The sequence below is a fragment of the Anopheles funestus genome, chromosome 3RL (genome assembly GCF_943734845.2).
Source record: "Anopheles funestus chromosome 3RL, idAnoFuneDA-416_04, whole genome shotgun sequence".
Lineage (NCBI taxonomy): Eukaryota > Metazoa > Arthropoda > Insecta > Diptera > Culicidae > Anopheles > Anopheles funestus.
Genome location: NC_064599.1, coordinates 63,123,563 through 63,251,749, shown reverse-complemented (window position 1 = coordinate 63,251,749; position 128,187 = coordinate 63,123,563). Strand labels below are relative to the sequence as shown.

General features: G+C 38.5%; 1 protein-coding gene and 1 long non-coding RNA gene across 5 annotated transcripts; both read left to right on the top strand.

Moving 5' to 3' along the window:
• The first annotated feature begins 31,843 nt into the window (after nt 1–31,843).
• LOC125770313 (uncharacterized) lies at nt 31,844–44,188 on the top strand. 3 transcript variants are annotated; one of them, XR_007419166.1, is made up of 6 exons: nt 31,844–32,381; nt 33,611–33,800; nt 34,327–34,516; nt 35,168–36,072; nt 38,216–38,595; nt 39,311–39,507. It is a non-coding gene; the product is annotated as an uncharacterized LOC125770313 (long non-coding RNA). The 3 variants fall into 3 exon arrangements; XR_007419167.1 differs by lacking the exons at nt 31,844–32,381; nt 38,216–38,595; nt 39,311–39,507 and adding an exon at nt 41,836–44,188 and having other exon boundaries at nt 33,192–33,800; nt 35,168–35,357; XR_007419168.1 differs by lacking the exons at nt 31,844–32,381; nt 34,327–34,516; nt 35,168–36,072 and having other exon boundaries at nt 33,192–33,800.
• A 10,787-nt stretch (nt 44,189–54,975) lies between these two features.
• On the top strand, nt 54,976–112,600 carry LOC125770309 (uncharacterized). Of its 2 annotated transcripts, XM_049439715.1 has the most exons (11): nt 54,976–55,735; nt 67,573–67,652; nt 67,758–68,182; nt 98,710–100,455; nt 101,667–101,893; nt 102,196–102,349; nt 102,506–102,775; nt 104,144–104,401; nt 104,489–104,689; nt 109,865–110,043; nt 110,381–112,600. In XM_049439715.1, the coding sequence occupies exons 3-11, from the start codon at nt 68,122–68,124 to the stop codon at nt 110,879–110,881; spliced, it is 3,597 nt and encodes a 1,198-aa protein (XP_049295672.1). In that variant the 5' UTR covers nt 54,976–55,735; nt 67,573–67,652; nt 67,758–68,121; the 3' UTR covers nt 110,882–112,600. The 2 variants fall into 2 exon arrangements, with proteins under 2 accessions (XP_049295672.1, XP_049295671.1); XM_049439714.1 differs by lacking the exon at nt 67,573–67,652 and having other exon boundaries at nt 54,977–55,158.
• The last annotated feature ends 15,587 nt before the right edge of the window (nt 112,601–128,187 follow it).

The following is a 128,187-nucleotide window of genomic DNA, read 5'->3' as shown; positions in this document are numbered from 1 at the left end:
AATTCAACACACATTTGCAACGAAACAGGTTTTCGCTACCGATACCTAGGCCTTCGGCAAAGGAAAACGAAAGTGGAGAGCAACAAAATGCAAAGAAATGAAAAGGCGCACAACAAAAAGCGAAAGAAACAGTGGATGAGAGAGAAGCAGGAAAATCGGTTAGTGAAATGGGGCCATTTCTTTTTCAAGGTTGAATCACAAATGAATGATGCTGCTGCTGCTGCTGCGACTTGGCTTTGGCGCCCTCAAGTGGCGCACCTTGCTGTTGCATACATGTATGATGTTTTGTTTTCTTTTCACTTTCATCCATCCTTTCTCCTACCATGGTTTGAGGTTTTGGGTTTTTTTTACTGTGTGTGCTAGTACTTTGATCACTTTGCTACTATGCAGTGGTGTGCTGTAAGGGGTGCGGTAGTCTCACACGATATTATCTGGCCAACCAGCGCCAGACATCTAAGACGCATCGCACGAGATGCGAGATGAGATGATCATCAAATCTTCAGTTTACACTTGAACGCGCAGCGACACCTGAACCGGGTGGGGTACGGGGTGAAAATGAGCCTCAACATATTTTCACGCCGGATCTGGGTCAATCTTTATATAATTGTTATAACCTGTTGATTCGCGCTCGCCCGCCAACCAGCCAAGTGAGATGGGAGCAGCGTTGCACCCTTTTTGCTTGGTGGCGCTTTGTCGCATCGTGCGAATAAGTGTTGCCGCATCGAAACGCGCGTGTGTTTGTGTTTTGTTGGAAGTTTAGCGTGCGAGCCACATTACGTGATTCATGTCCTGTTTATTTTGGATTTTTTGGTTTTTTCTCTCTTAACCACAACTTATACGAACCCATCTTTAATGAAGAGATACACACAACCGGGGAGAGAAAGAGAGAGACTGAAAGATAAAGACAAATAAACTATCATGGTCAGTATGTCAGGTCACGGATGTGATCGTGAAGGCGGGAAAACGGGATATTTCTTTGCCTCTTTCTTTGCATTAACGAATCGAAACCTTTTCAATCCTTTGGAGTGTGACTTTTTGAATGTCAGTGATCGCCTGATCGGGAAATACCCAACAGTTGACGAAGCTGATCGCTGTTGAATATGCGGAACATGCTGTTGAACAAGCAGTCGATACAAACGGTGGATACTGGAGTGGATTTTTTAAGGATAAGGAAACTTATCCAAAATCCCAACCAGTTAGTTGATTATTTTAAAGGTATTTCTTTGAAATAAACGGAAAACCCAACAATCTCACGAAGTCATATAAATCCAGGTTAAGAAAATTTAAGCAATACTGGCTCTTAATCAGTCATTTTATGAATATTTAAATGCATTCGAAAACTCCATACCTAAACAAAAACGGAAATTTCTCAATATTTGTCCATAAACTAAATTAATCTTCAAAAAAAACCTGAAACACAGGATAAAAATTGCAAATCTATCGCTTCACACACTTTCGTGAAATACTTCGTTGACTATTGTATTGAGGATGAGTGTACACAGGCTCTTTGATTTTTAACGGTAAATTGATTGAATTTTTGATATCTTCAAACTTCTTATACATAAAAATAAATAATTATTGTTGTCATATCTCCCCTTAAACGGAGCTATTAATCGTTAAAAAATATAGATCCAAATGTTCTACAATTTTCTTCTACGCCAATAACATTCAATTATTGTCAAGTACTCCCCTATCACAAGTGGTCTAACCGAAAGGCGTAAGAAAAAAAAACACCTTACACGACGGTCATCAAGAAATGTAGTTCTGTTGGTAGAAAACGTATTTCAATTTAATAATGATTACCCACGAGAGACCCTTAGCTATCGGGTAAGTAGTAACGCGTGTCAGCAAAGTAATTTCCTCCTCCTCTACCCCGTTTTCTAGACGGCGGACATAGACGGGATAGTTGAAAGCGCAAAGAAAAAGTTACCCACGATCCGACCCGTATGGTGCGTTTCGAGTACATTAAGCAAATTATTTCTGACACGGGGTATTAGGGGATAGAGTGTCAATTGGAGTAAGCCGTTTGGGAAGAAGTAAATTATTCAACACTTCTTCACCTTGATGATCTAAGCGGTTGAGGATTGATAACCGTTCTGGAACATTTGTTCGGGAAGAATGTTTACTGGCGTGGACATTGATTGCCTGATTTGTCTAATATTCTAATCAGGAGGTAAATCGTTGCATCCAAATGGCCTTTTAATGAGGTTCGATTGTACATTTGGAGTGGGGTTTATAGAGATATCATTTACAGAACTGATTTTTATGATTTTAATGTTGTGTCTTATTTCTGTTCCTGAGTCTTGTGCATTGCTTAATAGTGTTCATCAGTAATTATTTATAAACTAGTACTTGTGGAGCCTGCAGTCCTTGGTGTTTAAAATCCTTTATTCTTATCAATCTCATTGCTAGATTTTCAAGAATATTTATGTAATTCGATCACAATCCGCATTAAATGACCCCTATCACGCGAGATACCTTTTCTGTAGTTTGATTTTCAAATCAAATCCCCAATACCTTTCACCCCTAATTGGCCGACCAGGAATGCTAGCGGTACCATGATCGGGTCTACAATCGGGTGTAAGATACCGGCGACTTCAAACCCTAACTTTCATCGATCACGTTTTAAGACGGACCAGCGTTACGGTGGCCTATTCGATTTGTTGTGATCTAAGATGTCATATCGATTGTGGACCAAAACATCGTACCGTGAGGGACGGGGTTTTTTTTCGGGACCCGCTAGTGCTTAGGGATGAACACGTATTTTTAACTGCACGAAAAGCGTCCAAGGGTTTCTCACAGTCACACGAATCAGTTGGATTGATTGTATCACCAAAGGAGGATCGCGTGATAGTACGATTGCGTCATTACGTACTCGAATTGATTTCGCCTTTCGAACAGAATGATAGGTGTTTAGTGTTTTAAGCTTTTGAATCAATTTCATTTTTAGATGCAGATCAGCTTGAGGTGATAATAAACAAATTCTATTGAAAATGTTTATTTCATTGTCCACTTTCTGTTTCATCTATTTCACATTTCATTATCGTTGTGACTCTCTGTTTATTCTTTTAATTGATCTTTAGTGATACAACTTCAAATACTTCCGTGATCTATTTGCATATAATTCTCGTTTGATCAACGCTTCAGAGAGTTCCAATAGCGGCACGATAATTCAAAGAAGGTGAAAGATTAGCGCGAATTATAAACTGCACCCAATCGAGATGCCGATATCAAACGTGATAAGGCAAACCGTGACGCTCATCGCAGGAAATGATTTTAACTTATCAAATAAACCACTAAACGTCGCATGAAAGTCAATGCGTGTGGCGCCGTCCAAACCACCCGGCAGACGCCGTTTGATAACGAAGTGTCCCCAGCGACGGTTGTCGGCCATCGCGGGGCAACTACATGGAGCACAGGCAGCATTAAATTCACACATATACTCACACACGCACACGGATCGAAGCTGATGTAATTCGGCAGCAAACACATTCGATTTTTGGGGAGTTTAGAAAGCATGGGAAAATTGCTCATTAAATCTGCCTGTGTCTCATTGATGCTGCTGGTCAATTGAAACCTCGTTTGCGATAGTGCCCATCGGTATCGAGTTTGATGGACTATCTTCGGTTGTTTTTATCGTACGGCGATTGTTTTCCCCGTTCATCGGGGGGACGTAAAAGTGAAAATAGGTAAAAGTTTGCGTTGAAAAAGGGAATTTACGATGTTGCGGAAAGGAACCGTAGCGTTACCATACAAATAGTAAGACAATGCTGTAAGTTGCTGTTGCATCGTAAAAGTTACAGGAAAGAGTGTAAGATTTGGTTGAAAAGTGTGTGATTTTCTTCAAAAGTCAGGACTTTAAAACACATTATTTAAGGTTATCTTTTGTAATTGAAAGGATTTTGTTTCAACAGTAAGATGTGTTTCAATACATTGCTGCATCAAAGATACGTAGATGCTTTTGTTGCAGGAAATATAAGAATTTTTTTTAAATTTTATTTCAAGATAAGATTGTTCTGTATTTATAGTTTTTTTTCTATATTTATTACCTTGAAAATAAAAAAAAATTAATCGTATTGGTTCTACTTTGCTTCAGAGTGTAATCGATTGTTTGAACTGTAGAAGGCAACTGGGGAAAAATAACCGTTTTTTGCCCACGTCTGGAAGGTTTATTTTCACTCAAATAATGAATTTAATTATGAAAAGAAAACCAAATAATAAAAATTAAAAAAAAATCTATAAATTTGCAATCTCAAGGTTTTTTTTCTGAGTAATTTAACAAAATTTATAAAATGTTGTATTTTAATTGATTTATATTAACGCGAATTGGTTGAAATAAGTTTCTTTTCACTTTAAGAAAACAAAAGAATAAAAACTAATAAAATCATAAAAAAATCAAAAAATTAAAAAATTGCGTAAAGCTATAGCCCTAGCTATAAAATTCGAGAATTTTAACAATATTTAAAAAAATGATTTATTTTAACGCCAATTGGTTGAAATGACTTTCTTTTCACTCACATAATGCTTTAAATTAAAAAAAGAATAAAATTAAAAAAAAAAACAAAGTTCTAAAAACTTGAAAATTTCCTAAGGCTCATTTTTGCGCCAAGTTTTGCCTATAACTCGGTCGGTATCATACGGATCGCCAATCTTTAACCTGTGGTCAATAGATGGCACCAATGGCTACATTTTCTTCTTGGACGACTATGCCCTCAGATGTCTGTGCCAGAAGTTATTCGAGGAACCAAGTTCCTTACCCTGTTTGAGAAAATGTAAAATTTTCCTCATTTTTGCACCAAGTTTTGCCTATAACTTGGTCGGTATCCAACGGATCGTCAATCTTTAACCTGTGGTCGATAGATGGCACCAATGGCTACATTTTCTTCATGGACGGCCATGCCCTCAGTTGTCTGTGCCAGAAGTTATTCGAGGAACCAAGTTCCTTACCCTGTTTGAGAAAATGTTAAATTGTCTTCATTTTTCACCAATGTAGCAAAATTGAAAAATGTGGTATATATTATTGGGAATTTGTTGCAAGGAGTTTCATTTCACTTAAATATTGTTTTAAATTAAAAAAAGAATAAAAAATCAGAAAAAAATTTACAAAAAATTTTCCACTCGAAAATTTCATAAGGCTTACCCCTTACGTTGTTTTTTGAGAAATTTTGCAAAAAAATTTAAATTGATTTATTTTAATGCCAATTGGTTGCAATGTGTTTCTTTTCACTCAAATAATGCTTTAAATAAAAAAAAGTGAAAAATAATAAAAAAAATCAAAACAATCAAAAAATGAATATTTACTAAGGCTCATTTTTGCACCAACTTTGCCTATAACTCGGTCGGTATCATACGGATCGCCAATCTTTAACCTGTGGTCGATAGATGGCACCAATGGCTACATTTTCTTCTTGGACGGCCATGCCCTCAGATGTCTGTGCCATAAGTTATTCGAGGAACCAAGTTCCTTACCCTGTTTGATAAAATGTAAAATTTTCTTCATTTTTCAGCAAAATTTATAAATGCGATATATTTTAATGCGAGCCTGTTGCAATAAGTTTCATTTCACTCAAGTAATGCTTTAAATTAAAAAAAGAATAAAAAATCAGAAAAAAAATTAAAAAAATTTTCAACTCGAAAATTTCATAAGGCTTACCCCTTACGTTTTTTTGAGAAATTTTGCAAAAAAAATTAAATTGATTTATTTTAATGCCAACTGGTTGAAAAAAGTTTCTTTTCACCCAATCAATGCTTTAAATAAAAAACAGAATGAAAAATTATAAAAAATATTAAAAAATTATAAAAATTTGAAAATTTCCTAAGGCTAAAGCCTTACCTTTTTATAGAGAAATTTATTTAATTTTTATAAGTTATTTTATTTTAATGCGAATCGGCTGAAATAAGTTCTTTTCACACAAATGATGCTTTAAATAAAAAAAGAATTCTGTAAATTCGAAAACCTCCTAAGGCTATAGCCTTATCTTTTTATTTAGCAAAATTTATAGAATTCGCGTTGCAGTCGCGTCGCGTTTGCAGACAATTGCTAAGCATGTAGTGACGGGGTAACATTCAACAACATTGCACCCACAAAACCACAATAATAACAAAACTCATCTACAATCGAGTATCCCCAGGATAAAAATTATTTAAAAATAAAAAAAACTAAACCACCAAAAGATTTAAAGAAAAGCTAATAATGCATAAAGCAGAAAACCAAAATGTCTGATTTACGTCATACAGCTCCGAATGGTGGTAACTTTTTCTGTTACATGTAATTCAGCGTGTTACATGTAATTCTTGCTTGGAAACGGAAGTTCATAACGAGAGTTTACGCATCATGTAGCCATGTTTCCCCTAGCAACGGAACCGAACACAACGCATCATAATCGCCGAACAAGTTGCTGGGCCCCCGGTGACACAAAGCCGGCTAAAACCGAATTCGTATCGCTAATTCAATTTCACTTTTACTAACATTCGAAAACGCGCGGGGAACCCGAATCCATCGTGTCGTGATTATTTGTTTTTGTTTTTAATTTACATTTCACACGTGTCGTTGTGAGGTCGATTGTGGTCGACGGGTTGTCGGTTAACAGCGGACGGGTGCAACAATTTTCAAACAAGTTAAATTAACATGATTTTTTTATGTTTATATTATAGCATTACAATATTATAACGTTTATTAAATTTTTACCACCCACAACAATTATTTATTTCCATCTCGTTAGTTCACTTTTTAATTTTGTTCTCTTTCATTTTTTCTGTTTTGTTTTTACCTTCATTTCATCGCTCGACGCACGATCGGTTGTGCGTGACACAATTTTTGCTTGATCGAATCTGTTTGTGTTTTTTTTCTTCTTTTCCATCTATTCATAATGTGGCTTGGAATGCCGTTGAGTCTAGCGTATTGAAAAGTGAGAGTGATAGCATCAAACCGTCGGCGGGTGCCTCGATTTCGTAGAGCGCGTCGTCGCGGTCAAAACATAATGAAGGGCCAACGCTTGCTTGCGTTGGCGTCGGCATGATCTGTCAATCGTAGAAAATTCCGGTCCAATTTCAACCGATCTAGCGATCAAGGAATCGAGGTGACTAAGGTTCGTTAAGCGTGTTTTCAAGTTCTTCCGGCTCAGGTGATCAAACGATGGTGGCTTAATAAGGAAAAAAAAAGTTGAATTAAAAAACTTTTGCAATTTTGGTTTTGATGTAAATCATTCAAATATATTTTGTCTCATGTGTTCAACCAAGCAATAAAAATATAATTATTTTTAAAGTCCCCATTTCTGACAATTTGCAAACGGCCATAAACTGATCCCGATTACTGCGGCGATGCACATTTCGGAATGTTTTGCAGCGAGACAAAAAAAAAGATCCGTCATCAAAACCTCTATCAACGACCCTGAGGCTTGATCCGGTAGCTGAGAAAATACCTGTCCACAAAGACTATCACCGAAGTGAAAAGCCATAGCGATACACCTCAAAAGCAATCGCATGAACGGTTTTTACGATGTGTACACATTAAATCATCATCACATTTCCACCGTCCACCAATCTATCGACCCACCCTAGCACAACCTACCAACCTTCTGTGCGTTCTGATACGAAAGAAAACATGCAATAAATTTCCCTTCGTTCTCGGTACCGTTCCGAGCATATTGGCTTAACTGAGGGGGAATTATTTTTCTTTCTTATGTGCAGCGTGCAAGTGCATTCAGCCGCAGCGAATGTCCGGATACGATGACACATCTTCCGTATGTTTCGTCTCACGAGGCGACGAGATTTGCAAAAAAAAAACCCCGAGTCATTTCGATGCAATGAATGTCATTTATCGTTTTCCATGTTCAGAAGGGACGGAAAACACTGCCCAACCGCAGGAAGGTGCTACAAATTGCAAATTCTGATACCGTGTGGACAGGATTCATCAACAATGTGTAAATAGCTGCAGTTTGTTCGACGCGACTTACGACAATTAAATGCAATGCTACAATGCTGACCTGTTTTTAATAGGTAAAGGCAATTTTTCAAATAGAGGCAATATTTATATTTAATGTTATTTATTATTACGTCGATTATTATATTTTTTTTTGTCAATGTTGAAAAGTGTTTAGAATTCATATGGAGGCGACAATTAAAATTCTAAATTATGTCTTTAAATAACATATTAAGGATTAAGAAAATAATTTTGTGAGTAGAAAAATATTTATTGTCCATCTTTTCAGGAATAACACAACTATTTCCTTCAAACATATATTTTCTTTCGATGGTTTATTATTATGTACAGCACTGTTCGCCATCTTGCAGTAGCGCCATCTATATGTCAGTTTGGTGTAGTATAAAGCGTTAACTTGTCATACACCGCGCCACAAAGTATGCAATACGCGATACTTTTTGTAATAAGAGCATGTAACTTGTAATAATGCATACTGTAATAAAAGTATCCATTTTTATTCTGAAAGTACCACGTGCTTGTAGGCTTCCAATATAAATTGAAAGAAAAAAATAGCTAGATCTAGTGAAAAGATTAATCAAAAAGAAAAAAAATTGTATCTTCGAAAATGGCTTACAGAAGACATTATGTGCCACAATTTGACACAAAAAACGCATACATTCAAAAACACAGAAAAAATTATACAAAAATAGGAAAGAACAAGGGAAATGCGTGCAACACAAAACTTAATAATTAATAAAAAAAGGAAAAGCGAACTAAAAACATTTAAAGCTCAACAGCTCGGTGCAGTTCATTGAATTGTTTTTGTCATTCATTCCCACATTTATCGCTCATCAATCGTTAGTTTGCATTGTGCATTGCATATCAATCACGTACATCACGAAGAGAAATCAAAATCCACAAAATGAAATAATAAATACCAATACGGAGCCACAATCCCATTCACTCAGCGTGGGCCGTTCATTTGCATATTTGATTGCGTGCTTTAGTTAAGCTGTAACGTATAAAAAAATCATTTTTCATGAATAAAAAATAATGTCTTTAAGGATCTTCATGTTCAATAATGTTTAAACATTTTTTTTCTCAAATACAACTCTTTGAAACCTTCTTTCGTCATAAATAATCAACCACCAAAGAAATATTTTCTATTCGATGGGTGAGACAAAACAAAAAAAATGCCTCAAAGCAACATTGTATCGTTGCTTCACGATCCGGACGATGCCGGAGGACATTTGTCAGTAGCAGAATTTTGTTGCTTTACGCTTCACAATCATTATGCTGCCGTCCGTAGCCCCGTCTCCGGCCACTTCAAGAACTACGTAAATACATGTAGCAGCAGCACCAGCAGTAGTAAGTAGTGGCAGTAGTTTTAGCAGTGCGTCGGTTTTGCGAAAATCCGAACCGAAGCAATTTGCATTAATGCGCATACATTTGCCAAGCTCGTGTTCCATTCCACCAGCCACCAGCCACCCAACGTGCACCCGTTTGGGAAATGGGGAAGGACATCTTCTCACCATCCGCCTCCACCTCCACACACACACCATGCTGCTGGCGAAACGAGCGTGAAATTATTCCAATTTTATGGTTGAATAAATAACTTTTCATGAACATGTTTTTCACCGGAAAAAGCTTGCTCACTTCAAGTGTGTTTGCTTTGAAGCAGCGAAAGCAGCATCAGCTTGTTTTGCTATTGGTTAACCGAGAAGCCATCCCCATTTTTTTCTACTTTTCTGCCCCATTTCCTTCCCACATCTCCCTCCCCCCGGGGGGGTCCAGTTTCCCATGATGAATCCTTTCCCTGTTCCGGTAGGGAGAAAGTACATCCCGTTTTTCACGGTACTCTCAGTTCTTGTTACTCGATTGACGACGACTTGCGACGGTTGTGAAAAACGTCTTCCCAACCCTCCTCCCACCGTACTGTGTGTCTGTGTGTGTGGGTGTGTAGGTCCCAGACAGGGTGTGGACGATTCGATAAGCTTCTCATTCAAATGTTGTGGTAAGAAGAAAGTATCCAACATCCTTGCAGCCCGGTTTGCAACTGTGTAGCCGTTTCGATTTGGAAGTGACATAAAAGTGTCCTCCGGTGAAGACGGGTGCATCCTTCGGTGCAATCGACCGCGACCGAGCAACCCCCAGCTACCCAACGGTACAAGACCACATTCCAAGCGGGTAGCGGTTTCACGCTACGGTGCCTTACGATGCCACCAAGTTTTCCACCCCGTTTACCAATTGCGACACAATCCGTGCAAAATCCCGCTCGCCAGTTTCGTTGGTGTAGCGTGTTGTGGATGCCGGTGGAAGCGGTTGAAAATGCACCAAGTCGCGCGGTAATGAATGCGATTCAGCTGCAGCTTGTCGGACGAAGACTAACTTTTCCACGGTGGGTAATGGATGGGTAGGGAAGTGGATTCTTTCCTCGTATTTGTACTCAATATTGCAAGTTGTCGGACGAGAGTCGTTGGGAAATTTGATTGAATAGTAATTTTGCTGTACATTAATGAAACATTTGTGTTGGGGGAAAATTATGGTAATGCTACAAATAGTAATTGTGACGAAAGATTATTTGGTTATAACTACAAAAAACTTATGAGGGCATTTACGGTTAATGTACAAAATTGTAATTTGAATGAATTGGATTTATTTATTTATTATTGCACACAAATGTTTACTTTAAAGTTTTATTCATTTCATAATGCTTATTGTTAATAAGGTTTTTTTTTATTATAATTATTTAACTATGACTGAAAAAAAAACAATTAAACCATTGCTAACAATTGTCACGCCTAAAAGTATGCAATTCAAATACAGCAATATATTGTGGATGTATTCTAACTAGAAAGAGAATTACAACTCTTTTTAGTGAATCAACTTAAAGTGAATGAGTCGTTATTAGGAGTCAGCTCGCTTAACGATTCATTTCGGAGTCAAAAAAAACCCGGCATAAGCGTATAAGTTAAGGTTCGGTCATTTTACTCACTCATGAGTGTAAGCATGTTGCCGTGGTGAGTCGAGTTGCAAAAAGAGTAAATACGTTGATTGATTGATTGATTGAATGATTGAATTGATTATTTTTATTTTTTTAATTATTTGTCATTCTTTTTCATTCGTCTTTATTTATTTTATTATTTGAGCGAAAAGAAACTTATTTCAACCGATTCACATTAAAATAAATCAATATAAAATTTTGCTAAATAACTTGAAAAAAGCTAAGGCTATAGCCTTAGGAAATTTTCAAACTTTTAGAATTTTTTTTATTAATTTTTATTATTTTTATTCTGTTTTTTTATTTAAAGCATTATTTGAGTGAAAAGAAACTCATTTCAACCAATTCGCATTAAAATAAATCAATTTTTAAAATATTGCAAAATTTCCCAAAAAAAATCTAAGGCTATAGCCTTAGGAAATTTTCAAATTTTTGGATTTTTTTTATTATTTTTTATTCTTTTTTTATTTAAAGCATTATTTGAGCGAAAAGAAACTTATTTTAACCGATTCGCATTAAAATAAATCAATTTTTAAAATTTTGCTAAATTACTCAAAAAAAGGACATTTTCAAATTTATAGAATATTTGGGGGAGGTATTTTTGGAGGCCTTAACTGAGAATCCTCTGGACTCTCAGATTCTCTCTCTGATTCCAATGACGATAGGGAGGTTGATTTGGGCCCCACAACTGAGACAAGAAAATAAGTAAAGTATCACATTATTGTAAGACATGCATATTGAATGCATAATGGCTGCTTAGTTTGCGTAGTGGATGATCCACCTCTGAGAAGGATAATAAATATCCTAAAAGTATCTCGTGTCATGTCCTTCAGACTAGCGCGCTTGTTCGCTTATGCAAGTTTGATTGTTAGGCAGAGCGAGAAGTAGCTAGTTTCGGTATTGTACGCATGTATTCCGTTTCAACTCATGTGTATCAAACGTTTCGTTTCAACTAATTTTTGTTTCAACTCACTCGCACATTTTCGTTTCAACTAACTCTTTTTGCAACTCGACTCACCACGGCTACATGCCTACACTCATGAATGAGTAAATGAAAAAAAGAGTCGCTAAAACTCCTCGTGCTGAGTGAACGAACACTCGTTCACCACAACGTTTCAACTCACTAGCTCCCTCTTACTCACTTTGCACTTTTCTAATTCTAACCTTGCTCCCTTTGATTTATTCACTATTAAAAGTGCATTAAATAATTAATTTAATCGATCCAAATTAACCATAAAACCTATCATGCTAAAGAAATGTATCTTTTTCAAAGGGCCAATAAAGCCCATAAAAGTTATTGCTGAAGCTCAAAGTAAAATAAACACATCATACTTTTTTTCTTCTTCTAAATAAAATGTCTTATCCCCCTCGCAAATACACATGGCATAATCGAAAAGCGTAAGGAAAGAAACCACCACCTTCCTCTGATGGTGCGTTGGAATTGGTTTTCATGAAAAGTAAATAAAAATTTTCTCAATTTTTCTGCATAAAAGTGAATTATTTATTTGCTCATCCAAGACGCGGTTGGTGTTGGCGAAAAATTTCATCTGCTTTGCATCATCACTTTAGCGCGGCTGTTTTCCGTCGAAAATTCTTTCTACTTACGGGGGAGAGGTGTATGTGTTTATGTTTTTCTTCTCCATTTCTGTAAGGACCCGGTTCCCCAACCATGCCAGTAGTCAGTGCCGCAAGCGATCGTTCACCGGCTGCTCAAACACTTCTTCGGTCCGTCAGATTTCGCGACCAATTCGGTTCCATTTACGATTCGGTCCCGTTTCGCGCGTGACTCTTGACTGTCTCGTCGACCGTCTATTGATGTGTGTTCTGGTGCACGAGAAGTTTACCGTACAAAAACCGAAGCGTGAAAACCACTGAAAAGAGTGATGCCGGAAAGCCTCAACAACTCCCCAATCTTGCCGCAAACGAAACGCAAAAGTGGATGCTTTTGCTCGAAAAACCCACCCATCAACCACCCATCGTTTGGTTCGAAATGAGGAAGCTAGCGATCCGAAGGAAAGGGATGGATGGGTATGGAGAAGGAATCTTTGCTTTCCCTTTCCACCAGTACGGTTGGCTCTTGGTTGGGGCGCATCGTCACGAACTCCCGTAGAAAATCCCAAGTCCATTTGAAATTCTATGGTTATTTCGGTAAATATTTGCCATGATGAGTTGAAAATGTGCTCGAAGACGTAGCCGAGATTCCTTTCCGATTGCTCTCCGGAGGCTTCCAGGATGGTGGCTCGCTACCGTGTTTTGCCGGGTGTGTTGGCCCGATCGTATGGTGTCGATGCTAGTAGCGAAGTAGTGTAAAGCGCAAGATAGTCGTATGAAAAACAACCACAATCGTAGAGGACAACATACTGGGCGAATTTTGTGTTAACCGCAGAAACATTTGCTGTAACTAAGAATGTTTTAAAGTGCATTTTTAAATAAACTGCAAAACGCGCCTAAATGTATGCAATTTTCAATTATTTCACTTTATGTGTCCAACAGCGAAGGGGTTATTCAACTATCATGTAAAGCTAAAATTGTTAATTTTTTACCCCCTCACTCCCTGTCGTAAAAAAACGTAACTTCTCTTGCATTTCCATTTTGAGAAAATAAAAAAAAATTGAAGAGTACGAACAAAGGCAGTATGCTCAGCACGCTGTACTTGGTGTTAAAGTAACAGGAACGATCTTTGGCAGGCTGGATCTGATCGTCGACCCCTCCCCTCCTCACCCACCCCCACCACACCCCTTCAATTGTTACGTAATAGTTAAATGATCCCTTATCGACCATTTCGTACCTGTTAATTCTGCATTAATAATACATTGTACAAATAATGCTCACCAATGTGCATAATGTTGGAAATCATAACAAGCAAAATGATGATTGACGTCATTAAATATTCAGACATCGTAATCACGCTCATTACACGGTGCTGACCGGAAAATGATTATTTTTCTGTTTGCGTTTGGAATTGGTGTCATTATTGGTTGGCTTTCTTAACTGATTTAATTGCAATGATTTTTTTTTTCAAATTTCGTTTAGTAAAAGACAAACAATTTTATTATTATTTTATGTTGAGCGTTGTCATGTGTGCTCTCTTTCGCACAATAAATGCTTACGTCTAATGTAAATTTGAACATTTTTGTTTTATTATTCAAATTTCCAATTCGATGCAATTGACGGTGAAAGCAAACAAACAAGGCTCCATGATTCTGTGAAAATATTATAAACCCACAGCCAATACATCCTTTCAAATTCCCTTCACACTTACGTTCGGTAGTCTTTGCAGAGAAATAAACAAATAATTCAATCCACACGTCTGGACTCCATCCCACAACACGCCATGTTTTTCGTGATGTTTATCGTTTATCCAGCACAAGACGCCCATCTTTACGATACTTTCATATTTTCCCTTCACTCAGGCACATCCCTTGTCATGCACCCCCTAACACACAACCGACTGGTAACGGCTAAAATCAAGCATCTTCCCATTGGCTTCCTGCTGAAACGATTGTTTGCGAATCGTTTGTCACCGACGATTAGGAATAACGCTTTCCAGTGCCATCAAACGGCTACATCCGAATGGCACCAGCAGATCACTGTTGGCAGCGGGTAGACCTTGGGTAATGTTGTTGGATGGAAAAATGCGCCATGGCGACATCTTAAATGGCTAAATGTTATATTTTTTTCGGTTGGCTTTCTTCACGGTTCAGTTGTTCACTGGAATCGTGAAGCGGAAGCTGGTGAGAAGAGAGAAAAATAAGAGCACAGTTTGACACTGCGGCATGCTAATATTGTCATGTCGTTTTGGGTCTACAAATAAATTCCCAGGATTTTGGGGAAAGACAATGCCACCGGTACATAGTTGGTGGGAATTTCCCATTTCATGCATTGTGTTTATTGATTGGACCCCTGGACATTGCAATATTTTAGATGTATATTTAATATTATTAATTATTTCTAATCGTCAAATCATCTTCCACACAGGTATACACATGTTCTTAAAACTGAGGGAGGAAGAAAGATAATATATGGAGTCGTTTGTTTGAAGGTCGAGATGAGGATAGAGTTAATTTTTTACATACATTTACATACATTTTATCATAAAATGTATGATAATCATAAATACAAACTGGTCCAAATGACTTCGATATCGAAACGAATATATCGAAAGATATCGTATATTACAAGCCACATTTCCATCTGGATAATATTCGGATTAAATGTTGGTGCTCCGGTCTACTAAAACTATTTGAAGAACGGTGGAAGGGAAACTGTACTTCGTCCACTTTAAAGTTCAAACTTCACAACATTCGACCGCCATTTGCAAACGATGCAGAGGAGATTAAATTTGTTTTCGATTTGTGTTCTTGAGCTTGAAAAATGAGATTTTACTTAGATCTAGAATTCAGAGGGTTATCAAAAAATTGAGAAAAAGCTGTAGTTTTTTATGTGCAAACTTGTGAATAAAAGCTTTATAAACAAGTTTGCCCAATAAAATCTTAAACTTTTCAGGAAAACGCTTATAACTTATATGTAAACCCAATATATTTAGCGTTTTTTTAAAGACGAGAAGAAATAAGCTGAAATGGAGCCTTTTTTCATCGTTTCAGTTTGTTATCCGTTTCACATACTTTAGATAGCAAATACAGCAAAATTGTTATAAAATCTCAACCGAAGTTAGTGATACATTTGTAAGAACACAACTTTAGCCGCAATCACTTTCCCTGCTACCATACTTGTCAATTGTTTGTTAATTAAAATTTCCGATCTGTTTGTTGACCGTTTAACCATTAAATCGGCCACCATTAAGCGGTGAAAGGCTGAATAATTGAAAGCATGTGCGCTGCTCGGACCGTCCGTAATGCAACGCTGGTTGACGCTCGCCAGTAATTGCTTTCTGGTTTTTCGAATGCAAATTAAGCACAGGTTCGCACTTGTTTGCACTGATGCCGAGTGATCAATCCGGAAATAATTTCACGCGGTTCGTGACTGTGTTCATTCTTACTTAACCAACGTACAGTGCATAACAATCGATCGCCCAGGGATTTGGAAAATGGTGGCTGGGAAACAAATTTTAATGGCAATATTTCATGTTTGACAATTTAAATATGAAACAGGGTTTTGTGGAAAATCTTTCATGTATCGTAACTGTTACAATATGACCGTAGTGGAAGTAGTTGTGGAAAAATGGGCTACACAATCAATACAAGCAAAAAAAAAGGAAAACAGTTGGATATGAGTTTAAAAGCAGCACAAACCAACATAAAGATAAGTGAACGTGAACGGTCATCGATTGGCAGGATTCGTTTATGTTTCGAATGTGTCACACACTTTTACGCCATCGAACGTCAAACAATAAGCGGAACCGCTTTTAATTACTTTTATAAATATCTTATGTGGAAAATAGTCAAAGTGAAAAGACAGAAAGGATGGTCGGTCGTACCATGAAATTAATTGCTCGTTGCAAACAGCAAGCGATTGCAGTGCTGCGGTAAATCGGACAATTGCAATTGAACAAATAATGATGAATAAAAAAGTAAGATAAGAACAATGGAACATAAAAACGAACCAAAAAAAAAAGAATTAAATGGAATGTAGTGTATTATCACTGTTTTCATCGTATAACTTCATTTTAATATGTTTTTCATTGTCGATTTTTGTTTTTAATTTAACATTCTTACCATGTTTACTTTTCTGTTATTTAATAAGCAATGTTGATTTTACTGTTCATGTTTACGTTATTATTTTCAAAAAAAGTTCTTTTATAAATGTAGTATTTTCTTAAAATAAAATTAAGAATATAGAAATATGCAAAAATCACACATACGAAACGTATTAAAAAACAGGCAAAAACAGGCAAATAAAAAAATGTCTAGCGATTAAACCGACTTGTTCGTAGGGAACGGACGTTTCAAAGATTATCTTTACAAAAGGCAAGTTATTGAATTTTTTAAGTAAATAAAGAAAATCTGTTTATAAAATAGATATTCATTCGAAAATAAATCTTATCTACTCTAAACATTTACCTTGAGCCATAAAAGATGTCGAAATATCTCAAACAGCAAAGCATAAACAATGTTGGACAATTTTGGTTATGAATTCCTAGTATTTCTTTCATGGGCTTCTCCGGGTAATCCATTGTACAATGTTTACAATCTCGAAAAAAAATTCGAAAGCATTGCTTCTACTTGGAATAAGAACAAAACTTTCTATTTGACTATTCTCAAGGATCGAAAGCTTGCATTTGCGTTCTTTTTTCTAGTCCTCTTTACACACTTTTTCTTCATCTCGTCCATTATGTTAGCGCAACATTTTATTTACGACTACTTTCATCAAATTAACCAAGCTTTTGCTTCCCTTAAAGTGTCTACCACGCCAAGATGGATCCGAAACCTTTTGTAAATGCATTTGTTTCTTTCGCCAGGGATGAAATTAAATGGGTAGCCATCACTTCGGCCACGGGGCCAATGTGGCGTGTTGCGTCTCGTCGTGTTATTCCCCTACCACCACCCCGGGCGTGCCTTCCGATGTGAAAAATGGCTACAATAGTGAAATTAAATTTCAATTTAATTAAGTTTGCTCGCGTTGTATTCTGGTCCACTTTCTGGATAGTTGTTGCAGGCATCCTGAGCCGCACCAGACAGGCAGGCAAATTTAGTTTGTGTATTCCTTTTCATCTCACGAACCGAATGTTTTTCCGTGTGTTGTTTCGCTTTGGTTTTGCAAATGGATGGTACATTTTTCGTTTGCTTTCTTCTTCGTTTCGGGGTTTTGTTTTCGTGCTTTTATCGTCCTGTTTTGTTTCTGCTCTTCTACTACTGTTTCGTCAAAACAAACCAAACCATTTTCCGTTCATTTGTTTACTCCATTTAGTTAAAACTTTTGCTTCCATCTTCCGGCGTGCTTTTGCCATGTTTACTTTACGTTTCGAAACGCTTCACGATACAGTTTTTTTTTGGAATTTTATAAAGTCCGCATCGCTCCTACGTCTTACTGAAGGATAGATGTTTTGCCTTTTTGCATTAGCTCACGGTATAGTGTTGCTTCATTCTTATGCTTTCAAGTACACATCCGATTTTATTTACCCTTTTTCCGCATCCGCGTTCGCAGAAGGGGTTTTCGCTTGCTTGCGAATACAAGACAAAATGAATTATCTTTCAGCATTTTCCCATTTACTTTCGTTCCGGTCGGTAGTGGAAAGAAACCGAACGACAATCTCCAGCAAGCGAACGTGTCTTGTGTGATTCTATTATAAAAGTATTCTCGAGAGATCATCGAGTAACGCACGGGAGTAAACTTTTACCTTTGGGACCAGCACTGTTTAAGCCCATAAGCGCCCGATATGATGAAGTATGATGCTAAGCTAAAAGAAAATATAAAAGCGAAAAACAATGCTTAAAAGCGATCCATCGTGTATCAGGGGGCAGAAAAAATCCGTCAAGTCTTGAAGGATTAAAAAAAATGTCCCTACCAAACGGTGGATGAAAATTATGTTTGCTTACTCAAAGCTTCACACAAACACGCCATGCACAAAGTGCCACAAAATATCCGCAAACTTCTCATTGGGGAAAGAAAAAATAACGAGCAAACCTTCGCCACGTTTCCCATCGGTTGTTTAATATAAGTGTCGCTCCTTTCCTCATCTTTCCAAAACAAAAGGGAAAGAAAACCGAAGGCATTCGTGACGCGGATGACGTTGCTGACAATTCGAGTACATCAGTGGCAAACCATCCGGGAGAACCATCCAATACTTGCAAAACGGGTCGGTGGAAATAGCATTATGAAAGACAAACCATAATTAGCTGAAATTAAATTAAGCTCACAGCTCGCGAAACAATGTGCACCGCTGTCGGCCCCACGGAACTGGAGCGGAACAGGATCTGGAAAGTCATTTTTCAGCGCCAGCGTCAGCATCGATGCACTTTTCAATAAATCTGCCGTACGCGCGCGCCCTCGTACCGATCGTTACCCGCTCTTGAGCTCATGTCCTGTCGTGGAGAGGATGTACTTTGCAGCCGAACTGCAACTGTGTTTATTGTGTGGATTTTAGTTGCAACGGAATGAATTGTTATGGTGCGGAGGTTTGGTTTTGGGGTGGGGAAATGTAGAATAGGTCGTAAGGCAGTATGATGCAACTATGACTGGTAAAATAACAATACCACTCAGTAAGTATGCCATCGCACCCGTTATGGAAGTAGTTGCCGTCATTTCCTTGTTATGAAGTGAATGTTTTCCCATTGCTTCGGCTAATTTGATGAATGATCAAAGTAATTAGCAATCTTTTTTAATCACTCTTTCTTATTTGCTTCGGCAAACTTTTCACATTTCCTTGTTGTGGTTGAAATGACTTTTTGAAAAATAAAAATCTTGAATTTTTTTTAAAAGTTGAGTCGTTAAATAATGAATTTCGATAAAACCGTACAAACAAATTTTATTGTTATAAATTATAAATCTTGCTGAATTGATGAAAAATGAAGAAAATTTTACATTTTATCAAACAGGGTAAGGAACATGATTCCTCGAATAACTTCCGACACAGACATCTGAGGGCATGGCCATCCATGAAGAAAATGTAGCCATTGGTGCCATCTATCGACCACAGGATAAAGATTGGCAATCCGTTGGATACCGACCGAGTTATGGGCAAAATTTGGTGCAAAATTGAGGAAAATTTTACATTTTCTCAAACAGGGTAAGGAACTTGGTTCCTCGAATAACTTCCGACACAGACATCTGAGGGCATGGCCGTCCAAAAAGGAAATGTAGCCATTCGTGCCATCTATCGACCACAGGTTAAAGATTGGCGATCCGTTGGATACCGACCGAGTTATAGGCAAAACTTGGTGCAAAAATGAAGAAAATTTTACATTTTCTCAAACAGGGTAATGAACTTGGTTCCTCGAATAACTTCCGACACAGACATCTGAGGGCATGGCCGTCCAAGAAGAAAATGTAGCCATTGGTGCCATCTATCGACCACAGGTTAAAGATTGGCGATCCGTTGGATACTGACCGAGTTATAGGCAAAACTTGGTGCAAAAATGAGCCTTATGAGATTTTCAAATTTTTATATTTTCTTAATTTTTTCTGATTTTTTACACTTTTTTAAATTTAAAGCATTATTTGAGTGAAAAGAAACTCATTGCAACCAATTGGCATTAAAATAAATCAATTTTATTTTTTTTGCAAAATTTCTCAAAAAAATGGCAAGGGGTACCCCTTATGAAATTTTCGAGTGGAAATTTTTTTTTAATTTTTTTCTGATTTTTTATTCTTTTTTTAATTTAAAGCATTATTTAAGTGAAAAGAAACTTATTGCAACAAAATTCGCATTAAAATATAGCATATTTATAAATTTTGCTAAATTACTCAAAAATGAAGAAAATTTTACATTTTCTCAAACAGGGTAAGGAACTTGGTTCCTCGAATAACTTCCGACACAGACATCTGAGGGCATGGCCGTCCAAGAAGGAAATGTAGCCATTGGTTCCATCTATCGACCACAGGTTAAAGATTGGCGATCCGTTGGATACCGACCGACTTATAGGTAAAACTTGGTGCAAAAATGAGCCTTATGAGATTTTCAAATTTTTATATTTTCTTAATTTTTTCTGATTTTTTACACTTTTTTTAATTTAAAGCATTATTTGAGTGAAAAGAAACTCATTGCAACCAATTGGCATTAAAATAAATCAATTTTATTTTTTTTGCAAAATTTCTCAAAAAAATGGCAAGGGGTACCCCTTATAAAATTTTCGAGTGGAAAATTTTTTTGAAATTTTTTTCTGATTTTTTATTCTTTTTTTAATTTAAAGCATTATTTAAGTGAAAAGAAACTTATTGCAACAAAATTTGCATTAAAATATAGCATATTTATAAATTTTGCTAAATTACTCAAAAATGAAGAAAATTTTACATTTTCTCAAACAGGGTAGGGAACTTGGTTCCTCGAATAACTTTTGGCACAGACATCTGAGGGCATGGCCGTCCAAGAAGAAAATGTAGCCATTGGTGCCATCTATCGACCACAGGTTAAAGATTTCCGATCGAGTGGATACTAACCGCGTTATAGGCAAAAGTTGGTGCAAAAATGAGGAAAATTTTACATTTCCTCAAACAGGGTAAGGAACTTGGTTCCTCGAATAACTTCCGACACAGACATCTGAGGGCATGGCCGTCCAAGAAGAAAATGTAGCCATTGGTGCCATCTATCGACCACAGGTTAAAGATTGGCGATCCGTTGGATACCGACCGACTTATAGGTAAAACTTGGTGCAAAAATGAGCCTTATGAGATTTTCAAATTTTTATATTTTCTTAATTTTTTCTGATTTTTTACACTTTTTTTAATTTAAAGCATTATTTGAGTGAAAAGAAACTCATTGCAACCAATTGGCATTAAAATAAATCAATTTTATTTTTTTTGCAAAATTTCTCAAAAAAATGGCAAGGGGTACCCCTTATGAAATTTTCGAGTGGAAAATTTTTTTGATTTTGCTTCTGATTTTTTATTCTTTTTTTAATTTAAAGCATTATTTAAGTGAAAAGAAACTTATTGCAACAAAATTCGCAATAAAATATAGCATATTTATAAATTTTGCTAAATTACTCAAAAAAGAAGAAAATTTTACATTTTCTCAAACAGGGTAAGGAACTTGGTTCCTCGAATAACTTCCGACACAGACATCTGAGGGCATGGCCGTCCAAGAAGGAAATGTAGCCATTGGTGCCATCTATCGACCACAGGTTAAAGATTGGCGATCCGTTGGATACTGACCAAGTTATAGGCAAAAGATGATGCAAAAATGAGCCTTATGAGATTTTCAAATTTTTATATTTTTTTATTTTTTCTGATTTTCTACTCTTTTTTTAATTTAAAGCATTATTTGAGTGAAAAGAAACTCATTGCAACCGATTTTCATTAAAATAAATCAATTTAATTTTTTTTGCAAAATTTCTCAAAAAAATGGCAAGGGGTACCCTTATGAAATTTTCGAGTGGAAATTTGTTTGAAATTTTTTTCTGATTTTTTATTCTTTTTTTAATTTAAAGCATTATTTAAGTGAAAAGAAACTTATTGCAACAAAATTCGCATTAAAATATAGCATATTTATAAATTTTGCTAAATTACTCAAAAATGAAGAAAATTTTACATTTTCTCAAACAGAGTAGGGAACTTGGTTACTCGAATAACTTCTGGCACAGACATCTGAGGGCATGGCCGTCCAAGAAGAAAATGTAGCCATTGGTGCCATCTATCGACCACAGGTTAAAGATTGGCGATCTGTTGGATACTGACCGAGTTATAGCCAAAACTTGATGCAAAAATGAAGAAAATTTTACATTTTCTCAAACAGGGTAGGGAACTTGGTTCCTCGAATAACTTCTGGCACAGACATCTGAGGGCATGGCCGTCCAAGAAGAAAATGTAGCCATTGGTGCCATCTATCGACCACAGGTTAAAGATTGGCGATCCGTTGGGTACTGACTGAGTTATAGGCAAAAGTTGGTGCAAAAATGACGATAATTTTACATTTTCTCAAACAGGGTAAGGAACTTGGTTCCTCGAATAACTTCCGACACAGACATCTGAGGGCATGGCCGTCCAAGAAGAAAATGTAGCCATTGGTGCCATCTATCGACCACAGGTTAAAGATTGGCCATCCGTTGGATACTGACTGAGTTATAGGTAAAACTTGGTGCAAAAATGAGCCTTATGAGATTTTCAAATTTTTATATTTTCTTAATTTTTTCTGATTTTTTACACTTTTTTAATTTAAAGCATTATTTGAGTGAAAAGAAACTCATTGCAACCAATTGGCATTAAAATAAATCAATTTTATTTTTTTTGCAAAATTTCTCAAAAAAATGGCAAGGCGTACCCCTTATGAAATTTTCGAGTGGAAAATTTTTTTGATTTTTTTTCTGATTTTTTATTCTTTTTTTAATTTAAAGCATTATTTAAGTTAAAAGAAACTTATTGCAACAAAATTCGCAATAAAATATAGCATATTTATAAATTTTGCTAAATTACTCAAAAATTAAGAAAATTTTACATTTTCTCAAACAGAGTAGGGAACTTGGTTACTCGAATAACTTCCGACACAGACATCTGAAGGCAAGGCCGTCCAAGAAGAAAATGTAGCCATTGGTGCCATCTATCGACCACAGGTTAAAGATTGGCGATCTGTTGGATACTGACCGAGTTATAGCCAAAACTTGATGCAAAAATGAAGAAAATTTTACATTTTCTCAAACAGGGTAGGGAACTTGGTTCCTCGAATAACTTCTGGCACAGACATCTGAGGGCATGGCCGTCCAAGAAGAAAATATAGCCATTGGTGCCATCTATCGACCACAGGTTAACACGTTGACTGCCAAGCAATTTTGAGCGAAATTTTTCGTGAGGCCACGCGAACCGCCCGCGGCTCACTCGTATGTGTTGGTGCGCAGCGCATCGCAAATTTACAGCAATATGGTTTGAACAAACTTGCGGAATTCGGATGCTGATTTTTCTTTCTAATAGTTACCGTACGATTGGCGCGATTTTTAAGCGAAGAAGAGGGATTTTGTTTATTTGTTTTCCCTTTTATAACCTTTTCTCTGAGTGCCCACTGAGTGCCACCGGCACTCACAATACGACAGTTGCTGAAACTTGACGAAACCAGCAAACTGTCGGTTTATACCACTATTGTGGTTCTTGTGTAAACATGGTTCTAAGAAAGACAAACTTATTGTGTTCGGAAGAAATTTCTCATTTTATGTCATTACAGGGTTTTCTATTCAGTTTAGACTAGCCGCACACTTTTTCCTGCTCTGCGCACTTGGTTTTTGACGCGGGTAGGCAAACAAACACGCTGCTTGCTAAAAATCAAGTACGCCGAGTAGGAAAAAGTGTGCAGCTAGTCTAAACTGAATAGAAAACCCTGTATCGTTCTCAGAAATGATTCGTTTTTTTAGCGCCTTTCGCAAGCTCGGCATGGTATTAGTGTCTTTCGTACACGGTACGTTGTGCGCTTTTATCATCACCCAAAAGTTGGGTGATGTGGCCCCCCGGGAAGTGTTTGTATCACCCACGAAATGGGTGATGTGGCGGTCAACGTGTTAAAGATTGGCGATCCGTTGGGTACTGACTGAGTTATAGGCAAAAGTTGGTGCAAAAATGAGCCTTATGACATTTTCAAATTTTAATATTTTTTTTAATTTTTTCTGATTTTTTACACTTTTTTTAATTTAAAGCATTATTTGAGTGAAAAGAAACTCATTGCAACCAATTGGCATTAAAATAAATCAATTTTATTTTTTTTGCAAAATTTCTCAAAAAAATGGCAAGGGGTACCCCTTATGAAATTTTCGAGTGGAATTTTTTTTTTAATTTTTTTCTGATTTTTTATTCTTTTTTTAATTTAAAGCATTATTTAAGTTAAAAGAAACTTATTGCAACAAAATTCGCATTAAAATATAGCATATTTATAAATTTTGCTAAATTACTCAAAAATGAAGAAAATTTTACATTTTCTCAAACAGGGTAAGGAACTTGGTTCCTCGAATAACTTCTGGCACAGACATCTGAGGGCATGGCCGTCCAAGAAGAAAATGTAGCCATTGGTGCCATCTATCGACCACAGGTTAAAGATTGGCGATCCGTTGGATACTGACCGAGTTATAGGCAAAACTTGGTGCAAAAATGAGCCGTATGAGATTTTCAAATTTTTATATTTTCTTAATTTTTTCTGATTTTTTACCCTTTTTTTAATTTAAAGCATTATTTGAGTGAAAAGAAACTCATTGCAACCAATTGGCATTAAAATAAATCAATTTAATTTTTTTTGCAAAATTTCTCAAAAAAATGGCAAGGGGTACCCTTATGAAATTTTCGAGTGGAAAATTTTTTTGAAATTTTTTTCTGATTTTTTATTCTTTTTTTAATTAAAAGCATTTTCAAGGTGAAAAGAAGCTTATTGCAACAAAATTCGCATTAAAATATAGCATATTTATAAATTTTGCTGAATTACTCAAAAATGAAGAAAATTTTACATTTTCTCAAACAGGGTAGGGAACTTGGTTCCTCGAATAACTTCTGGCACAGACATCTAAGGGCAAGGCCGTCCAAGAAGAAAATGTAGCCATTGGTGCCATCTATCGACCACAGGTTAAAGATTGGCGATCCGTTGGATACTGACCGAGTTATAGGCAAAACTTGGTGCAAAAATGAGCCTTATGAGATTTTCAAATTTTTATATTTTCTTAATTTTTTCTGATTTTTTACACTTTTTTTAATTTAAAGCATTATTTGAGTGAAAAGAAACTCATTGCAACCAATTGGCATTAAAATAAATCAATTTAATTTTTTTTGCAAAATTTCTCAAAAAAATGGCAAGGGGTACCCCTTATGAAATTTTCGAGTGGAAAATTTTTTTGAAATTTTTTTCTGATTTTTTATTCTTTTTTTAATTTAAAGCATTATTTAAGTGAAAAGAAACTTATTGCAACAAAATTCGCATTAAAATATAGCATATTTATAAATTTTGCTAAATTACTCAAAAATGAAGAAAATTTTACATTTTCTCAAACAGTTTAGGGAACTTGGTTCCTCGAATAACTTCTGGCACAGACATCTGAGGGCATGGCCGTCCAAGAAGAAAATGTAGCCATTGGTGCCATTTATCGATCACAGGTTAAAGATTGGCGATCCGTTGGATACCGACCGAGTTATAGGCAAAAGTTGGTGCAAAAATGAGGAAAATTTTACATTTTCTCAAACAGGGTAGGGAACTTGGTTCCTCGAATAACTTCTGGCACACACATCTGAGGGCAAGGCCGTCCAAGAAGAAAATGTAGCCATTGATGCCATCTATCGACCACAGGTTAAAGATTGGCGATCTGTTGGATACTGACTGAGTTATAGGCAAAAGACATTTTCTTACATTTTCTCAAGCAGGGTAAGGAACTTGGTTCCTCGAATAACTTCCGACACAGACATCTGAGGGCATGGCCGTCCAAGAAGAAAATGTAGCCATTGGTGCCATCTATCGACCACAGGTTAAAGATTGGCGATCCGTTGGATACTGACTGACTTATAAGCAAAAGTTGGTGCAAAAATGAGGAAAATTTTACATTTTCTCAAACAGGGTAAGGAACTTGGTACCTCGAATAACTTCTGGCACAGACATCTGAGGGCATGGCCGTCCAAGAAGAAAATGTAGCCATTGGTGCCATCTATCGACCACAGGTTAAAGATTGGCGATCCGTTGGATACTGACCGAGTTATAGGCAAAACTTGGTGCAAAAATGAGCCTTATGAGATTTTCAAATTTTTATATTTTATTATTTTTTTCTGATTTTTTACACTTTTTTTTTAATTTAAAGCATTATTTGAGTGAAAAGAAACTCATTGCAACCAATTGGCATTAAAATAAATCAATTTTATTTTTTTTGCAAAATTTCTCAAAAAAATGGCAAGGGGTACCCCTTATGAAATTTTCGAGTGGAAAATTTTTTTGAAATTTTTTTCTGATTTTTTATTCTTTTTTTAATTTAAAGCATTATTTAAGTTAAAAGAAACTTATTGCAACAAAATTCGCATTAAAATATAGCATATTTATAAATTTTGCTAAATTACTCAAAAATGAAGAAAATTTTACATTTTCTCAAACAGGGTAAGGAACTTGGTTCCTCGAATAACTTCCGACACAGACATCTGAGGGCATGGCCGTCCAAGAAGAAAATGTAGCCATTGGTGCCATCTATCGACCACAGGTTAAAGATTGGCGATCCGTTGGATACTGACTGAGTTATAGGCAAAAGATGGTGCAAAAATGAGCCTTATGACATTTTCAAATTTTTATATTTTTTATTTTTTCTGATTTTTTACTCTTTTTTTGATTTGAAGCATTATTTGAGTGAAAAGAAACTCATTGCAACCATTAATCATTAAAATAAATCAATTTAATTTTTTTTGCAAAATTTCTCAAAAAAATGGCAAGGGGTACCCCTTATGAAATTTTCGAGTGGAAAATTTTTTTGAAATTTTTTTCTGATTTTTTATTCTTTTTTTAATTTAAAGCATTATTTAAGTGAAAAGAAACTTATTGCAACAAAATTTGCATTAACATATAGCATATTTATAAATTTTGCTAAATTACTCAAAAATGAAGAAAATTTTACATTTTCTCAAACAGGGTAGGGAACTTGGTTCCTCGAATAACTTCTGGCACAGACATCTGAGGGCATGGCCGTCCAAGAAGAAAATGTAGCCATTGGTGCCATCTATCGACCACAGGTTAAAGTTTGGCGATCCGTTGGATACCGACCGAGTTATAGGCAAAATTTGGTGCAAAAATGAGGAAAATTTTACATTTTCTCAAACAGGGTAAGGAACTTGGTTCCTCGAATAACTTCCGACACAGACATCTGAGGGCATGGCCGTCCAAGAAGAAAATGTAGCCATTGGTGCCATCTATCGACCACAGGTTAAAGATTGGCGATCCAATGGATACTGACCGAGTTATAGGCAAAACTTGGTGCAAAAATGAGCCTTATGAGATTTTCAAATTTTTATATTTTCTTAATTTTTTCTGATTTTTTACACTTTTTTTAATTTAAAGCATTATTTGAGTGAAAAGAAACTCATTGCAACCAATTGGCATTAAAATAAATCAATTTAATTTTTTTTGCAAAATTTCTCAAAAAAATGGCAAGGGGTACCCCTTATGAAATTTTCGAGTGGAAAATTTTTTTGAAATTTTTTTCTGATTTTTTATTCTTTTTTTAATTTAAAGCATTATTTAAGTGAAAAGAAACTTATTGCAACAAAATTCGCATTAAAATATAGCATATTTATAAATTTTGCTAAATTACTCAAAAATGAAGAAAATTTTACATTTTCTCAAACAGGGTAAGGAACTTGGTTCCTCGAATAACTTCCGACACAGACATCTGAGGGCATGGCCGTCCAAGAAGAAAATGTAGCCATTGGTGCCATCTATCGACCACAGGTTAAAGATTGGCGATCCGTTGGATACTGAAAAAGTTATAGGCAAAAGATTATGCAAAAATGAGCCTTATGAAATTTTCAAATTTTTATATTTTTTTATTTTTTCTGATTTTCTACTCTTTTTTTAATTTAAAGCATTATTTGAGTGAAAAGAAACTCATTGCAACCGATTTTCATTAAAATAAATCAATTTAATTTTTTTTGCAAAATTTCTCAAAAAAATGGCAAGGGGTACCCTTATGAAATTTTCGAGTGGAAATTTGTTTGAAATGTTTTTCTGATTTTTTATTCTTTTTTTAATTTAAAGCATTATTTAAGTGAAAAGAAACTTATTGCAACAAAATTCGCATTAAAATATATCATATTTATAAATTTTGCTAAATTACTCAAAAATGAAGAAAATTTTACATTTTCTCAAACAGAGTAGGGAACTTGGTTACTCGAATAACTTCTGGCACAGACATCTGAAGGCAAGGCCGTCCAAGAAGAAAATGTAGCCATTGGTGCCATCTATCGACCACAGGTTAAAGATTGGCGATCTGTTGGATACCGACCGAGTTATAGCCAAAACTTGATGCAAAAATGAAGAAAATTTTACATTTTCTCAAACAGGGTAAGGAACTTGGTTCCTCGAATAACTTCTGGCACAGACATCTGAGGGCATGGCCGTCCAAGAAGAAAATATAGCCATTGGTGCCATTTATCGACCACAGGTTAAAGATTGGCGATATGTTGGGTACTGACTGAGTTATAGGCAAAAGTTGGTGCAAAAATGACGATAATTTTACATTTTCTCAAACAGGGTAAGGAACTTGGTTCCTCGAATAACTTCCGACACAGACATCTAAGGGCATGGCCGTCCAAGAAGAAAATGTAGCCATTGGTGCCATCTATCGACCACAGGTTAAAAATTGGCGATCCGTTGGATACTGACTGAGTTATAGGCAAAAGTTGGTGCAAAAATGAGCCTTATGACATTTTCAAATTTAAATATTTTTTTTAATTTTTTCTGATTTTTTACTCTTTTTTTAATTTAAAGCATTATTTGAGTGAAAAGAAACTCATTGCAACCAATTGGCATTAAAATAAATCAATTTAATTTTTTTTGCAAAATTTCTCAAAAAAATGGCAAGGGGTACCCCTTATGAAATTTTCGAGTGGAAAATTTTTTTGAAATTTTTTTCTGATTTTTTATTCTTTTTTTAATTTAAAGCATTATTTAAGTGAAAAGAAACTTATTGCAACAAAATTCGCATTAAAATATAGCATATTTATAAATTTTGCTAAATTACTCAAAAATGAAGAAAATTTTACATTTTCTCAAACAGGGTAGGGAACTTGGTTCCTCGAATAACTTCTGGCACAGACATCTGAGGGCATGGCCGTCCAAGAAGAAAATGTAGCCATTGGTGCCATCTATCGACCACAGGTTAAAGATTGGCGATCCGTTGGATACCGACCGAGTTATAGGCAAAATTTGGTGCCAAAATGAGGAAAATTTTACATTTCCTCAAACAGGGTAAGGAACTTGGTTCCTCGAATAACTTCCGACACAGACATCTGAGGGCATGACCGTCCAAGAAGAAAATGTAGCCATTGGTGCCATCTATCGACCACAGGTTAAAGATTGGCGCTCCGTTGGATACTGACCGAGTTATAGGCAAAACTTGGTGCAAAAATGAGCCTTATGAGATTTTCAAATTTTTATATTTTCTTAATTTTTTCTGATTTTTTACACTTTTTTTAATTTAAAGCATTATTTGAGTGAAAAGAAACTCATTGCAACCAATTGGCATTAAAATAAATCAATTTAATTTTTTTTGCAAAATTTCTCAAAAAAATGGCAAGGGGTACCCTTATGAAATTTTCGAGTGGAAATTTGTTTGAAATTTTTTTCTGATTTTTTATTCTTTTTTTAATTTAAAGCATTATTTAAGTGAAAAGAAACTTATTGCAACAAAATTCGCATTAAAATATAGCATATTTATAAATTTTGCTAAATTACTCAAAAATGAAGAAAATTTTACATTTTTTCAAACAGAGTAGGGAACTTGGTTACTCGAATAACTTCTGGCACAGACATCTGAAGGCAAGGCCGTCCAAGAAGAAAATGTAGCCATTGGTGCCATCTATCGACCACAGGTTAAAGATTGGCGATCTGTTGGATACTGACCGAGTTATAGCCAAAACTTGATGCAAAAATGAAGAAAATTTTACATTTTCTCAAACAGGGTAGGGAACTTGGTTCCTCGAATAACTTCTGGCACAGACATCTGAGGGCATGGCCGTCCAAGAAGAAAATATAGCCATTGGTGCCATTTATCGACCACAGGTTAAAGATTGGCGATCCGTTGGGTACTGACTGAGTTATAGGCAAAAGTTGGTGCAAAAATGACGATAATTTTACATTTTCTCAAACAGGGTAAGGAACTTGGTTCCTCGAATAACTTCCGACACAGACATCTGAGGGCATGGCCGTCCAAGAAGAAAATGTAGCCATTGGTGCCATCTATCGACCACAGGTTAAAAATTGGCGATCCGTTGGATACTGACTGAGTTATAGGCAAAAGTTGGTGCAAAAATGAGCCTTATGACATTTTCAAATTTTTATATTTTTTTTAATTTTTTCTGATTTTTTACTCTTTTTTTAATTTAAAGCATTATTTGAGTGAAAAGAAACTCATTGCAACCAATTGGCATTAAAATAAATCAATTTTATTTTTTTTGCAAAATTTCTCAAAAAAATGGCAAGGGGTACCCCTTATGAAATTTTCGAGTGGAAAATTTTTTTGATTTTGCTTCTGATTTTTTATTCTTTTTTTAATTTAAAGCATTATTTAAGTTAAAAGAAACTTATTGCAACAAAATTCGCATTAAAATATAGCATATTTATAAATTTTGCTAAATTACTCAAAAATGAAGAAAATTTTACATTTTCTCAAACAGGGTAAGGAACTTGGTTCCTCGAATAACTTCTGGCACAGACATCTGAGGGCATGGCCGTCCAAGAAGAAAATGTAGCCATTGGTGCCATCTATCGACCACAGGTTAAAGATTGGCGATCCGTTGGATACTGACCGAGTTATAGGCAAAACTTTGGTGCAAAAATGAGCCTTATGAGATTTTCAAATTTTTATATTTTCTTAATTTTTTCTGATTTTTTACCCTTTTTTTAATTTAAAGCATTATTTGAGTGAAAAGAAACTCATTGCAACCAATTGGCATTAAAATAAATCAATTTAATATTTTTGCAAAATTTCTCAAAAAAATGGCAAGGGGTACCCCTTATGAAATTTTCGAGTGGAAAATTTTTTTGAAATTTTTTTCTGATTTTTTATTCTTTTTTTAATTAAAAGCATTTTTAAGGTGAAGAGAAGCTTATTGCAACAAAATTCGCATTAAAATATAGCATATTTATAAATTTTGCTGAATTACTCAAAAATGAAGAAAATTTTACATTTTCTCAAACAGGGTAGGGAACTTGGTTCCTCGAATAACTTCTGGCACAGACATCTGAGGGCAAGGCCGTCCAAGAAGAAAATGTAGCCATTGGTGCCATCTATCGACAGGTTAAAGATTGGCGATCCGTTGGATACTGACTGAGTTATAGGCAAAAGTTGGTGCAAAAATGAGGAAAATTTTACATTTTCTCAAACAGGGTAGGGAACTTGGTTCCTCGAATAACTTCCGACACAGACATCTGAGGGCATGGCCGTCCAAGAAGAAAATGTAGCCATTGGTGCCATCTATCGACCACAGGTTAAAGATTGGCGATCTGTTGGATACTGACCGAGTTATAGGCAAAACTTTGGTGCAAAAATGAGCCTTATGAGATTTTCAAATTTTTATATTTTCTTAATTTTTTCTGATTTTTTACACTTTTTTTAATTTAAAGCATTATTTGAGTGAAAAGAAACTCATTTAATTGGCATTAAAATAAATCAATTTAATTTTTTTTGCAAAATTTCTCAAAAAAATGGCAAGGGGTACCCCTTATGAAATTTTCGAGTGGAAAATTTTTTTGAAATTTTTTTCTGATTTTTTATTCTTTTTTTAATTTAAAGCATTATTTAAGTGAAAAGAAACTTATTGCAACAAAATTCGCATTAAAATATAGCATATTTATAAATTTTGCTAAATTACTCAAAAATGAAGAAAATTTTACATTTTCTCAAACAGTTTAGGGAACTTGGTTCCTCGAATAACTTCTGGCACAGACATCTGAGGGCATGGCCGTCCAAGAAGAAAATGTAGCCATTGGTGCCATCTATCGATCACAGGTTAAAGATTGGCGATCCGTTGGATACCGACCGAGTTATAGGCAAAAGTTGGTGCAAAAATGAAGAAAATTTTACATTTTCTCAAACAGGGTAGGGAACTTGGTTCCTCGAATAACTTCTGGCACAGACATCTGAGGGCAAGGCCGTCCAAGAAGAAAATGTAGCCATTGGTGCCATCTATCGACCACAGGTTAAAGATTGGCGATCTGTTGGATACTGACTGAGTTATAGGCAAAAGACATTTTCTTACATTTTCTCAAACAGGGTAAGGAACTTGGTTCCTCGAATAACTTCCGACACAGACATCTGAGGGCATGGCCGTCCAAGAAGAAAATGTAGCCATTGGTGCCATCTATCGACCACAGGTTAAAGATTGGCGATCCGTTGGATACTGACCGAGTTATAGGCAAAACTTGGTGCAAAAATGAGCGTTATGAGATTTTCAAATTTTTATATTTTCTTAATTTTTTTCTGATTTTTTACACTTTTTTTAATTTAAAGCATTATTTGAGTGAAAAGAAACTCATTGCAACCAATTGGCATTAAAATAAATCAATTTTATTTTTTTTGCAAAATTTCTCAAAAAAATGGCAAGGGGTACCCCTTATGAAATTTTCGAGTGGAAAATTTTTTTGAAATTTTTTTCTGATTTTTTATTCTTTTTTTAATTTAAAGCATTATTTGAGTGAAAAGAAACTTATTGCAACATAATTCGCATTAAAATATAGCAAATTTATAAATTTTGCTAGACTACTCAAAAATGAAGAAAATTTTACATTTTCTCAAACAGGGTAGGAAACTTGATTCCTCGAATAACTTCTGGCACAGACATCTGAGGGCATGGCCGTCCAAGAAGAAAATGTAGCCATTGGTGCCATCTATCGACCACAGGTTAAAGATTGGCGATCCGTTGGATACCGATCGAGTTATAGGCAAAACTTGGTGCAAGAATGAGCCTTATGAGATTTTCAAATTTTTATATTTTCTTAATTTTTTCTGATTTTTTACACTTTTTTTTTAATTTAAAGCATTATTTGAGTGAAAAGAAACTCATTGCAACCAATTGGCATTAAAATAAATCAATTTAATTTTTTTTTGCAAAATTTCTCAAAAAAATGGCAAGGGGTACCCCTTATGAAATTTTCGAGTGGAAAATTGTTTTGAAATTTTTTTCTGATTTTTTATTCTTTTTTTAATTTAAAGCATTATTTAAGTGAAAAGAAACTTATTGCAACAAAATTCGCACTAAAATATAGCAAATTTATAAATTTTGCTAAATTACTCAAAAATGAAGAAAATTTTACATTTTCTCAAACAGGGTAGGGAACTTGGTTCCTCGAATAACTTCTGGCACAGACATCTGAGGGCATGGCCGTCCAAGAAGAAAATGTAGCCATTGGTGCCATCTATCGACCACAGGTTAAAGATTGGCGATCCGTTGGATACTGACCGAGTTATAGGCAAAAGTTGGTGCAAAAATGAGGAAAATTTTACATTTTCTCAAACAGGGTAGGGAACTTGGTTCCTCGAATAACTTCTGGCACAGACATCTGAGGGCATGGCCGTCCAAGAAGAAAATGTAGCCATTGGTGCCATCTATCGACCACAGGTTAAAGATTGGCGATCCGTTGGATACTGACCGAGTTATAGGCAAAACTTGGTGCAAAAATGAGCCTTATGAGATTTTCAAATTTTTATATTTTCTTAATTTTTTCTGATTTTTTACACTTTTTTTTAATTTAAAGCATTATTTGAGTGAAAAGAAACTCATTACAACCAATTGGCATTAAAATACATCAATTTAATTTTTTTTGCAAAATTTCTCAAAAAAATGGCAAGGGGTACCCCTTATGAAATTTTCGAGTGGAAAATTTTTTTGAAATTTTTTTCTGATTTTTTATTCTTTTTTTAATTTAAAGCATTATTTAAGTGAAAAGAAACTTATTGCAACAAAATTCGCATTAAAATATAGCATATTTATAAATTTTGCTAGACTACTCAAAAATGAAGAAAATTTTACATTTTCTCAAACAGGGTAGGGAACTTGGTTCCTCGAATAACTTCTGGCACAGACATCTAAGGGCATGGCCGTCCAAGAAGAAAATGTAGCCATTGGTGCCATCTATCGACCACAGGTTAAAGATTGGCGATCCGTTGGATACCGACCGAGTTATAGGCAAAAGTTGGTGCAAAAATGAGGAAAATTTTACATTTTCTCAAACAGGGTAGGGAACTTGGTTCCTCGAATAACTTCCGACACAAACATCTGAGGGCATGGCCGTCCAAAAAGAAAATGTAGCCATTGGTGCCATCTATCGACCACAGGTTAAAGATTGGCGATCCGTTGGATACTGACTGAGTTATAGGCAAAAGACATTTTCTTACATTTTCTCAAACAGGGTAAGGAACTTGGTTCCTCGAATAACTTCCGACACAGACATCTGAGGGCATGGCCGTCCAAGAAGAAAATGTAGCCATTGGTGCCATCTATCGACCACAGGTTAAAGATTGGCGATCCGTTGGATACTGACCGAGTTATAGGTAAAACTTGGTGCAAAAATGAGCCTTATGAGATTTTCAAATTTTTATATTTTCTTAATTTTTTCTGATTTTTTACACTTTTTTTAATTTAAAGCATTATTTGAGTGAAAAGAAACTCATTGCAACCAATTGGCATTAAAATAACCCCTTATGAAATTTTCAAGTGGAAAATTTTTTTGAAATTTTTTTCTGATATTTTATTCTTTTTTTAATTTAAAGCATTATTTGAGTGAAAAGAAACTTATTGCAACAAAATTCGCATTAAAATATAGCATATTTATAAATTTTGCTAAATTACTCAAAAATGAAGAAAATTTTACATTTTCTCAAACAGGGTAGGGAACTTGGTTCCTCGAATAACTTCTGGCACAGACATCTGAGGGCATGGCCGTCCAAGAAGAAAATGTAGCCATTGGTGCCATCTATCGACCACAGGTTTAAGATTGGCGATCCGTTGGATACTGACTGAGTTATAGGCAAAAGTTGGTGCAAAAATGAGGAAAATTTTACATTTTCTCAAACAGGGTAAGGAACTTGGTTCCTCGAATAACTTCCGACACAGACATCTGAGGGCATGGCCGTCCAAGAAGAAAATGTAGCCATTGGTGCCATCTATCGACCACAGGTTAAAGATTGGCGATCCGTTGGGTACTGACCGAGTTATAGGCAAAACTTGGTGCAAAAACGAGCCTTATGAGATTTTCAAATTTTTATATTTTCTTAATTTTTTCTGATTTTTTACACTTTTTTTAATTTAAAGCATTATTTGAGTGAAAAGAAACTCATTGCAACCAATTGGCATTAAAATAAATCAATTTAATTTTTTTTGCAAAATTTCTCAAAAAAATGGCAAGGGGTACCCCTTATGAAATTTTCGAGTGGAAAATTTTTTTGAAATTTTTTTCTGATTTTTTATTTTTTTTTTAATTTAAAGCATTATTTAAGTGAAAAGAAACTCATTGCAACATAATTCGCATTAAAATATAGCAAATTTATAAATTTTGCTAAATTACTCAAAAATGAAGAAAATTTTACATTTTCTCAAACAGGGTAGGGAACTTGGTTCCTCGAATAACTTCTGGCACAGACATCTGAGGGCAAGGCCGTCCAAAAAGAAAATGTAGCCATTGGTGCCATCTATCGACCACAGGTTAAAGATTGGCGATCCGTTGGATACTGACTGAGTTATAGGCAAAAGTTGGTGCAAAAATGAGGAAAATTTTACATTTTCTCAAACAGGGTAAAGAACTTGGTTCCTCGAATAACTTCCGACACAGACATCTGAGGGCATGGCCGTCCAAGAAGAAAATGTAGCTATTGGTGCCATCTATCGACCACAGGTTAAAGATTGGCGATCCGTTGGATACTGACCGAGTTATAGGCAAAACTTGGTGCAAAAATGAGCCTTATGAGATTTTCAAATTTTTATATTTTCTTAATTTTTTCTGATTTTTTACACTTTTTTTTAATTTAAAGCATTATTTGAGTGAAAAGAAACTCATTACAACCAATTGGCATTAAAATAAATCAATTTAATTTTTTTTGCTAAATTTATCAAAAAAATGGCAAGGGATACCCCTTATGAAATTTTCGAGTGGAAAATTTTTTTGAAATTTTTTTCTGATTTTTTATTCTTTTTTTAATTTAAAGCATTATTTAAGTGAAAAGAAACTTATTGCAACAAAATTTGCATTAAAATATAGCATATTTATAAATTTTGCTAAATTACTCAAAAATGAAGAAAATTTTACATTTTCTCAAACAGGGTAGGGAACTTGGTTCCTCGAATAACTTCTGGCACAGGCATCTGAGGGCAAGGCCGTCCAAGAAGAAAATGTAGCCATTGGTGCCATCTATCGACCACAGGTTAAAGATTGGCGATTCGTTGGATACTGACCGAGTTATAGGCAAAATTTGGAGCAAAAATGAGGAAAATTTAACATTTTCTCAAACAGGGTAAGGAACTTGGTTCCTCGAATAACTTCTGGCACAGACATCTGAGGGCATGGCCGTCCAAGAAGAAAATGTAGCCATTGGTGCCATCTATCGACCACAGGTTAAAGATTGGCGTTCCGTTGGATACTGACTGAGTTATAGGCAAAAGTTGGTGCAAAAATGAGGAAAATTTTACATTTTCTCAAACAGGGTAAGGAACTTGGTTCCTCGAATAACTTCCGACACAGACATGTGAGGGCATGGCCGTCCAAGAAGAAAATGTAGCCATTGGTGCCATCTATCGACCACAGGTTAAAGATTGGCGTTCCGTTGGATACTGGTCGAGTTATAGGCAAAACTTGGTGCAAAAATGAGCCTTATGAGATTTTCAAATTTTTATATTTTCTTAATTTTTTCTGATTTTTTACTCTTTTTTTAATTTAAAGCATTATTTGAGTGAAAAGAAACTCATTGCAACCAATTGGCATTAAAATAAATCAATTTAATATTTTTGCAAAATTTCTCAAAAAAATGACAAGGGGTACCCCTTATGAAATTTTCGAGTGGAAAATTTTTTTGAAATTTTTTTCTGATTTTTTATTCTTTTTTTAATTTAAACCATTATTTAAGTGAAAAGAAACTTATTGCAACAAAATTCGCATTAATATATAGCATATTTATAAATTTTGCTAGACTACTCAAAAATGAAGAAAATTTTACATTTTCTCAAACAGGGTAGGGAACTTGGTTCCTCGAATAACTTCTGGCACAGACATCTGAGGGCAAGGCCGTCCAAGAAGAAAATGTAGCCATTGGTGCCATCTATCGACCACAGGTTAAAGATTGGCGATCCGTTGGATACTGACTGAGTTATAGGCAAAAGTTGGTGCAAAAATGAAGAAAATTTTACATTTTCTCAAACAGGGTAAGGAACTTGGTTCCTCGAATAACTTCCGACACAGACATCTGAGGGCAAGGCCGTTCATGAAGAAAATGTAGCCATTGGTGCCATCTATCGACCACAGGTTAAAGATTGGCGATCCGTTGGATACTGACCGAGTTATGGGCAAAAGTTGGTGCAAAAATGAGCTTTATGAGATATTCAAATTTTTATATTTTTTTATTTTTTTCTGATTTTTTACGCTTTTTTAATTTAAAGCATTATTTGAGTGAAAAGAAACTCATTGCAACCAATTGGCATTAAAATAAATCAATTTAATATTTTTGCAAAATTTCTCAAAAAAATGACAAGGGGTACCCCTTATGAAATTTTCGAGTGGAAAATTTTTTTGAAATTTTTTTCTGATTTTTTATTCTTTTTTTAATTTAAAGCATTATTTAAGTGAAAAGAAACTTATTGCAACAAAATTCGCATTAAAATATAGCATATTTATAAATTTTGCTAGACTACTCAAAAATGAAGAAAATTTTACATTTTCTCAAACAGGGTAGGGAACTTGGTTCCTCGAATAACTTCTGGCACAGACATCTAAGGGCATGGCCGTCCAAGAAGAAAATGTAGCCATTGGTGCCATCTATCGACCACAGGTTAAAGATTGGCGATCCGTTGGATACCGACCGAGTTATAGGCAAAAGTTGGTGCAAAAATGAGGAAAATTTTACATCTTCTCAAACAGGGTATGGAACTTGGTTCCTCGAATAACTTCTGGCACAGACATCTGAGGGCATGGCCGTCCAAAAAGAAAATGTAGCCATTGGTGCCATCTATCGACCACAGGTTAAAGATTGGCGATCCGTTGGATACCGACCGAGTTATAGGCAAAAGTTGGTGCAAAAATGAGGAAAATTTTACATTTTCTCAAACAGGGTAAGGAACTTGGTTCCTCGAATAACTTCTGGCACAAACATCTAAGGGCAAGGCCGTCCAAGAAGAAAATGTAGCCATTGGTGCCATCTATCGACCACAGGTTAAAGATTGGCGATCCGTTGGGTACTGACCGAGTTATAGCAAAACTTTGTGCAAAAACGAGCCTTATGAGATTTTCAAATTTTTATATTTTCTTAATTTTTTCTGATTTTTTACACTTTTTTTTAATTTAAAGCATTATTTGAGTGAAAAGAAACTCATTGCAACCAATTGGCATTAAAATAAATCAATTTTATTTTTTTTGCAAAATTTCTCAAAAAAATGGCAAGGGGTACCCCTTATGAAATTTTCGAGTGGAAAATTTTTTTGAAATTTTTTTCTGATTTTTTATTCTTTTTTTAATTTAAAGCATTATTTAAGTGAAAAGAAACTTATTGCAACATAATTCGCATTAAAATATAGCAAATTTATAAATTTTGCTAAATTACTCAAAAATGAAGAAAATTTTACATTTTCTCAAACAGGGTAGGGAACTTTTTTCCTCGAATAACTTCTGGCACAGACATCTGAGGGCAAGGCCGTCCAAAAAGAAAATGTAGCCATTGGTGCCATCTATCGACCACAGGTTAAAGATTGGCGATCCGTTGGATACTGACTGATTTATAGGCAAAAGTTGGTGCAAAAATGAGGAAAATTTTACATTTTCTCAAACAGGGTAAAGAACTTGGTTCCTCGAATAACTTCCGACACAGACATCTGAGGGCATGGCCGTCCAAGAAGAAAATGTAGCTATTGGTGCCATCTATCGACCACAGGTTAAAGATTGGCGATCCGTTGGATACCGACCGAGTTATAGGCAAAAGTTGGTGCAAAAATGAGGAAAATTTTACATTTTCTCAAACAGGGTAAGGAACTTGGTTCCTCGAATAACTTCTGGCACAAACATCTAAGGGCAAGGCCGTCCAAGAAGAAAATGTAGCCATTGGTGCCATCTATCGACCACAGGTTAAAGATTGGCGATCCGTTGGGTACTGACCGAGTTATAGGCAAAACTTTGTGCAAAAACGAGCCTTATGAGATTTTCAAATTTTTATATTTTCTTATTTTTTTCTGATTTTTTACACTTTTTTTTAATTTAAAGCATTATTTGAGTGAAAAGAAACTCATTGCAACCAATTGGCATTAAAATAAATCAATTTTATTTTTTTTGCAAAATTTCTCAAAAAAATGGCAAGGGGTACCCCTTATGAAATTTTCGAGTGGAAAATTTTTTTGAAATTTTTTTCTGATTTTTTATTCTTTTTTTAATTTAAAGCATTATTTAAGTGAAAAGAAACTTATTGCAACAAAATTCGCATTAAAATATAGCAAATTTATAAATTTTGCTAAATTACTCAAAAATGAAGAAAATTTTACATTTTCTCAAACAGGGTAGGGAACTTGGTTCCTCGAATAACTTCTGGCACAGACATCTGAGGGCAAGGCCGTCCAAAAAGAAAATGTAGCCATTGGTGCCATCTATCGTCCACAGGTTAAAGATTGGCGATCCGTTGGATACTGACTGAGTTATAGGCAAAAGTTGGTGCAAAAATGAGGAAAATTTTACATTTTCTCAAACAGGGTAAAGAACTTGGTTCCTCGAATAACTTCCGACACAGACATCTGAGGGCATGGCCGTCCAAGAAGAAAATGTAGCTATTGGTGCCATCTATCGACCACAGGTTAAAGATTGGCGATCCGTTGGATACTGACCGAGTTATAGGCAAAAGTTGGTGCAAAAATGAGCCTAATGAGATTTTCAAATTTTTATATTTTCTTAATTTTTTCTGATTTTTTACACTTTTTTTAATTTAAAGCATTATTTGAGTGAAAAGAAACTCATTGCAACCAATTGGCATTAAAATAAATCAATTTAATTTTTTTTGCAAAATTTCTCAAAAAAATGGCAAGGGGTACCCCTTATGAAATTTTCGAGTGGAAAATTTTTTTGAAATTTTTTTCTGATTTTTTTTTCTTTTTTATTTAAAGCATTATTTAAGTGAAAAGAAACTTATTGCAACAAAATTCGCATTAAAATATAGCATATTTATAAATTTTGCTAAATTACTCAAAAATGAAGAAAATTTTACATTTTCTCAAACAGGGTAGGGAACTTGGTTCCTCGAATAACTTCTGGCACAGACATCTGAGGGCAAGGCCGTCCAAAAAGAAAATGTAGCCATTGGTGCCATCTATCGACCACAGGTTAAAGATTGGCGATCCGTTGGATACTGACTGAGTTATAGGCAAAAGTTGGTGCAAAAATGAGGAAAATTTTACATTTTCTCAAACAGGGTAAGGAACTTGGTTCCTCGAATAACTTCCGACACAGACATCTGAGGGCATGGCCGTCCAAGAAGAAAATGTAGCCATTGGTGCCATCTATCGACCACAGGTTAAAGATTGGCGATCCGTTGGATACTGACCGAGTTATAGGCAAAACTTGGTGCAAAAATGAGCCTTATGAGATTTTCAAATTTTTATATTTTCTTAATTTTTTCTGATTTTTTACACTTTTTTTTAATTTAAAGCATTATTTGAGTGAAAAGAAACTCATTACAACCAATTGGCATTAAAATAAATCAATTTAATTTTTTTTGCAAAATTTATCAAAAAAATGGCAAGGGATACCCCTTATGAAATTTTCGAGTGGAAATTTTTTTTGAAATTTTTTTCTGATTTTTTATTCTTTTTTAAATTTAAAGCATTATTTAAGTGAAAAGAAACTTATTGCAACAAAATTTGCATTAAAATATAGCATATTTATAAATTTTGCTAAATTACTCAAAAATGAAGAAAATTTTACATTTTCTCAAACAGGGTAGGGAACTTGGTTCCTCGAATAACTTCTGGCACAGACATCTGAGGGCAAGGCCGTCCAAGAAGAAAATGTAGCCATTGGTGCCATCTATCGACCACAGGTTAAAGATTGGCGATTCGTTGGATACTGACCGAGTTATAGGCAAAATTTGGAGCAAAAATGAGGAAAATTTTACATTTTCTCAAACAGGGTAAGGAACTTGGTTCCTCGAATAACTTCTGGCACAGACATCTGAGGGCATGGCCGTCCAAGAAGAAAATGTAGCCATTGGTGCCATCTATCGACCACAGGTTAAAGATTGGCGTTCCGTTGGATACTGACTGAGTTATAGGCAAAAGTTGGTGCAAAAATGAGGAAAATTTTACATTTTCTCAAACAGGGTAAGGAACTTGGTTCCTCGAATAACTTCCGACACAGACATGTGAGGGCATGGCCGTCCAAGAAGAAAATGTAGCCATTGGTGCCATCTATCGACCACAGGTTAAAGATTGGCGATCCGTTGGATACTGACCGAGTTATGGGCAAAAGTTGATGCAAAAATGAGCCTTATGAGATATTCAAATTTTTATATTTTCTTATTTTTTTCTGATTTTTTACACTTTTTTAATTTAAAGCATTATTTGAGTGAAAAGAAACTCATTACAACCAATTGGCATTAAAATAAATCAATTTAATTTTTTTTGCAAAATTTCTCAAAAAAATGGCAAGGGATACCCCTTATGAAATTTTCGAGTGGAAATTTTTTTTGAAATTTTTTTCTGATTTTTTATTCTTTTTTTAATTTAAAGCATTATTTAAGTGAAAAGAAACTTATTGCAACAAAATTTGCATTAAAATATAGCATATTTATAAATTTTGCTAAATTACTCAAAAATGAAGAAAATTTTACATTTTCTCAAACAGGGTAGGGAACTTGGTTCCTCGAATAACTTCTGGCACAGACATCTGAGGGCAAGGCCGTCCAAGAAGAAAATGTAGCCATTGGTGCCATCTATCGACCACAGGTTAAAGATTGGCGATTCGTTGGATACTGACCGAGTTATAGGCAAAATTTGGAGCAAAAATGAGGAAAATTTTACATTTTCTCAAACAGGGTAAGGAACTTGGTTCCTCGAATAACTTCCGACACAGACATGTGAGGGCATGGCCGTCCAAGAAGAAAATGTAGCCATTGGTGCCATCTATCGACCACAGGTTAAAGATTGGCGATTCGTTGGATACTGACTGAGTTATAGGCAAAAGTTGGTGCAAAAATGAGGAAAATTTTACATTTTCTCAAACAGGGTAAGGAACTTGGTTCCTCGAATAACTTCCGACACAGACATCTGAGGGCATGGCCGTCCAAGAAGAAAATGTAGCCATTGGTGCCATCTATCGACCACAGGTTAAAGATTGGCGATCCGTTGGATACCGACCGAGTAATAGGCAAAAGTTGGTGCAAAAATGAGGAAAATTTTACATCTTCTCAAACAGGGTATGGAACTTGGTTCCTCGAATAACTTCTGGCACAGACATCTGAGGGCAAGGCCGTTCATGAAGAAAATGTAGCCATTGGTGCCATCTATCGACCACAGGTTAAAGATTGGCGATCCGTTGGATACCGACCGAGTTATAGGCAAAAGTTGGTGCAAAAATGAGGAAAATTTTACATTTTCTCAAACAGGGTATGGAACTTGGTTCCTCGAATAACTTCTGGCACATACATCTGAGGGCAAGGCCGTCCAAGAAGAAAATGTAGCCATTGGTGCCATCTATCGACCACAGGTTAAAGATTGGCGTTCCGTTGGATACTGACTGAGTTATAGGCAAAAGTTGGTGCAAAAATGAGGATAAGTTTACATTTTCTCAAACAGGGTAAGGAACTTGGTTCCTCGAATAACTTCCGACACAGACATCTGAGGGCATGGCCGTCCAAGAAGAAAATGTAGCCATTGGTGCCATCTATCGACCACAGGTTAAAGATTGGCGATCCGTTGGATACTGACCGAGTTATAGGCAAAACTTGGTGCAAAAATGAGCCTTATGAGATTTTCAAATTTTTATATTTTCTTAATTTTTTCTGATTTTTTACACTTTTTTTTAATTTAAAGCATTATTTGAGTGAAAAGAAACTCATTACAACCAATTGGCATTAAAATAAATCAATTTAATTTTTTTTGCAAAATTTCTCAAAAAAATGGCAAGGGGTACCCCTTATGAAATTTTCGAGTGGAAAATTTTTTTGAAATTTTTTTCTGATTTTTTATTCTTTTTTTAATTTAAAGCATTATTTAAGTGAAAAGAAACTTATTGCAACAAAATTTGCATTAAAATATAGCATATTTATAAATTTTGCTAAATTACTCAAAAATGAAGAAAATTTTACATTTTCTCAAACAGGGTAGGGAACTTGGTTCCTCGAATAACTTCTGGCACAGACATCTGAGGGCAAGGCCGTCCAAGAAGAAAATGTAGCCATTGGTGCCATCTATCGACCACAGGTTAAAGATTGGCGATCCGTTGAATACTGACTGAGTTATAGGCAAAAGTTGGTGCAAAAATGAGGAAAATTTTACATTTTCTCAAACAGGGTAAGGAACTTGGTTCCTCGAATAACTTCTGGCACAGACATCTGAGGGCAAGGCCATCCAAGAAGAAAATGTAGCCATTGGTGCGGGAAGATTGGAGATCCTTTGGATACCGTCCGAGTTATAGGCAAAACTTGATGCAAAAATGAGCCTTAGGAGATTGGAAAATTTATATTTTTGTTTTATTTTTTTATAATCTTTTATTCTGTTTTTTATTTTAAGCAATATTTGAGTGAAAAGAAACTTTTTACTAAGTGCAACAATTTCGCATTAAAATAGAACATAGTTTTATATTTTGCTAAATTGCTCAAAAAAAGGTAAGGCTATAGCCTTGTTATATTTTCAAATGGGAGCGCATCGCACAATCGCTCCTGTGTGTAGCGTTCCTTGTGGTGCAAAACTTCGCTTCTGGGAGCGCATCGCACAATCGCTCCTGTGTGTAGCGCTCCGTACGGAGCTACCTCTTTTTTACGTGGGCTGTGCGGGAGCGCGCACAATAAGATGAGCGGAGCGATATAGGTACCTCTTTCGCTCTTGACCCAACACTAATTACAACCTCTAAGATAATGTCAGCCATTTTTGGCTTATTAAACTTAGTTTTACCTCGTTGTCAGATATTCAATCCTTTAAGATTCCAAAGTTCCTAAAATATTAGCTATAATTTGAAGATCTCCGTGGTGTTAAAATTTGTTGACACCTTTTCGTCTCCTTATAAGCAGATCGACATTCAGGCGAAATCACCAAAATATTTCTTTAAAAAACGCCACTTTCTTCCCATTTAGGACGATTCAGCAGCAGCAGAACAATAATTTATAGTTTAGTGATGTTCAAAATTCTCCTAAAAGTCAATCTCGTTTTTTTCATTTCTGAGCGTGATCTTTTTCTTTATTTCTAGTGCAAGAATTCCTCGTAACTCAAGCTTTGCAACCCGTGTTTGAAGCTATTTTCTATCGCATCCCAACACAGACACACGGGCACACAAAACAAATCTTTGGTTCTGATTGCAGTTCATGAATATTGTATTTATCAAGCTGCAATCATTCAAAAAGAGTGTATTTTGTACCGAGCTTTACCCAGCCGAAGGGTATCCTATTGTCTTTGGGCACATCTGGACCATAAACTAGTTTCCAAGGCGTCCTGTGTACGAAGATGGTGCTAGACACTACCGATTGGTTCGGAAAAAGGACCAGTCGCACTGCATTCCGGCCAGCAAATGTTACCTTCTTGCAAACGTTCTTAGTACATCATAATCGGTCCTCCGTTCCTTTCCAAGTGCACCAAAGTGCACCATAGAATGCGCTCGAGAGGCAAGGGGTTCGCGGACCAGCGTACAACAACAGCAAACGGGGACACGAAATAAATGTTAGTTAACTTGCAGACAAACGGTCCCAAAACATGTATTTCAATCTGACTCCTACTGGCCGGAACGAAGTCTTGCGAGTTTGTGTTCCCTTTTTCTGTTGTTTCCTTTTCTTTGCCTTATTTATTTTACATCTGTTAGCCATTTTTCCGGCAAGTGGAAACTTCTCCGAAAGGAAAATCATTGTTTTCTAGCTGGTGTTATTTTATTCCAATCTCATCACCATCATCATCATCAACATCGGCCGGCAGTAGACTGGGAAAAAGGTCAGGCACACTGTTTCAGTTCGTCCTTTTTGCATTGTTGCAGCAGCTGCATTTACAAAACGAAGAAATTGCAATCCGGCTAAAGCTGACTGAAGCAGTTCGCCGCATCTTGAGAGTGAGTTTTTCCTTGTCTCGGGTCTTCGCAAACAGCTGCCACTGTCGGTACCAATTCAGCTACTAGCCCGTTCGTTTGTTTTGTAGTTCGATTTCGAACACTGTTTGTTTTAACAAGCATCAGCTATTCATGGCAAGGATTGGGAAAGTGTTGGCCTTTTTTTGTTGTTGTTGCTGCTGCTGCATTCACAACCGTCGGTGGTAAAGTTCCTGTTTTGCTTAAGCAAATCAGAATTCAAATCAGGCTTGCATCGTTATCACTTTGAAGGTTCTTCTTTCGATGGCGTACTACGGCCATTTTGCAAAATGGGAATAATGCTAAAGAAGTACACTTTAAAGCAATCCAATCAGCGAAGTGCATTAAATACCTTACGAATAAAATGTAATACGTATTGCACTTTCGTGGAATTTAATTCGGGCAAATTCTATTCCAACAAAACTAACCTCCAACACATAAAACTGTAAAAAACGGGTTTAAAATAGATTGAATTAAATAAAGAAAAAGCATTCCCCTTTCGGTTGGCGATACTTAAGCAGATCGAACTTTGATTATTTACCGACAAGACGTTGAATCTCTTCACTCAACGAACAGAGGCGGGGGACCAGATTTGGGTCACCGGTTTAACATACTGCTTGTGAACAGAATATTTCAAGTGGACACCTTCTCAAATTTTCACTCAAGCGCACAAAAGACAATATCCAATTCGAAAGACAACTGACCGATGCGTACACTTCTGGACTGGACACGCTTGACAACTCCATCGATAATCCTGCTCGACCGTTTCCCGCAACTCACCGCCACTGCACCTCTCGGTAAAGCGCTCTAAGTTATTCGCCTTCTTGAAATGTTATCGAAACCCGATCAATGGCATCCGTTTCTGAGACGAAACTCAGTCAGAACTTTCATCAACAGAACAACAGGATGGATGGCCAGACGGGACTGGACACCAACTTGACAATCTGCTTTTTTCCGATTCCGATCCGAGGTAAATGAAACGAAGTTGGGGTTAGTTTGATGGTTCACCTTAAATTGTGGCGTACCGTAGTTGCTTTCGGGCTGGAGTTTGTGCTCCGTACGTTGGAGCATAAAGTCACTTCAGAATATTCGGAAAGGAACTAGAACTCTAGCTGAGACTAGATAGAATTAAATTTTGAAAGTAATTTAATTAGTTTGGGAGTTTTAACACATATTTAAATATGGAAAAATCAATCCGAAATTTAGCTTGATTTAATTCCCAGCCTCATCATCATGCTCATCATTGTAATTTGTAATATTTGCGTACCAGCCTCAAACATCGGTTTGATGATTCAAGTAGTGACCAAATTGATTGATTTACGGTCAATCTTACGCAATAGTGGTTCCCTCGCCGAAGGTATGGCAAGTGAAGTGAAGTTCAAAAATCGATTAAGGTTTCCATCAACCCGTATCGTTGCCAAAAATTTGTACGGAATCCTTCCAATTCCGATCGATGGAATTGAAGGATGCAAATCGTGTTCACCATCACCGGAGACACAATTCAATGACTTTCAATGGTATGTAAATAACGAAACCCTTTTGCTGTACCCTTTTCGTTCTTCCATCCGTGGAGTGTTGTGTCTTGGAGCAATTCTTAAAGCCCTTTTCTATCAGAACACATTGAGCTATCAATGCTTGGGGGGAAAAGACATTATTTTTCCCTTGCCCCAAACAAAAGAAAAAATGAAAGTCGTCACAAAACGATCAATTGTTACCGTCTTTCTTGTTTTAAATTAGTTTTGTGATGCTTCCGAATGTCGCTCAATGGTTCCAACATTTTGTGCTACTCAAAGACCATCAATGTGCTGGCGAGAAGTAAAGCCATGATGTCACGCATTCGCATCCATCTATCTCGTCATCTCCCGTGACCACCCCACACTCCCAACATGTACAACACAATCAATTAAATCCCGGCCCGGCTTAATCGTTTGCTTGGTCGGTCGGTTTGGCTGGAGTGATCGTGCGGGATGGTTGGTTTGATTGAAATTTAATATTAACACAACTCGGCCTTTACATGCAGTAGAGTTTCATTAAACATACATGGGGTGTTGAAATTGATTTCACGTTTGTCCCAGTTTTCTGTACCTCAAGTGCGCGACTCGGGTGGAAGCAGCGACAGAACCGCAAGAACATGACAATTAATTTCGAATAAGAAACATCCGGAAAATGGTAAGCATTTGCAAAGAAAGGACAATGGTTGAAGATTTTACTTTGACGGAAGCTTTGAAAGCAAAACCGCACACTTGTGTCAGACGGGTAGAGACTTTCCGCACCAATCTAACGTTATTTCCAGTTCTCCGGCTCCCCGGTACTGCGAAATCATCGTGCCAAGCGGCGAGGTCACCTCATTAAGACGCAATCGCTCCACTTTTACCTGACACTTCTATCACCATTCAACGGTGAATCCGTGCTCCTCCGGTTTACTAATCCCAACAGCCCTTCTAATACCACCAGCATATGTGTGCACCTTCACTGTTTCATATACAGTGTGTAACATAAATATAAGATCATATGGTTTTTTGGGTAAGAGAGACGATAAAAAATATTATGTATTTTGATCCAACAAATAAAGACATTGATCTATGAACATATTGCAAAAGATGCGTTACACTTTCAAAAATATGTAAAAACAAAAACGAGATAAAAAATATACAAAAAATATCAATTATCATATCTGGATGCTGGTAATTGCATGGCAGTAAGATTGTGCAGTAGGAAAGATAGTTTAAAAACTATAAAAATTCAGGGTTTGATTAGTCAGTATGTAGACTTAATTAGTCAGTAGGTAACGATCGTCAGGTTGGTAAAAATAGTTCATTTATTTACTGTCAATAAAAAAAACCTTTGTGAAACATTATATTTTTTCTGTTTATATATATTTAATTATTTCGGCATTTAACCCTATTGTCAGTCTCGAAATGCTGAAGTGTGTACATTTTTTATAAGGCATTTCCTCCTCGGTATTAGCTATATCCCGATCATACTCCGTTGTAGATGAGTTAATGTTATGAAACATTATTTTTACCATAAAAAAGTGACCATTTAGTTACGTTACGAACTGTGTAGCATCAAAATTCAGGAGCACACAAAACTTTTGTCACCGAACCGAACGTAACCAATCTGTACCAACCGGCAGAACTTCTTCCCCGGGAGCACACGGGAGCAAAGATTACCGTACCCAAATCCTTCTTGTCGATGGTTTAGCTTCGAACGGGGCAGCTTTCATCCCGTCGGAGGTTGCATCGAACACACACATCGCCCGAAAGAACTTTTGCAAGCCAACCGACCGAGAATGCAAGACGACCAGCAGCTTTAAGTTTACGAACGAAAGGTGGTTAGAGTTAATTTTTATGCGCTTTTCTAACGATTCTGGCGTTAGATGTAGTGGAAGGTTTTTGATCCTCATCAGTGCACCGGGGATCGAGGGGGTTCATAAAAAGGGAACCGAGTGACGGTGCAGAGGAAATACAGAAGTATTTCACAAATCCTTTCACACCATGTGAAGCAAAAGTTTTGTTCGGGTGTGGTGAGATGTGTTTCTTAAGCGCACTGTTCTTCCAGCGTTCTTTTTTCTTGCTTTCTTTTGGTTGGTTCGAAAATCCCGTCCTCTAGCAAAACGGGGAAATTGAGAGGTGTGAAAACTATCAACATTATCCCCCCAAAAGTGAGCTGTTTGGATAAATGCATGAACTTTGGCACTGAGACAATAAGCACACGCTACTCCTCGACATTCCTATCCAGCGCAGAGTATGAAAAAAAGAAACGGAAACATTGGATGTTGCCAACCAAACCGGGGCTTCGTTTTCTGTACGAAAGGCTGTTGGTTGTATTTTTTTTTAAAGGACGGATTACAAACTTTTATTATAACATTTATTTTTATTACTATCATGAAACCGAGCGCTAGTCCGGCATATTGTTAGCTTTCGAGGGCTAATTTTTTTTGTTTCGCATACGGTATTAGCAGCTAAATATTTGTTCATGCTGCCCCGAACTTTCACAGCATTATCTGTAACTTGGATCGTTTGATCCGTGTGCTTATCGTTTGGGTTACTGTTTGTGAAATAGGTATTTTTTGTAATAGAGCGTTTAGAGTTTTTTTTGCAATTTTTTGTTGTAAAAAAACTAGATTTTTGAAGAAAAAATTTTTTTTTAAATATATTCATTTTGAAATTATAAATTTATTCCTAACCAGAGCAATATTAGCTCCTCTTAATGGAATGAAATATTTCATTGAAACTTTCAATTCTTGACCTAAAAATAAAATTTAGGCTTCACTGTTCTTCACTACCGTGGTGCTTACCGCTTTTCTTCATTTCCTTAGGGAAGCAATTCAATTTTTTATTCCTTACCGAAACACATACTATATAAGGCTATTCCCAGAAGGGATTCTTGGGAATGATATGAGCAGAATTGGAAAACTGTAAGCAATCCGTTGGATGCTTACACTATGTTTGGTTAACTAGCTCCATCGTGGGAAAGAAAGAATTTTATTTTATTTTTCTCACCCGATCTTTCCATATATTCCCAACTATTGGCTCACATTCAAAACCATTGTGTCGAGTTTGGAGTTTTGGAGCAGATTTTCACGAGCACGAACCATGAAAGATAACGAATAGATGTGACGACACACACACACTGGGTTGGAGTTTAATGGGATGGGAAATGGTGTGAGGAATGCGCTCAGACCATGGCTGGATACCGAGCCGATGATATCTTAAATAGAGGAAATTTTATATCTTTGTGACTGGAGATGTAACAAAAAACGAACACTTTTTTCTCTCCTAAATGCTTTACCCAATGAAAAGATTTTTACTGGAACACACCCGTCCAAACGCAAACATTCCAAAATTTCCATACAACATAGCAGCATGGTCACCGGTCGCAGGATATTTTATTATCAGCGGATACCGATCGCGTGTCAGTGTTGAAAGAATGATAAAAATCTAATTTAAAAACCACTCGCTGTAACTCGCCTTGAAGTCACCCTTAACGGCATTTGATTTGGATCGCTGAAGAACATTGTTTTTTTTTTCGTTATTTCGTTTGTCAGTCAGCATTAAATTCAACACTGAGTTCACGCTTATTCTTTTCGCTCCAAAAACGATTAAGAAATACTTTCACAATCATTTTACATTTTTCAATTAAAGTTTCCTATTCCGTTCCGTTCCCAACCACAGCGAAAGAATGCGTTTAAAGTTTTCACCAATCAAACTTCACCGAAGCGACGCGATAATTGCTGGCCGGTTGCTGATTCGACGACGCTCTCCATACCTTCTTCTGGGTTGAGCTCCTTTGGATGTTTTCAATTATCGGTGGAAATATTTCAATAAGTATTTTTCCAATTTTTCCACCCGCTTAAATCATTTCCTAATTATCCTAAACAGAGTTCCCATCCGCTAGGAAACCTCCACAATCCGTTCCTTTCTTCCTTGGTGCTTCCAGCCAAAAGTTTAACAATTACGTCTGTTAAACTTCTCCCGCAACATCATCATCGGTTTCATTCGTCGGAAAAAGTTCACCGATTATAAGCTTTCGGGATACACAGCTTAGGTGCTTGGGAAAACATTTATATTATATTGCAGGGAAAGCGGCGTACACCTTGCCCTAACCAAACGGACCACGAACGCCTCACGGTGAGGGAAGTTGCTTTTTTTGTAAAAAAAAGTAAAAGATACATCAATATGGCTACGCGGCTCGCTTCGTACAATAATTGTTATTATAGATGTTGTCTAATTACTTCCTCACCTAATTGCCCGTGAAATTAGCTTTCAGCTTGTCCGCGGTTTTCCCTACCCCTTACTCGGGACAAAAACTCCGCTAGACTTCCTTCCGTTGGGAAAGCGAGGGAAAAAGGGATAAAATCGGAAATGAATGTGAGTGCTACTCGAAACTTCACCATCATCGACCCTCCTCGACCTAGCGAGATGCAGAAAGCTGTGGAAATTGACCAGAACAAAGATCGAATAATAGGGGATGAAGAAAAAATCGACACAAAATGATGAAATTCAAATGCAAAACGAACTTTTTCCTCGTTTTTTTGTTTGCTATTTCTCTCTCTTCTTTCGAAAGGTGATTTGATCTTTCTCTCTCCGTGTTTAAATTGAATTATTTACTTTCGAATCATTTCCATTGAATTGCCGTCTATCAGTCAGCGGAATGGAAACTGGTCAAAGATTGGCAAATATCTAACGAGAAAGCAAAACTCTTATCGATAACTATTTTTTCCTCTTTTTCAAGTACTTCTTGTTGCATACTTAGTGTTTTATTTTTAATTTGATTTTTTTCACCAATTCTATTGGTATGGGAGAAACTTTTTAAAAATGGCGTCCTGCATTGGTTTCGCGGAAAATCAAAGTTCAATTCCATTCATTTGGTTGATTGTTCTTTTATAGTTTGATGCACCTTGTCGAAAGGCTGGCATGGTCAATCGAATAAAAATGATGCGCAATAATACTTTTAGTGAGAGAAGTGTTTCTTGCGTCTTCAAAAGTTTTATGCACCTATTTTTGTTCTCCTAAATTATTTTCTAGGGAATTTCGCTAAGAAAACCAAAGAATTTATTTATCTAGCTGCTGAAAAAAGTCTTAAAAACTATATTTTCATATTTTTTATTGGAAAAAAACGGATACGGATATAATAAAATCGAAAACGTGTTTCAAAATCCATCCAACAGTAAGTGAAAGTCATTATTATGTGTCCAAGTTCACTGTAAATCAACACATTTTATATAAGAAAAAAAAACACATTTCATTTCCAATCACCAATCAAATTCAGCTTCCGGAGGCTTGCTGACTCGTGAATCAATGCGATTGGAAATTCAAGTAACGTTCGCACAAATCCGCACCCTTGAATCCTTCCGGTGCAGCCACCGACGGATCTCCTATTGAATTTTTTTTCGCACCCACGTTTCCGATGTTGACCATTTTCATTAAATTTCCGTTCACACAAAATCCCACCACAATTACTTCCACCCGATTGAAGGCATCCAAACATATTCGCCAAGTCGCCAAATACAAAACCCACTGTCTTTCGTTCACGTCTGCAACCCTCCTGACCCCAGGGGAAAAACCTCTTCAAGCCGAAAAACACTCACCCTCTGCAGGCTTGAACTGGTGGAATAATTTGCATTGACAAAAAAAAGGAAAACCCCCAAGCACAACCGCACCATTTCTTTTCTCGGTTCTCGGTGTCCTTGCCTTTTCTTATTGCTTCATCCGCTTTCTTTTTGGGTTTTCGTGCTCCGTGCCGTGACATATTCCACTGCTAACCGGTATCGGTTTGGAAAAAAGGGGGAAAAAGTCGAACAAACGGAAATGTTAATAATAATAAATATGAAAGACATTCCATATTCCATTGACAATTTGCTCTCCGTGTAGAGCAGCGTACTTTATTGTGATGTTCCCTTTCTTGAGGTTGCGCCTCGAACCGGCACAATATGTCACTAATGATATCCACATTGTTGTGGTTAGGAAAAGCCAAAGCATATCGGACGATCGGTTGAGCACTAGATTTGGCACCCTCAGGCGAATTGGTGAACTGGTTGAGATAAAATGCATCAATAGAAACGATAAATCCTTTTCTATGGATGCAACTAATGAGGTTAGTAGGTTGATTGTTTTTTTTTTTAATTATTTCTGACTAGAAATATGTTATATATTTCTTTATTTTTTTATAGTTCGTTAAACGAACTTAAATAAAAAATAAAAAATATCCCCATTTTCACTGGAAGTATATTCATTCGGTTCATTCCATTATGTTCCATCTCACAGCAGTTCACAAACACGATGAATTATTCTCACCGTGAGATGTATCACTCACCATTAGCTTCTTTCTCACGGAACAGTCACCGGGAATAAGGCCGTATGAAAAACCCTCATGGCCGGTTTCCTTGGCAACCGACACCGTCCATTGAGAGTTTCCCCGCTACCTACCGTCCCGAATCCCGTCCTGGGACTGCTTGTAGACCATGAAGAACGTGTTTTTGTTTTGACTTTTCATCCGCATGTGAGCGTTCCGTGCGCTTGCGTATTTTTCACATTCGATCCAAACGCTCATTCTCCCGTCCTGTGTCAATCCTCTCGCAGACACACTCACACACACACACATTTTCCCGCACATTTCTCCCTGACCATGGCACTATCAAACAATTCCCATCAAATGATCCTTTCGCATCTCACGCTCGCCGATAGCTCGTATCGAAGTGGGGGTGCTCATTTCCAGCTCATCTTGCGTGCTGGAACCGGCTGGCTCGCAAATACAGCATTAACATCCGTTTTCGCATTCCGCAAAAAGGAAGCTAGCGCTACCCCGGAAACATGGTGCTGTAGTAGTTGGGCTTTAGTACGATTTTGGACACGCAACGCATAAATCACTCATCTTCGTCCAGCTTTTCCGGCAGCTTTAAGATTTATTGGCAATGAAATGAAACCGAGAAACTGAAATGAGATAAGAGGCACTTGCTTGATGTGAAAGCATGTTAAACAGACATCGAGTTCTTGTGAGGGTGTACGTCGAAATAAGAAAGTATCCATTGGGCACCGATTCAGATTTTACAGATTTTTGGCTAATTTATGATACATCGTTCTCGTCCACCTCAAATGGATTACAATTCAATTAGCAAACTTTGCAGCTAATCTCACTCCTGCAAGTTGAGCACAATCATCAAATGAAACGATGATGTTATCATGACAAGATCGAGAACCATTTACTCAACAGCATCCCCGAGTTTTAGTCGCGCTTTTGTCCGGCTTCACTTCCGGCAATACATCAATTGTGGAGAATCCCTCGCCGTTCCTTTTTAACCCTCATTTTCCATAGCAAAATAAAAATAAAAGGTCATTAGGATCCATTGACCTCGTTTTTGAAGAAACGACATCATTCTTCACGCTATTCATCCCTTCGTCCCGGTGCCATTTTTTCCCAACCCCAAACCCCTTAAAAACACGTAACAATGAGCATTCTATTCTTTACTCGGCATCCTTTTGCGTACGTGTGTGTGTGTGTGTGTGCGAGTTCCAAACACAAAACATGCGACTAAATGAACTTCCACAAGAGCACACTTTCGCTTGTTTTTCGGCGATGCGTACTGGATGAACCACAACAGATTTTCCCCTTTGGATGTGTTTTATTTTGGGAAACTCACCCTTATTTCCTTGCCGTAGTTGAGCATGGGAGAGAAAGCTGGAACTCAACTCCAGGACAATTTACAGTTAAACGTTTTCTCTTGCTCACGGTGATATTGCGTGAGAGATTCGCTCCCAGAATATGGGGATTCGCGTAGGACATTGTCGTGACAGTGCCGAAATCGCAAAGGATATTCAGTTTCGGAGTATCCTTCGCAGGGGATGGACCTTACGCGCGCGCGTTCTTTCCTCTCTATCTCTATCTCGCACTGTCATCATTATTATCATCATCGCTCCCATATTCGTTGAATTTCCGGACGCACACACACGTCGTGTCGTGACATCGTGGCTGAAAAGTGTAAGTGTCCGGATGTGGCGGGGCAAGCTATTTTTGACGGGGGGTTTTTTGTTGTTGGCAATTTTGGGCAGAAGTCTGCTAAATGCAACCATCAAGGAATAAACACGAGAAAGCCACCCGTACAAGTGCCCAGTGCCGTTACGTTTTCAACGTGATTTAGAGGGTTGTGGAAAATGGCGAAAAGTCAATGTTTTAGCAGTGAAAATGTGATGTTTTTCATCGTGCGATTGCTGGTGTGTTGTGTAATGGTGTTGAATTGAATGTTTGGATTGTTCGTAACAACAATTCTATTGCTCAAGTACCTGCCTTTAGGTAACGTAATATGTGCGTAATGTGATGTTTGAAAGGTTGGAAAACAAACACCAAAAAAAAAACCGGTAAAAGGCAAAGCGGAAAATTGTGAACGGAGCTGGTAGAATCGAATTGTGTAATCACTGGAACGCGTAAATTCCTAACCCGACTAGTGGACATGATGCTGAAGGCTAATCTATCTTACGCACAGATCGTCTCACTAATCATGATTCGCACGATTTGAGCAATCTATCCAGTAAGTGCGCTTTTCTTCCATTTAACCAACGTAAGTAGTCAAGCCGTCAAGGCGTGTATATATTGGATCTATTTTTCCTCAACTCATCCTTATCCCATTAGGTGTGTTTCCTTTTTTTCCTCCCCTTATAACTTTACGTATGTGTGTATATATTTGTGAATGTTTGTGTATGTGAGTATAAGGAGGGAAAAAAAAGAAGGAAGTAAGAAAAAAGAGCCGTTTTATAGCACACTAAACCATCTTCCTCCAATGCTGTCGTTCAATCGTTCCAAGGAAGGAGAAAAGTTACGCTTTCTTCACATTGCTTCCGTGGCGCATACCGTCAACACACGGACACAGGACTTGTCGAGTTTTTCTTTCCTCACACATCCTCCGGCAGTACGGAAAAGCGTAGCGAACTTTTCTTCTCATTACGCGCATACCGATGAAAATGCCGTAGCACCGTGCGTCGCCTCTGATGAAGAACTTTCTCCACGCGGATGGGACTAAGCAACACCGACACACACACATACAGAAAAAAAGGAAAACTGATGGAACTTCCTTTTTGCTGGCTGGACAAAAGAATCCGGCAAACCGGTTTTTGGGTGGTGCGTGCAAAAGCTGGGCAGCCCTTTTGCTTGGGAAATCAATGTTTTTGGGGTGGTTTAACGTTTTTTTTTTTTATTTTGCTAAAACCACCACTACACGGATCTACCAAAGCCAAAGAAGACGGAGAATCCGTACGGAGTGACTTTTTCCGAAAGTGAAACGGAAGTCAACATGGTACGATGGGGAAGGAAAAGGTTGGAAAATCAGCATCACCGAATTTTCAACTCGCTAACAGCCGAGCCGGTACGGCTGAAACTAGTGTCGTAAAAATGGAACAAAACTACGGCAGGAACTGAAGCGAAACAGATTAAATTAAAAGAGCTAAGATGGCCAGAATGGCGGACAGTTGTTTGTTTGGTATAAGATGTGGAAAAAATCTACTAACAGCAGTAAACGAAACGAGGTCAATCTCGTTGCGAAAGGATGCCATTTTTAAATCAATAATCTACCCGATATAAATGTGAAACGCTTAATATTGAACCATTGGGGCCTATCCCAATTAATCCATTTTTAATTTTTTGCGGAATTTTGTGTCGGGTATTTTCCTATTTTGTTTAAACCCGATAAAAGTTGCGGGTTTTTTAAAAAATAGAATTGCATTAAAATATTCATAATTTAGACATTGATGGAATTCATCAGAAAATAGGGAGGAGACCTTCTTTATGAGAGAAATGCAGCTGTTCTTTCATGTTTTTTATCTTATTTTAAAAACTGTTTTACTCTGTCTTTAAGTTTCTAATCATACATAAATCGAAGAAAACAAAATAATCAATAAAAAACTCGTATATACGTGGTTTCTACTGAGGGGAACCTACCTGGTACATCATAGAGAGACACTATTTTGAACTTGTAGTTTGAAATAAATATGTTTTAAAGTGAGAACTCTTCCAAAAAAACGTAACAAAAACCTTTCACATCAATCAAACAACAAAGTTAAGCCCTCGGAGGTGTTTTGCTGTTGGTTCGACAAACTTTTTCTCCTCCATCAACTAATAACTGGGCCGATTTTTTGGGCTCCCTCTTCCCCCTCAAAAAAGGTTGGTCCCCATTTAATAAGCTTACCCATAATCGGTTCGTCGGAAAGTTGAACAAAATGTTTTCTCACCCGGTAGAAGAGAATAAAAAAACGCCCGAAACAAGAATGAAAAAAAGAACAGAACACGCACACACAGTTTGGGAAAAACAATTTCACAAACTCCCTAATTAATGCGGAAAGCTGCCCCAGTATTAATGGTAAATTTCCCTTTACGGCCGTGTACGTTTTTGGGCAAAGCCCATCTATACTGCTGGGTTCGGTCAGTTCCAGGAGCTTGGGTACTACCAAAAACTTTCCGTTCACAGCTGATGGAATGTTACGGCATCAAAAAATCAAAAACCAAATGAAGTTGAATTATCTCTGCCGCTGTTTCCCAGCGTTGGAATTATTCTTTTTTTTTTTTGCATTGCTTTGGTTAAAAACTCTCTCCTGAGCAAGGTTTTGTAGCATAGTTTTCATCGATCGAATGGTTTATGTTATGAAAAGAATGAAAGAGAAAAAAAACACCCTGTACCGACACAAACACGGGGTGGCGCAAAGTTGTTCATAAACAATCATTTGCTTGTTTTACATAGTACAATCACACCGGCAAAGCGCGAACACACTTGTCTGGAAGGATGGGAAGGGATCAGAGGCTTGGGATTATTTTCCATTTACCTCTGCTTTTTTCCATCCAAACCCGGGGTTTATCAACTGTTCTATCCATTGAACACATTGCACAGTACTAGAAGTGTGAGAGAGGGCGAAAAAACAGGATACGAGGACAATTCCTGTATCACACGGCTATGTTTTGAGCGGCTTTTTTTTCGACCGGGAAAATTTTCCCACTTGCTTTGTGTGTCTGTTTGGGTGCAAACTTTTTCCCTCTAATTCACCGCCCCGAAAAACAACGAATGAACCGCAGCTATCTATTTTTCTCCGCTTCAATAGGTCTTTCTGCATGAGTTTTGGGGTTTTCCGTTGTGACGCGGTTCGAAAACAAGGGCGAAAAAATATCAACCATTCAATGCAGACGCAGCTGCCGTTTTTTCGGGCAGTTTTGTTTGCAACCGTGAAGTTAAAAGTTAGACAAACGAGTCTCGATTGTGCGGAGGAAGGGAAAAAAATACTCCTTTCCTTTTATTGGAGAAACAACACAGAACACACCTGCATATCACAACGATGAAACATCATGCACGTGCAGACACCCACACACACACACGGGCACATCGTCTGGAGCCGTGGGGGAAAGCTAGCATTACCTTCACGAAAAGCGGCGAGGGTTTCATTTACCGCTGGTGAAATTTTCTTTACCACCCGATGCAAAGAACGGCAGGATGGGTGCAAAATTCGTCCTTTGGCGCAATGGTTTGATGTTATTGCTGCGGTATTTGTGGCAGGGAAAAAAAGGAAAATTCTGGCACACACACACGGCAGCAGTAGTGACTGGCATGCTGGGGGACTTTTTGGGGTACTGAGGATTCGACGTACTTTCGAAACACGTATTGACGTAGGATTGACGTACTTTCGAAACAAAAACCACAGCAATTTTGGGATGATATTTGAAATATTTAAGGCCTTCAATCTCTGCTTTCAAATACAGTGTGTGAAGCATTAGGTTTAGATGGGTTTAATTTAGCTCAGCTTTAATGGAACTGTAGAACGTTATTTCTCTACTGGATTAGACAAAAAATGAAACGGGTTAATATTAAACGAAAGGATGTTAAGAAGAAAAGAAAACATACAAACAATTATCACTTTTTTGGTATAAATTACAGATTAGGTTATGCATACCGTAGAATACATTATTTTAACGATGACCGTGTAGACAATCAGGAATGCTGAGCTATAGAGGTCAGCAGGAATTGATCGTAAGAAGTCCCGAAATATAAAAAAATAATGGGCAGCAAAAAGATTCTCTAAAGGACAGGCTCAAAGCACGAATAAACGACTTTTAAATGCTAGAACTCTAACGACTAAGAATGTTTTATGTCTAAATGACAATGATAGCCATACCTAAATCCGTCCTTACTACGAGAGTTCGGAATCCTGGACATACAATGCATTAGACTGCTCAATATATATTCTCACAGGCGTTCCTCAAGAAAGTTTGCTGACTCCTTCAGTAAATATCTCTCACAATAAATGACATCTCATAGAGGGCATTCTCTTGAATCTAGCATCTAGCAGCGAAAGATTTGAGATTCGTAGAAGGCAAAGAAACAGGAGGCAAAATTACGTTCAGAATAGATCCAACAAAACCACAGACGATCGCTTGGGAGATTCCCTAATCTCTTGAGGAGCAAACTTGTTCGACTCCAGAATTCTGGGATATTTGTTGATTTGACGAATACGTCATGGCCTTCTCTTAGTTCGATTAAATACCTGAAACTTACGAAGGATTGTAACAAAGAAACATTCATTTCTGAAATGTCTATATCCGCTTATCTGCCTTAGGTCTCGGCGATTCCTAAGAAATTAGCAGTCAAGAAATCATTAGTCAAATAATTTAGATGTCAGCTCGTCAGTTATGAAATACTTGTATCATTGAAAGATAAATTTCAATCTGTATATCCCGGCTAGCATTACTTTGTTAGAGAAGGTACTAACAACTGCAATAGCTTAATTTCATGTAATGATTAGGTAAAAAGATGACAAGGGTAGAATAGCTGAAAGATAAATTCTTACATGATATTACAGTGCAACGTGCATTTCGGTTAGCTAAATCCACGAGGAGCTAAAGGATTAAAAAATGAATGAAATGTATCTCGTTTGAGATGACTTTCTCGTTTTTCAACACATTTCCCATTAAAATTAACCTGCTCAAATCCCTTTCTAACATCACACAGTTAGAATGTTCCCTTATCTCTTTAACTTCTCCATAACTTATTACATCCCTCTGTTTCCCTTTCTTTTTTTCCATTGACCTACATTCATATGGTGTTGATTCACTCCAACACATTTATCAAAAGCTGCAAAATTAACAGACGGTGCGGCTTGATTATCTCATCACTAATGATGGAGCTCGTCGTACTCAACCGTTGACGGGATTTGCTGCCAGTTGGGACGATGAACGGAATTCAATTCACTGCGCTTCATTAGAAAGATTTACAATGTATAATCTCATTTGTAGTGCTCATTATAGATTTGTTACCTCGCGGTATGTCATTAGGGTCGTTCATATACCACAGTTGAGATGAGGTGACGTAGCATAACGTGTGTTCGGTTTGCTCCTTTGTGGTGTTACACACATTTTAATCATTGCTGAATTTATCTTCATATTTTATTGAAACAAAAATCTCTCAAAAAAGATGCCAAATTCAACTTCAGCAGGACAAGCAATCAGGAAGCAGATTGAAGATAATTTAAGTATCACAATGCTGTCAATAAATTGTTGACGAGATCACCATCTACTGGCCCAGTTTCGCATAAAGCAATCAAACACCCGCTCCGAGACAACATAATGCATCGAGTCGCACGTTGCGCACGATGGCTCGTTTTATTCGGGCACATTCATGTCCTGTCAAAAATCTGATTAACCGTGCCACCGTGGGGTAAGGTGCTTTTTTGGCATGCACGCAACAACACAACGCCGGCAGCAATAATGTCATCGCCGTGTGTGTGTGTGCGCCGGTCGTTTTAAAATACATCCCCGTAGATGAGAATGGAATTTGACACATTTGCCGAAAAACCGAACGATTTTTGGAACGATTCGGGTGCTGCACCAGTGGTACCAGGTTTACAGCCACAAATCCGAACAGCGCACCGTGTTGATGTTATGTGCGGGAGTACGTGGAATGGTGATGACCCCGATTGCCTTCCGTGCAATGCAGTACGATGAGCTGCTGTGCAATGTCGGTACTGTAGTGACCATAAACCACAAACAATGGCAACGTATGGACTTAATTGCTGGTACGATATTACACCAGACCGTAGGCGAGAAGATTGTGCTCGTCCGGTACGCCGGGGTAGGATTTGCGACCAGACTACACAAACACTAGCAATCACTGTCACTAAACCGAACCAGTTCACCGAAACAAGGGAACAACAGCGTCTAACAGCTGATATAATATTGAATGGTCTTTAGGTATTATTTCAGTATAATTAAATACTTCAAGCAATATGATTCAAGGAAGGAAAACATAGTTGAAATGGGAAAATATTTTGATTGATTATTTTCGAAGTATCAAACAACTCAAAAATGATTATCTAAATTGTTTATATTTGTTTCTCAAATTAATTTCTAATAGATTTTTATTTAAACTTCCATTGAAATATCATTTTTAAATAAACTCAGAAGTGAAAGAAGTTTTTTTTGAGAACCTGTCCGCAACCTACTTTTCAACCTTTTAATTTTTAGTAGGCATCTTTCAAACATCAGTTACACAAAATCCAAAACATTTATATGAATTTTCTAATAGAAGACCCAAATTATGATATAACCGAAGACCATAGATTAATAAGCATAGCAAACTTTCAAAGCTGTAGGTAGAAATATACCTTAAATCTGACCTGATTAAAGATGCAAAAGAATATCATATTCTTAAAAACTTTTCTTTCTGTCCGTGTCTTCTTTTCCTGACACAATTCTTTGTGCGTTTGATATCAAATTAAATGAATATCTCTGAACGTTTGAAATGATAGCTGCCGCATAAACAACCACACCTAATTTAGATGAATTAGCGAAGAAATATTTAATTCCCATAAATACCCACATCTTACGAGTGTCGCACCTTCAACAGTTCGCGACAGATTCGAAAACCAAGTTCGGCAAGGTGACAATGTACCCTCGAACGACAGTAAACCCAGCAAAGTTTTCACTTTCTTTGAATCCCCATTTAAATGCCTCACTTTGCATTTTTCCCACCGGCGTCGAACGGAAGAAATCCGATGGAATTGGACGACCTTACGCTGAAACACATACCGCAAACAGGCTTAAAAAGTTTACCGTGTCGGTTATGGTGTGCCGTGTCGCCATCCTAACCACCGGAAACTGGGGAAACTCGACACTTCCTACTAAGCCTTGGTGGAGTTTTTGTGGCTGCGTTTTTTAACTACCAAAAACATCCACATTTTCCCTAAATTATGTTCCATTTCGTACGTAAAAAATTCGTGACTATTGCCCACGAATCGTTTTGTGAGGATACCATGGGCATGGGCCCGGTACCTGTTCTTATTGGGTCTCGTGTTTCAGTTGTCTGGCGCACAGTTTGGGAAGAAAAAGAAACAAAAAAAACACAAGCTATTTTCCCATCACATGGAACCCTACGGACTCATAAAACACGAAACATGGGGTGTGAAAATGAGCTGTTGGATAGCTGGTAGTATCAGTTCGATATGGTAATTAAATGTTCGCGTGCGGTTTTTTTTTGTCGAACGCACGCGGAAATTTCGCACCCAAAAACCGGGAGGCACAGTAAAGGCTTCTAAGAGGATTTTGATTCCAGCCCGTCACGCCATCCACGGGGTGAAAATTCCGTTCCGTGCAAGGTTCGGTGCGTGCCCGTATGATGAGAGCGCGTGTATGACCAGCTGTGTGTGGTTACATCCAAAATGCGTTAAGTAGCTACGGTGCACGAGGATGGATGCCCGCGGGTTATACACCCTTCCCACCTGAACGTTTGCACACGTGTCACACGGCTCGTCTGCCTTTCGAATGCCACATTTTGTTTTTCGGGGGAACTTTTATATTTTTTTTTGTTTCCGTCGATCCTCACTAACAGATCGCGGATGTGCGTGTGTCAGGATCGTATGAGATTCATTCGCTAGCGTTTCCCTCTTGTTTGATGGTCGCCGGGGGATTATGTAAGCTCCGTTGGGTTCATGCGTTATAACCGCGTGTAAATATACGCTCCGATGCTCCCGTTTCCAGGATTCCCATGAAATTGCGCGCCTCTAGATTTCGTGTAGTTATTGCAGCGTTTTCGTGCCAGTCGGCGAGCTCGCATAAAGCTCATAACCGATCAAAGGCTTATATATGGTACGAGGAAGCATAGATGCATAGATTTTTGTCCTTCTGCATGCGAAGAAGACACAAATGTGCGTAATAAAACTAACATGAATTATTATTCATGATTTGCAAACGTTTGAAGGGATAGAGCTGAATTGTTTTATTGCCAGCTAATCCGTGTATTTTTGAAGTCCGTGTTGTATTGATATACACCACCTGTATAAAATCCCACCGCAGAAAAATCCAATATCTTAAAAATTATCGAATACCCAGAAAGATCTCCAAGGATTTCTAAAGATTGTACAGTTAAAAAGAATAGAAGAAGAATTCTAGCATTTTTAAAGCAAATTTTGTTCATGACTTAAACTCCAAGAGGTAAAGTGTCTAACAGAGTTGAAAAACCACAAAAATAAGTTGCTAGAAATGATACTATATATGGCATACTTTTTAATATTACCAACAAAGTATAGAAGTAGCGAGCAATCTGTGGACAAGGTTGATCATATATAAGACCATCAGCTCTATTGAACCACAGTGAGGCTATCTAAGCCCAGGCTCATTGATGTACTCGTTCTATATTGGTGATGCTTTCTATAGAGGTTTTATATGTATAGGAGATTGATATATTGAGATTGAGAAGTCTTGGAACATGCAGTTTTAATATGCATTACGATTTCCTGGATACATTCTCCGAGACAATAATTAATGGTGAAAAAAGAACATTTCAATTCATACCTTGAATTACCAAGGACTATGATTCCATGTGCGTTAGAACAATGTACTGTTGTTAATTTATAGTTATTATAATGATTCGTATGCCTTGACAAGGACACATGGACTTGCAAATGCTATCGTACCTATGCCTAGTGTTGGGTCAAGTAGCACTCGCTCTCTAAAGTATGCGGTGCACTTGAGGTAGCTCCACACGCAGCGCTGCACACAGGAGCGACTGTGCGATGCGCTCCCAGGAGTGAAGTTTCGCACCACAAGGAGCGCTGCACGCAGGAGCGATTCGTGCGATACAGCTACCTCTTTTTCCCTTGGGCTGTGCGGCAGCACGCATAATAAGATGAGCGTAGCGATTTAGGTACCTCTTTCGCTCTTGACCCAACACTACCTATGCCCCGTTGATTTTAGATGAAGTTCAATAATTTTTCGGAATATATGTAATTCTCTTGTAAAGTTTGCGAAGATAACTACATGATAAACAACATCAGTCGTTTTGCTGTATCTTTTCACCAAACAACATCTCTGCATTAGTGTATGAGTCAAATAAAGCTCCTAATATTTGCCAAAGAATCTGAAACAATCCAACGCGAGGTGTATCGAACCGGTTGACATTTATGATCAAATACTATCCGTCTGTTTGAACTCTTGGCAGTGACCAGTCTCGAAGCCAGTGCATAGATTTAATATGTTTTCTGATTCCTTTTCTCTCTCTCTCTACCTCTCTCTATCTCTTTTTGTCCCTGCTGGCGAACGATCGATAATTGTCTGTGCCAAGATGACGGTTGGATTTAACCCAATTTTCATCGATCGATAAGAAGTCTTCGCTAGCGTTTTCTGTGCATGGTCTGGATTGCTTTCGCATCGCACAAACACAACCGGCGTCAAAGTGGCCCAGTCATGCTACCCAAATATCATTCCCAACAAGCGATGCCAACTATTGTCCGCCCGAAATAGACCGTCAAATGTTGTGCTGGGAAAGTGGGGCTGGGATAAAAAATGTTCTATAATGTGCTTTTAGCATGAAAAGCTTTGGATAACAATGTTTGCAAATAATGATGCTACAGATGTTTTTATTTATTGTACTTTTTTGTGTTTTAAGCTTCGTTTTCCATTCTTGAAACTGAGAAAAGATGTTTTCTTGAAGGAACGGAAAAGAGTCTCTAATAGTTTAACAATTTGTTATAACTATAAAACAAGAATTAATAACATGCAAAGTAAACTAACTATTATTTTAATAAGTTGTAGTAATTATTGCAAGAAATTAAAATTTATCATGGAATTGCCTTTGGCTAAACTAGTTCTGCATTTCTGCTACTCACAACGATGTGCAATATCTAGTAAAGTAGAGTAAATACTAATTTTAAACACACGCAGAGTCATTTTTATTTCAACCCATAATTAATTCCAATGAAAAAGCTTTCAACAAGAAATGTTTAAACGCCATGTTTGCTGAGCATAATGGAATTATCAATTTTTAAATAAAAAAATAAGCTTATTTAACCGCTAAAACCACTCGCCCTAATCTCTCAACACTTTATTCACGTAAATAAAATATCTACAACACTATCTAAGAACTCATTAAAAGATTATTAAAAAATTCTTGTTGAGAAAAACTAAAATATTATCACTAATTTACTTACTAGTAAAGGCTCAATTCATTAAAGCGTTACGTTAACGCCTCATTTTCACAGTTATCAAACGTTACTTCACCTGTTTCCATTCTAATGGGCAGTCTCACCGTTCACATTCCCATTCGATGAAAAATGAGTTCCGTAAGTTGGGTGTGACTTTTGCACCCCGTTCGACTTTTTTTCCTTCTTTTCACACTGGGATGGGAAAACTATTACACGAGTACGATAGTTTACTACCCAACTGCTCGTTTCCGTCACCGGTATACGTTCCTTTGCATCGAGGAACCGGAACCGGATGCGCCAAGAGGAAGCAAATGAACTGAGAATGACTAATTGATGAATTCGCTGGCACACTTTTCGCTCCACTACGCGCGATTGGGACGGTGGGAAAGCGAAAGATTACGTGCATTTGGTAGGTGTTCAAGCGTGGAAAATAGTCCCAGCGTGCAGGCATGCTCGTTATCCTGATGCTTCGTTTCCTGACGCATTGTGTTGCTGGTGAAGCTTTTGCGGTTCTCCCCGACGCTTTTCGATGTCGAACGTTCGGTTTGAAAGTTTAGCAATTCGATGATTAAGGTTAATCTATGTGAATTAGAGCGTTGTGGAGTTAATGTTACTAGGATGTTGGTTTATGTTGTGGCGCATACTAATTAAGAACAAAAAGACGAAGCTTCTTTTTTCCTAGAATCCAGCGATTCTTTCTCTGCTAAATTATTAAAAGCGACATACTATACGTTCTTTATCAGCGATCAATATGTTTTTGCCCATTAAAGATCCGCGGGATCGAAATTCATAAAGCAAAAAACCGACTATCCGCGTCTGTTGGTTGCTTTTCAATCTTTCACCGTTCATACATCGTGTTCGAAATCGGCTTCGCTTCTCGTTTCTTTTTTTTTGTCTCTCTCTCCTTTTCCACCACCAACTTTTCTCCATTAGCATCCGAGGAAAGCTTCCGCGTGCTTCCGTACCAACGTTTTGCTGAAAGCCATCTTTCCGAGTTCGCGCTGCCAGTTCACGCGCCTGCTATGATGTAGAAAATTAAATTATTTCCATTAGTTTTCACCGGTCGGGTGCCTGGCGGGCATCCGTGACAAGTGCCGAAGGGGGGGTCGGATTGAAGCGAAAGGAAAATTATAATGAGGCTTTAAGATTTGGGTCGAGTGCTTTCCTTTTTTGCCACGGCGCTCGAAGCCACCCCATTTGGGTGGAGTTTTGTTTCGGTTTTTGTACCGCTTGTGGGTAGAAGTTGGCTTCCTAAACTCGATCCCCGTTTTCAGTGTTTGAACCTTACACACACACACACACACACACATTCACAAAATTATTCGACAACAACCGCGCGCGAAGGTTTACTGATGGAATTGAAAGGCCCCCTCTCCGACCCACCGTGGCAAAACCACCCCACCGTGATCCACCATTTTGCCAACGTTTGTATTTATGTTCGCTCGTTCTTTAAGGCATAATTACCGAATACATTAAATTATAGAGACCTGAAATTCTGAACATTCTTCCCGCTTCACAGTAAGTGTTGAGAAGCGTTGTTTTTTCTTTTTTTTTTCTCTCTCTCTCTCTCTCTCTCTCTCTCTTGGTTTTGTGTTCTTTTTATTTTGTTTTGTATTCTAACAAAAGCGATTTCCGGTTTTTACGATGGATGAAACAGAAAATTTGCATTTCTGATGAGTGAAGTGGATGTGGTTTGTTGTCGGTTACAAAATTCACAACAAGCAGCTTCATAGCCAGATGAAGGAAAATGGAAGGAAAAACAGTTGCACCTGAAATGGGCAAGAGTTAGACATTTATTTACGGGGGGCTTTAAGACGGATTGGAATTTTTTAAAGCATTTTTGTTTGTCCCTCAAACATTCCATTCCTTCATTAGAAATATTTTGCCTAACAAATTTAATTAATTCAATCTAATAAAATATTTCTTTCTTTTTCAACTGAATCTTTTACAGGAAAGCATGAGACCGGAAAACAGTCAGTGGATTGATGCCTGCTCGCAGTGACCATTAGCAGTTGTGTCCTGATTCAATCTGTACTCATTTCTTTTCTGTATCATTTAACAACAACTTTTACTCTTTCTATCTCTCTCTTTCTATTTCCAATCTAATGATCCATTCTATTTCTATCAATATTTTAGTTTCTTTTCCATCAGCTTTATGTAGTGAAAACACTGAAGTGAAACGAAAAGAATAAAGTGGAAATCACTAAAGCTGGTGCATTATAACATCCTCATTCGTTGGTGGCAAGTGTGTGCAAGTGTGTGATTGTAAAAATAGCGAAAATTAATATATACAGTGTTTAAAAGTAAGCAGCTATTAAGAAAAATACTTACTTGTTAGTTAATAAATTGTAGCACTGTAAGGATGTACCGAATTCATGGGGTGTCGTGATGAGTGATTTATGTGAAAGGAAGTGAAAGGTTTTTGGTTTACCTTCTAGCAAACAAACACTCGTGCTCGATGGAATACGAAAACACTGGATAAAGTACAGGGCATGACGTCATGAAAGCAACGATTGACCGACGCGTTTGGATTATGTTTCTTTGGTATCTTCTTTTGAAATGTAAGTATGAACATGTCTACCTTTCATTGTGTATGATTGACATGTTTGTTAAGATTAGGAATAGGTTCCTCGGATCTATCACAATGGAAAGATCTTATATTCATTTTTATTGGAGATCTGAGGAAATTGCTTATTGTTGAGTACCTGTCAACAACAACTTTTCAAACAATTTTAAGCTAATTGTATACAACAAGTTTCTTTTAATTTCCTTCATGTTATATGTGGCAGGAGTATTTCAAGATTCTTTTAGTCATAAAGCTCTGTACTGTGAGTTTTTCCACCTTAGTTCTTAAATTTTCAAACGTCTTGTGAATTCAATCGTAAGAAAATAAATTAGACAGGATTTTAATAATTTCTTCCATCCTCTTCAATGGTCTTGGTTCCCTGTATTTATTTGCCAGGTGATTTTAATTTAAATTGAAACCCTGTATTGAATACTGGAGCATGACTCCACTGTGTTTATTTTTACAGTGTTTATTTGCGTCTTAATTGACCCATCGTCTATTTAAGGAAAGTTCAACATTTAAGTTCAGGTCCAGTGATGAATTTTAAGACTTCTGAAACCTCAGTTTAGATTGCAACATTTCAGATAAATTTATTTTTCAAACACGAAGAATCCTTTTAAAAAAATCCAATAGTATATCGATTTCTGTTGAAGTTTGAATATTCTGAAGAATTTTAAACCGTGTTCTTATGTTTAGTTTGATGATTCTACAAGTTGTGAAATTTATTCACTTCATTTGTAGCTTTCTTGAGTCCGTATAATTTCTATTTTTTCGATGTAATATAACTGAAAAGGGTTTATATGCTTTAAATAGCTGGCTTCTGAGTTATTTAATTAACTAATCATAACACAAAAATAATTAAAACGTTTTTAGACGTATTCAAAAACGTGATAGAATAATTAATTACCTTTTCTTCAATTGAAATTTATCGTTAGCTATAAAATAAAGAAACAAACGCATGTTCAACAACTGCATTGAGAAGGTTCCTTCAAAGAATTCAAATTATAGCAAAGGATGTTTGGCTATCTCTGCGAGTTATTGAAGGGAGATAGTCTTCGCCCAAAATAACCAGTCGGTGGCTAGAAAGGTTCCGCTTGTTCAAACATTTACATTTGTTTGCTTTTAGAGACTCCACTTTTGATAATGAATTAATTTCATCAGCACGATCCATTTCGTGCTCTACCGGTCTATTACAATCTCGGATGGAAACCAGTATACCAAGGAGATTTTTCTTGGAGAAAGCAACACCATAAGTAGGTCAGCAGCAGTGGATGAAAAGTGACCGGTATTTCCCAGTATCCCTTGTAGCTCCAAATCAAAACAGTCTTGGAAGGCTTCGTCATTGAAATGCTATGAATGTTTTAGTAGACTCCCATTCCGAGTTGCATATTTTTATATTATTTGTCCATTTTCGCTACCATCAACAAACGCTGGAAATTACTGAGAAGAGTTGATGGATTGGTTAATATTTATTATTTATTTTTCAAATAAAAGTTAATTTGGAAACTTCTTCTTCAAGTTTAAAATGTTTTGAAAACAAACGTCACAAGTTGCCATATTTCAAACAACCCCTTCCTTGACTCGATTTACGAAATTATTCAACACATTATAGCGACATTACACACACTCTTTTCGAAAATGATGCGTTTCATTTTTCAGATTTGTTACCATACCCATCCCATCGACAAAAAACCTACGCTTATGTGCTTAGTCGTGCACTTTCGCATCAGATTGCTGTACAATTTGCACAACACAAATTGATTCGATCATTCAGGCGTGTATGATGCGTTTCTCCTTACTTGTGGCAAAGCAACAAAGCGCAACAGCTTTTCCGGCATGGATCACCACCACAGAGGAACAGTGTACAGAAAACCCTCACGGGAACGAAACAGAACGAAGGCATCCTGACGATGTGCCTAACGTTTACAGACACTCGTCTCCAACCTTCGTCGACGGTAGCATCCGCAATTTGACTATCAGCTGGGACGGTTTTCGATGCAACCGTGCCACGCTTCGGTAGGTTGGAAAATGTGAGAGTTGCTCGGGGAATGTTACCCACTCGGGGCGGTGGGGGCCAAGGTGGATGTCTGTTGGAAATGGAGTTGGGCGATGAAAATAATGATGATGTGCATACATTCCCGGTCTACCAAGAACAGCAACCTCAGACCGCCAGGGGTGGAATTGGTAGGGAATAGAAGTGCTAGATTGTTGGTGTTTTGAATTCCTATCGCACATCTTTTGCTTGTGTTTTTTGTGAGTATTTACCTTACATTTACGTTTACCGGTAGAAGGTGTTATCGATTTGCTTGTCGAATGATTTGATGGCGAGGACTTTGCTGGGAAATACTTTAAAAAAGCCTACCACATACTGATGTTGACTTGCCTCGAGTGGGACATTTATAATGGTGGTAAAAGATTTTAAAATATTTAAAGAAGGTTTTTGATTACTGTTAAACTATTTCTTCCCATAAGCAGACATAAATATATCCAAAAACAATCGCTCAATTTCCTACACGATCTGTTTCGTTTATCGCAAACGATGTGTTTCCCAATCAAGGGCCGATTTCGATATCGAGACATGTTATTTGAAATAATTCTATCCAATGTCTGACTCACTGCAAGGGTCGTATTTGCAATCCACGAAATCTTCTGATCCATCGTACCAACGGCGAAAAGCGAACGATAGTGACGGTAGTTCACCAACATGTATCCGTTACTTTTCGAAACATAAAAGCTCATATGTACATCGACTGACGCTTCCATGCGCTGGTGGAACTGTTGTTAGAAAACAGAACGATGTGTCTGCGTGTAGCATCCGTGTGAAGGTGGTATGTTGGAATGTCTCTCGTGGCAAACGTATATGCATTCGGTTACGCGTCACTAAAGCGCCATAGTGCAACCGTACTCGGTTCCATTTTTTCCTGCTCTTTCTCTCTCTCTCTCTCTCTCTCTCTCTCTTTCTCTCTCTCTGTCTCGATTGCTTACCAACGATACGGTTCAAGCCTCTGGACCGGTCGATCACGTGCTTTACACGCGTAATTGATGTTTGCAACAGGAACATGGAACAGCAAGATCTGTCCTGGTCACACTGGACACACATCATTGAACCTGGGAACGGGAGAGAGAAAAAAAAACAGCGTCCGAACGGTATTGGAAAAAGGGATTGGGCTTTTCAATGGAACTCCTGGCTATTGTGTGTGGACTTTTTTTTGCTCCACAGAACATGGGTCTCTTTTCATTAGGCCTGATTAATTGAACTGACAATGTTAGTTGCATGTTACTGGTCATGTTGTGGCAGGATTTGGAACGAGAAATTAGAACCAGGTGTGTGTGTTTTTTTTATCCTACTAAAGAGATTATCTACGAGCACGAGACAGACGACTAATTAGTTTTGTTCTTTGCTATGTAGATTAAATTTTCGGGAGGACACTTTTGAAAAAATAAGTAAAAAGTATATTTTTACATGCATTTTAACTTTAATATAAACAAGTCAAATTTCATAAAATAAATAATGATAACAGAGATAAATATTTTTCTTAAAATTATTTTTTTACTAAGTCTTCTTATTGAGAAAAAATCCTCCGTTTGAGGAATGACCATGAAAGACCTCATGGCCAAATATCAGGTCCATTGGGATATTTGGTGGTCTTTGGTATGTCAAGCGAAAGTAAACTATAGCCGAAACCAGATCACTTCAGACGATCATTAACGTTTGAGTTATGATGTTGGAGTTGAGCTTTAAGCTAGTCGTTGCTATCCACTTTCATATTGGTTTTTTTTTTTGTAAGATCAATTTTAGTGACGTATCTGCAGACAATAATACATATAGTCAAGCCTATCAATTGTGTTATTTTCTAGAAAGCATCAGAGACAGATACAGAAATTGAGTGAAGAGATCATAGAAAGCTCAACGATTACTCCAATCATCCTAGAGATCACTACCATCTCGGTTTTATTTTATTTTATCTCCTCTATCTCTAGAAAAAAGATATTATAAACGTCATATCACCCATTATCAGATAGAGCCTTACCATTTAAAAATCTTCACTGTTTGTTCGCTCACAGTTTTCGCTATCGTGATTACAAATTACCAGAAAATGGTATCAAATTATATCTTTGCACTGAAGCTTTCATTAAATTTTTCTGAAATTAAGTGCCGTTTACTATATGCTTTAACAGCTTAACATTTCAAAAGAATTTCCAAATAATTTCCCACCAATGCTCTAGATTTTAATCCAATTTTTCTTTTTTTAACATTTACACCTGTACTAAGACTCATTACATGTGATTAACAGCAGATGAAATCCATCTTCAAAGTTTAAGCTTCCACCCAACACTTAGCACCATTTCTTTGCTGTTAGGCACATCCGTTTCAAGTGCCTGCCCGCTCACCAGAACGTTGACGAGTTGTGGTTTTCATTCGCAAACCTCGAACCGTAAGCCGACGTTACGATTCCGCCTGATGCTAGGTTGTTCAACAGTCGCTTCTGTTTTCTGTTGCTAGATTTATTCACTCACAGTGGCTCGTTACGGCAAATGTTCGGTGTACTTCTGCGACACAAGTGGTTGAAGAAGAAAATGAGCCCACCGCATCTGAAAGCGTACCGAAAGCTCTCTTTAAACCCATTACCCAGCCCGGAGAGTGTTTGGAGCGAAGACATTCATATTAATTAACCTCCGGGTGGGGTGACAATTTGGGAAGGTGTAAAGAAAGAAATACATCACAAGTATCATTAACTCCAGCGGTGGGAACGACTGCACTGGAAAGGATGATATAGGGATTATGATTTTTTGTTGTTGATTCAGTTTAGTAAGTGTTGCTGAATTTTGCATCTCATGTGAATGGGTAATAAAGGAGTGAAAATAGAATTACATAAATCTTTAACAAATTAATATTAATAGTTAGGTAACAATATTCCGACCGCTATTACCTAACTATGAATAATATCTTCTCCTGATGGTTATATTAAATATACAACGAAAAAAGCTTCATCGCCACAGGAAGTACACCGAAAAAAAACATGGAATCTCTGTTTTGAAGTACTCAACTGCATAATGTAGCACGGTGTATCATTTTCGTTGGATGGACGGCTTCCGTTTTATTGCGTCGATAAAAGCGACAGCAAAGATGCTTTTTCCTCTCCGCGGGAAAACAACAATCCCTCACACCTTACCGAAAATGACGAATTACGGACCGAGTCGGCGAATAGATTATCCCCTGATGATGATGGAGCGCGCAACGAAGCATGTGCGCTTTCGGGTTTATTTTGCCGGAAATCAAACCCAAGCAGAAGAAGGCAGCATAACCAAGGCACTGGAACAAACAATAAAACCCATTCCCTCCCGCCGTCGGCAAGGATAACCCAAGAAAAAGGTGCACAAACAGCAAAAAAAAAGGCGCAGGATGCGCGAGTCAGAAAATGTGAGGAATGTTCGGTGAGACGTGCGAGAGATGAAAACAAAAGCAACAAACAAAGCGGGGAAGCCATAACCAGTCCACACAGTACGCGGAATGCCAGACTCCACCATAAATCTCCGTTATGCGCTCATTTTTTCCACTTTACTTCGAATGGTTTTGTTTTACCTTCTACGACTTTTTTTTTGCGTTTTGGGGTTACGTACGATAAATTACCGCCAAAGCCTTTCGCCGAGTTTGAGCCTTCCCCGGCAAGGGAAAGATCGTGTAAGAAAATGTATTGTTACGTTTGCGGCTCACGTGCTTTTTTCGCTCACGTGCCACGCGGCGGCGACAGAGAGAGAGTTTAACCGATTGTACAGATGCAAGATATACGTTCCGTAGCTTTCATCTGGTGCGCCGCTAAGACACCACATTAAAGACACCGGAAGTGCGCAAAATAATTCGCTTGGTTTTGTTAGCTGAAACAAAACAGAAACTTCCGGTCGCAAAACAAGAAAAAAAAATGTCTATAACATCATTGCACAGTGAATTTATATCGGAATAAAAATCACTTTTTATGTTTTAAAAATAAATATTCCTTGTAATAATGGCATTGAAATTTGAGGACACAAAACACTAAAATTCCGGAGAAATGTATTATCAAAACTGATTTTTTTTATAAAAAACCGTACAATTTGAAAAACTAAAGCAATATATTTAAAGCTATTTTTTTTAATTCGCGCCTCGACGCAGTTTTAAGTATTCTATGAGTTACTGTGAATTTTGTACCTGGGAATATTATATCAGTAATCTCAGCGTAATTCGTGATCAAACAAAATATATCGATAAATTGTCTAAAATATAAATGTGCTTCTAATGTTCCGGACAGGAATTTCTGCTCATCTTGAACCTACATTCATTTCAAATGTTGAAAATATCACATTTTCTACCTTTTTATATCATCTAAAAGATACTTGAATTATATTTCGACATTATTTTTTCGACCTTTTCTAATGAATTCCACGAAACGCAGTGACTTTTATAAGAAATTCTAAAACAATGAAGTTTTAGTTTGGAAAACCTTAAAAATTGTAACGCTAGTTTTGAGAATAGTAGAGAAAAACATTGTAAAAGAAATTTATGGTACTTTGAGTATTTAAGTATATCCATAATGAAGTATTACTAATTTTTAAAAGAAATGCCTGATTAAGTTAAAATATTTTTAATCCATCATTTGCATGGGATTCACCCATTGTACATTCTAAGGCCATTCTTGCCGGAGCTTCCGGAGTAGGAAGAAAAAATATATATTCCAACATCCTTTAGCTGCATGTTAACATGAAACTCAGCTATACAAACACGGGAACACATTTCTTCATCCCGAACAGGGGGGGAAAAAACTCACTCATGACACTCGAATGTCAAAAATGCCACTTGAAAATGTCGACAGTTGTTTAATGCTCGCCCCGGCTAAACACACGAACGAGCACAAGCAATGGGGCAATAAACTACTTACAATTCGATTCGGGCTTTCCGGTGAGCCACAACTGGCAACCACCCTAAAGCGCCCGGGCTAACGAGAAGAAAAAAGGGACACATTTCCTCCCGGTTTTGTAACCGCTCGGACGAAATTGGTTTTCCATCGTGGTTGGTTCGTTTTTCCCTCTGTTTTCTTTTTTTTTTTGTTTTGTCCGTTGTTTTGCACCCACATGATGAAAAATGTGTCTCTCTCTCGGCAATGGGGAACGGTTAACGATAAATTTGTGCGGTTGCGAACCATGCACGAAGGATTCACCGAAAAATGGGCAAAAACCACCATCACTCGCACCGCACACTTTTTTGGTCCGAAAGCAAACTTTCTCTCTTTAATAAACTTCAGCATCGCACAACGCATCATAACAATCGCTGACGTTGTTTGGTATCACGAGCGGGGTGAGGGGAGGCTTGGAGGCCACCGACGCCGCAGGGGCTTAATTTTTGGACGAGAGAGAGAGCGCGCGCGCGTTTCGAAGGAAAACTCGGGGCGTTGAATATCCCGAGTTCCTTAGCATGTTCCACCCGTGAACAGATCTCTGCCAAAAAAGGAAAAACGGCAATAAATATTCAGGACACGATTAGTTTTCCCGACGCCACGACCAGGGATCGACCGAAACCAACACGTGTCGGTACTTAATGAAATGTGACGAGGGTTAGTCACGGTATGTTTTACTTGCCCGTACTCCTTCGGTGGCCAGCCCGTGTTCCGCGTGGGATGCAAACCATCGGCCCAGGGTCTGTGCCTGTTCGCTGTACTCAATTTATCGCACATCTTCGTCGTTTTGTCTCGACATAATTTGAATAGCACACCAGTAGTGGCAGCACTAGAGGTAGGCAGCGGCAGTGGGTGAACGTGGGTTCCGATAATCCTTCATATGCCTTCGTACGGGAAGCCACCCATTGCTGGCCTCCATGCAAAATGTCAAACGTGAGATGATGGCTAAAAAGTATTGACATTGCTGCTGGCACGCCGAAGGAAATTTCCCCTCAGAAAGTAAAGGGAAAATAGATGGAAAAGGGTGAACATTGGCGGGGCCAAACGGGTAACGGCAGCGAATGGAAGTAAGAGATCATTTTATCCTTCTTGTCGGTGTTGTTTAATGATACGCTGATTTATGATTATCTTTAGCGCAAACAAACATGGCACGCGACTAGAGCGACGGCATGAAATGATCTTTCGCGGCTGGAGATAAGAGGATTTATTGGACTGATTTCGGTGGTCGCTAGTCAATGTGCATTCGGTGCAGCAGTTCGTATTAATTATGTACTGATTTCTTAAATAATCACAGAAAAGGGATTTTTTTTCTCGCAATTTCATACTACGAGTCACTTTTAATATCATGCTTCTTATCATATACAGTTTTTCATCTTCTTCTTCTTATTGAGCTGCTCGGAGTTGAGCAAGTTGCGAAGACATGGTCTGGTTGTCATTCTGTTTCCAGGAAAATCGGTCTAGGGCTGCAGTCCTCCATCCATGTCTGCATTCTATCTCCGATAGGTAGGACTCCATCTGATCCAGCCAACGAGCTCGCTCATCGACATTGTTGAAACTAGTTCAACATATCAGTAATAAATTCACTAGCAATGCAATTTTTTGTGTCCAAACAAACTAATTTCAACAAAGGCACATTAAAATAAATCAGGTTATAAATTTTTCTTATCTTTACCAAAAACAGACTTACAAAATTTTCAAATTTTTAGATTTTTTTTTTTATTTTTTTATAATTTCTTATTCTTTTTTCATATAAAGCATTATTTTAGTGATCAATTTTATTTTCTTGCAAAATTTCTCAAAAAAAAACGTAAGGGTTAAGCCTTATGAAATTTTCGAGTGGAATACTTTTTTTCTTTTTTTCTGATTTTTTATTCTTTTTTAAATTAAAAGCATTATTTGAATGAAAAGAAAGTTATTGCAACAAATTCGCATTCAAATATATCACATTTAAAAATTTTGCTGAATTGCTGAAAATTTAAGAAAAGTTTACATTTTCTCAAACAGGGTAAGGAACTTGGTTCCTCGAATAACTTCTGACACAGACATCTGAGGGCATGGCCGTCCAAGAAGAAAATGTAGCCATTGGTGCCATCTATCGACCACAGGTTAAAGATTGGCGATCCGTTGGATACCGACCGAGTTATAGGCAAAACTTGGTGCAAAAATGAGCCTTATAAAATTTTCAAATTTTTATAAATTTGTAATATTTTTTATAATTTTTTATTCTGTTTTTTTATTTAAAGCATTGTTTGGGTAAAAAGAAACACATTGCAACCAATTGGCATTGAAATAAATCAATTTAATTTTTTTTGCAAAATTTCTCAAAAAAAAACGTAAGGGGTAAGTAAGCCTTATGAAATTTTCGACTTGAAATTTTTTTTTATATTTTTTATTATTTTTTATTCTTTTTTTAATTTAAAGCATTATTTGAGTGCAAAGAAACGTATTCCAACAAATTTGCATTAAAATAAATCAATTTTGAAAATTTTACTAAATTTCCCAAAAAAAAACTAAGGCTATAGGCTTAGGAAATTTTCAAATTTTGAAATTTTTAAATTTTTTTTAATTTTTTATTATTTGTTATTCATTTTCCATTTAAAGCATGATTTGAGTGAAAATAAACTCATTTCAACAAAAATTTATTTTTTTTTGAGTTTATTTGCAGTTTCTCAAAAATATTCTGAATCGCGTTCGCAAACGCGACAATGGTTAAGCTATTAGTGGCGGGGTAACGTACAATAAATTCAGCACCAATCATACGAATCACCACTGCAAATCAGCAGGCAAATAGTGTCAATCGATGAAAAACCGCATGACTTCCGCACACAGTTTTCCAACGCGTTACCGGTGCGTTACTCGACAACCAACCCTTCGCGGGCCCGGTTCGAATGGCCGACCGACCCTTTTGGTACAAAAGGTAGCCAGCCTAATGTTTTGACACATATTCACCCATTGTTGTCAAACATGTTACCTTTTCGGGGCTGCATGCAGTGCCGTACGAGAACCGCGCTTGACAATGATGGTGATGACGGTGGTGATGACGTTTGCCAATAATACGTTGTTGCGTGCGTCTTTCCACCGTACACATTCCCATTTTACTCCCATTATCCGGCCCTTCATCAAACCTCGTTATGGGTTGGCCGCTTGTACCGAATGTGATTTCTTGCACAAAGTGAAGTTTTTGGGGTGAATACAATTAAGTCGCAGGATATTGTACGACCGGTTGGAATCGGATGCTGATACGCGCCTGTGTGTGTTCGTGTGTAAATAGCAAAAGTTCAATTGTGCGTACCATCGTCCTTTTTTATTGTTTCCTTTTTTTCTGGGAAAGTATTCCCGTGGTGCATCACAAAATGCATCGCAATAATAAAACGTTCAACGTGGTGGCACGATTGTGAAAGTACGAGCCAAATATTCCGGACACGAGGGACAGGGGAAAAAAACCACTAAGCCTACTAGATGAATGATTATTGCTTCACGTTGCCAAGCCAGTGCGTTGTTCTTCGTTCTTGCTATCAATTAAATCTACTGGAAAGATTTATCTACACCGAAACCGTTTGCTAACATTGGGAACCCGTTCAACAGCTTCTAAAACTGTAATCAAACAAACGTAAAAGAAGTATTAAAAATGTTCACTGACACCCAATTTAACAAACAAAAGCAAGACCCTTTTCTAATCCCGGTGCCCTCGACATTAAAAACGGGGAACGGTTAACATGTACCATCGGATTCTGCTAAATCCCTTCTCACTTTTCCCGTAAAGCATTCGTTAATGCATGTCGTTCATTCAGTTTCAAATTAAAGCGGTACCGGATTTGCGCAGAGGGATTACTTTTTTACCGAGCAACCTCCCTAGAGCGACACCCCTAGAGCACTGCATGGGGTGCGATATTTATGGGCTTGAATGAGAGAGAGAGCACTTGGACAATAATTTGATAATGTCGTAGTTTAAACCCGCCAACCGTTAAAACAGCCTTTTTTAAGCGGGGCCAACAATCTCGTAATCGATTACATTGTTGGGTATGTGTTACGTTGTCCGGAAGTCTTTCGGTTAGTTGGTGATTAGCATTTTATAATATGTCAAATAGCTCAAAATGGTGAGCGCAAAGTACGCACAAATCATAGGACATAAAATTAATGCCAGATATACATGGACTGTTTTAACCTGAAATGAATTTTTCATTAAAAACAACAAAATAGCTTGTCTATTATTTGTATTGAATATCCCACTAAAATTGATTCAATTCTTTTATTTTTGTGTGTTTGTATTTAACCTCTGTTTTTTATTATATTGTAACAGACAAAAGATTTGTGTGCAACGTTTTATCGTAATTTTCAAATACATAAAATTGATCAATTATCTAATTAGGAATCAGGTAACAACCCCCAAAAAAAGGAACACACAATGAAAGGAAGTAAAAACATGACGGTTTTACAATGAACTTAAGCGGTTATCTAGCAAATTTTTCATCCTATGACAGATCCTTCTGCTCACGTATATTTGTTCCGTTTCAGAATTGGCTCTACTTTTTTCACTGCAAATGTTTGTCCTGATTTGCAACAGAAAACCTCTCACAGTCGCATAGCCGTACATACCAAACATCCTTCACTTGATTCTTGCTTTTTTGTGTCTCTTTTTCCTACCTACCAAAACACCAAGTGGCATTGGATATAAGAGAGAAAAAACCACGTGAAATGAAACGTTTTGAGTAAGTGTATAACATACCCGCACATATACACCGAAGCTGAGGAGTGTCTTAAAAAAAAGGACAAGCCTGGAGTTATCTAAATTACATCCTCAACCAGACGCAGGTTGATTTATGGCGTCATTAGTATGAATGTGAGCGTGCTCGTTTGCGCCCTGACAAGGCCGTACTCGTTCGTGGCGCACTAGTGGCTTAATGTTTGTACGCTATCGCGTTTGCGACCCATTTCTTCCGCTCGGGGGATTTTTTTACGAGCATCCGAGGTGATGGTGGATGGCCAAAGCAAACGGCTTTCCCACAACGCTATACTGTTTCTGTCCCCTTTCCCCACCGCCAGTTCCAGTTCGTCCTGCTATGGAAAAGCGGTAGAAATTTAAAAATTCCTTCATCATCGACTCAAAGATATTGCCATCGTTTCCGTTTTCGAAAGGAGGTCTGGACGTCTCGTTAGTTGACTGTGCACTAGCTTGACGGCCAAGGCCAAAAAGGTAAAGGCAGACGAGTTCGGGAACGATTGACGAGACTGCTATCATCGCTTTGAGGAACGATTATGGTTCGTAGCGTAGCGTAATTGAAGGTAAAGCATCGTAACAAGTTGATAGTTCGCTAGTGCACAGGTAAACGTGAGACAATATTAGCAAAATTGATGCTTTTCCTACCTTTAAGTAAAGGCCATTTTGCGTTGCCTTTGAATTGCAAATCAAATAAGCTAGCTTGAGTTCAAACATAAAGTTTTAAAAAAAGCTTACCTTTGAACGTTTTCATATCTCATGATGGAATGATCTAATAAAAACCAACCGTCTTTAAAACGCTGCTGAAAAGTGTGCATTTTCCTCAGGTCACAAAATGAATGTGGCTCAGGCTTAAAGGCGACAGCCAAGCTGCGAATGGAACCGGGACAAAGTCGAGAAAGAAAAGTGAGATCGCTTGCCCTTCGCTATCGATTGCAATCATCCATCCGAAAGTATTCAGCATGCATTGGTGGTAAAGAAAAAAAAAGCAGTTCCTTCTCTTGGTGAAATAAATTTTCATCTCCACACGAAACCAAGTCCGCCCGTCGTCCGGACGCTCTTTGCCGTCGGAACAATGAAGGAAACAAAGGAAGCAATAACATTCCATCAGGCGCATTGCACCTTTTCCAAGCGCCCCCTGCCCCCGGAAAGCCGAGTCGTCACTGTGCCTTCACCGAGGATCCGAGCATGGAATACTGATGATGGTACGATACGATCGATAAGACTTAGACGAGCACATCCCGTACGGCGTCGTGCTACGAGAAGCATAATCTAAAAATGAATAAATTCAAATCGCTTCATTTATCCAAAAGAAGAGCGTCTCCTCATCTACTTTGTCTACTTTTATTATGCTGAGACGCTTACTTGCAATCCCCAACTCCGCCCCACCCGCTTAATGCCTGTTTTGCGAGCGTTTCTTTATCTGGGAGGGAGGGAATTGGTTGGTTCTGTCTCCATCCACCAAAAAAAAGCAAAGAAAGAAAGACTTCAAATGGGAATGAATGTTTCCAAAGCAAACGAGAAAGAATACGGATGGTGACATTCACTAAACAGCAACTCTGTGTTTATTGGAGTTGCACGACCTCAACTCCCTCCGAAGCAAAAAAACAAATGGTACGAGATCGTCACCGCGTAAGAATCGTAAGGACGCCAAAACAAAACTGGGGGAAGGATAATCGAATGAAAAAGCGGCCTAAAACATTGCCGAAATGCGTAGGCTTACGAAGAAAACCGTACGTCCGGGCGCTGTCAAAAGACGGGTGAAAGAAATTCATTGCGCCCTGCCTGTGGAGGAGATCGTTTTGGGTGTCTCTTCCGTTGGGGTTTCAAGCACAAGAAATAAAACCAAACCGAAACTAACGATACGGCTTCAGATTCGTATCGCTACAGACGCAGTTCGTTCGCTCGGTGAAGTTTTTGCTTCCCTTTTCTGGGGGAATGCAGGAAAATGTGAGTCATTTTCCGATCCGTCTCTAATTCTTGCCCCGTACCCATAAAGATCCTTGAAGTGCGATGAAACACATTCAGCACCGTTTGCTGTTAGAGGGAAGCTATAAAAAGGAGCTAAGTCCACTGGCATTTTTTCTTAAGAAACAAACAAAATGAATCGTTTTCGGTAAAAGAATCACCTCAAAAAAGCAAGCAAAAAAGCTCAATCGATGATTCTATGTTGTTCTCCTGCATAACTGGCAAATACTGCCATTTGGAAAACAAGATCAAAACAGAACCGAATGATAGCAAAAACCTTCGGATAAACAGCGTGGAAAGCGTTTATCAAGCTGTCTGATCCGCGGTAACACTTCGGCGCACATTATCTCTACAATTTTGGACACGTTTTATCGTCTTAAGAAATGTTCACCGTTGTCATCAGTAGAACGTATGCTTAACAAACGTAAAGAATGATTTATGCTTCAATTCAAATGGTTACACTTTTTTTCGCCCTGTTCAACAATAAATTAGCTATTTCCTGATTTAGCTTCACACGCTTTGGAGTGAAAAATAAATACACACACAGAGCCAGACAGACGGAGTCTCAACAGGAATCACTTTATCCCCGAAACGGATACAGCATCATCATGAGCCACTTTATCTAGCGAAAAAATAAAACACACACAAAATCTTCACGCTTGGCTCAAATATATAGCCACTCGAGTGCCGAGCTCATTCTACCATTCCTGCCGAAAGACGCCCGCAGACCAGATGAATGAACTTCGGTTGCCCCGAGGGCAATCGGGCTTTCGTCTTCAAAAGCTTTCGATTCTGATTACGCGTTGGTTCGGGGGTTGGTCTTATCATCCCAATAGACATGGTGCTTCTAGCAATCTATTCCATCGCCGGAAAACCATTTCCCAGAACGAAACAACAAAGAGAGAAAGTGAGAGGAAGGGAGAAAAAAAAATAACGGAAACCACCGCCTGGGGCATGTTTTAGATGGAATAATTACAGTCTTCTACCGCACGGTGATCATGAGCCATGCCGGTGAGCGATTGCGTCCGGAGGTTTTCCGAATTGGCTGATAATACTCGGCCCATCCCTAGACAGGTTTATGCTCGTTTCGCATTTAGTATTTATGAAAAATATGACCCAACTCCATACCGAGGGTGTTTTAAACATCTCACACAACCGGGCAAGATGAGATGGTTTCGGAATTCAATCTTCCTTGTCCGGAGAAGATACACCAGCTACACCAACTCCATCCTCCCTTAAAAACCCTCTTCCCGAAGAGCGACCGATCCCACTTGACGATTCAAACGGGATCCACATACAAACACACACAGACAGTGTCTGGGAACATCCTCCATTGTCTATCGGCCGTTGTGGCCAAGGAGAAAAGGATTTAAACAAATACCTGCAGGATATTTGATGACTAAATCGAAATCCCGTGCCGGCGCAAAACCCGGTAGCCCTATGGGCCCGGATACTATCGACGGACAAATCGACAGAGAAACCTTCGCCGTCGCAGCAAAGGACGGTTTGGGGAATTTGTTGGAGAGTCTAGAGTCTAGTTAGAATTCAGGTCAGTTGAGACATTTGTGGAAGGGGTTTGGAGATGGGCGGGAAATGAACCCCAAAACCGGAAGGGATGGGAAGTTTGTTGGTGAGTAAAGTTTCTGTTTTTCTTTGCGAATGGCTGTGGCGTATACGGTACGTGGAGCTCATACAACCATTGCGGATTAGCACATTCAGATGATTGATTTTACCGGAAGATTAGGACGGTTAGAATGGTTCTTACCAGAGAGAGAGAGAGAGAGAACTGTATGTTTGCCCTCAAACATGCGTTCCAGTTGTAGAAGTAGTTATCGTCGATCACAACTAACCATGATGTATCGCCACACATAAATTCCTCGCTTGTGAAGAACATTACACTTACTAAAGAGCTATTTGGAAACATAAATCTTAACTCATCATCAAACGCTGTTTGTTTTTATTACACCCACAAGCTGAATGCTAATGTTACTGTACCTTTTACCTGTTACCTTTACCAGTGAGTTCATCTATCAGAATTAATTTATAAGTTCCTGTGATTGTTTCCGACAAAAGCTTCCACCACATGCTCTTGTTTCATAGGTCCACCTGTGTTATATCCCTCCGGGACAGAGTCCTCAGCTATACTGATCCAAACGGAAAACGGAAGCTTAAATGCGACATCCATTCCATCGGGACATTCAACGCTCATAAGCGCGCCGCTATGGGCCACTACTCCATTTGGGAATTGATTTCAGCTTCAAGGCTTACCGGATTGAGCCGTACAAAAGGGAGACGCTTGCACTAATTCTCGTCGAACGGTTCGAAATGGATTGAATTTCAAAACCCAATGCCAGCGGCGTCGGCTGCAAATGAGCTCATGTGGTTTTTGATTTGGAATGTATGAGTGCTTCATCAGAGCGGTAACATCCTCCACATTGAGTAGGTAGGCGCATTTCCGTACAGGATTCCATCTTTCGGCTGGGTTAATGAGTGTCAAATGATTCTGCTCAGCGCATGTCGTTCGATTCCCGTACACCGGCGAGGGATCTGGTTTTTGTTGGTTTACCACTTGACAGTTGTTACAGTTCCCTTTTGTGTTTTGCCAAATCGGGTTGGACTTCGCCGTGAGGAAACGAGTGTATGTGTGTGTGTGTGGCTGCGGTACACAAAATCTCCGACCAACCGACAACGATGATGAGAGGCGATTGGTTCCCATTCCCGTGCACTCCCCGCTAAGCGAGAAATGAAATGGAACAGGAAGCCTATCCGTACATCTCGAACCAAAATTTGCCACAGGGCTTGGGTGTAGGATTTTCTGAAGTAGGATGATTTAATTCGGAACCAATTTGACGGAAGGGTCCATCGACCGTGACGAATCGATTGAGGATTAGTTAATCGGAAACGGGCTGCCTGTTGGCATCACTGCCATCAAACTTAGGGACATTATAAGATTGTAGGATTAGCTTTACAATCTGTTCGTGCAGTTTGTAAAACAAATATGAAACCAGATTTATTTTCTCTTTTAAGTCTTTTCTCCCTTATTTCCTTTAGACTGAAGTACCGTATACCAGTACCAAGTAAGCATATAGTAAATTGGGTTTTGAAGTGACTTATATTTTAATAGCTTTTTTAGTTTGTCTTATACATATAACTATATGTATATAGGAAAAGTTCAAGCCCTCCTCAAAGAAGAAGAAGAAAGGACAATATTCAATATTCTTACTTGCCAACGTCCGGTGCCATTCTCATGAAATGACCAGCCACCTCAAGAGTCTGGCGAGTCTTATTCGCTGTACGATAGTGACCTCATCGTACATTCAACAATTTTTCTGTACATATTTCTCTCGATCTTCGTTACATATTGACAGAGTCCATGTCTCAGAGGCGTATGTGAGTACTGGAATTAAATATGTTTTACATATTCCGAGTGTCGAGAAACGCGACAGGTTTTTTGAGTGGAAAAGCTTACTCTGCCTTTCGAAGGATCGATTGGGAGAAAGCACCCAAGCCTGACCTTTGACCCAAAACAGGCGAAATTTTCGATATCTTCAAAAATGTGTTATTCTATCTGCACGTCACTTCTGAGTAGGTCAAGATTTTGTAGAAGAACCAATGCTGTCTATGTCATCAGCCAATGCTCTGAATCTGTGTTGACTTATAAAAGATGGTCACCGAAATTTTCACCTCTGAGATACGGATGATCTCTGAAGAGATGAAAGGAATGTAGTTGTTGCTCAGCCATCTTCTCGCAAATCTCCCGCTTGGTGAAGATCTCATTAAAGGTTGATGTTCTGATTCGGAATCCTTTCTGATAGTTTACAACTATTTACTCTACGAATGGAACAATCTTCTAATATTAGGCAAAAAATCTTTTAAGTGGTATTCAACACCAAATGTTTGTCTTAAATCAATTTGGGAATTGTGGAATTTGGGATTTATGTCATAACAAGTGAAACTATTCAGTGAAACTAATTTAACAAACTGTAAATAACAAGCATAGTACAACACAAACATAAAAGGAAAATGAAAAACAACTCCTTACTTATGTATCTTCGAAATTGTAAAATCAAACCATTATAATCAATTTAATGCTGCTGTACGCCTCCATGCACACAAAGAAAACACATGCTTCGTAAGCACTTTGTGGCCATGTTTGCTTCTTAACACAAAAGACATCACGTAAAATTTACCGGCGACAATCAGGTCGATCACGATTCCATTCACCATCTTACAACCTGTCCGCTACAAAGCATCTTCCACTAAGCAGCAAATGGAAGCAACCAAAAAAAAGCGATAAAGGAGCAAGAACTAAAATGAACACCATCTATCGCACGAAACCGAAACATCTGAGCGCCACCACCATAAACAAACAGCAACAAAAAAACACGCTCCCCCCGAGCTCATTGTGCTCATTGTTAGTGCTCCTGTACAGCTTACGGTGTACGATTGGCAAAGCTAGTAAGTAAGACGGTTCGTTAGTTCCGTGCGACATTAACGAGCAGCCTCAATCACTAACGCTCGTTCGTTTCGTACTTCGAATCAAAGTGTTTCGTCAGCAATCATGTGACACAAAGGACGAAGCGTGGAGTCACTTCCAAACCTCACGATCCTTCCATGGTTTCCGGGTAGGTGGTAGACGGTGGGAAATCACTTCCCAGAGTAAAGTGGAATAAAAATGACAGCCAGCAGAAAGAACGCACAGGAACGCAAACAAACAAAGGCGGGCGACAATACAAAACACAAGAAAAAAAAAAACAGGAAAAAGGGAAAAACATCCATCGTCAGCCACAGATGCTACCCGATGATGTTTGCACTGTTTATTTCCTTTCCTCGCAATCAAACGGTGAATTGATTGGAGGAATAAACACGGCACAACTGGCCCATTGCTGGCTGTTGTGGTGCCGGTGCTGGTGCGTCGATTGTCATCGCCCTGGTCGAAAGAAAATCTGAAACGATAAGTAAATAGTCATCCATCGATGGAGCGCTTCGTGTGTTTACCCGTCACCCGCCAGAGTGTCCTTTTTTTGTGCTGAGATCGAAGAATTCCGCGATACGCTTACAGGCACTTCGGTCTCGTTTGCTAACACACACCCGGGGGAGGGCGGTAAGCAGGATGGAAGCAAATTAGTTTCAGAACTTCAAACACACCCGAACATCTCGAACGGGAAAGGCCTGGTGGAATGACAGCTGCGCCACGCTGGGTTAAGCGTGGAAGATTACCTTGAAGACGCTGGCATGGATCGAATGGCGTCAAAACTTTCGCTCAACAATCCGCCCAAATCGCGATGTAGAAACATTCTGCCCCGTGCAGCAATTACTAGCTGGTACGATGCTGGTTCCTCTTGGCAGGGAGAAAATGTGTCTCGTCCTGTCCTGTACGACCCAGCAAAAATACACGAAACACTCTTACCGCAACGAACATTTCGGGAAGGGCATTGGTTGCAATTTGCATTTCAAAGCAGTCTATTTTTCTTCATCATCTTCGTACGTTATGTCCTGGTTCTGTGATGTCCTGGAAATTTTCCTTCATGTACGCTCTAAACATAAAAGTCAGCTAGATGGTGAATCGAATCGTTAAAGTACGAGGAATTCTCTATCGCTTATTGCAATGCGTTTCAGTCCCAATTTTGACGTCCGCTTCCCAAAAGCATCCGATCGATCCGAAGATAGAAGTTAAACGGATCCGTCTTCCGATGGGTAATATATCTTGCACTTCTCCCTTTCCCTGTACACTTTGGCCCAGTTTTGTCGACCCTCCTATACCAGAGGTTCAGTAGAACCGTTTGGAGCATCTGTCAAAATTTGTCTCAGCACTAGTATGAGTAGGTGGCAACTCGCGTGGAATGAACGACGACGTCTTCTCGCACGTTGCCATACATACGCAGTACGGACATTCGCGCACCACATCATGGGGTCGCTTCCCTAATGCGCGTGAATGGGGATGTGACCGTAAAATGGGTGAAAATGTTGCATACATTGCTGAAGGGAAAACCCATATTCACGTCGAGAGGGATACTCCCCTTTATTTTCTCGTTATGCATCGCTTCTTGATATTTCCCACACATATACAAACTAACCAGCGTCTCGATATCCCACTCAAATATGTATATTTATCAACGAAAAAAAAAAACGCACCAAGCAACGAACAGAAGAATGAGCAAACAAAACATCTACCACACACACACCCTTGGCGTGTCTGGCGGGAAAATAGGAAAGGAAAATGTGTATGTGCGTTATTTTATGTGCATAACTTTCAATAAATTCGTACATCAACAACATGCTTTTTATGGGGGTTTTTGCTCCTTGCACGGTTCAATGGGGAACGTTGCCATTTGTTGCCGGCGCAAGATCATTGCATCACTGGTGGTTGGTGCGCCTGTGTTTTTTTTCTTTTCCATGTTCTACAATTTCCTTCGCTTTGTTGCCTTTTTAGTTACTGCTTCGTGAAAGGGATGCTTGTGGAACAATGGAAATTGTTTTATGAAAAAGAATCGAGAATCGTTTTTCCGAAAAAGAAATATTTTTTTTCTCAAAAAATATAACCTTTTTTCTGCAGTATTTCTCCATCTTATTGCATTACTAAATCGAATTAAGTCACAGTGAAATCCCAAAAGTCCCTTACCACGCCAACACTAATCAAACGCCGATGTATCGGTGAAAAGTCATTAATTTTAATGATTCATATCGGTCGCGCTCACGTTTGGATTTCGGATTTGGTGCGCTTCCGATTCCATAAATCACTCGTTTGCCACCCGTTTTCGGTCGACATTCCCGCGTCCCCGTAATGTTGCCGATTATCTATCTGCTTAATGTTGCCCTTACCGATACAGCAAACAACGAAAAATGGGTGTACGATTTTTTTGGGCTCTCTCTCTCTTCACCCTCTATTGTCGTCCTGTTTTTTCCCGCCAAAAGTTTGACCTTCTTCTGTGACGGAACGCGCGAACTAAATTATCCGTTCGACTGACGTCAACTAAGGGACGAAATAGATCCCCGCACAGCGGGATATTTTTCCCCTGCTTCTTGCTTCGAATTGTCACAATCCAGGACGACCACATCGCTGTCAATGAACGGTAGGTCCAACTGTGAATGATATCTGTGAACCAGGATGGAATGGAATGGAATGAAACGACGGGATGTAAGCAATGTCCTGGAATAGTAATACTCTCTCTCCCCCGCTTTTTGTCAATGTTCTACACCCACCGCGTACAGTCGTCATCATTATGAGCGAACGTGGACGTGTAGCCACGCGCACGGCACAGCTTTTTCCGTACCAGACTTCATCCGGTTGGAATGATTATTTGCTGCTATCTTCCCGCTAGCCCCGGGCCTGTCCGGGTTCCGCCCGGGGATCATCAATTACTTTCGCTCAAGAAACTGTCAGTCGCACACTTTTGTTATTTCTTCGCCGTTTGCTGAAGAGCCTTCTACCCACCCACGGCATCGGGTGACGCTTTTTCTTGACGTCTGTCATTGCCGGTCATTAGTGTGGTTGCGTAAGAGCACCCGACATCGTTGTTGTCGTGTTGGTAAAGTGCAAACAATGGTCCCCGAGCCGAACCGAGTGCAATCAATAACATTATTACCATCGACATCATCATCAGTATCGGGACAATGCCGTGGCTAGTGGTAAGGGAGTACCTGAGGATGCAGTCAGTTGCTTCGTAGTGTTTGATTTAGTGGCAGCCTTGTTTAATGAAGCGCGGGTATTCTCTTAAGAAACATTTACATTTGCGACATGGTTCTTGGGTAAGTGTACTGGATGTAACGAGTCACGTCATTGGTGGAATTCTTCAGTTTGAGCCAACATTCGTTAAACAGAGTGAAGCTGGAATAATTATTGCTACTATCTAAAAAGTCTATTTAAGAACACATTCTCTATGATTTCATAGTATAACATATCCAGTAAGTAGTAGTAGTTCCGATTCAAGGGTTTTTTCTTGAGAGTAATATGCTTCATTGTGGTGAATCCATCCATGCATCTATACCATTGTACACAGGCAATATTTTAGAACTAGCTTCAATTTGCTAGATTACCAGAAATAGCTTCACTCCGATGCCAAGAAATAATGGAAAATGCTCAATGTGTCTTTTATGATGTCTTCCTCATTCTGGAGAAAGCCGAGAGTGTGAACAGAAGCCTAGGAGAAGTGATACACCAAAATCGAAGGTATTAATCTTGTCCAGAAATACCTTGACAAGTTATACTATTGCTATGCGAAAGTCCTAGCAGAGACTGCCTACAACTGAGCAGCGATTGTCAGCCATAAGACACTTCTGAAGAAAATATATTTCACCGCGATCTTAATGTATGACGTGACCTATTTTATAATTAGACTTATGCAGAGACAATTAGCCTATACAAAGATCTGCATTGATGAATCTCACGTTCTCTCTCTCTCTTCTTGGCTTTTAACGACCTTACAGGTCACGCCGGCCATTTCTGGCTTACTAGACTTATTTTTACCACGTAGCCGGATAGTCAGTCCTTGCTACGGGGGGACGGTCCGGATGGGATTTGAACCCGGTCCGGCCGTGTGGACTGGCGCCGTTTATCACATGCACCATCGGGCCGCCCCCATCTCACGTTATGTTCTCGAAAAAGGTAGTAATCATCGAAAAGGATTAGTTATTTCCTTGAGGACTTTGATTGAGAATTGTGCTCAAAATGTCGTTTGAAAGTACTTATACAGCAAGTATTATTCGAAAAAGGGTATGGTCTTTTGTTCTATATCTAAAACAAAAGCTAAACCTCAACGAGTAAACCTTGAGTAAACCTCAAACTGAATCAATTTGGAGGTGAAAACCTGCCCGAATTGTAGAATCCAATGCAAATTCTACAATTTCTACATTTCCTTGTATTTTATTTGTAATTTTTTAGACTATTTTTAGGAAAGGTAAACGTACAGCAAATAGAGTGATATATCCTACTGAGCTTATCATATTCGTGAACATCTCGAAAGCCCTCTTCAGCTTCACTAAGTGCAGATAAGATTCGATACCTTTCCCATCATGTGAAGAGAAGCTTAAACACTATTACAATTAAACCATCGACCGCAACGACAATGTAATGTAATTGAATCATATTTGGCACAATTAATGATGGGGAAATAAACACACCAGCATAAAACAACTACCAAACACTTACTTCCGACGACCATCGTACGGTTTTCGTTTAACGTTCCATCGAGTAATTTATTATTGTTTTATCGTCTAATGAACATTCCGTGTCGATGAGCGAACGAAACACGTTCACATAGCAAAAAAATACTCCCAACCCAACATTGCTAAACATTTGTGGTGAAAATGTTCCTTCCCCTTCCTCAAACCACATCCTTCCACTAGTTTGGTTTGTGTTTTTTGCTGCTTTTGCTTTATGTAATAGTTTTTATTGTTTGCTTCATCATCGCCCCCAAAAACGTCGACTTCTCCATTCAAACGAGTAGCATCACGAAAGCCCACAGTATCGCAAGCCCGTGAAATCGCACCAACTTACTTCCTTCTTTTCGCACTGGAATTAGTTTCAAACAGAGACTAAATGAACTGAGGATGGCAACGAACGAAAAAAAACGAACCACGCCATTCGAAACTCTTGCTCCAAACCCGGGGAACCCCGCACAACCGTTCGCACGCATGAACATGAAAAACTTCCCAGAGCGTCTTGCGTAGCGAAGCCAAATGGGTGGGAGAGACTAAAAAAAACCGAAAACCTCCCGTTGAGCGTACGGGTAAAGTTGCTGGAAAAACGATACTCCTTTCCCAACTGGAGACCCTTTTTTTCTCCTCGCGATGCGAGTGTGTACGAAGCGGTTCCCAAAACGGTGGGCAAACCCTACGCTAGGGGTTTTTCCGAACTTCCTCGGGCGCAAAAGCACACCGAAAAGGAGCTTTGCGTTGGGCGTAAATTAGATTCCGACAGGATCTTATCAAACATTTATCTTCCGGTAGGTCGATCAGCACACGCAGAGGTCGCATGTACATGTACCGGTATATGTGCCCGGTGTACCGTGTGCGTTGATAAAAAGATTAATAAGAGTGAAACACCGGTAATCAAATGAACAAGGGGTACGAAAATGAACTTTTATAATTAACTTCACGAGCGAACTTTACTTCATCACTTCGTTTGATTGGTGTGAACAATTTTCCCGAGAGCTACCTTAATAAAAAAAACACAGGACGAAAATTAATCAATCTATTTAGATGAAGCGATAGATTTTATGTGTCTTTTATATTAAAATAGTGCAAGTATTGAGCGTAAAAAAATCATTACATAATTCAATTCATTTAAGATAACTTCATCAAAATTTTAAACCAAGAAAACCTGCACAAAATAGTCGCTATTATCTTATCCAAGAAAATATCCCCAAAAAGGCACAGCCATAAGTAGTTGGAGTAGCCATAAGATAAGGAGTAGGAGCGATTGTGCGATGCGCTCCCAGAAGCGAAGTTTCGCACCACAAGGAGCGCTACACACAGGAGCGATTGTGCGATGCGCTCCCATTTGAAAATGTCCTAAGGCTATAGCCTTACCTAATTTGAGCAATTTAGCAAAATTTTTAAATGTGATATATTTTAATGCAAATTTGTTGCAATAAGTTTCTTTTCACTCATATAATGCTTTAAATTAAAAAAAAAAATAAAAAATCAGAAAAAATTTAAAAAAAAATGTCCACTCGAAAATTTCATAAGGCTTACCCCTTACGTTTTTTTGAGAAATTTTGCAAAAAAAATTAAATTGATTTATTTTAATGCCAATTGGTTGAAAAAAGTTTCTTTTCACCCAAATAATGCTTTGAATAAAAAACAAAATAAAAAATTATAAAAAAATATTAAAAAATATAAAACTTGAAAATTTCATAAGGCTTATTTTTGCGCAAAGTTTTGCCTATAACTAGGTCGGTATCCAACGGATCGCCAATCTTTAACCTGTGGTCGATAGATGGCACAAATGGCTACATTTTCTTCATGGACGGCCATGCCCTCAGATGTTTGTGCCAGAAGTTACTGGAGGAACCAAGTTCCTTACCCTGTTTGAGAAAAAGTAAAATTTTCTTCGTTTTTCAGCAATTCAGCAAAATTTATAAATGTGATATATTTTAATGCGAATTAGTTGCAATAATTTTCTTTTCACTCAAATAATGCTTTAAATTAAAAAAAGAATAAAAAATCAGAAAAAAAATTTAAAAAAAAATTTTAACTCGAAAATTTCATAAGGGGTACCCCTTGCCATTTTTTGAACAATTTAGCAAAATTTAAAAATTTGTTTTATTTTAATGCGAAATTGTTACAATAAGTTTCTTTTCACTCAAATAATTCTTTAAAAGAAAAAAAAGAATAAAAAATAACAAAAAAATTAAAAAATAATAAAAATTTGAAAATTTCATAAGGCTATAGCTAGTGGGTCACGAGCGAAAGAGGTATTTCAATGGCTCCGGTCATCTAATTGTGCGCGCTCCTTGTGGTGCGAAACTTTGCTCCTGGAAGCGCCTCGCACAATCATTCCTGTGTGCAGCGCTCCGTGTGGAGCTACCTCAAGCGCACCGCACTCTTTAGAGAGCGAGAGCGGTGCGCTCCGCTCTTGCAAAAGAGCTACTTGACCCAACACTAGCCATAAGTTAGCTCTTGTTCATTAAAAAATTTAAAAAAAAACTTTAATATTTGTCAGGAACAAAGTCTTTATCATACATCGCATGTAATGAGCAAAGCCAAAGCGACCCGAAAACCAAATGGAACAGAAATAACATCTTTTGTATCGCTTGATAACGTGAAATGGTTCCCGTTTTTTGGCGCTTTTTTGAAACCATTTTCTGGTCCTCTTTACAGTTATCGCATTCTCATTTCATTATCTTTTTTTTGTCCTTCCCTGCCGCCAGAATTTGCACAATCACATTAAAAAAACGGTGCAATTTCCTACCGATTCAGAAAAGGTTATCGTTTGCTGTAATCGTGGCCTGAATCTGTGGCTACAATTATCCACCACCATGGGAGTACTTTTTTTTTGCTATACACTTATGGTACAATCCAGATAAAACAACGCATGATCGCGCATGGTAACGTAAGGTACAATGCACAGCCATTGCAAGGTAGCATTATACCCAAACCTATCTTTTTACGAGGCGAGTCCAGACCAGATTACTGGTGGACTGACTGGACTCGCACAGTTGCCCCTTTCGTCCTTGCTGGCATGCATTTTACCCACTTTTACACACTCATTTAATCCCGCTTTAAAACGGGAGTAACGAAGCTAACGAGTATGCGAACGTAAAAACACACAAAGGTTTCCAACGGTGAGCAGATAAAGCACAATAAACACTCACACACAGTCACGCAGCCTGGTCGCAAAGATCGCTTTCTGTAGCGTGGAAAGTACGCCGGCAAAGTGGGCAGTTTGGTGTAGATTTTCGAGGAAAAATCATTGTCAAACGTAGCTCGGCTTCAGGGAAACGCCACAGCTCCCTACCACCAACTGGGTTGGTTTTGCAAAATGCAAGTTTAAAATGTTTGCCCCCCTTTCTGGACGTTGATCCTTTTTGTGGGCTTTTCGACCAGTTTGGCATGTGATGTTCGCTTGTAACAACTACTGAGAGAGAAAAAAAAGCGTACACACACCCATACAAATCCTTCCTTTCTTTCTCTGCTCAGTTTGGGGTTCTTTTTTTGTTGTAATAAAAATAAAAACCAACCACTATCTCTTCACCAGAGACTGAGCTTATCGCTGTGTGCGGATCAACCATACCCGGCAAATGGTGGCTGTTTTTATTTTGCTACCGACAACCATCACCGGCCATCGCTATGGCGTTCGAACCCCCCGGCGGGGGGCTGCATGGGGGATGGTTTTGGTACGGCGGGACGTCACTTTTGCATTGTGAAATGTGCACTCGCTGTTGCACCCGAGATTACATTGTTCTTGGCCGGTCGGTTTTATGCGCACAAATGAGCAAATGGAGCGATTTTTCTACCCATTTATACAGGGAAGCAGTGCGCTGAAGCCTTTTTTTCCTTTTTTGTTGTCTGTCCTACGTCTGTTGGTTGGGGTAAATACTCTTTGCCGTTTGTGGAATTTGTGGAAAGGATAGGATTTTTTCTCTCGTTTTGCCATTAAATTTGTTCAATAACAGCAAAGTTCAGAAAGTGTCAATTCTATCCCATGACATAAAGTATCAAAAATGTAAAATTAAAAAAGTCTAGTTCAATTAATTCATTAATTCTAGCCGGTACAAGTCTACAGTACTATTGCGGATATCTGTACCAGGAAACCATACAAACCTCAAATTGATGATCGATAAAAATTATAATCTGGTTAGGTTACTGATTTGAGTGAGCTGTTAATTAAGGGTATAAATTAAATGCTATCGAAGAGATCTAATACAACTTCTCTTCATCTTTGCATTCTTAAACACCAATTCTTCTGACATGAAAAATATTGTTTATTCTTGGTGGACACCCTCGTCCCAACTAAGGAACAGTTTTTGGAGCTAAGTCTTCGACGTTTAGAACTAAGAGCTTTCATATATTCATATTTTATTTTTATATTTTTGATTCAAGTCAGAAAAATAGGACCCAACTTCTCAATATGGTAGTCTCCAGAACATTTATAAATGCAGAATTGATTATTGTTTAGTCATCGAGTCACCAATGTCAATTTAATCCAAGGAATTTAAGCGCTTCTTAAATACTGTTCTAGTTGTGGTTTACCTCGATTGAAAACCGCGTCGCATTAACAAAAATATTACATAGAACTTGAACTAGTCCAAAACATTTTGAGAATGAGCTATCATTTCCTAACTTTTGGAAGAGATACAATCCATTATTCCTCCTTTTCAGTGTGTTTAGAATTAGTACCAAAATATATTCAATCATCGCATAATATAGGTAAAGTGTTAAGCCTCTCATCTTCTCACAATAATTCTAAATCGATTTCGATAAATGACGTATTCTTCTAATGGAAAGGACTGTTCCATACCATTGTGCAATCGATTGCATACATCTAGGCGTAAAGGGGTTAAAATTAAATGATGCTGCTTAGGTTGTGGAACTATGTTCCATGTTTTAATTCCAACAAAGGCCGTAAAATGAGACTAATCTTTAGACAATCCTGCTGCATGAAATCCCTCATCTCCTTTAGTTAGGTAGTGGTTATTTAAGCTACTCAAGTAAACCTACTAGAAAGCTTTCATCATCAAAACGCTAGCAATACAAGTAGGATACCATATGCTTCACTTTCGTACCAGAAGTTGAAAAAAGTCAACCGACTGTATCCAATAGGGAACACGGGCATGAAATTTGTAAATAACACAAATAAATAATTGGGTCACCGAATCGGTCTCTTGCGGGTTGGCTAATCCTTTAAGATCGGTTAATACCAGCATCATACCACCTCAGGCGCATTCACGTCTCCCACTTGTCCATTTACTCAACATCTACTTGCACCATCATCACCATCGTCGTCATCATCATCATTGCCTTCATCATCTTCAATTCACATCTTGTGCTTATCAGAAAATGTAAAAAAAAAGCAACTCCCCGCTTTGTGTGGGCCCTTTCCGAATCGATAGGACCAACAATTTTAGCGTAGGGTACGAGTGGACCGCGTGGTTTCAAGTACTCTTGAGCCTTTTTGCCTCTACCCTACCCATGGTATTCCCTTTCAACCATAGTCGCGCTGACTCATGCTGCAGGCAAGAGGATACAAAAAAACGAAGGACCATTAACGAGTGTTTTTGACTTCTGCTCTCTAATAAAATGATTCGATTTTTACGATCCATTCAGGACCCAGCGGACCCAGCGGTAGCGTCCGCCGGAAGTTTTTGGTGAAGCGTTTCGATACACACTCGTATCCAAATGCTAAGGCAACGGTTACCCAATCCTACCTTCACCCTCACAACCTTCAGTATTTTATGCTTTTTCAAGGATGACCAACTTTGGAGCATGAAAGATAAGAAAAAGAAAAAACAGAATGTAGGCAACACACGGTACAAAAAGGAGGTTGGAGATGAGGGCGGATGGGAAAAAAAGGTTTCCCTTGAATACGGTGATGATATCGTTGTCTTCGAGCAGTTCGCTATAAAAACACCAACAGTCCGGCTCCCTGGCCGGAACGAAACTAGCAGATGCTGATAAAGAAAAGAGGTGTCCAATTCTATACGATGGACATATTTGTAACGGGAAATTTTTTTTTTCTTGGGGATAGTGTGTTGTAGAAAGACACCACCAAATGCTGGACCTGCGTCTATTCGTATTGAAACTTCTGCCCAACGACTAAAGAAAATGGCAAAGTCATTCTTAGAACAAATCTTGAACTTACCACCCACCCTTGGGTTTGGGGTCAGCAGTATAGGGAGATGTCCCTATAGCAAACGGTATGGCTACTTCAATTTTCTTCCCTTTTTCTGGTATTATTTGCAACCAGAGGAAAACTTTACCGGAAGCAAATTGTTCTGTTGGAACGATTTCGGTTCATAGTGCGCTTGGGTTTTTTTCCCCACTCTTTTGCTTCCTTTTTTTTCATTTGCTTTCTATCTCGACGGAAAAGTTTTCTCGTGTATGTGTGTCCGTATTTCAAAGTTGATCGTTTCGCAAAGATCCTTACAGAGGGTTTTTTGAAAATTTGGTAAAGCATCCCGTCGTCTGGGATGTTTTTTTTTCTGTCATATTCTTCTTCATGTTGCTCCCAATTGTAGTCGATAGGAGTTTGGTAAGATCTCGCAGTCGTTGGCACTTCACCCCCCCCCCCCCCCCCCCCTGGCACGATATGTGACTAATAACAGGATACAAATTATTGGGCAAAATGGGCGAAACAATTAGTGTCGTCTATGAATTATCTCGTTTTGCACTTGTGGATGGGAAAATCGCTTTTGACGTGACTTTTCCAAAGTACTTTAATTTATATCACCGAAATGTAAACTGATACAGCTTTAAACTCATTTTGGAAGTTTAAAAAAAAATCAATGAACAGCACATTTTATGTAACTTTTTTTGCAATCTGGCATAAATAAAAAATCATTCGTCTAGCCATCCGACACGACCATCTTCGCCATCGGTTATGTTGCATGAGAACATAACACGTGCATAAATGTTGTTCGCCATTACATTCCATTTCGTACCCTATTCATCAACCTCCTTCTCCTTTGGCAAATCTTTCCCACAACCCGCAACCCCTTAAGTAAGCACCCCCTGAACGAACGCACAACATTTAGAACCATAAGTGCTTTTAGTGGTGGAAAATGGCGTACAGAAAATGGCAGTATGGGGAGGTTTGAGTTTTTTTTTCTTCTCTTCTTTGCTTACGTAAATTTTGTCTATCTGCTTCACTGGTGACTCGGTGTCCTTACGGACGTTTTATGAATGCGCATCCCAAGTACGGAAGAGAACTAGCAGAAGCTAGCAAGTGTGTGGAGAAAAACTTTTTATCAAATGGTTGGGTTTTAGTTAGATGGATATGGATATAATTCTACCGTACGTACCCGTACGTATCCGAGCACGGCACGATGAGAGATGGAGCAGAATTTATTGGACTTGGGCCACGCCTTTTCTTTGTTCATTTCGTAGATTCTTTTTGATAGATTACGCAGCAAACGAATGCTTCCCACCCAAAAGCGCCGGGCTGACGGTGGGTGTACAGTTTCTTTGCTTTTCCCGTGGCTTAATGGGGGTTGTAGTAGTAGAAGATTGTCGGAGCGAGGGAACGTACACATTTTCTAGACATGTTATTTTCGGATTTTAGTACCATGTTCATTTTTTCTTGCTGCCTGCGCTTATATTAATAGGATGCGAGACATTCTGCGTGGCAGCAAATGAACGAATGTGAGAAAAATAGAAAATTCCAAATCGAGATAAGACAATTTGACACGCGATAAGAAGCTGTGATATAGCAAAGAGTTTTAAAATATGTTTTTTTTCTACTTTCAGGTTCGCTCACAAATATCGTACCCTTGGCGGTGGTGCTCGCGAGCCCCACCGAGACAGAACACAACCCGCAACCCTCCACAGGAAGCAATATGGAAGATCTATACCACCGAATATTAGATGACAACGAATTTAGCTCCCATGCAAATATCCGGTACAACAGACACAGTGAGTCCCGGCAATCGGGCGGAACTACGGATCGGGAGCGTCCATTTCTGAGGCGTGAGAACGATTCGCCCATTCCCGCGCGATGGCAGGAACCGTCATCCGCGCAGCGAGTAAACAATAATCGTAAGATTAATCTCGAGCCTCATAGGGCTAGCACTAGCTTAGATAATGTAATGAGCGGCTTCGATGAGCTTACCGTCGAAGGTCGCGCTACTACGGAACGCCCAGTCGCCGGTGCTTTCGTGCTCGATGATGTGCACGAGCAGCGGGCACTGTTCGAGCGCGAAGGACTGTCCGGTGTATTGCGGGATCCGGAGCTGCACGGCGAACGGCACCGTATTCTGGTGAATAGCTATGCGGAGAATCATTTCCCTGCCTACCGGCGGCATCGCCGATCGTTGCTAAGACGTCGATCGATCCGATTAAAGGAATCGTTCGATAAGGAAGAATCCGATAAGGACAGCGAAAAGCCAACAGCCCACGGTGGTGATGTTTTGAATGCGAAAGTAAGCAGCACCGAAACAGCTTCGGTGAAACCACAGTCAAGCTACGCCGTGCAGCAACCGACCGCGAATGCTAATTCCAATGTACATTCTAACCTTCCACGAAAGGCCGACGCGCGTCCGAGCCTGGCAATTGGTGCTGGAACTTCCAACACCCAAAGTTCCCCTAGCAATAAGGCTGCGGACCGTGTGCCTACCTACCCTAGAAACAGTAGCCAAGGCGTACGGGCTGCTGTCGAGGCGCCTACGGCCGGATCAGGCCGGCAAGATGCGACCAACAAAGTCGAACACCTTCCAACCGTAACCGGTACGACTGAGCGAGCAATTATGTCGCCACAATCTTTGGCACCGGGCGACGGACAGCGACAGCATCCTGCCGGTACGAACGCTCACCCAGCCCCACTCACTATCGACAGTTTCAATTTGCTAGACGACAGCGTCTACATCACGCCCGCCCACGGTCATCGCAATGACAGTGGTGGCGCATCGCAACGGTTGCCTTCCCTCGGTACGGATCTGACGCTTGACGCTAACGGTAACATTTTCGGTCGCGAAAACTTCGACGAGCAAATTATCTTTCTCAATGGACCGGATCTGCTGGAGACAAGTGCTGAACAGCAGCAGCAGCAGCGAGAGTTACCCGGCGATGAAGGCGCACGGAGACAGCTTGCCGGTAAGGTGGCACGCGAAGTGGCCCGAGAGGCTGGACTAGAGGTGGACGGTTTCGTGGCAGATGAACCCCAAGCCCTGCCACTGAGACCGATTATCCGGGGACCTTCGGACGACCATGTGGTGGAGGTCAATGTGGTGGTGGTGTACGCGGACCAGCACGAAACGGTACGGCTAAACTGTGAGGTTGATGCCGATATTACCACGAGCGTTTGGCTCAAGGACGGACAGATAGTGCACGTGATGGACAAAAAGTCACGCACCGCCGACATCCGGTTCGTGCGCGAACCGCTCGGTGGCCTTACGATCTCGAATGTGATGCTGGAGGACGACGGGGTGTGGCAATGTGAGGCCGAAAATGCACGCGGTTTCTTCTTCAATGGGCGCCCGATAAAGTTGATTGTTCTCGGTAAGTTTATGACGGTTAATTTGACACGCCTGCAATGCATTGGCAGCGATTTTGTAGCATCGTCGCCAGTGCAATCGCTGCTTTGCTGGTATTTCTTTGCCCTATTTTAGGGGTTTTTTTAGATGAAATGGCGAAATTGAGTGAAATATTGGGAATGCTTTTATTAGTATTAGGAATACGTATAAATAGAAGCGGAATATGTTTATCTTTCCCAATTTTTTGTAATATATAATCACTTTGGCGTAAAGCTTTCTTAACTCACTCAATTTAAAAGCTTTCTAATATCACGGATGTATCAGTTGAGAGCGATTCTTACAATTATAAATTTATTTTGACTTATGAAAGGGACAGAGAAAAGGAGAACTTCAAATATTTTGTGTAGAATAATTTTTCAAATCCAAATTTAATTTTTTAACAAAATGATCGAAAACGTTTGCTGTTAAGAAATTGGTTAATGAGCACCAAAAATATGTTTCAGCATCAATCAATACCTTTTTAAGTATTTAAAATAGAAACCCGAGTTTGAAAATTCGAAAAAAAGAAACTTCACATCACACATTGAAAGATCACACATTGTTGATGTGACCAAGTGTGGCAATTATTTCGTTATTTTTTTTTTAATCTAATAAAAATTGGACAAGAAGTCCGATATTACTAAGAATTTGAGAAAAAAAAACAAAATTCAAAACATATTTCTCCCTCTTAAACATTGCTCTTAGTAATACCAATTTGATTTGACAATTACTGGACACAGATATCGACTTTAAAAGACACTGCAGCTTCTCAATATTGTAGCGACAAGCGATTCAATGTTTTTTCCGAAAATGTTAATACCATCGCTACTAAACTTTAGAGCATTGTGAAGGAACCTACGAAACGAGAGTTCGGAATGTTTGCCTTTGACGCAAAACTATGCATTTGATGTAGAGATATTGGTCCCAAACTCGATGAGCAAATACCGTACAAACAATCTATCTTTGCTATCAATCAGAGACAGGCAAACTTTATCCACCCGTTTTGATCGTTCCGTGTTCCGTTCCCTTCCTGTTTTCCCTGCTTAAAAGTCACCAATGGAAACATAAATTTAGCATCCCTTCCATCCACACTTCCCGCGTTGGCGCGTTGGCAACGCCACCGTTCGTATTTCTTTTGCACTAGGGACACTTCAATCACAGGAAGCTGACGTACTTTCTCAACTATCATTGTTGCAGATCCACCGAAGGAGCCGTACCTTCTGATCGATTCCCGGCGGCTCGATGCAGGCAACATGTTCATCCCGGTGAAGGAAAACTCCGAGCTGGCGCTTGCCTGCGTAAGCGAGGGTGGCAATCCCAAGCCCACGCTCACCTGGGAGGTGCTGCTGAGCCCTGGCATCGATCGGCATGCACAGAAAATATCCAGCGAAGTACTGGAGCTGCAGGAGATCAAGAAAGATAAGGTAAGTGCCCCATCTCGATGAAGGGGGAGAAGATATCCGTGTGCTGTGTACCATGTTGTCGTTTGCGAGGAATAGAATGTAGGCTTAAAACGAGACTCGAGAATTAAGTCGTACCGTGTTGTGCATGATGGATGAAATGGAAATTAGCTGGTACGAAGGAACCTCCACCTGCTCCATCACTGAACTGGTCGTGGGAGGGAAATATTTTCAATTTCACTTGTTCGACACCGTCTCGCTATCGCGTTGTTTTCCTTCCAAGTTGCATGTTTCGTTTCATATTGCTTTGCGTTTTTTTTTTCTAGGACAAGGAACCGTACAAGATCAACGCCGGTGCAATATCGGAGGTGAAGCTGCCGGCCGTCTTCCGGGTGCATCATAATGCCCGCATCCTCTGCATCATGGAACATCCGACGCTGAAAGTGCGCCAAAACGCATCGATTCTGCTCGATGTGCAGTGTGAGTGGAATTTTTCATTAGCCCATACCCTGATCGTTGGGTTCGGGGTTTTCGTTTGATGCTGCAACCATGCAATTTTGCTACAGCTGAGAAAACTTTTTTTCCACCCTCCATCCCCACCCTTCTTCAATTGTGTGCTTTTCCTCAAAATTGCAGACACACCGTCGTTCGCCATCACGCGGACGCCCGGTTTTGGGTATCCACTTCGGGAGGGTATTGAAGTTTCGCTCAAATGCGATGTCGATTCGAACCCACCCAGTACGCCACTGTGGCAGAAGGATGACGGTGATCCACCGGTACCGCAGACGGGCGATGGATTTCTCAACTTTAGCTCGATCCGGCGGGAACATTCGGGCTGGTACAAGTGTACCTCGAGGCATCTCAATTTCCAGTACTCGAGCATCGGATATTATCTCAGCGTGCGATGTGAGTAGCAGAATTGTTTCATTCATTTTCACAGCTTTATTTTTGCGAATGTTCCTTTTGTGATGATTTTTTTCTTCGTTTCTCTTTGTACGATGTATAAAATCGTACATCAAATACATCAATTTATAAATTTTACTAAATTTCCTAAAAAAGCAAAGGTTATATAGCCTTAGGAGATTTTAACTTTTATATATATTTTTTTATTTTTTTATTCTTTTTTTTTAATTTAAAGCATTATTTGAGTGAAAAGAAACTCATTTCTACCAATTGGCATTAAAATAAATCAATTTTTTATGCCTTAGGAAATTTTTATGTTTTTATAATTTGTTTTATTTTTTTTTTATTTTTTTAAATAAAGCATTATTTGAGTGAAAAGAAACTTATTTCAACATATCCAACTGCTTCTTTTATGAATTCTTGTTTATTGAGCTCTTTAAAGTATTTTATTGTACATATCTTTTAAAGTGTTAGCAAATTTAAGTCTTGTTTGTTTTGTTTAAAATTTCAAACCCATTTCATATTTTTAACATTCCCTAAAATATTAAATAAATCCGGTAGAGTTTTTCGTGATTCCCAACTTCAAGCATTACACGTTACACTCTTTTCTCCTTAACTCAATTAAAAATCAATCTACAAATAATACATATTTCCTAGAAAACGGAAAAACCTAATAGCCGTCCTACTGGAACTGGTTGTTCGATTTTCCATCGCACGACATGAACGGTTTGACAAATGGAGTTGCATGCGGAATGCATTTGCAATCGCAACAAATCATTCTCTCGCCATAAATTAAACCATTTCTATTAAGCAGCAATTTGTCGTCCAGATTTTCCTTACCCACCGCTAGTGGCGATTGCCGTTCCTGGAATTAAACTGTTAAGTTTGTTTCAATTTCTCGGAACGAACGATCAGAACAGGGGTTAACGTTTTCAACCAAGTAGATTAAAGCGTTTAAAGTTGCATCAAACAGACTTTACATTTAAAAAATCATTTTGATGTAAAGGAAGGTCAATAAATATCTCCAAGAAACTTTCCAACATCTTGAAGATAAAATATGTTTTTTCCTTAGTTATTGTACAATTAAATAGACTACCTCAAGAATTGTACTATCGAATACATCGATAACAATATGTTGTTTAACCTATGGGCTATACAATTCTCTAGGTCCTTATTCCGATTTCCTTTGCAATTCCGTTTAGGATTCTTCATTTTTGCTCGACTTTTACTTACTAACGTGTTACTTAACTAACTCATAAGCATACGTATGCTTCAATTGTATAGCAATTAATAATTTATAATAATAAATTCTTCATCATCACAATGTTAAACGCTTTCTATTTTTCCATTTCTCGTATCACAAAACCTCAGATGAACCAGTCGACGTCACATCGGAACCCGTCGAGCAGGATCTTCCAATGTCACCGTCTTCCTCATCGTCTTCGTCGTCTTCCTCATCTTCTGTTTCGCTGGCGACTGCGGGAGGTTCAAATTTAACGGGTGGTACGTCTACCGGAGCGGCCACACCTGGCACCTCCGGAACGGATCAAACCGGAGGTACTAATTCCTTCAAAGGAGGTCAAATGGAAGTTGAGCTCGGTGGTTCCGTTACGCTCCAGTGTCCCCAAGGTTCGTAGATACAATCGAACCAAATGTCCACTTATATTGTGTCTTATTTAACATTACTCCTCATTCATTTCTCCTCCTCGCCAAAAGGTTCACTCGGTTGTTGGTCACATTTGGATCCGCTAACGGCCCGGCTGAAAGGACTCGGCGCTGGTATCTACACACCTACGGGGCAGTTTTCCCTAAAGGATGTCGTCTACCAGGATGCCGGAACGTACAAATGCGTTGGCCAGAACTCAAACAATCGCAAAAAGCTTGAAGTACTGCAAACAGTGTCCATCGCTGTAAAAGGTAAGTAAGGCTAATGAAGGTTTTTACATTTTTTTTTGCGGATTGGAATCTATTATTTATCCGACAACAGACACAGCAATCAGAAGTAATTTCGTTACGAACCACCACGCGGCTGCACTGATTTTCCAACCAATATTTTATTCATACATAATACCAAGTATCGACGGTACCAGCAGATTCCATCAATCGCGAACAATTTGCTACAATATTAATACAATTTGTCCTGTCTGCTTGATTAATACGAGCGTTTATAGGCAATTGATTGGGAAGTTTCCCGCTAATCAATGAGTTTCCCTGTACCAACAAATCGGCACAGCACAGACAAACAACAGCCTACGGCGGTTGGAAACGTCTTCGCTCAAAAATTAATGCTTCAATTATTCAGCTCCAAATTACTTTCAATCCATCCGGTTTGCCATAAACGCAGAACCCGGCTTTGGACGGGTCGTAATTTGATGGATCATAAAAGAGAAAAAAAACCAACATACCGAACCAACCAGCAAATGTCAAACGGTTTGACGGGGTGAATGATAATATATAAGACCGACAATAATTTGCAATCAATGGCACATATTTCTGGCCTGGAAGGTTTTTGATTCTTTTTTGTTTTTGTTCCCAACGTTTCGTGATGGATTTTTTTTTCGATATGAAAATTGTCTGCAGGGAAAAATTTTTTGTTTGCTGTTCAGGACATAAATTGACTTTGACTTCAAAATTGTTCACTCGTGCTTACCGACCCATGGAAATGAGTATAAAAAATTGTATCACGACCTCAATCTCCAACTTTCCGATTCATCATCGTCATCAATTAGAAATTCCCCAGATTTTCTTTAAAGTTTCCCAATTTGCTCTTAAATAAAAAGAAATAAATTTAAACTGTCCAAACACTTATTTCTAGCTGATAGTTATTCTCCTTCAATGAAATTCTCTTTCACAATCGATAATTGAAATCTTTCAAACTTCGATTTCCAATCCGAGGGAGCCAAGGAAATAAAACCTGATTGTAAATTACTTCAAGGTTTTACCATAAAATGTCTATAAAACAAACTCAGCAGCTGATAAGTTTCGGGCACATGTTCGGCAAACGCTCCCGGAATAGCGTAGTAGTAGTCTTTGGCCAAAAACGCATTTAAACTTCTGCTTTATCCCATTAAGATACGATTGTTTGCGCCACTGTGTCTTGTCTCCGAAAACATAACGCACCCTAATGCGCTTACCAGCGTCCACAATTTAGCACTGAAAAACTCGCGCAAAGTGTCGCGTAAAATGTTTCGACTTTCAAATCGCTTTCAATCTCACGCCATTACGATAATTGAAACTCTGCTTTACAACTTCCACCCAAAAACTACCGTCCCTCCCCAAAACAACGAAACGCACACCATACCATCCAGGTTTAACGGTTGTGTGCTGCAAACCAAGCTGCTGAATTTCGCGCTTCAAAAGCTCACACTGACGGTTGGGGTCCTTGCTTTTACAGAAACCTCGTTGTTTACGTTGTGGCAATTCCTTTTCCGTTGCAACGTTGGCGTTTTGGGATGCGTCCAGCATTATGCCATTCCTTCGCAGCCGGATTTCCGGCACTGTATTGCTTCCACAAACCCCCCCGCGCAGGATGGTCCGAAGGATAGCGCTGGTGCTGACAGCCGAGTGAATGTTTCACCAGCCGTCACCTTTGCGTGTGTACCGGAGGGTTGTTGTGGGCAAATGTTCAACAGGATGTGTGCTTGGGTGTGCTCACATCACCCACATGTGGTAGCGCTAGTGCAAAGTGTCCGATTTTCCGTACGGTTCCGATGAGTGCGTTTACAAACATACGAGAACAAACCGTGGTTCGTATTTATTTACTATCAAGCGCACGGGCAGTGAACCCATCGCCCAACGGTAACACGCTTCGTGGTAAATTAGTTTTGCGGTTACAAATCACAAACTGCATCCAAACTGTGTCAACCATTTGTATGAGCGTGTACGTGCGGTTGTTGTGCTGTAGTGTAACAGGGATAAGGCATTCTTTTACATGTGATATTTTTACATTATTATCACAATCATTTAGTGCTTTTATAAGTGATTAAACTTATAAAGCAAATGTGTAAGTTACTTACTTACATATTGGATAACTACCGGATTAACTACTTCGCGGTCTTGACCTAATACAAGAGCGCTCAAAGCTCACATTTATCCAATATTTTAGAAATCTGTCAACGCTATCAGTCCTTCTTAATTTGGCCCTACCACTCCTTCTCTGGTCATGTGAATAACTTTAAAAAAATTGAGGGTTTGGTTCCTCGGTGTCATTCTCATGACATGACCAGCCCACGAAAAGCTGGAGATGTTGCTTTATTTCGCGAGAGTGATTTAATCGTGGAATTCTTTCTTGTTCTCTTCTTGGCTTAACGACCTCTCAACTCACGCCGACCATTTCTAGCTCTCTCCCTCTTTCTCTCTCTCTCTTTCTCTCTCTCTTTCTTGTTGGATTTAACGACCTCTAAGGTCACGACGGCCATTTATGGCCTACTAGACTAATTTTTGCCTAATTGATGCTATACAACAAAAGCTTTGTGGTCTTGATCTCCCGCAAGAATCCTCTAAATCGCTCACGCTTGATAGCCTTCGTTCAGCATTCCATTATTCTGGCTTGTGTGACGAGGGCTTCAACTTTAACTTAATGGAGAGCTATTGTGACTTCACGTCAGCTGAAGGGTGATCGTCCGGTACTATTCTCATGACTTGACCAACCAATCAGATCCTGAAGAGCCTATTTTGCTGAACGATAAAGAATTCAGTTCACAGAACTGAGCTGCTCCTTCATGATCATTCCCTATATAAGGGACCATTAAAAATATATTCTACTTTATATACCATAAAGCAGTCAGCACTCTTGCTCATACCTTTACATCAATATTGTTGTCAGTGTTACTCTCCACCTGAGATAATGAAAATCGACGACCATTTCAAATGTGCGATCAATTTCCTGTATAACATTCCTACATTGGTCGAAATTTGCTAGCGTGTAAATATCTTAACATTTTTAAAAATGTTCTCTCATACTATACAAACACATCACACAAAATAAGGGGCCCTGCCATAGTTTGTTTAGCGAAAGAAGAAAACAAATGTTAACAGAAATAGAGACGAAGCAGAAACAATATGTGGACGGATGAAACCAAATAAAATGTCAATTCTATTATACCTTTCGCAGCATTACCGGTTTGAAGCTTGACAAATAAAATAAAGATTAAAATAAATATCAATCCAACACACACTAACGCCACACGTACGCAATATGGGCTTTTGTTTTAGCGCCCTGATGTTCCGCAACCAAACATGGTCCCCCCCATTGGTCGGGGATAGTGCGTAGCCTTTTGTTTGCGAAATTCAATTTCCATTCCACACAGTAAAGTCAACAGCGAGAGGAGAAAATTGAATCAACAAATGCAACACAAAATACAATGGAAAAAAAACTGTAACACATAAATCATTGGACACGCAAACGGCGAATGTTTCGACACTCGAAACGGGGCTTTCGGTCGCTATTGTTTAACGTATTGTGGATACGCTAAAAGCAGACAATTTCATTTCACTGTTAATGTGTTGGGATTTCTTTCCCACCTTCACCACATTGCGCGTCATCCTTTTTTTTCCCTTCCTCCTCGTGCGGCCATTGCTTTTTAGATGTCGGAGCAGAAAGGGGAATTTTTCTACACGTGATTGTACCGTGTGCTTTCATTCAATTCTACCAGCAGAAGAGTAAACAGACTATTTGAGCAAATTTGACAAATCGAATCGCTGTTTGCGAAAGTGTTTGCTTTAACACATTTTTCGGTTTCGCATGATGTTTGAGTGTGCGGGACTTGTGTGTAGCTCTGGCGGGTGCGTTCGTTGAAGCTTGTCACACTCCACGTTTGACACATGATATATTTGCTTTTTACCATCAATTTTCATTCCATTTATTTTATTTCTGCAGCTACATCTGGACGATGAAAAAAGATTTTCCATGAAGAGATATTTTTAGAGTCGATTCTCAGCATCGATGTAGTAACTATCTTTCGCGCGAAATATGCTCAATCCACACTCTAAGTGCTGCACACTACACACGTCGATCCGATGTTGAAGAAATTGACTGTACGTTTGTATTAAACTTTCAAAACGAAACCTCCCACGAAAGCATGAACCGTGTTCGCATAAGAATTTCATACCTTTCGTTCCGCACAGTTGGTTGCCGTTGACTTATAAACCCTGGTACAATGCCACTCAATACAATCATTAAATTTGCAGCGCGGCATATGTAGGTGGCAAATGTTCCGTCTGTCGGTAGGGTTTTGTATTTTTTCTCTTAATTTTTTCTACTGGTTTTTTTTCGATGCATTCTCTTGCACTCAACACGGCAAAACCGCGGTTTACCACCGTGTCAAACCGAACGTGAATTGAATATTTATGATCGTTGTTGAATAAATGAATTTGACAGCTTTGGTTGACCGACGAGTGGTTTTCTACATTTTCCACCCGGGTGCGGTGCGTTTTGAAATGTAGTCGGTACGTTTTGCATGTAAAATCGAACTCACACTTGAAGCTCGTTGAAAAAACGGGAAGGACTATTAACGAAAAACGAATCAAATACATCGACCCTGCTAATGATGCTAGTTTTGTGGGGTTTGTTTTATAAAAATGGAAAACTGATAACAAATCTCTGTCATTTATCGTAAAGTGTTTTAGAATGATTTTTCCTTATGATCGTAAACATGATAGTAAATTCATCTAGCATATTTCTTGACTCTCGTTTCGTCGAAATGATTCATGAAAGGTCCCAAAGCATATACAAATATATCCTGCTGGGTCATCTCTATCAGCGCAAGGTTCTTCTGATAACGAAGGTTATTAGACTGTCAGTGCCAAAAATGGAACTTTGCTTCGAGCAGTTTTGAAGGGTGTTTGACCACACTTTTTAATATGTCCCGAGAGAGTCGTCGCATTTAATGGAAGTCATTATTTTCGTTGGATGAATGTTAGAATAAAAGTCCAATGCGTCCCCGCTTGGACGAATGGGCCGCTGGGAGAGCAAGCGAAAAAAAAGTGGAATATTTTAACTTTAACGACAATCATCTGAAAATATGTTAAAGTTCGAAGGACTAGAATACAATTCTACATCTTTATCTTTTCGTTGAACGTTTTTCATTACAGGAGCCCCAAGTGTAAATGCCCGCAATACGACACCCGTTGCGTATCCTGGATCACCGCTGCACCTGTCAGTGGAATTCTGTGCCAATCCTCCAGCGTACGCCGCTCGATGGCTGCATGGCGATCGAGTCTACACGCCCGGAAATCAGTATGGAACGGATGTGCTTGCCTACGGTTTCATTGTGAGTGGAAACATTCAATTAAACTGCTTTGTATTTATTTTAATCTTTCACTATCACCCATAACAAGATACAACGACCCAAACTTTTGTTGAACAATCGGTTTGCCAGCATTTTGTTCATTACACCCCAAAAACAATCTTGCAAACCTGTTTTCCTTCGCTCCCTAGGAAAATCTCAAGTTGGCTTTCGGTTGATTGCGAACGTGACCGCATCAGTGGTGAACGTGAAGTTTTGCAAATCAACTCAGCGGGAGTCGCAACGAAAAAAAAAACCTCCCCAAAAATGCATTCCTCTGATGAGTACGCCTTTTTTTTGGCTTCTACCATTTTCTCACCAGGATTTACCCACTCCATTCTGCAAGGAGGCACGTCTAACCTACGTGCACATGCACGAGAAAGTGCCAAGGACGTTCTACTTTATCGTTTCCTCGCCAGGCGGCGTTGCCGAGGCCGTATTCAAAGTCAACTACACGCTCAAACACAAGCAAATGGGATCGTCCTCCTCGTCCGGTGCATCCGCTTCCGGTGCCGGGTCCGGTACATTCGGTAGCCCATTTTCCCTGTCCTCTTCGTCATCCTCATCGTCCGGTTCGGGAACGACAGTTAATGGGGGCAACTCGGGCTATAAGATCAACACCAACACCATCAACACGGTACCGGGCAATGGGCTGGACGATGATGAGGAGCTGATGGAACCGGAAGAAATTCACTTTCCTATCTTTGGCACGGGAAGAAGTGCTGGCCGTGAAGCGTTACCGGTAGCATTCCTTACGCTGACCAGTCTACTCGCCATTGTTGCTGCCATGACGCTCATCAACGGTCCTTTTTATTGTCTATAGTAAGCCCATTAGTGGAAACATTCACAATTCGTTCTTTAAACTATTTTCATCTCAAATTTGATTTTTTTTTTATTTTAAGTTTAATTTTCTAAAAAGCTGCATTTAACCCATAATGGAATACTTTGGATTCCATTTATTCTAACCGATACACAAACACACAACAAAATCTTTTCTAAGGGAATGTTTTGTATGTTTTAGAACTCTTGTCAAAATAGCCAAGTGTTCCTTAAAAAAAGGAATAGTTCAAGAAGCACTAGCTTCCGAACAAAAATTGAAAATTTCTTACTGTTGACTAGAAAACAAAGTTTTAAAACTTCCGACTATGTTCACACGTTCGTACAGAAGAAAAAAAAAAGTTTCCCTCTTCGACTCAACTCTTGCTCCATCAATGCCATCTTACTGTTTGTCATCTTTCACTTCCCAAGAAAACAACAACAAACTTTCATATAAATTGCGCTCTCTAATCGCCTCTTGTCTTCTTAATCGTGCACGACAGTCAGTGTGCACGATTCATATGTGCGAGAGTGTAAATGCACAAACGCAACATGAAACGAACGAGCTATAAAACATCCGAACCAGAACCACGTTGTACATCTCATGGAATGAATAGGAAGTCAAATGCTAAAATGAGAAAAAAAAAACTAATTGGATGGAGTTTCTCCTAAACAAACCTAACAAAGGGCAGGTAACAATATTGCAAAACATTTAGTAACGATACATGAAACCTGACGAGCTGGAAAATGGACCTAAAGGAGCAACAAGATTTTTTGAGCGAAATATATTTACCCAAAAACGGGAACTTTTATGCGAAGAGTCACAACGCGGGGACAGCAAAAGGATGAGTTGGGGGAAGGGATAAGGATAAATAATTGAGCAAGATATAATGGTGCTTTAATTATAGATCTTACTTTCAGTTCAATTGTCATTGGAAATTGGAACACATGCATGGTTGGTAACATGTTTTTATATTCTGTGGTTTTTTCGTTTTTGTATTTGGTGGAGAACGAGCGTTACGATAAAACCGTGCCGATATTCACAAGAAAAACACACGCATTAAAGACATACCCCTGTACATACTAGCCAAACGCATTGAAAAACAAAGCTAAGATTAATTTTATAGTTGGTTACTTTTATTCCACAAATCGGGTGGGTTTTGTTCACATGTCGTCGTTGTTGTGTAAAAAAAAACATATGGAAAAACTAAATCTAGTTTCGCATGTAAGATCAAACATCAAAAACAACCAGAAACCATTTAGGGAATTAGCTACTAGGGGTAATGGGGGACAAAAACCATAATAACATTGATTGATGGAAGAAGAAAAAATAGACAGAGAGAGAGAGAGAGAGAGAGAGAAAAAAAGAGAGAAATGAATGTGAATGTGAATGGAAAATCCGTTTTGTTAACATAGTGATACACACTCGCACACTAATACACACGCATGAAACGGTACAACTGATTTTCCATGATTTTCCTCACAGTGAGGAAAAGGAGGAAAATTAACAAAACCGAAAAGAAACGATTTAAAAAAAACAAATGGTGCAATGGACTCTCTTTTAAAAAACTGCAAAAAAACTGCTGCTTCGACACACAAACACTATCTGTACTCGAAATGAATGAAACAAAAACCCTAAGCAACTACTGCTTAGTGAGCTAAGCTTCTTCCGGCGTTAAAGAAGAACAAAAAAAAACTGTACCGGCTAATTTAAATGCTTACTAACTGTAAACTATCCCTTAATGAACACAAACACACACGATATCTTTCCTATCCTAACTAATCGGGTCAGCCCTGGCTGCTGACGAATATTTACTAGTCTAGTATCAGGGTACGCTAGTCCCCTTGTGTACATGCCACCATGTAAGATTGTTGTTGTCATTTATCGCTATCGGTTCCATTCTGTAGTATAAATCTGTCACAAATTCATCATTCTAGGCGGATAAGTTTTCATCCACGCGCAAAATCCAAGTCCGGCGAACAGCAAGCAATTTATGCATCATTTTACTTTCTTAAAAACTAAAGCTTGGAAAGCAATGGCGGACATTGTGGCAGAGTGGAATGAAACCACGCATCATCTTTTCACATCCCTTCTATCCTCTATCTATCGGACAGAACGTTTCTAATCCCCTCTTTAGAGTCCAGAGTCCATGAACAAGTTAACACACGTGTGCTCCAATGGTGGGGATAAAAATTGTTAAAAGAAAAAAATATTTCACACTAAAACGCAGCAGTGAAAACAAAAGAAGCAGGAGAAAACAAAATGTGTAAATATGAAGTGGAAAATGAAAGGGGTTAGGAATACATAAAACAGAAAGAAAAATAAAGGAAAAAAAAAAACAAACAAACAGAAGCCAAACTAATACTAAATGCGATACTGTAACGTGAATAAAAGTTAAGCTCAAGATGAGCGGAAAGAAAAAAAAACGAACATGCGTAGATAAAAAAAAACAGAACAACAAATGTTGCCAATTCTGTTTCGAACTGTCCTAAAAGGGCATTTTCCTTGAACTTTAAGTTCCCTTCTACCGTATCAATGTGTTTTACCTTCGTTGTAATGGCTAATTGCGTCGTGTAAGCTACGAAAAACATAAGCAACAATGGCGAACACGCAAATCCCAGATGAAAGAACTGAACAAAGAAGTAGAAAAGTAAAGACGCAAAAGCATGAAACAAAAACAGCATAAAGGTACCGATTTTAGCGACACGGTATTATAAATTATTAAGGGGAAATTATTCATTACCGAAACAGCAACCAACCAGCCAAATTTGTTTCCATACTTTAAGGTAAATCGTTATCAGAAGATTTATAACTTAACACCTTAACTACGTATTATGTTCCGTACTTTTGTGTTCCGTCAATCCGATCGATCGAAGAGCCAAACGAAAGATAAAAACAACCAAAAGAATAAAATAGAATAAACTTGAAACACAAGAGAAAAAAAAACATAATTGTCATTTTGTACAAAAAAAGTGGAAAATAAAATGAAAACTATTATCGAAGCTACTTACACGTGTGATGTGTTGTTATTTGATTGTCGTATTCCGAAATTTTATACAAGTTTATAAAACCGTATAAATTTAAAATTCAAGCACGTTCCCAGAACCCAGAAGATTCAGTAAATGAGAACAAATCTTACACCTTTGAGCAGTAACGATACTTCATTTACCTTCATTCCTCGTCCTACGTACGTTTCCCGCTGGGTCGAAAACTCATTCATCTCACCATCTGGCATCAAGATTTAACCGAGATGGTCCGGTTACTGGAGTGGAATAATTTTGCAGCACTACCAAACCACTTTAAGTCCGTGCCATCATCTTCATTCCTCCGGCAATGATGAGAGATGAACAGAAAACCTGAAACAACGGACGGCAGCAAGCAACAGCAGCAGAAAGGTGGCAAGAGTTTGTCAGGTAGAGCCAGCAATCCGTAGATAAAAAGTATAATTTTATGTGGTTTTATTGCCGGAAACGAATAAACGACGGCATAAAACACATAATTTACACATTCACCGATCCCGTCCCCAAAAAAAACCTTCGGATTCCGTGTGTAATGCCAATTGCTAGAACCGGCCTAGAACCAGTCACGGAGCGTGATTTTGCGGGGAAAAAAGGAAACGGGTTCTTGGCCGGACGACGACAGTATACACCTTCCTTCGTCTTAGTATAGTTTCTCGTGAATCATGTAGCCTGAAAGGATGTGGCCCACGGCAACTGTGCACACTGATCTCTTGCAGAACGTGCCATTTGTTTCGGAAAGGATTTGTGAAGACATCCTTTGCGATTACGGTGAGTGGTTTGGAATTGGACGCAATTTTTCGCAACGATCTTGTCAACCCTGTGCCAACTGAGGCCTTCCTTCGTTGCAAAGGAATGGCCGGGTATCGATTGCGTAATCCCTTTTACCGGAAATGAAGATTACACCTAAGATTTGTGAACCAAACCGTACCGTACTGGTTTGCGGAATCGCTACTCCACACTGGATGCCAATCGTTACGTTAGTGCCATTGTTTTGTCTAAACCACACACACACACATACACGAATTCGAAATAATTATACTGCATTAGTTTAGTATTGAACAACATCCACAACAAAACAGTTTTGCTCCAAATAGCCGAGATAGTTGTATTATCGCACGGATTGCAGTATTTCCATCTGGGTCGTGTACCTTCGTCCCGCCATCTACAAATCGTTTCGTGTGTTATGAATTTCGCTCGCGCACTCTAAACACCCTCGCACCGTGAACAACCCCTTTAGCAACTCGTATGCAAACTCGAACACAGCCGCTCCACAAATAGTTTGCGCCATTTGCTTTGATCATAAGACGAATCCCGGGGACACGGACACCTTTAATTATGCAAATGCAAAGACCGACGTTGCATTAATTATCCTCGGACCGGACGGAGCATATTGTTTGTCCAAGTCGAGGAATGTTCGTTCACTTTGGCAATGTCATTCGAGAAATGTGTCGGTGTGTGTATTTGTCTTTTCTGTGTGTGAATGTCTGGTGAACCTGGCCAAGGAATCCGAGGGAAAATTTGTCCACTGATATACGTCCGGCCGTGCTGGTGTCCTGCACCAGCATACCTACCACGACTGTAATCAATCGCAACATGCGACCGGTAATGAAAGGTAAACAGATTCTGTGAATTGTGCGTAATGGATTTATTGTGTAATTACGTGATAACTATTGAAAATGATCAATTATGAAAACACTTATTTCACCCTTTCACAAATTGGTGGGAGACGGCAACATGCTGTGGTAAAACGTTGATAAAACGGGGAAAGGAATTAGAACTAAACGCGGAGAAATGTGTAGTGTGACATATTGGGTAAGGGATTAGTTTTAATATTTTAATATTATGAACGATTATACGAAGATTACGCTGAAGCTGATGAAAAATTTAATTAAAGACGGAACAGAATATTTAAATAATAACACATGGTTGCTTGCAAGAGGTGAAAGTTTTGTATTGGTTATACATATACGCCTGAAAGTGTGCAAAACAAAGCATTTTAAACTTATTACCCGAACGAAGCATGGGAAATATTGAATACGCTTGCCAACCAGGATCAATAAATGTTTTAAAAAGAACAGTTAACTATTCTGCATACTTTCATGAAGTACAAAACCATATTAGAGAGAGAGAGAGAGAGAGAGAGAGAGAGAGAGAGAGTAGTGTTGTTCAAACTTATGGAAATTGAGTGAGTGAATTGAATCTTTCTTATGAGTGAGTTGATTCAAATTTCCACAAATAAAAATGATATAATTCCATTGTAATGTAACTCACAGAGATTTAAAGAGATTTAAATGAATGAGTTAAAAAAACTCTTGAAAGTATCATTTCATTCAGTGATCTTAGAGACGAACTTTTAAAGACTAATAAAAATAAAATAGAGAAATTTCAGTAATGATTAAAAATTTGTTATTTCTGATGATGTGGAATAAAATACTAATGATGTGTGTGATATGAATTTTTACTTATTCCATCGACATAGTGTTTCTTCAAATCTCCCTCGTTATATTCAATTTTCTCTAAAATTATGTTTAATAAATTATTTTAAGATATAATAAATAGTTCATGAACAACGCTACCAAAGGGAAGCGTAACAATTGACTCTTTCATATGAATTATTCATTCGGACTTAATTCCCCTTAGTAATTAATATTAATACACATTCAAGAAGTCGGTAGAAACTCTTCAAATACTTGCGTAATATAATATACCTGATGGTCACTATTTCTCCCAAGTTTTGTTTCCAATGTCGATATGTTTTCATTCCCCGAAAAAGACAACAAAAATATGCCGTACAACAAAGTATACCGTGTTTAATATTTTGTTGCCAAATCCTTCTTTCCATATCCAACACACTTTGCATTAGCACGCGTGCCGCATGCTAAATGAGCACCATTTGCGTAACAGAACAAACCACATTGTTGTGTTTTGGGTTTGGGGCAAAAAAAACTTTTCCATCCACCGGAAAACAGACCGCAAAAAAAACGCATCGTTCGGTCTGGCCACAAAGCGGACAGCCTTCTTCGTTCCCTTCGAAAAGCCAGATTTGTTTGATATATTTCATAGACAAAACTGCCAAGAAATGTGACGACGGAGAAAGCGGACGGTGAAGAATCGGTGCTGTAACTTTGACGACTTTTCGAAAGTCGCCTGTCGATGGTTTACGCGCACAATGTTACACTTGCCCGTCGGTGGTGGTGAATTGGACAATCACAAACGGACGAAGAGAGGGACGCGCGCGTGTGAGGGAGAAAGATGTTGGAAAAGTTTTGGAAAATTATTTTATTACGCTTGCAATTGAAAGTTGCTCGAAGGCGTTTCAACGCCACCGACCACCAAAAACAAAAGCAAATGAGAACACAATGTGGATGGGGCGGTTAAGATTTACAAATTTTATGATGGAATCTGCTTCACAAATGGTTTTCATGGTCGTCTTTGTGTCGTATACGAATATTTTAAACTTTAATTAATAATGTTGATTAAAACGAGAAGCGATATTGTACCGTTTCGTAGCAGCACTCATTATTTGGATCGTAGCATTTCACAACCGAAATGGGATAAGAATGTTAAACTGCTTGTTTTCGATAAATATAAAAGAAAATCCCCTAAAATCATCCAATCTAAATTTTGCAACAACAAAAAATATATATAGAGCAATGTTCCACCCAGTTTCTGCTAATCCCTCGTTACGGTTCATCCGAAATACAGCGAAATACAGCGTATAAACCGAATGTTACATCTATCGAGGAGCAAACGCAGCTCTCGTAGAAGCAGCAGTATTTTAAACCTTGTCAGCAGAAAAAAGCGACTCATACACACACACAACAAGCTCAATTTGTTTCATGCCTTAAGGCCTTGCAATGTATCGCAATTTTCACCAGCATCCCCTAGCAGAACGGACGGTTAGTTTACGTCAAGCGTCCAGGCAAGCAATGGGGAATGGGGAGGGTGCCACACTGGAGAGGAGAGTTTTCTTTGCACGACAAAAAGGAGAAGAAAAAAAACCCCACAAAAACCAAAAACACCACAACGCGTGATGTTCGGCTGCTGGATCTCATAATTTCGTATTCTATGTTTCCTAATTTTGTCGCGCCAATGCATCGTACATACCAAGTAGGACCATGGGTTCGTCCGTGAGTTCTTTCTGCCCAACATTGCCCCGCATCCGAAAATAATGCCTTAATGTACCAAGTACATGAACCATGTTTTCATCGGGACGGGAGCTCTCGGAACACGATGGAAAATCTGGTATCTGAGTCTGAGGAGACCTTGAGATATTGCAAAATTACAACACACTCTGCCCATGGGCCGGGGGATAAATTTTTGCAGTAAATGTTAAATATTATCTACAGCTTCTTCTACTATCTCCCTAACCAGTCTGCCCAAAATCTTGCTTAGTGGTGGTATTTTTCAGTACATGAAATTACCATTTTTAACCCTCCAGGGTCCAACGAAGGGCAGAACTGACTCACGCGTGTCTGAGGGAAAGGATAGCTTTGCGTCTTTTGAATTTTCATGCATAAACTGTCATCATTCTTGATGATGGAATGTTTTCCCCCCCTTGTGGTTCGTTTCCAAAATCACCTGCCATTGTAATTTGTGTACGGTTCGAGAACAAATCCTTTGTTCAAAGAGGACAGAAGGCGAACAAAAAAAACCCCACCACATTCGTACAAAAAAACCCAATCTCGCCAAAAAAAGAAAGAAACGGAAGATAAGATTATTAAATATGCTTTCGGAATAAATTATACCACAAAACGGCATCAAAGGATGGTACCCGATAAATCATATTACTTGTGGCATAAATGGAAACAAAACAATACAATGACGACAAAAAAAAAGAGTACACAAATTACCAAACCCTTTCCATGCACATGCACGGGTGAATGTACGTGAATGTGCTCTTCTTGCTTTTGTTTTGTGACATGTCCTTCAACACAAGAGAAGGAAATTGGTACGACCAATTATTCGACGGAAAAATTATTGCTCCCCACCGGTATGACGAATGTGAGTTTTTAATCGATATTCGATTTTTATATTTTTGTATGATTCTTTTGTGCAAAATAAAAAAAACCAACCTTCAGCTCAATGCAAATGGGTGATTTTTTTTTGGAACGAAATATTCCACCATGTTCGTATGCAGTCGTAAATCAAAGACACTGCCACACTGCGGATGTGCGTGTGCTTGATGGGACAGTTAATTTATGTCAGTCGCGTCGAAATAAAAAAAAACAACATCCTCACACAATGCGGTGTGCCACTTCCGGCCATTTTACTGATTGTGTTATAGGAGAGGAGCTTTCCCATATCTTTGGTCTTTTTGCTGCGCATACAATAACTACGTACATTTTGTACTAAGTATGGATTATTATTTATGAAAAATTTTCTAAGAAAACGAGCAAAAACAAGGTGTGCAAAAAGAACCATTCTTTGATTGTAACAATGTCGGCAATTTTCAAAGAAACAAAACAAAGTTTCAGCTAAGTTTGAGTTCCAGTTTTTGAGGATCTCCCTAGTAATAGCGTAAAGCGCAACTGACGTAATGGTATTCGTTTTAATACTTTGTATTTATTGACGGGCTTCAGAGTGGAGAAGTCGATTACTATGCTGGACGGCTGGTTACAGACTTTGTGATACTTTGTTTGTAAAATGCAAGACACTTTACGTTTCCTTCTCAATTTATTGTGGCTCTTTTGAACCCATCTGTTATAATTAATTTATTTAACAATTTATTTATTTAATGTATTTGTTTTACTTTTTACTTTACTTTATTTTTTATATTTTATTTATTTAATGTTTTGCTGTTGTGTGGCCGCTCCTTTTATTTCATTTTATTTTTAATTTATTTTGCAATCGCCTTAGCTAACAAGACATTTAAAAGAAGATTTAAATAATATTACTCTTTTTATATTAATCGTTCTCATACCTTATATTTTCACTACACATTTTTCAATATGTGCAAATAAAGTGAGAAATTCAAACACATTTAACAAATATAAGCCACAGCACTATCGATGTAATGTTCAATTTTTCCCGTAACAACTCATTTCAGCACTACCTAGCAGTATGGACACGTCTCTGTACCTCCGCTACACGAATACGTGTGGTCTTATCTGTTCGACACTAAAGTGAGCCGGTGTGATTTACATATGACGTGTGTCTACTAACCTACCCAATCCGCGACCCCTTTCGTTGCCACTTTGCAGTCAGCAAACGATTGTTGGCCCGCACTGGTGGAGAAGATGGAAAAATCATGCTTTGCCATTGTCAATTGACTGGCCATTCTTGGTGGCATTTTTTGGGTATGTAAAAAAAAACGATCACCGCGGTACCGGTTTGCGCTAGGGAAGGCAAATTTTTCCATCCATAATGCCCACCGAATACAAAAAAGAAAACCCGCTCGTTTTGCCAGCCGAGACAATCTGCTTTTGCCGTTGCCCGGTTCGCACGGTTCGGCTCAAAGTGCCATCAGCTTTTCCAACGAGTCACTTCCTGTGTACTGTGAGCTGCGGTGAGATAGCTCTAGCTTTGCATGTACTTGTTGGCACGGAGCAAAAACCGGAAGTGTGAGAACCGAAGCAAATGTTCCGAACCCGAACAGATGGGTTAAAACAAAAACCAAAAAAGAAACTCGCTGAAAATGCATGAATTGAACGCAGAACCGCCAACGCAGAAAGCGACCGGTGGGTCTCATATTTTACGGTTTAATGCGAATTTACGTGCATACTCGTCGTGTGGTTAGGCGAATAGCGATATATTACGATTCGGTACCGTGACAGCGCCCGGCATATATTCTCCATATGGAGTTATGGTTTTTGTTTTTGCTTCCCTCCATAGCTAACCAGCCGGAAATGATCTTTTAGTTTTTGTGCAAAAAAAATCTTCCTCCATTTGCAATCGATTGCTAAGGAAGCTTACGAAACTGCTACTGATACCGAGTGGCTGAATTTTTACAACGAAGATCGTAAGTCTATTTTTAGGGAACGAAAGAAACGACTTAAAATGAGTGAAAGCGAACCGATGACAGGTGGGCCGATAAGGGAAATGCTTTAAAGTATGTAATTTATATGCCTATTCTCTAGCTTACTTATCGCCATTTTTTCAAGTGCTTTTGCATGTCTTCCATTAATAGTATTTCTCATGTTTTTTACACATACACTTTTAAGTTTTCATATTTTAATAAATTATGTTTATGTCTTATTTTTTTGGCTTTAATTTTTTTACTGAAAATCAATTTTTACGTGTTGAAATATTTAAAATCAGTTTAAAACAAAATGTACTAATCAACGAAAAGAACCGAAATCTCAACAATAAAGGATAATTTGATGAAAAATTGTTATTTTTTCGAGAAATGCTCCTCAGTACATCGTGCCTTTTTTAAAACAGCTTAAGAAATATAATTAGATTTAGTTATCGTGAGTTCTTGATAAAATAATGCAATAATCAGTTTCATTCTTTATCATAGAAATTCTTCCTAACAACCACTTGCGAGAATTTAAGATCACTTTAGCTTCATTATTCAAGGATTAACGATACAAGGATTATAAATTGTACCGGGAAAACTCCTGAGAGCAAGCTGCAAACTCTTTAAACTGAAGCAGGAAAAATAACTTACCAACGCCACTACCAATGAATAAAGGATAATTTAAGATTATTTTACAAGAACTCCTTCGAGGCATATACAAAGCTTTTCAGGACGTAGTAACCGCCCAGGACGTAGCTTTATTATAATTTATTGCAATGCTAGAAAATTATTAATGGAATAACTTTTTTTTTATGGTGATCACACTGTCTCCTTTCTTTTTCTGAGGTAAATAACCAAAACGAACTGGAGATATTGATGTATTGAAAATAAACCTAGAGTTCCCTCCGAATTACCTTTTTTGTGAGATATAATTCAAATTAGTCAAAGGCTATTCTTCTCTAATTTCTTGTTGTTGAGAGATTCGCTAAAATTCCTCTCTATTTGTGTACCACTCTTGACCTTCTTTCACGTTGACATCATTACCGCAATATCACTTCACCCAAGTGTCTAGGATTTTCAACAACAACAACAACAAAAGTAACTCCATTCCGGGACACCTCTAATGATATAAATCCTCATTAAACACGGCCGGTGTCATAATCAACCGATGGCGCTTAGCACACTGATAGCGAATTTATGATCTTGATTGAAACCACTTGCACCGGCTTGACGTTTTTGAAAAATAAAGTACACAACCAAAAAACGATGGTGTGCGAACGGTTGTGGCGTAGCGAAACGTAAGAAGATTACGATTCTTCTTACACCAACCGGGCAAACCGTCCCCATTCAACCGTCGACGGTTGAGTCAATTTACAGTCATCTTTTGCGAGGATAATTGCGTTTTCCATTCCGTAAAGTCGGTGCGACCGCACGGTGCTGCAGGTCACCGGTACGGATGCGGGATACTGTTGTTTGTCAAAAATCTTATCACAAGAAGCCGCCTTCACAGAAAGTTTCCCCCATTCCTTGGGTTCTCTCGAGCGTCCGGAAACCGGATGGTTTCCGCGAACACAAATGTAATCGGTGGGAAAATGTAAGGCATTTCCAGGCACCGCCAGTGCCGGTTCCAGCAAAACCTGCATAACGCTGTACGTACGAAGTGTAGAGCAAGGGAACAACACAACAACCAACACAAAAAAAAACCATTCGTCACCGCCATGACGAATGGTAAGCCTCATCAACCGCGGGACAAGGTGACGTAAATTTAACCACAATCACCTCCCGGAATGTTACCTGGAGGCTCAGACACGTCCGGGGTGCTTTTTTTTCTCTCTCGTCTTTTCCTAGAAACACCCACATTGTGAAGGTAATGCGATGTAACGAGAGTTTTAATGTACTGTCGAGAGGATTTTAAAGTAGCATTTCTACCACACGAGAACATGGCCGACGTACATAAATGTGCTTCACAGGGTGGTAAGCGACAGCTTGACCTGTGACGGAAAGTGAATACTTTAGGCTTGCTTGCTGGAAGTAAATTAGATATTAGTAATGTGATCCAGTGGCATAAACGCTTGTTTAACTTAGTTTGCATAAATTCTCTGATTGTCCATTTGTTTACCATTCATGAATGAAGTCATTTCCCCAACTGAAGCGATAAAGCATACACATCCCTCAACAACTCATTGCATTACGCCATCTGATTAGGGCAATTTCGTATATTTTCAAATACCAACCAACTCCCTTATTTCGCACAAAACCCTAACGCTTTCTTCCCTCCGATTGTGTCCCTCCAAACAGGATGAATAAAAGATGTAAAATCGTGCCCCCTGCCTTTTTGCTACGCACACTTGTGTCGCGACCGAGTGTTCCGACCATGAGCGGTACCATGAATAAGAGATCATAAGTAACGAGATCAAAGATATCAATTTCGGGCACTATAATGCTCCACTTGCCCGGTGAGCAAAGCAAATGCTACTTGTTTGTTCAACAAATCAGCCCAAAAACCCGCCCGTCCCGTGGAATTGGCCCAGTTTCGGTTTCAGTGCCACCAACCCGTACGACTCCGGTTGCAGTTTTGTTTTTTTTTATTGCCCCTTCTTTTTATCTCACATAATGGTCCTGAACATTCAAGGATGGAAGAACGTCCGCAAGACGGAAACAACCGTACACAAAATTGGGTATACCGGAACACAAGCCCGTTGTACTGAAATGGGGTAGGGAAAATGAATTTCTTAAAAGTACATCAAAAAAGGCTGTTTAAGGGATAGGGTGAAAAGAAATTTAAATCAGACGGTATGCCTTTGCCCCGACGGAGCTCAACATTAAAATCAACAAGAACCAAACGGTACATGATTCTGCCACTTACGTTCGGGGGTTTTTTCGTTGGGTAGGGCAAAACTCCGGTTTGTTCTCCCTGTTTTAATGCCCGACTAATTAGACCTCGTCGGGAACGTTCCGTGGATGGTGAAAAGGCTCATGCAGTCATGCTTACGCAACAGTTAACTGTAAAAGGCTTTGAGGATGATTAATTTTACCCATCGACACACACGTCGGGTCGCTGGAATCGGGTCGTGTGTACGTGTTAATAAAAGGGAACCGGGTTCGAAAAAGATAATTTGTAGTAATGCATTCAAATAGCTATTAAGCAAATTGCACGTTTCCGGCAAGTACTTCCCGTACCTTGCTAATGTGTGTTTTATTGGAACAGTTTTTGGGTTCATTTAGCATTAATCAACAAAAGCCTAATTAGCGATAGTACTAGCCGCTTACCTATTAAAGTTGCTAAAATTTCAACAACTTCTTGGTTGTAAAATCGGTGTTGAATTCTTCAACATTCCCAGCATACAAACGCTTCTTCATCACTTTATTCGTCTCGCAATTCCTTCAGACAAGTGCTCTATTTCATATAACCGGAATACAGCGCCACAAATTTCATCGAGGTTACACGGGTGCACCCCAGTACGTATGCATCCCTTTCATTTTAACGTCCATTTTACTACTTGCATCCGTGAACGAACGAATGGAAGACGAAAGGATTGGCTGTTCCGAGGCCACCCACAAATACCGGGCACCGTACACTGCTATTACACCTCATGAGCGATGTTGTTGATGATGGTGCTGATAGCAGCGATGATGGCGTCTGTTGATGGAACACCCCAAACAATGGTGTACTGTACCCTTATTCGCACCACACCAACCGGACGCGGATTCTTCGCGTGTGTGTCGGGTCAAGGGCTTTCACAGCCACGCTAGCGGACGCTAGCCAGCCCCGGTTAAAGTGCCACACTGGGATGCGTTCGTAGAAAACCCGGAAATTGTTAATGGAACCACACCTGGTTCGGTCTTATACCACCCCAGTAGCCCAAGTGCGAAGGTAATGATGTGGTGGTCCTTACTCGAAACGGTGCCCCAGTTCACGGGTAACGGAAGCGAAGAAGCTGATGGCTCTACCAACGAAATGAGCAACAGTAACGAAACAAGACGGAAATTGCTTCTACTGGCAGAAGCAAGCAAAGTGTTGATGGTATTCATTTCACTTCAGATAAATTGCCATGTCCCGTACACTGTTCGGCGAATGCCAAAGTCGTGCTGGAAGTTGAGAAATAATACTACATTGATGGTTAGAATACGGTCACCAGCCAGCGCTAGTAATTGCAGTTAGGGCAATGTACTGTTGACTGCTACTTGGCCACTACATTGGAAGTGAGCACATTTTTTCGTCAGTGTAGGAACCAAATTAACCTTCAAATGGTATCAAAATTGCAAACAGATGTTTCGTGGATTGTTGATGACCCCCTTTTTGATAATGTAATTGTAGCACTGAGCCTCAAAAAGGACAATTTTCTTGGTGATTGGAACTATTCTTATGTTTTGTCTAGAGATAAGTTGAGTTGTGTTTTTTTAAATTGGTTTATTTTAATCCTCCTTTTTAGAAGTCCTTTTAGACTAAAGACTAAAATTTTAGACTAAAAAGGTAGTCCTTTTAGGAAGTCCTTTTTAGAAATAGTATAGATGATGAAAGTTGTTGTTTGCATCCGTGTAGCTTTCTGTAAAAATGCTTTTTACTTCTATCTCACATTGTGTTAACACGCCTAAAGGTAGGCAATCATATGTCAGGTTAGTTTCTTAACCGTAGTGTCTACGACCAAAAAAATACACGTTGTTCTACGACCGCCTACCCGGGTAGGCCATACAATTTGTATGGGAGTTTTCGTTCTTTCGGATTCTGAAGCGTATATCTTTTGATCTGCTCGTCGTATTTGCATGAAACTTTCAAGAAAGATGGGTTTTTTAGTTTTCCAACTAATATCATTTAGCTGAGAATTTTAAAAATTTTGGTTTTGTGTATTTTACATTTTTTACAAAAATTTTTCCGTATATCTACGACCGCCTACCCGGGTAGACCATACGATTTGTATGGGATTTTTCAGTTTTCGGATTCTAAATCATGTATAAACCATATATATCTAGTTTTTCGGGGTTAATTATAGCCAATTAATAATCTTTAATCATATTTAATTTTTGTATATTATTTTCGCAACTCTGCGTTATTAAAAAACAATAAATCCTTTATTTATAATTAAGAGCTTTCCACGTAAGCTACTATAAACCTCAAATATGTGTTAAATTCAGAACGCGAAGAACAAGCAGGTTTTGTGACATAAATAGCAATTTCCTTTATGTTTGTTTCTTCCTGAGGTATCTCGGCTGAAGGTTGTCCCAGAACACTTCCGAGAAAATAAAAACTCCCATATAAATCCCATGCCCTACCCGGTCAGGCGGTCATAGATATACGGAGAAAAATTTGTAAAAATGCAAAAAAAAACTGGATACCAGAATTTTTTAAATTATTAGCTAAATGATATTAGTTGGACAACTAAAAAACCAATCTATATTGAAAGTTTCATGCTAATACGACAAGCAGATAAAAAGATATACGCTTCACAATCCGAAAAAAATAAAAACCCCATACAAATCGTATGGCCTACCCGGGTAGGCGGTCGTAGATATAAGGGGTATCAATCGAAAATTTTTTTTTTTAAATGGTAAAAATAATTTTAAAATTTTTCTTTTTCTACGAAATGGAGAAAAACATGTTTTTCTAGGCATTTTAAAAATTTCAAGTCTGTACGACTTTCCTATAAAAAGATATTAAGAAATAAATGTGCAAAACTTACCCAGGTAGGCGGTCATTGACAATAGGGTTAAGAATCAATGACGTCACTAACAAGACTTCCTTTTAGACCAGTATGCAATAAAGAATTAAGTCAATGTATTATTTAAAATCTGTGTCATGGAAGCCCCAAAGGTATTATGAGGGAATTGTTTATTTTTCAGAAAGAGAAGAGATGATTTAATCGTTAATAATATATTAAAATTTAGACCGGAAATCATCCAGTCAAAGCCGATTGCTGTCACCTTGAAGACTTTGCCTTTGATGTGTTAAGAAGATTATTTATCCACTTTTGAGATTTATTTGTTAGCACTCGTCTAGAAATCAATTAAAAACACTGCACAACCTTGAAGTAAACTAATGAGCGAAGATCTGCTTTTATGCGTTAACGCCAAACAGTCAAATGCATCAAACGCAGCCATCTATTTGGCGGTTCGGGCGCTCAAGGTAATGAAATTTTACGACACCCTACGCCTAGTCCGCTGACCGCAGCATTTCATGCGCAAAGAAAAAAAGATCTACTCTCAAGTGCGGCAGCCGGAATAGACGCGACGCGAATTTGGAAAACCGCCAGGACCGCCAACAATAAGCCGTGAACGTTAATTGCCCCTCCGAAAAGCAGCCACTTTGCATGCGGAGAAACTTTTTAATAGGATATGATGATGATAAAATTAAACGACTTTTCGAACTTTTCTACCGCGTCACTTTATGCGTTTCCCGGCCCGCCGTTTGCTGTCTGCGACGCTGCATAACGCATCTAGTATGACGCTCGTGCCATTTATCACCAGCATTCTTCTCCTTCTTTTTTTTTATCATACTACGTACCCATCTTGATTTTTACTGCAAACTCTTATCCGCGAAGTGTGTATTTCTTTTTGTCTTCTTTTGTTGGTCAGCTCACGTCTTTTGCCCCTGCTTCGCTGCTGGCTTGTTGTAAGGGCGACCGTTTGATTTATGATCGTCACTAAGATTTGCGCAAGATTTTATTGCATTGCTCAATCGCTTCAACAACGGCTCAGAGTTCAGCGCTTCGTTTTACACGGTCTCACGCGTTTTATGTTGTTTAGAAGTAGTTGAGAGCTGACGGGAGATCCATCATAAAAAATACGTTGAAGGAAGGGCAGACATTCATGATGTTTGGATACATGAAATATCGTACTTGGGTACGTTTCTTGTGCAAACAAGCAATTTCGAAAAATAATATTTATTTCTAAGCGAAAGGAAGATAAATGTTGTGCTATGCAAAGATACATTGATAAGAAAATCACTTTCATTCTAGAACGAATGTTGTTTTAAGTTCCCTAAAAATAACTTATAATATCACACTTCATTTGAATTCTTTTAATTTCAAACAACTGTTCAAAACTAGCAGGCACATATTGCTCATCTAAGAACCATTTGGTGATTCGTAATGCTGCTTTCTTTGTGAAACGCCGGAGCCAAAACGGCCCTTCACCAAATAGCCAAACGACTGAAGGTAATGTTTTCTAATGGCCATCTTGGTATGGTCGTTCACAAATCGTACCACAAGTACAACTATTGTCGCCATATGCAGCTAATGGTCCTGATGCCGTACACTGACACAGCAATGGAAAAATGCAACTCAAACCAAAAACGGGAGATAACGCACCGTAACACAAAACTATCAGATCCGAAC

What these genes read in the sequence shown, in the direction of transcription:
- LOC125770309 (XM_049439715.1), top strand. Translation starts at nt 68,122, where the DNA reads ATGAAAGCAACGATTGACCGACGCGTTTGGATTATGTTTCTTTGGTAT. An exon ending in AGGAGATCAAGAAAGATAAG is followed by an intron (nt 101,894 to 102,195) that starts GTAAGTGCCCCA and finishes TTTTTTTTCTAG; the next exon opens with GACAAGGAACCGTACAAGAT. An exon ending in GATTCTGCTCGATGTGCAGT is followed by an intron (nt 102,350 to 102,505) that starts GTGAGTGGAATT and finishes TCAAAATTGCAG; the next exon opens with ACACACCGTCGTTCGCCATC.